Source organism: Drosophila pseudoobscura, chromosome X (genome assembly GCF_009870125.1).
Source record: "Drosophila pseudoobscura strain MV-25-SWS-2005 chromosome X, UCI_Dpse_MV25, whole genome shotgun sequence".
Taxonomy (NCBI): domain Eukaryota; kingdom Metazoa; phylum Arthropoda; class Insecta; order Diptera; family Drosophilidae; genus Drosophila; species Drosophila pseudoobscura.
In genome coordinates this window covers 36,806,283-36,907,945 of record NC_046683.1, presented here as the reverse complement: position 1 = coordinate 36,907,945, position 101,663 = coordinate 36,806,283, and the positions used below count along the sequence as shown (strand labels likewise).

Genomic DNA, 101,663 nt, shown 5'->3' with positions numbered 1-101,663 from the left:
CATCAATAGCCGAGTCGATTGAGCCCTGTCTGTCTGTCCGTCTGTCCGTCCGTCTGTCCGTCCCTATCAGCGCCTAGTGTTCAAAGACTATAAGAGGTAGAGCAACGACGTTTTATATCCGGACTTCTGTGATATGTCACTGCTACAAGTAAATTTCAAAATCTGGGGTATCCACAAATCTCAGAGACTATTGACGCTAAAGTAACCAAATTTAGTATCCGCACTCCTGTGAGATCTCACTATAAAACGTTTATCTCAAAATTTCACCCCACCCCCTTCCGCCCCCACAAAGGACGAAAATCTGTTGCATCCACAATATTGCAGATTCGACAAAACTAAAAACGCAGAATCATAGATAACGACCATATCTATCAGATCGCTGAATCTGAATCAGATCGGATAATTTGTATAGCCAAAAGCAAGAAATTAGTTTCCAGTGGCTACGCAGCGCCGGACGTCACGCTCAGACTGATTTGCTGTCTCTCTCGCACGCACTCTTTGTCGTGTCGCTTAATATTAGCGGCGTCTGCCGGAGGAGAGCCATACTGACTTATTATCGGGTATAATTGTAGAGTTGCGGTGTCCGCAGCAACTCACAACGTTCCCCCTCGTTTGTTATGTTCTGGTGTTTGTAAAGAACATTCGTATTATTTATTTGTTTAAATACGACAGACAACACACTTAGATGACTACAAAAATACAGAAATATGAATATTAGACAAAAATTTGTGTATTCACACATAGTATAATGATTTTCAAAATATAACGGGATGTATATATTAATCTGCTGCTGGAAACATTTGATGGCATTCATATAACCCTTTTGCAGTTATGAGTTATTACAGGATGGAACTGAAGTCTGAAACTCTCTCATTTCAACCCAAATTACAAAAAAAGGAGTGCGCGTACTACGAATAAAAATCAGAAAAGCTTCGTTCGCAACTTTTTGAAAGTCAAAATATTTGAAGTGGAAATATTCTTGCGTTTGGATAATCATTTATCAATTTAATGTGTCGGTTCCGTTCATACACAATCTTTTTGTGGATATGTATACTTTGCAGAACACAACAGAAAGGAGAGGAAACATATCGGAAAATGTGTTGGTGTTGGTAGAAGACATACAAAAATACATTTTTTTTTGGCAGAAAGCAAAATAGCCCTGAATTTTGTTTTCTGTTAATATATTTTTAATATTTAAAGTAATGCTTTTGTAAAAATTATGTAGGGTTAGGAGGAGGAATTTAGCTTAGCCTGCTATGGTATTTGAATATACTTTTTTCTTATATATATGTATGTACATAAGATCGGAGATGTTTTTTTTAAACTGGCTTGAACTTAATTTAATGTTATTTAATTTTCTCAGTTAAAGTTTCCGTTTAATATTTCTCAAGACTTGAAGATAATATATTTTGAACAAAAATAAAGGTTCATTCGACTCTGTTTCTTTCTTCATAGAGTCATTTCTTTTTTTCTGCATGCAATTGAACTGTCATTTAAAAATGTATACATATTTTAAGAGTTTACGAGTTTTGAACATCACTAACATACAGGTATATGCAATTTCTGGTGAAAGACAATAAATTAACATTCCTGGTCTAAGCTTTGAATTTAAAAATCGAACGATCCTTATATAAATTATAAAACATAATTTTGTATTAACGCTCGTATAATTTTGTATTAATTAAATATACTGAACAATGATGAAGTCATAAAAGAAATGGTTGTACGATAATAAAGACATATACGGATACACAAAAAATATACCAGCTAAAGCATACAAATGTGAAATACGAATATCTTAATTTAAACATTTAACAAAATATATTCAAGCGAAAAATTCTTAAAATGGCAAATCGAAAATGGCAAAATGCGAGTCAACATGAAAAACTGGAGAATAACACACACAACACAAAAACAATAATTAAAAAAGAAATAATTGAGCAAAGTGTGAAAGCTAAAACTGACAGATAAGAACTCTTAAATTTAAAAAACTACTCAACGGAAAATAAATGTTAACTTAGTAAATACAACCGAAACAATATATAATGTATATTGATCATGTTTTAAGCAGTGAAAATTAGAATATAATTTTATATTATAGTACATAATATAAATAATAATTATAATATTGAATTCAATAAAAGAAAATCAAAATAATCTGTCTCGGTCATTGATGTTCTTTAGTCCTATGCAACTTATTTATGTGAGAGGGGCCACGGACCTTACACAGCCTCCATATATCATATGTGATACCGCACGGGATTTTTAATGCCTGGGTACGCAACAAAATTTAACTTCTTTGTTTACCCCAAACGAAACGATTTGCATACCCGAAACTAAAAGAGTATAGGGATATTCAAGGCTGTCTTTTATATTCGTAGCCTAATAGTAAAGAACCAAAAAAAAACATTGAAAATGGTTTTATGGTTGTTCAGGGACTACCCCGAACTGGGGGCAACCGCGCTGTTAGCACCGCAAGCTAACAGCCTGTCATCGCTGCTGGGTACCGCGCTCCATTAACAGCCAGTTACATCGCACTCTGCCTTGCTCTCGCTCCCTCGGTTCTGTGTGCTTCTTTCTTCTTACGACGAGTGCTTGGAGTTTTTCTACAATACCGCCCTCTTCGTTGGATAATTACGTCTCGATCCGTTCCCCTACAAACAATGGTGTTTAAAAATATTCTTAAGGAAGATGAAAATCCATTTTGAAACTTTTTAAAAATGCAAGTAATTAGCGGCGTCCGCCGGAGGAGAGCCATACTGACTAAGTATCGGGTATAAATGTAGAGTTGCGGTCACCGCAGCAACTCACAACGTTCCCCCTCGTTATACCCAATACTCGAAATTAGTACCTAGAAATTAGAAATTAGATACTCGAATTATAAAAGTGGATGTGTGTAACGTCCAGAAGGAAGCGTTTCCGACCCCATAAAGTATACATATTCATGATCAGCATCAATAGCCGAGTCGATTGAGACATGTCTGTCCGTACCTCCCTATTAACGCCTAGTGCTCAAAGGCTATAAGAGCTAGAGCAACGACGTTTTGTATCCAGACATCTGTGATATGTCACTGTTACAAATATATTTCAAAGCTTCCGCCCCCACAAAGAACGAAAATTTGTGGCATCCACAGGTCTTAGAGACTCTTAGACCTGACTGTAGAGCTCGCACTGTTACAAGTGTATTTCTTTTTGCTCACTGTAAAGAGATCACTGATACAAGTGTGTTTCAAAATTTCGCAGCAATGATTTTTTGGTGTCTGTCGATTTCGTGGTATACAAACGTACGAATTTCGTAAATGCATCCACCACTACTAATATGTAGTTTCTTGACCTGCTTTTGTCCACTGGCCCACAGTGATCATTGCGAACTACATCGAACGGTTTGCTGCCCTTCTCCTTTTCCCTGAACCATTTTCTAAGTGTTCTGACACCTTGTTCCTCATATTGGGAAACAAGTAACTTTTGCAAACCGCGTTTAATATCTTATCCCTTATAATGTGGCCTAATTCATCTTGTTCTATCAACGTTTTTGCTTTCTATAGCTCCCACCATTTCACATTTTAACTAACTTATTACCCGATACTCAAAATGAGTATTGGGGTATATTAGATTTGTGGTGAAATTGGATGTGTGTAACGTCCAGAAGGAATCGTTTCCGACCCCATAAAGTATATATATTCTTGATCAGCATCAATAGCCGAGTCGATTGAGCCATGTCTGTCTGTCCGTCTGTCCGTCTGTCCGTCCGTCCGTCTGTCCGTCTGTCCGTCCCCTTCAGCGCCTAATGCTCAAAGACTATAAGAGCTAGAGCAACGATGTTTTGGATCCAGACTTCTGTGCTCCAAAAATATTTCAAAACTTTGCCCCGCCCACTTCCGCCCCCACAAAGGGCGAAAATCTGTGGCATCCACAATTTCGACGATACGAGAAAACTAAAAACGCAGAATCGTAGAAGATGACTATATCTTCTAGAGTGCAAAATCTGAACCAGATCGTATAATTATTACAGCCAGAATCACGAAAATAATTTCACTCTTTCTCGCTCTGTCTCACTCTAACACACAGGTTTCATGGTCGGTTTTGCCAAATGCAAAATATGAGTTCAAGGATCTCAGAACCTATAAAAGCCAGAGCAACCCAATTTGGTATCCACACTCCTGTGATATCGGACCTTGACCATTTTGTGTCAAAATTTCGCCACACCCCCTTCCGCCCCCGCAAAGGACGAAAATCTGAGGCAACCACAAATCTCAGAGACTATTAAGGCTAGAGTAACCAAATTTGGTACACACACTCCTTTAAGATGTCACTATAAAACGTATATCTCAGAATTTCGCCCCACCCCCATCCGCCCCCACAAAGGACGAAAATCTGTTGCATCCACAATATTGCAGATTTGAGAAAACTAAAAACGCAGAATCATAGATAATGACCATATCTATTAGATTGCTGAATATGGATCAGATCAGATCATTTTTATAGCCAAAAGGAACAAATCAATTTGCAGTGGCTACGCAGCGCCCGACGTCACGCTCAGACTGATTTTCTGTCTCTCTCGCACGCACTCTTTGTCGTGTCGTTTAATATTAGCGGCGTCTGCCGGAGGAGAGCCATACTGACTTAGTATCGGGTATAACTGTAGAGTTGCGGTGTCCGCAGCAACTCACAACGTTCCCCCTCGTTTGGATTTGTATCTCTGCCTCTTTGTTTGACATATTATCAAATTGGTTTTGAAAGTACTTGCTTCCCGATTGCGTTGCACCTACTCAGTGCGTCGACATGTTGCTTTCTCTTTCCTGCTCTGTGAATAACTTCATACTCGAACTCTTGTTGCTCGAATGCACATTTTGCAATCCTTGGGTTGAGTTCTATTTTGTTTAGAGTCAAAGTCAAAGAGTTGCAATCTAATCAAAAGTGGGTGCTATCCAAGAAAACAAGGGAATAAAAGAAGTTAAACGAAGACATAATATTTTTTTCCGACAATGCAGTATTTAAATGATTTAATACATATGTGAAAATCTACGATCGAGCAAGAAAGAGTGCATAGCAGCACAAACAACTGAAAAAGATTACGCGAATTTTCTGGCTTCCTCTACGACAAAAATGACGAGAGGTACAATGCAAAGAAGGAATGCGCAGTAAATAATATAACGCTAGTGATCTTGTGCTCTATGCTCTATCTCTATGCAATGTCTTGGGAATCAGTTATGTATACTAGTGAGGACCTTCGATTGCATGTGTTTTGCTATTTGCGTTCGATGACCCTGCTAGCGCATGATAAAACAAGCAACGACAAAACTGATGATGAAGAGGAAAATGAAAAAAAACGAGAGGGAACGTTTTGAGTTGCTGCGGAGACCGCAACTCTACATTTATACCCCCTATGATTGCCCTTTTTAGTTTTGTCGAATCTGAAATATTATGGATGCAACAGATTTTCGTCCTTTGTGGGGGCGGAAGGGGGTGGGGCGAAATTTTGAGATATACGTTTTATAGTAAGATCTAACAGAAGTGCGGATACCAAATTTGGTTACTCTAGCCTTAATAGTCTCTGAGATCTGTGGATGCCCCAGATTTTCGTCCTTTGCGGGGGCGGAAGGGGGTGTGGTCCGATATCACAGGAGTGTGGATACCAAATTTGGTTGCTCTGGCTCTTAAAGGTTCTGAGATCCTTGAACTAATATTTTGCAATTGGCAAAACCGACCATGAAACCTGTGTGTTAGAGAGAGACACAGCGAGAAAGAATGAAATATATAATATACAATACTCATTTTGAGTATCAGGTATAAAAAGCAGTCCCCCGAAAACCTCTGCGCGCCTTGTTCTTTCTCTTCTTTTCTCTTTTTGTTGTTCTGCTCTTCCAATAAAATTACATTTCAGCAATTACAGCAATCGTCTTCGACAAAAGCGCTTTTGGAGATGGATGGCACATACAGTATGACAAGAAACTCTTTACACACTGAAAATAAATTAAATTTTTTGACTTTGGATAAGTATCTATGGAAGAGTATCTATGGCGTAAAATAACTTGACGTACTGTTTCGTGTGAAACAACCAAGTCAAGGTCTTCCTCAAGTTCCTTGGCCAAAGTCCTGACCGATATTTGCGGATTCTGATTAATTTTCCTCATGATTATGCGGTCTGCCCGTTTGTCTATCTTCCTTTTACGGCCACCTCCAGATTTGGTTTCCAGTCTCCCTTCGTTCTTCGCGCGACTTAGGACATTGTAAATTGTTTTCCTTGATACTGAAAACATTTCTACCATGTCTGCAACAGATTTGCCCAACTGGTGATTATAGTAAATCAACTGGACAACGTCAAAACTAAGTCTTTTGCCAGGCATTTTAAAAATTTCAGAATGTTACTCTGTACATGTGCACCGGTCAAAATTTCGCAACCAAATCAAAGTCAATGCAAAAATAGAGCATCACTGAGCAACGCCAAAAGCATAGATTACGGTAAAGTCCCGTTTTTTCTAAGAACGAGATCAAAACAGAGCTCGAAAACGAAATGTGTAAAGAGTTTCTTGACAGTGTCAAAAATGAGTAATCATTGTTTTTGTTATTTTTTAAGTTACCTATTTATAGTTTTGTTATTCTTTTTTCACTAACTACTTTATAATTAATCCCTGAATGGTTATGAATTAAAAAAATTTGATAAATTTGAACCAAAGGCCATTATTTTCTTATCCAAAGTCAAAAAATTTAATTTATTTTCAGTGTGTAAAGAGTTTCTTGACATACTGTAAGTGAAAGAATATTGCTTTACTCGAAATAAAATGCATACATGAGCGTGAGAGAAGGAGAGGAATACGAAAGAAGGAAGGGGAGAGGTAAAACAGTTGGGCAGATCCACATGCCGGACGAGAGAGCAAGAACAATAACCGTGGGTTTTTTTTCGTCATAAATGCTCTTTTAAATTTGTATGCCAATTTAGCGGCTACCTCCTATGTACATACTATTTATTTTATATTATACACATCTTTTAATTCCTTTTTATTTCCCTATTTATTTATAATTCTTTTATTTTAGTTATTATTATTATTATTGTTTTAATTGCCAGCTTGAAAGTTTCTTGAATTCTGTTATTCGCTAAATTAGTTTTTTGTCAATTGGGATTTCAAATAGAGTAGGGAAATGCCCCTGTTTGAAGTAATAAATAAGTTTTAAAATGAAATCGATAATGAACTAAGTTATTTAAGGTCGCCATGCCGAGTGGATTATGGAAATGAAGTGAGTTTGGGGGTTTTAGGGATCATCGGCCACTAATATGGCTTGGCGGCCCAGATGGTCAAGGTAGGGTGGGCAAAACGCTGCTGCACCTACAGCTACTCAGCAGCGCAACCCGTACTTCAGCATGTTCTGTTTTCTTTGCAGAGCAACCTCTATGTGTGCATAGCTTGTCACTCTTGGTAGTTTCTTTTCTGTATGTCCAGTCCGACCGAACATGTGTTAGGGAGGAAAACAGCACGCGAAATCAATAATGATTATATGTATCCAATGCGAGAAGGTAGCACAGCACAGTGGTAAATTCCCACCCCCTTGCCGACGACAAATAGAAGCCGGAACCAGAGCGTGCTCCTCTGGTCGCTACAAAATGATCAGCTCGTTATGATAGCGTATCGCTATACGTTGTATCAAAGACTATACAATACCAAGATGTTGCATGAGGAACAAATTCTTTGTCAATTTTCGTTTGACGCTTCATGGTACGGGCGCGCGGGGCTATTACTTCAATTCTCTTTTACGCTACCTTCGCCTCCGAAATGCTACTCGTTTTCGTCAATGCCTCGGTCAGTTCGAGTCGGTGTGTCTCGAGAGATAGAATACAAAAACAAAATATGAATCGTCTGCGTGCCGAAACCGTAGGGCAGCGTGGTCGCTGATGTCTTTGGCGCTGCACAGTGGGGACTCAGCCGAAATAGTAAAAAAAATTGTATGAGTGCTTTCGATAAATTTAATGTACGCATCTAATAGAGAATTTTCCAATCAAATTTTCAAGATAGTTTTAGTTTAGGAGATAGAAGCACTCAAAGTTTATATATATGTAAGTACTCAATGCAAATATTTATTGAACTCATATTCACTAACTAATTTAGCAAGCTGAGACGGCCAAAGGTCTCACTGTGCCGCTCCAAAGACATCGGCGATCCGCGACCACCGCTTCGACGGTGCTGAGGCTCGAGAGTCCAGAATTGCCGAACAGACGAAACCGATGGGCAGCGGGGTCGCGGTAGAGACGAAGTACAGGCGAAAAGGGAATTGAAACCCCGCGCGCTCCCTCGTGCCATAGAACAGCTTTTTGGTCGCTCATGCAACATGTGCAACATGCAACATATTGTATAGTCTTTGGTTTTGGTCAATGTTTTGGATACGTTGGCAAGCCCCGAAAAATACCGATTAAAAAAAAACTACTGTAGGACAAATCAGACTCCTATGCAACGACTCAAACACTTACCACAAAATTGCGTCCGCACTGATGGTTAAAGGCGTTCTCTGTCATAGCTACCAGTTGAAAGAAGAACGGTCATATAAAGTAGTAATTAAAAATTTTCACCACTCCAATCCAATTGATTATATTCAGTAAGAACTCAGGGCCAAAGGGCATGTCGCCCGATTCATTCACAATCCACTTAACATGGCGACCAAGAAACAGCTTAGCTTATTTTTCGTAGACTTAGAGCCAAATGAAAACAACAAAGAGATCTTCAAACTATCAAACATCTACAGGCAAAACATATTTGTTGAGCAGCCACAACTTCTTAAGAGATATCACAGTGTCACCTCTATCTAGAATTCGAACACACTAAAAGATATTGCAACAAAAAATTTTTTTATGTTTAATGTTGGTGTCCGCATGCCACCAAAGAATGCTCAAAGCCACACGACGTCGAGCCCAAGTGTGTCAACTGTCTTGGCTCCTACACTGCTAATTACGGCGGCCGTAGGTCTACCAACAGCTTCTATTGATATTGTACTCACAAACACCACAGTCAAAATTGGGAAACATTCATCAGGTGCATCCTGGGGGAAAGAATACGTCCGGGCGCACCAAACAAACACTCGCTCGCTCTCTGGAAACAGCAGACAGACGGATATGCCAAGCAACGATATGTTGATTTCCCAGCCAAAAAATCAGGAAAAGCATATATCTTATGCTGAGGTCGCTAGAGAAGCCAAACGCCTATCAAGGAGTATAGCAAGGGAACCACGAAACCAGAACCCAACCAGAATAACCTCACAACACGACTCTTGAGAACAAGCTAATGAATCTTGCAGATAAGTTAGACCAATTCATGCTAATGCAAAACATTCTCTCAGCCACTAGACTCTCAAAATGCCTTACCGTATAGGTATTTGGAATGCGTCGGGCATAGCCAACAAAAGCCTAGAACTTAAAAACTTCATTCAACGAATCAAATCGACATAATGCTTCTCTCGGAAACGCACTTCTGCAGCAGAACAACATTAAAAGTAATAGGATATGAACTCTACATATCTACAAATCATCCCTCCGAAAGCTATAGAGAAGGATCTGCTATTCTCATCCGCAGCAGCCTCAAGCACTTCCCAATCAACCCCATTACAGATGGCCAAATTCTAGCCGCTAACATGGTGCTAAGTACCTCTCTAGGAGAAATAACTATCTCGGCTATATACTGTCCTCCTGCTACCTTATGGACAAGCTCTCATTTCCGCTCTTTATTATCTAGTTTTGGGCCAAAATACATTGCAGATGGGGATTGGAATGCGAAGCACCAATGGTGGGGAAACCCTCGCTCCTGCCCTGATTCTGCGTTTTTAGTTTTCTCGAATCTGCAATATTGTGGATGCCACAGATTTTCGTCCTTTGTTGGGGCGGAAGTGGGCGGAGCGAAGTTTTAAAATATTCTTGTTGCAGTGACATATCACAGAAGTCTGGATCCAAAACATCGTTGCTCTAGCTCTTATAGTCTTTGAGCACTAGGCGTTGAAGGGGACGGACAGACGGACAGACGGACAGACAGACTTAGCTCAATCGACTCGGCTATTGATGCTGATCAAGAATATATATACTTTATGGGGTCGGAAACGATTCCTTCTGGACGTTACACACATCCACTTTTACCACAAATCTTATATACCCCAATACTCATTTTGAGTATCGGGTATAAAAAGAACACACACAATTCGCATTAAGCACACACAACAAAAATGAAACGATAACCAAGCGGCTCAGGCAGGTCGAGCTAAGATTAGCTGTAGTTTTCTATCTCTTCTATCCACGTCTCTCATGCCCCTTGACATTCCTCTGCGCTCAGTTTTGCATTCCTCTTCTCGGATCACCGGTACTTATCGAGCACCGGTATGCAGGGGCTCGCCCTCAGAGGCAAAGTTAGGTGGCGAAAGAAGGAAAGAGATAGCGAGAGAAAGAAGCCTAACTGAAGGGGGACACAAAAAGACCCGGGTGAAAATGTTTAGAGCATATGACTGTGTTATGTTATTTTTTTTCCTTTTTTTTTGTTTCTTTTGGAATAGACTGGATTCCTGTGACAAATTTCTCTTTTGATCTGCCAATAATTTCCGCTGTCTGCAGAACACTTTTTTCCTCTTTCTTTGGCCTCTCCTTTCTTGTTCGCCAAAGTGCTCCAAAGCGACGACCCAAAGCACCGGCGAATTTCTTTAAACTCCAGCTGGTTGTCTCGGAGGACGAGCCTCCTCCAATTTCCAACCTAGGGCAAATTGCACACACATGGAACACACATTTATACACATTCGCTCAGCTTCTTTATCTCAACTTACCCAACGGGTGCCCCGTCGAAAGTGTGTATATCACGAACTAGCGCCTCACTGCCTGGTATATATTCCACTTGTTGTAATTGGTTTTAATGGGTTTCTCTTTCTTTTTAAATATTATAATCAGGCTGCCACTTCAGAGGCTACTTGGTGAACACCATTTAACGCTATCGACCAAGCTTGGAATGATGCAATGACTTCTATTTAAAACTTTTCTTGTCGAACTTATACTTCGAACCCGCTCTCCGATCCTGGCCCTCTTTGCCAACTATTAAAGAGAATTTTCTCTTGGCGCTAGTTAGACGGTGCCTAATTTTCGGCGGACCCCAAAATTCCTAGGCCTCCTCACAGCAGCTACAAGCCTCACCGTATATCTATTTAAAATATCCTACGTTTATTAATCTTTAATGTGTACCAGAATTTTTCTTACAAATACTTCTGTTAGGAAAAGCCATACCACTACTGTTGAGAATCAGAAATATTTTTAGCGTTAAGATGTCTTCCTCTGTTGCTTCTTTTACTCCCATTGTACTATTAATCTGATTGCGCTCGTGGGCCGTAGATATATCCTTAAAACGTAGTAAGCGTACATTCAGTTAGATTGAGACGGAATGTTTGACTCGGCTAATCAACAATGTTTGGCATAATTATTAAATGCGACTATTTCCGTGGCTGGTGTAACAAGAACCATTTTATTTTTTATTAAAAGAGGTAAACAATTTTCTAGTACCACTTAGGGGTAGAATGTTTTCTTAAAGCGGTCTTCACGATTCTTACGGCCACCCGGTCGCACCGCCCTCGGCAGGTATTCTTTGTCGTGTTTTTCAAGCGTTCGACGCCAAGGGTTTAATTCCAGCTCAAAGAATCGTCGTTTCGCCTCCATGGCTCGAGTCTTATGGTCGATCTTGTATAACTTTTCCCACAAGTAGATCTCGGGCAGCTCAAGGTGACGGGGTCGCTTTGAACACAAGTATTTGAAAGTTTTATCAATAAAATCGCGCTGGTGTTTATTTTCATAGTCAGAGGTGCGAGCAGTCACATACGGGTGGAGCTCGTTGCCTATACGCTCGACCTTGGGGACGTTCATATACACTCTGAGCAGCTGCTTCAGTGTAGCATCATTAAAGTCCACACACTTTCCTTTTTCTGATATCTCAGCGTAAAGAGGAAGAGGCGGTGTACCTCGACAGAAGTTCACTCGGGGATTTTCGTTCACTTGGTTGCTGTGCAGAAGCAGCGTGTTTAACTGGTACTCGTAGAAACTCCATTCTCGACCATTTGTGATCACAGTTTGGGTGTTCATAGGGTAAGTGAGGTCGTTATAGGTATTGAAGCCGTTGTAATTAGCTTGCGCTAATAGCCATGAGTATGAAGATTTAATAGCCAGTGCATGAAGTGCTTCTTGTAGGTCGCGATCCCCATATGCCTTATGACGCATCTGGAGGGATGCTCTCGATTGAAAAGAGAGTAATCCAAAATTTGCCCCGTTAGCACTGGGCCAATAGCCGGGGACATTGACTGCATGCTGGTACGAGGTTCTGTAGCCCAAAGTTCGGGCATCATGGTTGAAGCGTGGTAGGTGTCGGGCGTGTGGGTCCATCATTTTACTTTCCCCGTCTGTCATCCACGGACACAGCTGCTGACGATGACGGAGCGACAAGTAAGGAGCACCCGTGTATTGGACTAATCGGTCGACGCTTTCACTAGCATCATCTTTTTGCCAGTCCCGACCTTTTTTTGACTTTACCACATTTTTTGGAGGATCCACGCCGCCAACTGCCCAAAAGGCCTCGTGGCGTGGATTGTAGTCCACCTCGACATCATTTAGATGCGGATAGTCTGCGCTGAGTATCTGCAGTAAAGCTCTGTTTAGCTGCTCTACAATAATTTGAGTCAGCTGTCGTTCGCGGTTAACAGAATCAGAAGGCGCAACGTCGGGCAGCGTCGCTTGGTGGCTACATTGAATTTTTGGGAGCTCATATTAGTTTAGAACAATTTAATATATTAAACTTACTTGTAGAAGTCATGTGCCAGTTCCAGAGCGTCAATAATATCATCGCGGGCCGTCTTTAGAAAAGCAACTGAGCTAAATTCCGACGTCTCGGTTTCATCAGCAGATAATAGCGGCAACTCTTTTAGTACTGTGCGCGTGTAATGTTGCGTGACCGGTAATGCGTTGTATGGAATTTTGTTGTCGTTGAAGTCGACAACTTTGTATCCATAATAACGAGGCATATTTACTTTGATAATTTTTTCTTCTACTGTCGGCACTTTACGAATTTCTTCATGCCAATCATTAGCTTCTCTGCGCTTTAGCGCCTTGTGTGTCAGGTCCCGAATTGGTGGATACTCCGGTTGGCATGAGTATTCATTACTTGTAGCAGACGTTGCCTGGGCCACAAATCGAATGTACGATGCACGCAACTGATTTACACGAGTTAACTTTAACATGCTTGCAGGCACCGAGTTTTCTTTTAAAATTTGTTTAATTAATGAATGCTGCGGATCGAGGTTATGTTATGACATCGAATAGCGATGTTTTTTTTTCCTCGATGTGTAACTTACCTATGTCAAGTGCTAAAGTTCGTATTCCACTACAATTCAATTAAAATTTGCGACACCATATATAATGACCTTAAGGAAAAGCATGCACTGTAGGTATATGCTTTAATTTATATTTTTAATCGATCTGGCATCGCAGCATCAAAGAAACGAAATGAATCAGCTGTGCGTGTTGATGAAACATCAAACCACTAAATGTATCTATGTGTTTGTGTTTCGTAGTATACCGGTATCGAATTGTAGCAGAATACGAAAAATAGAGGTGGATGAACATCGATAATCTTTACTGTCGACTAGTCTGATATCTATAAATGAAAACATGTATGGTACTCCTGATATTGACGAAACCACTAACCATGTTGTCTTTAGCTATTTTGTGAAAACATATTGTGCGTGTAACACATTCAATGCGTTACTCTGCTGGCTGGTTCTTGATGACGCGCCGGTACCAGAACGCCAGAGCCGAAGACCCTGGGATTCAGTTTTCTGTGTTTGATGTGCGACATTTTCATCATATGAACTGGCACATATAAATATCTCCACACACAAGAACAATACTCCAATATAGGACGTAATAACGAGATGTACAGTTGTTTCGTATAGTTGTGCATATTTGATTAGCTGGTAAAACCAACGGTGAAAATGGCGCATCGTTGGTGGCGTTTGGCGCGAAAACGTAAGTAAAATCATCACTTATATGCAATATTTTTTCTATAGATGAATGGTATAGAACCAATAACTATTCCTTAAATAGATTTGCCAGTTATGTAATGACGAGGAAGAAGCGGAATCAGTCCCTAACTTCTTCTGCTATTGCCCGGCCCATGCAACTCGCCATCGTCCTCTCTGGGTCCCTTTCCTCATAATCATTTCGGACCTTTCCAAAATCAAAGTCCCTGACTTTGTAAGCAAAATTATCCTAGCCTCCGGATGGGCCCTTAGTCTACAACAGTTTGCTCTTACGGTCTAGGTAGTGAAAAGGGGCACAAGACCATGCGACAACACAATGGAACTATAAAAGGTCCAATAGAGCGATTTATCGCCCCTCCCCGGCTAACGCCATAACCTAAGCTAACCTAATGTATGGGTGCACACGCATTCTCACATTCTGCGTGCAAACTTTAGGATTTCCGGACAATTTCGTTATTGCTTCTGCTTTTTTTTTGAAGCAGATTGCCCCACAATATCGGAAGAACTATTCATTTGTATATGCTTTATATGCTGATTTTGTTTAAACGCTGGATTACTGGCGATACCAGGGCTGGGTAGTTCCCCTTGCCCATCATATGTAAGCAAACAAAGAGATATACGACCGCTCGGGATTCAAAAGAAACAAATACCCTACAATACACAATAAAATATCAGCCAAAGAAACCCATAAAGGACATGAGGCAAGAGAAGATGATGCAGGACTTAATCAGCACCCAAACGAAATTCCAGAACGACTTGTTAGAAGTTAAAAAAAAAAAAATTAATAAGTTATTAATTTTTTCAGCAGAACTTTTGCTACTATCGAGCTGTTCACGCTGCTCATTTGTTGCGAGCTCCCAATTTTCATTAATCGCGCTGTTGTGCATATTTAATTTATTGTGGAAAATACAACAGCACAATATTAAAATTTTAAAATTAAAATTTTGTTATAAACTTTTGGCATGATAACATTGGGGATTTGCAGGGAGCCTGAAATAATTCAGTTAATGTCGGTCAGGACAGATCTCATGAGGCCACAGAATTTTTTTGGCGGCCAAGACGCCCCACTAAAGCAACACGACTGGACAACGTTCTCGAGATTGATTGTGTAATGCTAGAAGTTCAGAAGGAACAGCAGAAATTACAGGAGGAACACCAGAAAACCAAGCGACAGATACTCCAGTAATTTGCGAGCTGCCAAGTCCAAACTAACTTCCAAACAGAGCTGCTGCTATTCTTTAGGAAGCCCAAAGAGTAACGTTATAGAGTACTTTTATGTTTGGGTTTATTATAATCGCCAATTTATTCATTTAAACTTGTGAATTGTCACAATTAAGATAAATACTTTGTTATTGTTGTTGTCATCAGCTGTTTTTTTGATGGGTGATAGATGATGGATGGTGGGAAACAAGGTTTCACATCTTTAAATTCACATCCCCCCACAATAACTTAACTATCGATAGGTAACTCAAGCAAGTGCAAATAGCCTATTGTATGCTCTGCACACAGAGCACATCCCGGGGGAACGGTGGGATTTTTTATGACGGATGTGAACCCCCGATTTACACTCGCACCATCCACCATCTACCATCCGCCAAAGCAGCTGATGAGCATAAAAATATAAATTTTTGGTTTGAATTGTGAAGAGTTCACAATTTTAAATTAGATAATATAAATTATATATTAATGACTATAAGAAAACAATCCATAAATGTACAATAAACGTTACTCTTTGGACTCCCTTAAAAATTGCAGCAGCTTTGTTTGGACGTTGATTTGGCCTTGGCTGCTCGCAGTTTTCTAAAGTACCTCCCGCTTTGTTTCCTGGTGCTCATCCTGTAATTTCTGCTGCTCCTGCTGGACATCAAGCAATCTCCAGAAGATTTCACAGCTTAATCCACTTTGGTGTGGCACCTTGTTTGCAGAAATAATACTAGAGCCGCAGTTTGATCTGTCCGGTCGACATTAGCGGAATTATTTCGGGACCTCCGCAAATCAATCATGCCAAATTTTTATAGAGATATTTTCAATATATGCAGGCCATTTCAACTTGCGTGTATTGTTTGTTTATTTAATGGGTGCAAAATACTAATAATACAAAAATAAAGCAAATACATATGTATGTATGTATGCTTACTTATTACCACCAATTTCGGGTATCTCCATTTTGAATTGTGTCTGTTGTATTTTTTTCTGTTTTTAGGACTCAACGCTTTAAAATTCGAAATGCTGAATATCGCATAGAATCGTGTGGTTTAGGAACATCCCAGATGGATGGTAGAATAAATGGGAAGTTTACGGAATGGAAAAACCTTACGGATTGTGGATGGCCGTCAGTGTGATTAGCCTATTACGCACCATCCCCCAACTGGATGGTGGATGGTCGTCAGTGTGAATAGCCTCTAAGCGTGTGGCTACGCCCTCGAAGTCACTGCAATTTCATTTGTTCCTTCTGGCTGTAATAACGATTCGATTTGATTGAGATTTTGCATTCTAGTAAATATGGGTATTCTCTACGATTCTGCGGTTTCGCATTTCTTAAGAAATGCCACAGATTTTCGTCCTTCGGGGGAGCAGTTGAAAATTTAGAAATACACTTTTAACAGTGCGATATCATATGAGTCGGGACAAAAAAAACTGTACTTTTCGTTCTCTTACAGTCTCTGAGATCTAGGCGCTCATCGGGACGGACAGACAGACATGGCTACATCGATTTGGCTATTGATGCTGATCAAGAAGATATATACTTTATGGGATCCAAAACGCTTCCTTCTCGGTGTTACACACATCCACTTTCACCACAAATCTAATGTATCCCTATACTCTTCGAGTAACGGGTATAACAAAATGGTGGACTTTTGAAGAAATTGTTCAATATTCTCATTATTTTTGCTTGGAAATTGTTTTTTTTTAAATAAGATAATATTATTAAAAGTAATTGATTCTGCTAGGGACGATTAATGTGTATAACAGTATTTACAATTTGAAAGAAATCGGTTTAATAGATTGAATAGACCAATCACCTATACAGAAAACGATTTTCGAGAAAAATTAAAACTAATAAAGCCAACTAGCGGCGCGATTTGGACTATGAGCTGTAACTTAATGCTTTGAGTTTTAGTCTGAAATGTTTTTCAGTTCTTTTTCGTCCCGAACAAGTTCCAAGTCTCCTCCATGACCTTACCATGGAGTCATGGAGCCAGTCTCTCGAGATGTATCACTTTTAGTTTCGCTCTTCGGTTATGTCATCATTGATTCGTTCTATGATTGTATAAGGGCCCTCCCAATTTTTCTATAGCTTCGGGGATAATCCTTTCTTGCTTTGTGGATTATAAAACAGCACCAAATTAACATTGTGAAATCCTTCAGTGTCCGCCTTCATTTCGAACCGCTTGAAGATGAGCATTGGAATTGGCCACCGGAATGGCCTCCACCTGGGTCTTTAGGTCGCTGATCTTTTGTGCATCTTTAAGGGCCATTTTCTCGTTGTGCTGGAGGTCTGTGTTGGTAATATCTAGACGCTCCTTCAGCTCCCTGATGATCTCCTGATGGTGCCGCTGCTCAATTGCTATTGGTCGGACTGGATCTTGGACAGATTCTCCTTTAGATTCTTGACTGACTGATTTAACGCTCCTTGCTGCGATTCGCCTTTCAGCTTCGCTAGAGCTTCTTGACTGGCGTGCAGCCATTGCCGGAGATCCTGCATCTCGTGCTCCTTCTGCTGCATCTTCTGGCCGCAGACATAGGTCTTAATGGTCAGCTCCTACTCGTTGCTGGCCATTTGTTCGCTGATGTGGAGGCTACTCGACGAAGATAGTTATGCCTGCAGATTGGATTGGAGCTGATCTGAGATTTACTGGAGACGTTCCTGCTACTGGGAGGCCTCCGCTCGAGATTCCGCATACAGAGAAACTTTATTGAATTGGTGATTTAACGTGTTGCTCCAAACAACTCCCAGCCAAGACTAGATATTTCTAATCTAATCCGGCATGACAACCATAGTCAGGCTCCATTCGTTACAATTTAACAGATGTCGCAGGCTGATTTGCTTATTGATACATCAGAATAAAATATATATCAATATCAATTAGGTGGACGCATCTATTAAAAATTACAAATTGCGCTCTTTTTTCTGCGTTTGCCATTACTTCTTCGAGCATCTCGGGTGTTATAGAGTTGATTTCGGCACGATTGTTTGCCTTAAACTGGTCTATACTCTGAGACTTGTTGGCGTAAACCTTACTTTTTAGAAGGCCCCACAAAAAGAAGTCCGGCGGTTTTAAATCAGACGGGTGGCTAATCAATATCGCCTCATTTTGACAGCAGACGTACTGGCAATTTTCGTTGGCCTGTTTGGAATGTTTAGCCGTAATCCATGCGACGTGGATCGTCTGTCGCCAAAATTGTTGTGCTATCCGGAAACAAATGTAAATCATCTTTCAAAATACACCGTATTGTGATTTTAGTGTCGCTTATGAGGCTTATGTGTCTGTATTGAAGGTTTTTGTTAAGATAATAGTTCCAATGCACCTTTTTAAAAGTAATATATAAACGTTAAGGTATAATTTAACGTATCCTACAGCATTGGTATGTATTAAAGGCTGAAAATATAAATAATTACAAAAAAACGATGTAAATTAAAAATTTAAAAAAGTAAAATTAAAAAAAAAATGTCTTCAGAAATTAGGTGACCAACAAAAATAGCACTGATTAAAAACAAAACGAGGGGGAACGCTGTGAGTTGCTGCTGCGACCGCAACTTTACATTTATACCCAAACATAGTCAGTATGGCTACATTGAGCGACAAAGAGTGCGTGCCGGAGAGACAGAAAACGTGTCTGAACGTGTTGTCGGGCGCTGCGTAACCACTGAAAATTGATTTGTTCCTTTTGGCTATGAAATATATATGAAATATATAAATGATCCAATCTGATCTAGATACGGCAATATGGTAGATATGGTCTGTGATTGTGCGTTTTTAATTTTCTCGTATCTTCAATATTGTGGATTCCACAGATTTTCTTTCTTGTGGGGCGGAAGAGGGTGGGGTTAAATTTTGAAATAGACTTGTAACAGTGACATACACGGGATACAAATTGTCGTTGCGCTAGCTCTTATAGTCTTTGAGCACTAGGCTCTCATAGGGACGGACAGACAGACATGACTCTATCGACTGGGTTAATGATGCTGATCAAGAATATACATATGTCGGAAACGTTTCTTTCTGGACGTTACAAGCATCCACTTTCACCACAAATCTAATATACCCCTATACTCATTTTGAGTATCGGGTATAAAACCAAGCCATGATATACAAGGCCGGTACCGGGACCTCCAGTTTAAATCAGGCATCCTGGGGCAAGCGGGCTATGCCTCGGGTGACCAACCCGGGTGACCAAAAACACCGCCAAGGAGCTCGATACTTATTATAAAGTACCGGAGGAACAAGACAAGTATTTAATATAAATTCAATATTCGCAACGTAACGCATCGGACTCGTGCAGGCAATTTGTTATTGTTTTTTGCACAGTCTGCTTTTCGTTATCGCTTCTTCGGTGTGCACTGTTCTCGCTCATTAACGTTTGCATCGCACACACTCTCTCGTGAGCATAAGCGGGCCTGCTGCTCGCATTTTTGCTCTCACTCTCTCTGGATTGCCTATACTCTCCCTCTCTGTGGACTTTTCCTTTGTGTCTCCGCTTTGGTGAATTTACTGCAGAAGCACTTCGTTGGATCATCTATTTTGAATTATTGCCGCTGCAGCTGATTGTCTGGCTCGCTCTGCTGTCTGCTCTCCCATTTTACCTGCGCTCTCACTCAGTTCTTTTATTATTCGTGCACAGTGATTCTACTGCTGTCAACAATGTTTTTAGTGCAAAGAAATGTAAATTCGGTGGTGTAATCATTGGTGATTAATTTCTTAGCTGCTGGCTGTGCGACAATTTTGCCCACATAAAATGTGCTGGTGGCGGAAATTTTGGCCGGCTAAATGATCTGATCTCGAAACGCATGGTCCTGTCTTGGTCATGTCTGGCTTGATTGATGGGTGATTGAGGCCAAAATGCGCACATTTATGAGACAGACTCGAACTGGGTTTCTGAATGTCCGGAAACAATTTGTGGCTCTCAATAAGAAATTACTTGCCCTTGAATCACAGTTTCTTGGGCTCAAACTCTTGAGCGAATCGCCTAGACAGAAAATTCCGCATAATGATACCAATCTCTTGCAACCTAATCCGATTGGTACGCCTGCCTCCCACCTTCATCCATCGGAAGCATTTATTACTCCGTGTGGTCATGCCTCGCCGTTATCTGTAAATCCGCCAACGGTGGCTCTGGTGTTCTTTACACCGAGCAATGTGCTTCCTTCGAGCATCCAAGTTCCCAACAGCATCAATCCCATCCCTGCAGTTTATGCTGCCGTCACTTCTGACGTGGTGAGTGCTCCTAGTGCAGGTGTGTTGGTTGCTGGTGATGTCTTGCCAATTCCTGCTCCAGCCATTGCTGCCAATTCTTCTGCCTCAGGACCGAGATCTCTTTTAGGAGTGGCTCCACCATCTCGATCTCGCTCGGGACTTCAACTTAGAGCAGTGGTCCCTCGAAAAGCAATATTTGTTTCTCGTCTTATTCCTGAGGCTACAACGGAGGATGTTAAACAACATCTTTCCTCTAAACTTAACACTTCGCCTGATGATATAGTTGTGACTAAATTTACACATAAGCGCAACATATCATTCTTTAAAATTCTTCTCCCTGATTCTTTACTATCCAGTTCTCTAGAACCGTCAATATGGCCTGAGCATACAATTATGCATGAGTTCCTTGTCAAAGATTCGAGCTCGAATCCAAGAATTACCGAACCTGCTCCAAAAAACTGATGTTCCATTTTTCCATGCACTATCAGAACGTTCGCAGTTTGTTGGGAAAATTGCGTGAAATTCATACTAATAGTGCGTCCTTTGATTTCGATGCCATCGCGTTTACCGAAACCTGGCTTAACTCCTCTGTCAATGATCATGAAATTTTCATTGATAGTTACACTATTTGTAGAATGGACTGCCCATCTTTTGCAGGTGGGGTTCTGATTGCAGTTAAATCTGTTTTCTCATCTGAGTTATTCCCATTCAATAACATCCATGGAATTGAATTTGTTGCAGTCAAAGTTCGTGTTGGCTCCGCATTTTTCTATTAAACCTGCTCTTACATCCTCCCAGGTCTGATGCTGAGCTTTACTTACATAAATTAATACTGTCGTATATGCATTAGGGTGCAATGATCGAATTATTGTCATAGGGGACTTTAACCTCCCATTTCTTTCTTGGCTGCCTTGTGATGACGCTAACCTGTTGTTTCCCAATTGCCACAATGACTTTATCAATGGGACCTTGTCCAAATTAATGCCGTTAAAAACATTAGAGACAGACTTTTTGAACTCGTGTTTGTTAACGATGCTTCTCTTGCTACGGTATCTAGAGCAAGCCCAATATCACTCCCTGAAGATCCTTACCATCCAACTTCGTCGATATCCCTGGAGTGTACACAATCTGGAGGTGCTGACAGTTCCATGGCTCCTTGTCACATAGTGTTTTTGCAAAACAAACTTTATCGATTTAGATCTACATCTCTCGCGTGTTGATTATTCGTTTCTTTATTCATTACCGAACATAGATGCAACTGTTAGCTCGTTTTATAGCTCTATTTACTCCGCCCTTAATACTTTTGTTCCATATATCACTGTACCCGTATTGTCCAAGCCTCCCTGGTTCTCAAAGTATTTGTCATATTTCAAAAATAATAAATCTCGGCTCTATAAAAAGTACCAGAAGTCGGGCTCCACGTCGGCCTTAGCTCTATACTCCTCCGCTCGATCTCTGTTCCTTGCCGTTAATAGTCAGTGTTATAATCATTACCTTTCACAATGTAGTAGTAACTTTCGTAGTGATCCTAAAAAAATTTAAAACACTGTGCCCAGTCCCTTTGCAAACCCTTGCCTTTCTCTTCAACCTCTCCTTGGAACAGTCTTGTCTCCCAGTAATTTGGAATGAGTCCTACATCATTCCGCTTCACAAAAAAGGTTCAAGATCAAACATTGAAATCTATCGTCACCCTGTCGTCTATCGTTCCTGGTCACCCGGCAACTGCAACATCTTTGTTGTATCTATGTCGCAACACGTTTTTCTTAGACATCGTTCAACATCGACTAACCTTCTTGATTCTTCTAACCTAATCCACCGTGGTTTTCAACATGGTTTGCAGACGAATGTAGTTTTTACGGACTTCAGCAAGGCATTCGATTCTGTGAACCATGCTCTGCTTATTCACAAGCTCTCTTTATTAGGGTTCCCAACGAATTTTCTAGATTGGATTTAGTCATATCTCTCTAACCGTACTCAACGTGTTTTGTTTTTTAACGTGTTAAATACTCAATACAAAACATTACTTCAGGTGTGACACAGGAAAGTCATCTGGGCCCTCTTTTGTTTATTTTACTTATGACATTCCTCAAGCTATAACATACTCTACTACACTACTGTATGCTGATGATATTAAAATCTGTCTGTCTTACTCTGATTGGTATTTGCACACACGCCTTCAACTGGATCTAAGTGAACTACTATTGTGGTGTTCAACTTCTTTTTCTGAACCTTTCCAAATGCAAACTTATGACATTTTACCGTCGCGCTCCACATTTTCTCATATGTTCTAGGAAATCATGTCCTCGAGCGAATTTCGAGTTCAAATGACCTCGGAGTCCTTTTTGATCATAAGATGTGTTAACAGCCATATAGCTGCAACTGTAAATAAAGCTAAGGGTGTGTTAGCGTTCATCAAGCGTTGGTCCAAGGAGTTTGACGACCCGTACGTTACGAAACAACTGTACATATCGTTAGTACGTCCTATATTGGAGTATTGTTCTTGTGTGTGGAGCCCGCAGTATAAAGAGCAGCAGGTTGTTATTGAATCCGTGCAAAAGCATTTTTTAATTGAACAACATGGCAAAATTTGCAATGGCGTAATTTTCGTGCACAAGCTCCTTCTCGGGACTGTTGACTCCCAAACTCTCTTGGGTCAGATTGACTTGGCCGTTCCATCTAGACCTACCCGTACTTTTAGGTCTATCCGTTTACCCATATGTAGGTCTAATTATGCTGATCATGAACCTTTTAGGGTTTTATGCCATAATTATAACTCCCTCTGCCAAACCCTATCCCCTTAATTGTCTCTTAAACTAATTGCATGCTATATTTATAATCACTTAAATTTAGCTATGTAGCCTTTAACTTCTCTTTTTCCGCCTTTAGTAACTAAGTATTATTATTAACAGATAATTTGTTAATTTAATAAATAAATAAATAAAAGGAAGAAGGGGGAAACAACTCAGTCGGTCTTCAAGCAGCAGACGCAGCGAGAGGGGCCCGAAAAGCAAGTCGGGTCTTTCCAAGTCTGGTGGGTACATGGGCGAATCGGGTACCGAGGTGGCTGCAAAGCAGAGCGTAGCCGCTGCTGGTAAGCGCTCCGGTACCAAGCAACCCATGGGAGCCCCGACAGGTAGCAACTCTGCACCACAGGGAGGAAAGCCGTCGTACCAGGACAGGAGACGAGCGGCTTTCATCCTGGCCAACGAAGACTCTAGCTAGAGGGCGTTAGGTGAAGGAATTGAGCAGAGGCTGTGGGCCGCCTGCCAGACCTCCAGCCAGCCAAAGCCGGAAAGGGCGCAGCCATGGCCCCCAACAAGCGGCAACGCTCAGCGGAGGATCCCGCTAATCAGCCAGGCCAAGCCCAGCAAGCCAAGCGGGTGAAAACCCACTTCACGAAGCGATCGTTCGCAGAGGTGGCGAGGGAAAAGACCCTAATCGGTGTCCTTGACAGGGGCACCGAGGAAGGCCATGTCCCTCGCGACAAGTGGCACATGGTGGAGAACGAGCTCCAGGACCGGTACAGGAACCGGAGGAGAACGGCGAGCCACCGCCAAAATGTGAGCACGCAAGGTGGCATCAGGCAAGGTGAAAGCCATCGCCTGACAAGACGCTCGCTCCGCGGCCGTCTACATGAAGGCGGAGGCTGCCCTCAAAGAGGTCTATCCAGAGGCGAAACTGGAGGCCGTGAAGTGGGAAGATGTCGCAAGCCGGAGAACGGGTCTCGGCTAAGAATGCAGAACATGAATAGATCCTTAGGCTACTGCAGGTCTGCAACCTCCACCTTCCTACAGCCGACTGGAAGGTGGCCAAGGTAGAGGATATCCAAGGACAGATGCGCCAGATTATCCTCGTCCTTAATGAGGAGTCCGTAGAGATCCGTGTCGTGGATTATGCCTACAAAAAGGTCACCATATCCACCTACAAGTCGGGTCGCAAGTGTAGGCAAGTGGAGGTCGAGACAGACCTGGAGCTGCCGGAGATCCCGAAAGAGGGGGCCTCGTGTGAGGAGGGCAACCCGGCGTCGGATGCGGTATACATGATGTCGGACGACATCCAGGATGACTATGCGTTCGCTGAGAGCGACTTAGCCTCGCTGGCGAGGAGGAGCTGGATTCCCCCGACAGCGACCTAGAGACAACAATGGTGGAGGTGAGCCAGGAATGTCACTAACGCTTCTGCAGATAAACCTCCACCATTGTAAGGCAGCGTGCGCTGCTCTACTGCTCCATCTGGCCAAGGGTGCAGCCGACATTGTCCTCATTCAGGAGCCCTGGATCCTCGGAAGCAGGGTCTCCGGTCTGAGACCTGCATTCTTGCAAGAAGAGATTTGCACTTATTACATAGGTCGCATACATAGGTCATGGCCAACCGGCTTCGATCGCAGACTGTGCGGCCAAGGACATCGGCGTACTTGTGAGTACGACGCCAACGCACATAGCTGCCAGTGGGCAGCACAGTCAAAAACGAAAGGGGTGAGTACCTTTTCAGTTACCTTCCGACCACTCAGATGGTCTTATTAAGCCGGGGTAGTGACCCCACCTTTATTATTAAAAACCGCGAAGAGGTCCTAGGCCTCACGCTTGCCTCTCATGAGATACAGAGGAGCATTGTATCCTGGAGGGTCCTGGAAGAACACTCCTTCTCGGACCACAGCGTGGAAACTGTATTCTCCTTCTCATTACCGAAGCCAGTTCAATTCCGGAACCTCAGGCGGACAAACTGGACTCGGTACTCCGACTTCCTTGTCGTGTTCTCTCTGAGTCCCCATCTAAGGAGAAGTTTTCCAGGGAGGCCACGACTCGTCTTGTTCAGATCTTCACCGACGCCTGCAAAAAAGCGCTCGAGAAAGCCTGCCCCTCTGGCAAGAACAGAGGCCGGAAGAAACCTTAATGGTGGAATCCGAAACTAGGGAAACACCGGAAAGCCTCACGGAGACTCTTCAACAAAGCTAAGGCTAAAAACGTTGAGCAAAACTAGGCCGGTCTGTCAACCTACAAAAAAGGACTTAGGAAAGCCAAACGCACCTCTTGGCTTAAATTCTGTAGCGAAATCTAGAACAACTCAGAACTCAGAGTTCTCTCGAAGACAACACCCACCATGAGCTACATGAAGAACGCCGGCCAGTCTTGGACTACATCCAGCGACGAGTCGCTAAATGTTCTCCTTAATACCCACTTCCCTGACTGCGATGAAAACAGACCCAATTACTTCGCACCTCTTTCTGTCGTCTCAAACCCTATCCTGAACCTGCTAGGCGAGAAGAACATTTCCTGGGCGATCAAAAGCTTTAAACCATAAAAGTCTGCGAGGCCACACAGCATTATCCATGCCCAACTGATTCACGCGGGACAAAAAAGCCATTAATTGGCTCAAAATAATTCTCCCACGAGTGCATCCCTGACACCTAGCTTCAGACCAAAGTCATTTTTATTGCCAAGGCAGGCAAACCCTCGCACATTGCCCCAAAAGATTTCATTAGTCTATCGCCTTTTCTGTATGTGTATTCCGCCCAGTCTGATCTCAGACTCCCAGCATGCCTATCGGAAGGGAAGATGCCACCGAAATGGCCCTACACTCGATCATATCGATCATCGAAGCGTCCCTTAACTTCAAGGAGTACACCCTGGTAGTCCTCCTCGACATAGAAGGCGCTTTTAATAACATCCTTCCGTCCGCCATCACGGTCGCACTGATGGACCTGGGGGTTGACTCTCGGACGGTGATCCTAATCGCTCAGACGCTACAATGCAGGACGGTTGAGGCATTACTGAGGACGTTAACATCCACCAGATTTTTCAGCAGAGGAACACCGCAGGGCGGAGTCCTCTCGCCCCTCTTACTGCCGCGTGATGGCGTATGCGGAATTTGTTGCTATAGCATTCTCCGGTAAATTTCCGCAGTCGTGTGAGTGCATGACAAGTACTCTCACTAAGATGTCGAGATGAGCAGACAAATGTGGGCTAGGAGTTAACCCGTATAAGACCGAGCTGGTGCTTTTCACTAAGAAGTACAAAGTTCTGGTACTGATTCCCCCAAAACTCTGTGGGGAGTCGCTAGCTTTTAGCAATAATGCCTCGACAGAAAGCCCGATTGAAAACTGAGCATAGAGGATAGAGTAAAGAAGGCCACAGTGGCAATCGGACTAAAATGGGGGATGACCCCGTTTATAGTTCGGTGGCTACACACCGCCATCATACGACCAATCATGCTCTATTGAGTGGTAGTATGGTGGCCAGCCCTAGACAAAAGATCTTGTCTTAACAGACTCAGTAGAGTTCAACGCATGGCAGAGCTATGCATAACTGGCGGGCCGTGCTGAACCTCCTCCCTGTAGATCTCATGGGCAAGAAGATGGCAACACTTTCTGCCCTCAGAATGAGAGAAGCCAAACGGTGTAAAGCGTCCGTGGCTGGGCAGATGAGACACCCGCAATTACCAGAGAGGACAGGTATCTATCCCAACCAGGGAGGACTGGGAGATGGGCGAGCCAGGACCGGCAAATGCGGTCCACTTCTACACTGATGGCTCAAAGTTAGACGGCCGCGTGGGAGGCGGAGTCTACTGTAGCGAGCTGAACATTAGTCATTGCTTCAGGCTCACGGATCACTAAAGTGTGTTCCAAGCGGAGGTTGTGGCCATTAAACTACTTCTAGACACGCACTTAGTGTGACATTCGCAGGTCTCTGCACGAGATTGCAGAGCAGTTAGATCTCTTCCTTATATGGGTCCCCGGCCACAGGGACATTGAGGGGAACGCCGGTGCCGACGAGTTAGCCAGGCAGGGTACTATGATTCCTCTCCCTTGGCTACGTGCGGGCTCCTCACGCACGAATTTTTCGGGAAAAATGCATATAGGAGATGGCAGCAAATTGTTTCCTGTAAAGTCTCAAGATTGATATGGCCATATCGATCGAAGAAGCGCTCAGCAGAGCTGTATAGACTCAGCAGAGCACAGTGCTATGCAGTCACTCGAGCCATCACGGGACTCTGGCAGATCGGCACTCATGCCTCTAGACTATCAATCTCTCATAACGACGATTGCCAGTTTTGGTATTAAAAATTTACCGCAAAAACATATGTAAGTAAAATAAAGGGCAGACTCCCGTTTTCACTAACTTTTACGTTTTAAGTTTTCAAAAACGTTCCGTGTGCTAATGGTCAAAAAAATTAATTTGTTGCACTTACATTTTGAATTAAATGTGGCGGGAGATAGCTTTCTTTACCTACATAGCTGTTCTGTAACGCGCATAGTTTAGTATATTACGACCCCAATCTGAGCTGTTACGTGCAAATATGTGATACTATGCGGGAAAATTCATTTTTTGTCAATGTTCCGATATCCGTTAGCACGAAAACGAAAAGTGTTGTTATCGTGAACTAATAATTCAGAGCCGAATTTCAGGTTGGGCTAAAAAAGGTTTTTTATAAAACTATTGCCCTGGTAATGGTGTCAAATGTATGATAATACATCAATAAACCAAATATATAATCTTTTCTTTTGCAATAAGGATTCGTTTTGCTGTATAAAAAGCCATTTACTTTTCATTTCGACGAGGAAAATGTTTTCGTTTTAATAACTGAGAAACCTTGCGGCTTGTGAAAACGGGAGCATTAATTTATGTGACTTTTGTGAAAGTGAAAATCGAAGCCTAGCTAAATATGCCTATAGGGTTTTTGTACATGTTTATAAGATCATCAGTGAACGCATACACTGGATTTGATTTACCTAGAACTATATTATTCCAAATAAATATTGAGCATAAATGTTGTGTAAAACAGCTGTAAGCATTTAATTAATTAATTCAAAATTAATTAATTTCAAAGCAAAAGTACTTTCTAGAATACCATTATTATGGCAAATGTAATTTGCCGAATAAGTTTACGATACAAATATTTATCCATACACATCATGCAACTTTTAGTTACAGCCTGCTCACATAGGAATTCCTCTATCATCCATGTGCGACATTTAATTATTACATACCACATAATGGTGTACAGGGCCAGGTGGGCCCTTATCTTATCATACAAAACGGACACGGGTCGTCTGTCGAAACTTATCGAGGAAGCGTATATATTTGTAACACATAGCATAGTATTGATAAAATAAAAAGCAACGTCACTTGTGCATATTTAACAGACAAACAAGGAAAATTTAGAGCTATGTCCAACGTACCTATATCGGCATCGGTTAGGTCATTAAGTGAGGAACGAACTCGGGAATGGCTGGAAGCACAGAGTGCTCCAGATGAGGATGAGGTAGAATCAATTGCCGAATCATCGGTGGTGGACAGCCTGGATTATGAATACAGCGAATACACCCAGGATGAAGATGACGAAGACAACGAAAACACAGGAGAGGAAATTAGTACGATGCCATTGGGCACTTCCATCAGTGAGTAGATTCTCAAATTAGCATCCATCATGATGGCTCTGCACATACATATGTATGTACGCACACTCGAAATATAATTATCTGACAAAAATCATCCAACTTCAGCGAACAAGCGTTCCAAAATCAGTGACACTCTACGAGACCTGATGAACTCTATCAACAGCATTCAAACTGTGGGAAATGTTAACATCAGTAATTCTACAAATGTGCATATTGGAAATGTGACCAACATCAATGGAAACATACAAATCATAGCCAACAGCTTGAGTCGAGCTCGACACGATCGTCGAAAAACTTCACTCACTGAGGTTCCAGCTCCGGATATTGAACCAAATTTACTTAGCAAGGACGAATCGGAAGAGCGAGTTTGCTCCGATGTATTTATTAACAGTCAAAGTAGACTTTGTTTTCAAGTTCCACACTTCAGCGTAGTTACATATATCATTTTCAGAGTTCAAAATACCAAAGGAGCTGTGTTCCATTATTCCCCGACATTCCTGGCTGGCCCAAAGCCCCATGGAGGAGCCAGAAGTACTACAGCGTCCCGTTAAATATGTGGTCATTTGTAAGTAATCAAAGAGCTATCATAACCATTCATAGACCATTTCATCAACATTATTGGAAACAGTGCGTTACCCTGTTCCACGTTGCACACAAGAATATATTTTAAATATATATATCTGTCAGAGGCAGAGGGACAGGGGGCTCTCCTTCTTGCATTTTAATTAAGGCCTCGTGACGTGGCGTTGCCTCTCTTTTCAATTCTATGCAGAAACTGCCGAGCATATTCTTGTACGAGCATCTCTCAGACATTACCCGACACAGCGTTGCCACATTCAATTCCTTTTTGATCTCGCTTTCTCAAATACAACAGCACCGCGGCACAGTCGGCTGGGACGACGCTCCCTCGCTCAGCAAAACTGCGAATAGATTAAAACTGCATAATAGAACACTACTACATAGTTTCTGTTCTTTCTTATTGCTTTAAATTTCTCTTTACATCATTCTCATACATGTCCGACATACACATATATATATATATATATATATATTAAATAATATAGGGTAGGTAGGTTAGGTTATGGCGGTGGCCGGGGTGGGGTGATAGAACTGAGTCGTTTACAGTCGCTGAGTTTGACGATATAGATTCTACAGCTTCAATAGCTGCTTGGCTGCCCGAGAAGTCACATACTAAATCCGTGTCTAGGGGTAGTTTGGAGACAATGGAAATGGCCTCTTTGATGGCCGCCACCTCCGCGAGCACACTATCCACTAGTTATGCATAGCTCTGACATGCGTTGAACTCTACTTAGTCTGTTGAGAAAAGCACTTTTAACTTGGGCTGGCCACCTTACTACCACTCCATAGAGCATGATTGGTCGTATGATGGCGCTGTATAGCCACCGAACTCTATACGGGGTCATTCCCCATTTTAGTCCGATTGCTTTCCTGCATATATGTGGCCTGCTTTACTCTATCCGCTATGATCAGTTTCCGATCGAGCTTTCTTTCGAGGATTAGGCCAAGATACTTAGCATTGTCGCTAAAGGCTAGCGCTTCCCCACAGAGTTTTGCGGAAGTCAGTGCCGGAACTTTGTACTTTACCGAAGAATTCTATAGAAACATCCTCCGTATACGCGACCACGCGGCAACCACCCCCTTCTATCTTCCGCAGCAGCTCGACATTCCATAGGAGGGGCGAGAGGACTCCGCCCTGCGGTGTACCTCTGCTGACAAATCTGATGGACGTTAACGTCCCCAGTGATGCCTTAACCGTCCTGCATTATAGCATCTAATCTTCAAAACGAAAAACGACAAACCTATGGGTCTGAAATTCTTTAAGGGAGTGTGCAAGGGCTTGCCTGCCTTGCGAACAAAAACGATATTGATCTAAAGCTAGGTATCAGGGATATACCCGTGGGAAAGCACTGCCTCCTAAATGACTTAGAGCCAATTAATGTCTTTTTGTCGAGCGTGAATCAGTTGGGTTGGGATGCCACCTGGTCTCGCAGACTTGTGGGGTTTAAAGCTATTGATCGCCCAGGCAATTTTCTCCTTGCTTAGCAGGTTCAGGATAGCATTTGAGGCAACAGGAGGAGGTGCGAAGTAGTTGGGTCTATTTTCATCGCAGCCTGGTAAGTGGGTCTTAAGGAGAAGATTTGCGACTCATTTTAGGGCGTTGTCCAACACTGGTCGGCGTTCTTCGAGAAAACTGCGCAGGCGCGAAGCCTCTGAGTTGCTCGTTGAGGCTCGTTTGGCTTTCCTATGTTCTTTAATGTAGGTTGACAGACTGGCCTTATATTCGGCCCGGTTCTGCTCAACGTTCTCAGCTTTTTCTTTATTGAAGAGCGGAAGGTTTTCCGGAGCTCCCCCAGTATCACAGTCCACCATGCAGGTTTCTTCCGGCCTTTGTTTTGCCGGAGGGCAGGATTTACCGAGCGCCTCACTGCGAGCGTCTGTGAAAATTGTAACAAGATGAGTCGTGGCCTTCCTGGGAATTTCCTTCTTAGGTGGAGACTCAGGGCGAACACGACAAAGATGGCGTCCCACCCCACAATTAGGCCGATGTCCTTGGCCTCACAGTCTGCGATAAGCGCCCGGAGGGAAGCGTGTGTAGGGGGGTCAGGTTGGTCGTGACTCATGTATACGGAGCAGATCCGCTGTAAGCGCTCCTGGCCTTCGAGGCTCACTGAGGCGTAGTCTTCATTGCTGAAATTTGGGAGCAAAAATAAATGCAACCCTCTTTTTGCAACAATGCAGGTGCGAATTTTACCTTCGGTTTCAGCTACGTATAGCTTATAGTCTGGAGTCCTCAGACCGGAGACCCTGTTTCCGAGGATCCAGGGCTCCTAAATGAGGACTAGGTCGGCTCCACTCTTGGCTATGTGGAGCAGTAGAGCAGAGCATGCTGCCTTACAATGATGGAGGTTTATCTGCAGGAGCGTCAGGGACATTTCTGAGGTTCACCTCCATAATTTTTTTTTACAGGAGGACTCCAGCTCCTCCTCGAGATCGATGTGGCTAAGACTCCTGGCTTGGTCGCTCTCGTCGGAAACGTGGCCGTCCTCCACATTCGAAGCCTCCCCCTTCGGGATCTCCGGCAGCTCCAGGTCTGGCTCGACCTCCGCTTGCCTGCACTTACAGTCGGACTTGTAGGGGGATATGGTGTTATCTTCTTGTAGCCATGGTCCACTACTCCGTCCATTTGTGCGAGGCGCTCAAGGAACTCCTCATTCAGAACGAGGATGATCTGGCGCCTTTGCCTTGTGACATCCTCCGCCTTGGCCACCTTCCAATCGGCTGTAGGACGGTTGCAGTAACCTGAGGCTCTCAAGCTCTGCAGGATTCGCCGAGACCCATGCTCTGGCCCTAGGTCTACTGGGGACATCTTCCCATTTCACGGCCTCTAGTTTGGCCCCTGGATATACCTCCTTGAGAGCAGCCATCGCATTCATGTAAAAGGCCGCAGAGCGACCACCTTAGCAGGCGATGGCTTTCACCTTACCTTGATACCACCCTGTGTCCTCACAATTGGGCGATGGTTCGCCCAATTACAGGTTCTTACAGTTCCTGTAAGAATCGGTCCTGGAGCTCGCTCTAAACCTGTTGCCATTTGTCACGTGGGACATGGCGGTCCTTTTTCTCCCTGTTCAGGACGCCGATTAGGGTCTTGCCCTTCGCCCCCTCAGCAAACGAGCGGTTCATGAGCTGCGTTTTGACAAGCTTGGCTTACTGTGCTGGGCTTGGCCTGGCTAAGTAGCGGGATCCTCTGCTGAGCGTTGCCGCATAGCTTCTGCTCGATCCCCTCGGCTAACGACCTGTAGATGGGGTCCTTGTTGGCCAGTATGAAAGCAACTCGTCGCCAGTCCTGGTACGACGGCTTTTCTCTTCGTGGTGCTAAGACGTGGACCGCCGGGGCTCCAATGGGTTATCCGGTCCTGGTGCGCTTACCAGCCGCGCTTACGCTCTGCTTAGCAGCCACCCCATTTGAAGAAAAATATAATCTATATGGAGATAAAAACATATGCAATATTCACGGTGCTTTCTTCGAACGTTGTACTCCTCCGCCACAGAAAGAGCCGCCAATTCCACGTAATATAAAGTCATTATAGTTTTGTTTTTTTTTTGTTTTGTATCTCTTTGAAACATTGTCATCTTCATGGTGGTTGCCCGGGCAGCGACGCCATCATCTACTGCTGATAGCCCGACATGTTCCATTGCCAACAAAATAATGGTGTGCTCAGGACCCATTTAGAGAATACCGACCCTAGCCGGAGAAAAACCTTTCATTAACATTGTTAATTCAAATTTTGTATGGAAACAAGCAGGAATGTCTTATTTTTGAGCGCAAAAAGCACAGCGCTATTGAATAAATCCATTCTGCGGAGCAAAAATGCAGCCAACGTGTTTTTTATCTCCTTATAAATTAATAAAATAAGTACCGGGCTTCCAGCCAAAACGTTTCGTTTTTCGGTGCTCACATTTTTGGTATCGATATGTTTGATTTTCTCATCGATTCTAGCAAACAAAAATATCTGACCTGGTTGCTTTGTTAATATACAGCCTGATAAAAGTTCGTATATTTTTTGTTTTTTTTTTTTTGTTTTGAAGAAAAACGACGGCAGAAAGTGAGCGAGCTAAGAAGATCAGGACATCTTAGATGCAAAACGTATGTATATACATACAGCTGCGCCGAAAAAAATAGCACCAGGGGACTAATGTGTCTATATTGACGGATTTTGCTTAAGCAATAGTTCTAATGAATGTTGTGAAGACCAATATATAAACTTTATGGTATAATTTATCGTATCCCAGAGCACTGGTATAATTTGTAAAGTCCAAGTAAGAAAATTTGAAAAGAATATGATTTTATCAGAAATTTGGGCACCAACAAAAATAGCACCAATTTACAAAGAAATCAAAAAAACTTTAAAATGCAAAGAAACTTTCCAAATTTTTTTGTAAAATATGTTAGTTTAGTTGTATTTAAAGGTTGGCATTCTGTTGCAAAGCCTTTATCAGCAACAACAACAGCTCAACATATTGGCATTAAAGCTCACCTAATTTTCGCATCTTTCCCTTGGGATATTGATCCACGAACCATGCAGGATGCCCCAAACATATTTATTGTTCTTTGATTCCGCATTAGAAACTTTTTTTTAACTTGACCCAAAATATTAGCAATGGGGTTCAAGTCTGGAGACTAAAGACAGATTCCTTAAGGGGCAGTAAACATAGCCGAGTGACGGCCCTCCTGATGTTTCCTGAGGATGTCTTCAGGTCAGCGACGCGACACACTCCGTCCTTGCCCAAAACGACATCGACCACTCTAGCCAGTGGCCAACGCATTGGAGGAAGATTTTCGTCCTTCACCAGAACGAGGTCGTTCTTGCAGATGTTTTGCGCGGGGTACGCCACTTCGCGCGCTCTTGCAAAAGAGTGAGATACTCTTCGCGCCAACGGCTCCAAAATATTTGTTGTAGTTGGGAGGATTTGCTCATGGGGGCCGCCAAAAAGCAGATCAGCAGGAGTCAAAACGTCTAAATCATCAGGATTTTCTGAAAGCGAGAGCAAAGGGCGAGAGTTAACAATTGCAGTGATCTGACAGATCAGAGTGCGCAGCTCGTCGAAACTAAGCACAGATGGTCCAACTGAGCGGTACAGGTAATATTTTGCGGTCTTCACGGCCGCTTCCCACAACCCGCCAAAATGCGGATAGCGAGGTGGGATGAAACGCCAGTCGATCGAGTCAGCCAAGCAGTATTCGTGGACCTCCTTCATATGCGGTTCGCTCAGACAAAGCTTCTTTAGCTCCAGAAGCTCGTTCTTGGCCCTAACGAAGTTTGTCGCATTGTCCGACCAAATTTGACTTGGCCTTCCTCGAGTGGAAGTAAAACGCTTTAGTGCGCCTAGAAACGATGCGGTGGTCAAATCCTTTACGAGCTCCATGTGTATAGCCTTAGAAGTGAAGCAGATGAATACGCTAATGTAGCACTTGATCGGAGGCCTTGTGCGGATTTCTGATCGGTAGAAAAAAGGTCCACAGTGACTTCAAAAGCTCGAGATCCTTCCAAACGTTCCTTAGGTAAGTCTCCCATGATGTGTTCAACCATGCGCGGCCTAGTCCTGAAGCATCTCACACATCTGTTGACGACCCTTGACACTGCCTTAACACCTCCAATATTCCAGCCGAATTTTGGATAGCAAGGCGCGAGGTCCGGCATGGAGGTTTCTTTCATGATAATATCTTATCAGCGCAAAGGTAATGTCCCTTTGGCAGAATGAGCGGGTGCTGAGCGTCAAATCCTAGCGATGAGTTGCCAAGACGACCTCCAACTCTAAGTAGTCCAGAATGATCGATGAACGGGTTGAGCGAACTAATAGAACTGGATTTCATGACTTGACCATTGCGCCGAATCTCCTTTATGTCAATCCACAAATTTGCCAGCTGAATGTGTCGAATTAGAAGATGCGTTCCTTGCCGAATATCAGAAACGGTGAGTCCTGGATGCCTAAGACGATGTATAAATTTATGCATGTAGGCGAATGTGCGCTGCATGCGAAAGAATGAATTCGCAAATTTGCATCCGGACGTGAGATCGGCATGTGGAGACGTGATTAGCAATCCTCTCTTGCGAAGCTCCAAAGTTGCTATGTTGTTAGATGGAGATACAGGCCACTTATCCTTGGAGCCTAGCAAAAAGGATGGGCCGTGAAACCATAGCTCTGACTGGATAAGATGGTTGGGAAGCGAGCCTCTCGAGAGAATATCAGCAGGATTTAAAGATGTGGGAACATAGCGCCATTCCATGTCTGCCGCCAACTCCTGAATTGATGCCACTCGATTTGCCACGAAAACTTGAAATTTAGCTGGCTCGTCCCTAATCCAAGATAATGCTGTTGACGAATCCGACCAGCAATAGAACCGACCTGTAAAGATTCCCATGTCCTTTACATTCTGCATGATTTTCGCAAGCAAATGGGCTCCACTTAATTCCAGCTTAGGAATCGATATAGTCTTTAGCGGCGCCACTCGCGACTTTGAGCACAAAACGTGGCTCGAAGACTGGGCTTCCCTGGACACGACATACACGCAAGCGCCATATGCTTATAAGCTGGCATCACAGAATCCGTGAACTTCTGTAGCCACACTAGAACGAAGAACCAAGCGAGGAAATGAGATCCGAGAAATGCTTGCCAAACTATTTCTCAAGTCCATCCAAGTTGAATGCAATGCTGAGGGTAGGCTTTCATCCCAATCCAAATTTTCTCTCCAAAGCTGCTGAAGGAAGATTTTGCACCTGACAATGACTGGATTTATCAATCCAAGAGGGTCGTAGAACCGCGCAATCGTAGATAAAACCGACCGCTTTGATGGCTTTGAGTTTGTGTCCAGTGCGGATAAGGCAAAAAGCAGCTGATCCGAAGCAGGGTCCCACGCTAAGCCGAGAGTTTTGGCTATGTCGCTTCCATCATTACCGAATTACCGACCGAAATAAGGGCATCCACGTAAAACTCCTGCCGCAGAGCAGCTGAGCCAAGAGGTTAGGACTCATCCTCGTCGTTGGCCAGCTGGTGCATTGCGCGGACCGCTAAAAATGATGCAGCCCTCGTCCCGTATGTGACGGTGTCTAATGTGTAGACTTGAACCTCGGACTCGATGGAATCTCGCCATAGGATGCACTGATACAAATTGTCGGGTGGAGACACTCGTACGCAGCGGTACATTTTACAAATGTCCCCAGTGAGAGCGACTGGATATGTTCGAAAGCGAATCAATATGTTAAACAATGCAGGCTGAATAACAGGGCCTCATCATCACATCATTTAGAGAATATCCAGTTGATGTAGCTGCGGATCCATCGAAAACGACACGGAGTTTGCAGCCGTGAAAGGTGGCTTACGAAATGTGCTTCACAATCGTCTTCTTCTTTGGTATTCAACCCAGCCTCCACACAATTCTCGACTTCCCAAAACATACGAAGAGTTTTATCCAACCTTGCTTCCATCTCAGCTATCGAATCTGGACAATTGTGCGTGGCCAAAAGCGCCGAGCTTGATACCTTCTGTCCACCGCCAGATACGATCTACCCAAGCCGGGTCTTCTGCAGAAGAGGCAGTCCATCGGTGAGTTTGATTTGCCCTACGCAGAGGAGATCATAAAAAACGCTCGCACCAATGAGAAGATCAACCCGTTAAGGATTGAAAAATGCAGGATCAGCGAGCTGAATGTTAGATTGAATACGCCAATCGGATACATTTACTGCCATACTTGGTTGAGAATCGGTAATCGTGGGGGCGATGAGAGCAGTAAGCGTAGTTGTGTAAGCAGAGGTGCGAGAATACATACAAATGCTTATGGTGGATCCCTCTGTAATAACGCTGGTATCGCCCAGCCCAGACACAAGTGCAGACGATTGAGTTCTCCTAAGCTGAAGCTGCTGGGTGAACCTGGATGTGACGAAATGCAGCTGCGATCCTGAATCTAAGATGGCACGACAAGGAACTAAAACGCCAGACCGATTCTTTACGAGAACCACGGCTGTAGCCAGAAGCACGACATCAGAGTGAAGACCTTGGGCAGCCAGAGAGGTAGACGAAGGTAGAGACGAGCTGCTAGCAGAATTTTGAGCAACGGAAAGAGTGTCCGGTTGAACGGCCAGATCGGGAGGAGTAATACCTGGGCAGCCTTGTGTTGTGGGCTGCATACTAACGAAGTGCAACAAACTATGATGCCTACCGCCGCATACTCGACATTTTCCACTATTGCATGCGCGGGTCCGGTGCCCCGGTTTTAGGCAATTGAAGCATAGGGAAAGCTTCTTCACTTCTTTGTGGCGCAGCAACGGTGAGAGATTTTCGAATATCTTGCACGAGTATATTCCATGGCCCGCTGAGTGGCAAAAGACGCATACAGACGGGTCGGCGGAAGAGTTGGAAGCTACAAACGTTTTCTTAACATGCGTATATGAATGGTTTTTTCCCACCTGATCGCTACTAGCGTGTGTCGCTGTAGCATATTCCAATCGCTCCATTTTCTGGCAGCGTTGCTGCAAGAATTCGAAGAATTCCTCTGCGGTAGGCATAGCATCCGACTATGTGTGCTCCTCCCATTTGGTTTGCGTCTTCGAATCCAACTTCTGCAGCAGCATGTTGATAACCATGAATCCCGAAATCTCCTCAGCAGTTCCCAATGTCTGCAACGCTCGCATGTGTAAATTGACTGCATCCGAAAACTCCCGAAGCCTTTTAGCAGAAGGCGAGTCTACCCTCTTTAGCCCAAGAATCTTCTTGATGTGTGCCTGGAAAACAAGTCTTTTGTTATTAAAGCGTTTATTAAGTATATCCAGAGCCGCACGATAATTGGCACTGGAGAGCTCCAACGATCGAACCGAATCCAAAGCCGCATCAGCGAGACAAGAGCGAAGGTGCTGGAATTTCTCGATGTCACTGAGATCCGCATCCGCTTCAATCACCGATTTGAACATTGCCATAAAATCCGAGAACTCGACGTATCCACCAGAATGTCCGGAATGGCTTGGCAGAGTCGTAGAATGGGCAGCGGCGTGTGACTGGCTTACTTCAACAGCAGCCAGCAACTCAGCTTTCAACGATATGAAAAGAGTATCGAAGATTTCGCGCAGCTCACTCCCAATCTCGTTTTGATCGAGAGCCTCCAATTCATTATGGGCCTTATTAAATTCCTCTCGAATTTCTGCCAACACATCAAGGCGCACCTCGACTTCCGCGGCGGTCAGCTTATCGATTTTATTCCCCGCGAAGGATTCGCCAAGCCTGTGCAATCGATCATATAATGACTGACTTTTACGCTTATACAGACTCAGTCTGGAATCAGCCACCACAATATTTCCGCCCGCGCCTGTATTCGGATCGTTGTCCATGTTAACCGTTGTGCAATTCGACACAACAACGGAAAATGAAATACCGCTTAAGCGACGATGCATAGACGCGAGAGCGAGAATGCAAGACACGAAAAGTCAAGAACGGCGGCTGCAGCTGCGCAGAGAATGAGAGATTCGACGCTTAAAGTACCGGAATTTGTCTATAAATATTCCAGCCGCACTCTCACTGAATTTGCACTTTAAACTGTTTTTCAATGTGCACCCAAATGTATTTGTTGGTAGTTAAACTACCCAACAACACAATATTGTATAATTAATAAGTGTTTTAACGGAACGCGATTAAGAAATGGTTTTATATCACGTCGGGGGGTCACCAATGTTTGAGATGCCAAGCTTTTTTGGCACCTATGTGTTTCAAAAATGAAAAGAGATTTTGGGTTAAACTTTATAATTCGTATTTAATCTTGGTGGCTTAGAGGAAGCCGATTGCTTGCTATTGCCAGATAAAATTTATGCGAGATCGATATGCAACCAATGCGCAGAGGGGTTAGCATAGAACTAAACTATAGACGACGGCGTTAGATCAAAGTGACTGCCGAAGTGGCGGCAGCAGATCAAAGTAATTGCCGAAGTGGCGGCGGCAGAGAGCCCCTTTAGCGGGAGAGCGCAGCAGCGCTGCAGAAAGTCAACGTTTTACAACATATGTAGGCGGCTCTCTATGCTCATACAATAATAATGTTAAAGTTACGGTTATTCTTCAGCGGCTGGCCCGAACAGGGGTTGTGCCATGTATTGGATTACCTACTTAGTACGCAAATCATGCCCATACGATTTTGCTTGCTTTTCTATGTCTAATGAATTTACATGTGAGTCAGGGGGTTATATTCTGCATTCGGTAGTCGTTTCACACAAGAAAAAGACCTTTTTACACCAAAAAATAAGTTTTGGCTTTAGTCGGACCACAGGATGTTTATCCATTTTCCTTGGCTCAACTTTAGTGCTATTTTGCATACCAAACTTTTTTTGCCCCATGCCTTCCCGTGAGAAGTGGAATTTTCCTCGGACTACGAGTACCCATTTTACGTTCTTGTATACAAGATCTAACTTTCCTGGTACTTGACGATTTTTTAAGATCCTTGCTTTAGCTCTGTGGCCGACTTAAATGGGTCCTCCTCCGTCTGTCCGTCCGTCCGTCTGTCCGTCCCCTTCAGCGCCTAATGCTCAAAGACTATAAGAGCTAGAGCAACGATGTTTTGGATCCAGACTTCTGTGATATGTCACTGCTCCAAAAATATTTCAAGACTTTGCCCTCCCACTTCCGCCCACACAAAGGGCGAAAATCTGTGGCATCCACAATTTTGACGATACGAGAAAACTAAAAACGCAGAATCGTAGAAGATGACTATATCTTACAGAGTGCAAAATCTGAACCAGATCGTATAATTATTATAGCCAGAATCACGAAAACAATTTCACTCCTTCTCGCTCTGTCTCACTCTAACACACAGGTTTCATGGTCGGTTTTGCCAATTGCAAAATATGAGTTCAAGGATCTCAGAACCCATAAGAGCTAGAGCAACCAAATTTGGTATCCACACTCCTGTGATATCGGACCTTGACCGTTTCGTGTCCAAATTTCTCCACACCCCCTTTCCGCCCCCTCAAAGGACGAAAATCTGGGGCAACCACAAATCTTAGAGACTATTAAGGCTAGAGTAACCAAATTTGGTACACACACTCCTTTAAGATGTCACTATAAAACGTATATCTCAGAATTTCGCCCCACCCCCATCCACCCCCACAAAGGACGAAAATCTGTGCCATCCACAATATTGCACATTCGAGAAAACTAAAAACGCAGAATCATAGAGAATGACCATATCTATCCGGTTGCTGAATTTGGATCAGATCAGGTCATTTTTATAGCCAAAAGGAACAAACCAATTTTCACTGGCTACGCAGCGCCCGACGTCACGCTCAGACTGATTTTTTGTCTCTCTCGCACACACTCTTTGTCGTGTCGCTTAATATTAGCGCCATCTGCCGGAGGAGAGCCATACTGACTTAGTATCGGGTATAACTGTAGAGTTGCGGTGTCCGCAGCAACTCACAACGTTTCCCCTCGTTTTTACTAATATAGATAGGGTAAGAATCTGGGCATCCACAAATCTCAGATACTATTAACGCTACAGTACCCAAATTTGGTATCCGCACTCCTGTTAGATCTCACTATAAAACGGTTATCTCAAAATTTCGCCCCACCCCCTTCCGCCTTCACAAAGGACGAAAATCTGTTGCATCCACAATATTGCAAATTCGAGAAAACTAAAAATGCAGAATCATAGAAAATGACTACATCTATCAGATTGATGAATCTAGATCAGATCGGATCATTTTTGTAACCAAAAGGAACAAATCTATTTGCAGTGGCTACGTAGCGCCCGACGACATGTTCAGACACGTTTTCTGTCTCTCCCACACGCACACATTGTTGCTCAATGAAGCCATACTGACTATGTATCGGGTATAAATGTAGAGTTTCCGTCTCCGCAGCAAGTCACGACGTTCCCCCTCGTTTTTCTTTTGCAATTCAGATACGTTTTGTTGTATAAAAATACCATTCCTTTTAATTTCGACGATCACCAAAGGAGCACCATTTTTTAGCGTTTTCAATAGTAAATCACAAAATTTGTTGCGAATGTACTTCAAAGTTCAAAAATACGACACATGGCCTATGGTACCTATGCCAGCTATACTATATATCGCTCTGATCGGATTGAATTTTTTCCTGATTTGGAGTATTAAAATTTCAGCTCGACTTGTTAATATTTAAACCAACAATAAATAGTTAACATTCAACTTTTCAGACTAATGTGCAATTACACATGCAGAGTATTAAACGAGGGGGAACGTTATGAGTTGCTGCGGACACCGCAACTCTACAGTTATACCCGATACTAAGTCAGTATGGCTCTCCTCCGGCAGACGCCGCTAATAAAAAACGACACGACAAAGAGTGCGTGCGAGAGAGACAGAAAATCAGTCTGAGCGTGACGTCGGGCGCTGCGTAGCCAGTGCAAATTGATTTGTTCCTTTTGGCTATAAAAATTATCTGATCTGATCCAGATTCAGCAATCTCATAGATATGGTCATTATCTATGATTCTGCGTTTTTAGTTTTCTCGAATGTGCAATATTGTGGATGCAACAGATTTTCGTCCTTTGTGGGGGCGGAAGGGGGTGGGGCGAAATTTTGAGATATACGTTTTATAGTGACATCTTAAAGGAGGGTGTGTACCAAATTTGGTTACTCTAGCCTTAATAGTCCCTGAGATTTGTGGTTGCCTCAGATTTTCGTCCTTTGCGGAAGCGGAAGGGGGTGTGGCGAAATTTTGACACAAAATGGTCAAGGTCCGATATCACAGGAGTGTGGATACCAAATTTGGTTGCTCTGGCTCTTATAGGTTCTGAGATCCTTGAACTCATATTCTGCAATTGGCAAAACCGTCCATGAAACTTGTGTGTTAGAGAGAGACAGAGCGAGAAAGAATGAAATTGTTTTCTTGATTCTGGCTATAATAATTATACGATCTGGTTAAGATTTCACACTCTAGAACATATGGTCATTCGTATCTTTAAAAATGTAGATGCCACAGATTTTCTTCCTTTGTGGGGGCGGAAATGGGCGGGGCAAAGTTTTGAAATATTCTTGTAGCAGTGACATATCACAGAAGTCTGGATCCAAGACATCGTTGCTCTAGCTCTTATAGTCTTTGAGCACTAGGCGCTAAAGGGGACGGACAGACGGACGGACAGACAGACGGACGGACGGACAGACAGACGGACGGACGGACAGACGGACAGACAGACATGGCTCAATCGACTCGGCTATTGATGCTGATCAAGAATATATATACTTTATGGGGTCGGAAACGATTCCTTCTGGACGTTACACACATCCACTTTTACCACAAATCTAATATACCCCAATACTCATTTTAAGTATCGGGTATAAATATAAAATTGCCACCCTCGTCTACCCCAACAAATGCATTCGGAATGGGAATGAAATTGGGAGTAGTTGATCAAATTAAAAAGGCCTGTTTTGATACAACTGTGTCCGGTTCTGGACAACTTAACGGCGCTACATTGCTCCTAAAGAAACTATTAGACAAAAGACTCTTATACCTCCCATGCAGACATCACACCAGTGAAATACATTTGCGTGCAGCATTTGAGTCATGTGCCGAAGCTACATCAGGTAAAAACGTTGCACTCTTTGCCAGATTTAAAGATTCCTGGAAGACTATTGAACAAATCAAGTTTAAGTTTGGTGTGAATCATGAGTACGTTGCAACGCATTTACATTAACTTCTGCTAAGTTGAATTGAGAAAACTCACACGCGTACTGATTACGTAGAATTGTTAGAGTTAACTCAAATTTTTTTTAGGCTTGGTGTTACGAAGGGTCATTTTTCCGACTCCCTGAACCAATGCACCATCCTCGCTGAATGTATAAGGCGAGTTGACAACTCGAAAAGAAAAATATTTGCGCGACGTTTCTATTTTTATAGTGCGTTCTTACATAAATTATTGGTTTCGGTCAACATTAGCTGTTGAAGCTCCAAATCTGCACTTTCAATTTATATGCGAAATGTACAACTATAAAGAATTTGATCCGAAAATTGAAAACGTCGTTTTAAAAAGGACTTGCAGCCATTTGCGATATTTATCTGACGCAAAAAAGTATAGAGGTATATCAAAGTTATCCGCTCTTCCTAAAATTTTTGAGACGGTTTTAACTCCGCACTTGAAACATCACTGCAAGGCACTTATATCTCCAACTCAGCATGGATTTATAAGGCGGCGATCAACAACCACGAACTTCTTAGAATTTACCTCTTTCATTATTAAGTTTTCTATATTTTTTATTAAGTTTTTTAAGTTTAAGTTTTCTGAACACATTTCTACCATGGTAAATAAAGCCATGGGCATGCTTGGGTTTATAAAGAGGTGATCAAAGGAATTTGAAGACCCTTTCACAAATCCGGCTCTTGACGGTGCAGTTATTGCATCGCCTCTTGTAAAATGCAGTCATTGCATGTCAACGTCCAATATAATACAGCCAAACGTGCTGTTAAACTTATGCGAGACTATAAGCAAACACTTACAAAAAAATTATGACTTTCAAAAGTTGCTAATCGTCGTAAAAGAATATGCTAATATTCTAATAATATAATAACAAAGCTGACGGTTTATGTACATATGTACTTATATAGCTACTATAGTAACGAAATAATTTACCTTTTATTGTAAATATATGTATAAACTTCAATACGCCGAAGATAGCTACCTTATTTGTTTCTACTTTAATATATTCCTAACAGTACACACGGCAACCGAGAGTTCCGAGAAGCGCGCCATAAATGTGCGACTTATCCGTGACATGCAGGTGAGTTCTAAGCAGGGATTACGAAAAAGAGCTGAGTTTTAAAAATCAAAGTCGAATAAAGTGTCTTAAGTGTATGAAAAAAAGGAAATAAAAATTATAAGTAAAAATCGTTTTGCAAAAATTAAAAATTATTTTAAATTTGTATTATACAAATTTAAATTTAAAATTTAATTAAATTATATTCTGAACTGTTTCTACAAAAGCAGCTATACATGTACTTCGGAGTTTTTTTTAAGGATTCAATAAAAAAGGCAATTACATCTGATTCAGTTTTTACACGGTAGATTGGTTCCTGAAAAAACCCGTGTAAAAAAACTATGTTAACAAACTGTTTAAAAAAGACATTGATCGTATGAAAAAATAAGTGATTGGCTCTTGTCTCTACAACCTATTAAAATTAGGGAAAAAATTATGAAACGTTGAAAAAAACAATTTGCGTATAAAAACATGTCTTTACCAAACACGTCTGATTGCATTGATAGTTCACAAAATACTAACAAATTTCTATTGCAAAAATGTAATCCCCTTAAATTCACAAATAGGGAATTCGCCTAAATTTTCGCTATCTACATTTGCTCTGACCAGTAAATTTGCTCGCATTTATATATACAGAGTTCCGAGTCTGTTGGTCTATTCTAATCCACAAAAAATACAAAGACAATTAATTACATTAACAAATAAAAAAAGAATGAAGGTGAATCCAGGTGAATTTCAAAAGCTTCACTCCATGAAAAATATCGATAGCCTAAATAGTATATATTGGTAATCGAATCCAACAAAAAAAAATCCGTCCCTACGAGCACCTAGATCTTAGAGACTATGAGGGCCAAAGCAACGCAGCCACAGATCTTCGCTCTTTGTGGGGGCGGAAGTGGGCGGGGTAAAGTTTTGAAATACACTTGTATACACAGTGACATATCACAGAAGTCCGGATATAAAATGTCGTTGCTCTAGCTCTTATAGTCTTTGAGCACTATGCGCTGATAGGGACGGTCAGACGGACGGACGGACAGACAGACCAGACAGATATTGGTATTTGGTATTGAATCTACAAGATTTGCGCACTGTTGAGGGGTGATTTTCTTCCATTGTTCCTGTGAAATTCGGCACAAATATTTTTTATTGCTGGTTATTTTTGGGCAACGACTTGGTTTAGAATTCCCCACAAGTTCTCTATACGGTTCAGGTCGGGACTCTGCGGTGGCCATTGCAAAACATTGATTCCCTCTTCGTTAAGCCACGACTTGACTATCCTGCAGCATTGTATCGGGTCGTTGTCCTGTTGAAATATCCAGACAAGTGGCAAATTATCGGCATATTCTCCAGATAAATTTCTACACAGAATGTCTCTCCAGTTCGGCGTTCATAATGCCTTGAATCTTCACCAGGGGACCTAAGCGAATTGCTGTCCATCAATAATTATAAAAAGCACCTTCAATTCGCCATAGGCGTGTTTCGCCTGTTTCGACGCATACTGGAGCTGTAAAATAAAAAATTTTCTTGATTTTCGCTTAAATTCTTGTGGCTTAAGTCAATGAGCACCACTATGTACATATGTAGATACAGACGTCCGATCCGCCCGATTCCTACAAATGATTGTCAAACTCAGAAAAGAAAAGTATATGCAAATTTCGTTGAGATAGTTTTTAAACTCAAATAACAATTTAATTGAAACAAATTGACTTATAGCTATCAGATAATCTTTCCACTCAGTCGAAAGTGTGTGCAAACAGCCAAGCTGATACCGGCTTAAAAAACTCAGATATAAATTTTGAAAGCTTCTTTAGTTCGGCTCCGCTTTCGGCAACACTTTTAGCTATGGTATGCACGAGCTCCTAGGCCTAAACATTGTTTTATCCTTATATTTTTAACACTACGGATATTAGAGGAATTTAACGTTAAGTCACATGAAATAATTTGATCACATTTCCAGTGCTTTCACATCGAATCACGGAGATGGAATGACATTGCTTATAATTTTCTAATTGGTTGTGATGGCAACATCTACGAGGGACGCGGCTGGCGTACGGTTGGAGCGCACACACTGGGATACAACAAGATCGCACTGGGCATCAGTTTCATCGGTTGCTTCATGCGAGAATTACCCACGACGGATGCTTTGAACATGTGCCGCAATCTGTTGGCGCGCGGTGTTGAGGATGGCCACATTGCATCCGATTATCGACTTATCTGTCACTGCCAATGCAACTCAACGGAAAGTCCAGGCCGACGGTTGTATGAGGAGATACAGGCCTGGCCACATTTCTATAATATTGAGAAGGAGAAACAGTAGTCTTCCTGAATATAAAGAGCTGTTATTGCTGCTCTTAGGATATTAATTCATAATTGATTGATTGATTCGGACAAATATTCTAGGATTTTAATATTTTTTAGTTGAATAAAGATCAATATTGAAACTAACATCGTTTTTTTTTTTAAATATTTTAATTCAACACATTCGGTTTGATGTAATTTTTAAAATTGAATTATGGAGTCCCAACGGCTCTCACAATCGGTACTTCCAGATAATATCGTCTCTGAAGACCAGACAAGCGTCTAGGATTCCGACTGGGCTTGGCGCGCTGTACGAAAAGAAAAACTAAGTTAAAGCATTATAAACAGAAAAATGTCATATTTAACAGCAGTTAGCTAATGTCTTGTATGGTTAGATCACAGTTCCATCCGTTAAATGGGAAGGGATTTTGTTACTTCAATTATTAATGCGGCCACTCAAAAACAATATGGTAAAGTATTTTAAATTTCGAAGTTAACACATTGCCTTTGAAATTTTGTGTTAGTGAGATGGTTTACAAATTAAACAAGAATACAATATATGTATATGGGTGGCAGGGTTGACTCACACCTGTCTCGAGAGCCAAAATTGTTCGAACTTAAGCCTTTTCGTCTGTAATAATATATAAAAATACAACAAAATGTGTCAGATCGAAACGAAATCACCATGACGTTTGATTGACTACCCTTCTGATATAACGCGTCTATTGGGGCGATATTCGGGACGAACACTTATTCACAGACCCTAGCAAAAGCGACTTGCTAAATATATTTACATTATGTAATGTATCTATTCTCATAGCCGTTTTAGACGGTCCGATAAAAATCTGAAATCTTACAGCCGAGAATAAGGTAGAATACTTACGAGCTGGCCTACCGTTGGCCCATGGAGTAAATTTCACATGGCTTGCATTACGCTTGGCAGCATCTGTACGCAGCTCCGTGCGCAAGGCTTCACGCAGAACTCGGGCTGCAATGTTCGAGTATTGGATGTAGCTGCAATTGGAAAAATATCAAATAATTACGTAATATTTATAATTTATATATAATGCAACTGAAAAGCATTTGCATTGTAGCGTGCAACTTAAAAATCCTTACGTAATTCCAGCAGCTCTCCAGGCGTTGGTCATTTTGATCAAGTTTGTATGTCAGATTTTTCTCTTGAAGAAAAAATTGTAGCTGTTTAGAGCGTGCGACTGGTAGACGTGGAATATGCTCGATAAATAGCTATCGATACAATTAATACACTCAACGACGAGTTTCTTTTATCACGAAGCGAGTTGAAATTTAAATGATGTTGACGGTATTCCTGCCACAGCAGGAAATCGTAGAATTCAGAAGTACAGTAAATTGATTTCAAATTTAAACGAAAGCATATATTTCCCTCGGTCACACTGAATGCTTTTAAATTAGTGCATTATATCTGAGTCTCACAGCCTTTAATTGAGGTGTAGTGGAATGTTTTGTTCAAACAAAACATCGATTCTTATTGCGACATGAAAACCATCGATGACTCGATATTTTCTCATCACTAACATATGTATAAACAACTAAATAGATACAACAATACGTATGTACATACCTAAATTAAATTATAAGTATGTAAATCGCAAATGTGCCGGCGAATAGTTAACCCCACATATTTTTCAATTTTCGCGCTTTTGTAGTTGTGCCGACTGCTGAAGAGGCATGTCTTCTGTCAAGCCGCAGATATTAATTATAGAGCCATTCTATGGCGGAAGCCATAAGCAGCTAATAGATACTTTGATCGACAGTAAGTCTTATAGATTTATCTAACAGCCTTTATCTGATATTTATCATAACCCCCGCAGGCCTGAATCTAACCGACTATGAGCTTTTCAGTCTGCCAGCAACTAAGTGGCACTGGCGAGCCCGCACCTCTGCACTTTACTTTTCACAGCTAATTCCGCCTGAGCACAATTACAAAGTACTCTTCACGAGCTCAGTTCTTAGTTTGGCTGAGCTAATAGGTGTACGTCCCGACTTAGTCACATGTCGAAAAATTGTCTACTTTCACGAAAACCAGCTTGTATATCCAGTGCGTGAGGTGAAGAAGCGCGATTGTCAGTACGGATTAAACGAGATACTCTCTTGGTAAATTTATTGGGGCTACGTATGTATGTAATACATTAATACTGTAATTATAATTATATTTCAATTTTCAGTTTTACCGCAGACATCGTGCTCTTCAATTCAAACTTCAATCGGAATTCATTCCTGGACAACGTGCAGCCCTTTCTTAATATTCAGCCTGATTTCAAGCTAAAGCACATTCGCGAGAAAATAGAAAAAAAATGTGAGGTGCTTTACTTCCCCATTAAATTTCATGCGTTCCCCAATAAGCGTCGCATCGTAAATGTAGAAGTTGATGTTGATGTTGCTAACCTGGAGCAAGAGTGCTTGCATTTGATTTGGCCCCATCGTTGGGAGCACGACAAAAACCCAACTCTGTTGGTTGAGGTGCTACTCGAGTTAAACAAGCGGCAGGTAAACTTCAAGGTTACCATCTGTGGCGAGAAGTTCCCGAAAGTGCCAGAAGCCTTTGAGGGAATACAAGAAAAGCTGGGCGCCAAGCTCGTTAACTATGGCCGCTTATCGCGCGAAAAATACATAGAGACGTTGCTCACTGGAGACATCGTTATTTCGACGGCAGACCATGAATTCTACGGCGTATCTATGCTAGAAGCTACATACTGCGGTTGTTACCCCATTGCCCCTAATAAGCTGGTATACCCAGAAATCTATCCCAAGGTAAACCTGTACAACACGCCTAACTCTCTGATAAAAATGCTTTACAATTGGTGTCGATATCCGGGACCTTTCCGTAGGAACCGAGATAAATTCTTCCAGTCCTTCTCGTTTGATCAGTACTCTGCAAAGCACTTAGTGCCCAGGTATCTCGATAAAATGGGGACTTAGATTTTTAGCTTTTAATTTAAATCATAGTATAGAGAAAACTAAAGGAAAGGATCGAATTTATTACATACACATGTTATTTAAAAGTTGGTAGATCTATATTAATAGATGTGTAATGCGTACCCAAATTGACACCGATTGAAAATTGATTTTTCAAAAGAGCGATTAGAGTATAATTATTTATATTACAGCGGCTACCTATCATGAAGCTTAAGTTGTTATACACATCATACAGTGTAAAAATCTTGCTGAACGTTTATATGTAATGACTGCATCTTTCAAGTGGCGATGCAATTACTGCACCATCAAGTGGCCCGTGTGAAACCAGCAGAAAACGCAGCCCTCGAACGCGAACATGCAGGAAAGAAAGCTTTTATACTAATATGCGAGGAATATGAAAACTAAACTTACTAAGAGAACTAAGCATGCATTCAAAATACAAAAACAAGTAAAATTGCTAATTACGAGAAAGGTATGTGAGTATTAGTAATTTAATAAGGAGAGTGAATTGGTGGTGGATATATTCTGGTAGAGGGAATATCCGAGCATAAGATCCTAAACGGCTCATACAAGAAATAATTCGATCTACAAAACAGAAGGGTCAACGGTAAATAGTTTCTGGTGGATCTAGTATGAATTTTGAAGTTTATTCGGGTCAACAAGTAAGAGCTATCTACGTCACCCTCGATCAAGTTGTGTACAAAAATCACACCAAGCTTTTTCTACGATTAAGGATGGAAGGTCTATTAAAAACATTCTACTTGGGTAAGATGAAAAAAGTTTTTCTGGACTGATTCAACACGGTCTTGGTGTACTTTGTACTGAGGGCATCATACACTAAAGCCGCATTCTAAGATCGGACGAAGAAGCGAGGTATAGAGAGTCTTTGTTATATAGGGGTCCTAAAATGACTTTGACCACCTCTTTATAAACCCAAGCACGCCCATTGCCTTATTTAGCATGGTAGAAATGTGTTCAGAGAACCTTAGCTTAGCGTCTAATATAACACAAAGATCATCCACCAGCGTAATTCTCTCAAGAGAACCACCGCATAAGGTATAGTGAGCCAAAAAGGGGCTAGAACGATGAAATGTCATTACTTTCCATTTTGAGGCATTAAGGTGTAACAATTTTGCACAACACCATGACTGAAAGCTATTGAGATCGCATTGCAAGCGAGAATGAAATGAAATTTCCTTATACTGACGCTGGTAGTCAACCCGTCAGGTACAACTGAGCCAACCACCCATGATGCTGAGAGTGCTGCAGATCAACTTGCATAAAAGCAAGGTAGCGTCGGCGGAGCTTTTCATTGCCATGAAGCAAAGTCTCGCCGACATAGTTTTAGTCTAGGAGCCCTCGATTGCGTCAGGCAACTCAGTGGCTAAAGTCCTGAAGTCACAACTTTTTGTATTCAACATAGGTAAGTAGGAACAGAACCGTCGTACTCGTACGAAATATAATCCATGCTTGGCTTATGTCTCAATCCAGTACGGATGGGGAAGCCCCGACATCAATGCCAGAGGTGCGTCACTCTTAGACTTAATACTAACAACTAATTTAGACATACTACTTCCGGGCTCAGTGGAATTCGCGGATGATATAGATCCCTAGAGACCCTATCCAATGAGCTACTGGACGCATCGTGTAAACCCTCGAGAACGAAGAAGAAAAACTCTTACTTAGGAGCTACAAGAAGGAAATACGCAAGGCACAACGGAATTCGTGGAGAACCCTCCAACATGGAAAAAGTACCTGAAACCGCACGGCTTCGGAAGCTGCTCTCAAAGCAGCCCACCGTACACATTCAATTAGTGAATGAAGCCCTAACAGCACTAATGGAGACGCATTTCCCTGGATGCACCGAAGTCACTGATGGCAAAGAACATCAGGACCTAGCAATCGAGGAGCAACACCCCCCCAACAGATCTGTTAGCCAATAAGAGAATCCTTTGCGGACACAAAAGCACCAGGACTGGACGGGGTATTCCCAGCCATCATGCAGGTCACCAACATGGTTATTACCCCATGGCTTTCCGCAATATACTCAGCATTTCTAGGTACGGGCTATATCCCTAACCTATGGATAACCTCGAGAGTTGTCTTCCTCCCAAAGTCAGTAAAGTGCAGCCATGTGATTCCCAAGGATTACAGACCGATAAGCCTTACCTCCTTTCTACTAAAAACACTGGAAAAACTGTTGGACTTACAAAACAGGAATAAGGAGGGGGACTGATGTCAACCAACCAACATGCCTACACCAAATCGGAAATCGGTGGAGACTGCAATACGCTCAGTAGTAGCTACCAGTGAGAACGCCCTTCACAATAAAAAGTATGCACTGGAAGTATTCGTTGACATCTCTGGAGCATTTAATAACGTGGCTACGAACGCAATAACAAATCGCCTGGAAGGGACGAACACACACCCAGCAATCAACATGTGGATAAATAACCTCCTATGTTGTACACGGCTGCAACCGGAGTGGGGCACCGCCTCCATGGTAAAAGAGGCACACCCCATGGTGGAGTACCGTCGCCCCTTCTGTGGAATCTGGTGGTCGACGACCTTATCGAGAGAAATGAAAGGAAGGCCCGAATAATAACAGCTTATGCAGATGACATAAGCATACTTATTACTGGTATATGTCCATCGACCCTCAGCTCCTTAATGGAACGTACACTCAGGGAGATACGTGAGTGGGCGGAAGAAGTAGGACTGAGTATCAATACGGACCAGATAGACCTCGTCCTCTTTACCAAGAGGTAAAGAGCGACAGGCTCTGCTTTGTGTAACAGGGACGCTGAGGTCAACACCAACAAAAGCACTCGAAACCGTAACTGAACGATTATTTTCTACTTTAAAGCGTTGTTTCGGTATAAAGCGATCGATAGTTAAAATTTAACTAAATTGACGTTTCCAAAACTGGAATACTCTAGTCTAGGCTTTACAAATGTCAAAGTTATTCCAGTTTTCACTTTCACAAAAGTTTTCTGATTTTCACATTCCGCAAGATTTCTTTGTTTTTAAAACCAAAACATTTTCCTGGACGTAATGACGCTTTTTATACAACAAAAAGAAAAAAATAGATGACTTATCGATACCTTAACATAAACTTGACACCTATATCAAATCAAATTTACTTTTGTTTTCTTTAGATTATTTATTTATTAAATTAACAAATTATTTGTTAATAATGGTACTTAATTACTAAAGGCGAAAAAATGGAAGTTAAAAGTTAGCTAAATTTAAGTGATTATAAATATTGCATGCAATTAGTTTAAGAGAGTTCAGGGGATAGGGTTTGGCAGAGGGAGTTATAATTATGGCATAAAACCCTAAAAGGTTCATGATCAGCATAATTAGACCTACATATGGGTAAACGGATAGACCTAAAAGTACGGGTAGGTCTAGATGGAACGGCCAAGTCAATCTGACCCAAGAGAGTTTGGGAGTCAACAGTCCCGAGAAGGAGCTTGTGCACGAAAATTACGCCATTGCAAATTTTGCCATGTTGCAACGACGGCAGGTCAATAAGATTTAGCCTAGACCGGTAGGGTGGCAATTAAAAAATGCTTTTGCACGGATTCAATAACAACCTGCTGCTCTTTACACTGCGGGCTCCACACACAAGAACAATACTCCAATATAGGACGTACTAACGATATGTACAGTTGTTTCGTAACGTACGGGTCGTCAAACTCCTTGGACCAACGCTTGATGAACGCTAACACACCCTTAGCTTTATTTACAGTTGCAGCTATATGGCTGTTAACACATCTTATGATCAAAAAGGACTCCGAGGTCATTTGAACTCGAAATTCGTTCGAGGACATGATTTCCTAGAACATATGAGAAAATGTGGAGCGCGACGGTAAAATGTCATAAGTTTGCATTTGGAAAGGTTCAGAAAAAGAAGTTGAACACCACAATAGTAGTTCACTTAGATCCAGTTGAAGGCGTGTGTGCAAATACCAATCAGAGTAAGACAGACAGATTTTAATATCATCAGCATACAGTAGTGTAGTAGAGTATGTTATAGCTTGAGGAATGTCATAAGTAAAATAAACAAAAGAGGGCCCAGATGACTTCCCTGTGTCACACCTGAAGTAATATTTGTATTGAGTATTTAACACGTTAAAAAACAAAACACGTTGAGTACGGTTAGAGAGATAGGACTAAATCCAATCTAGAAGATTCGTTGGGAACCCTAATAAAGAGAGCTTGGGAATAAGCAGAGCATGGTTCACAGAATCGAATGCCTTGCTGAAGTCCGTAAAAACTACATTCGTCTGCAAACCATGTTGAAAACCACGGTGGATTAGGTTAGAAAAATCAAGAAGGTTAGTCGATGTTGAACGATGTCTAAGAAAAACGTGTTGCGACATAGATACAACAAAGATGTTGCAGTTGCCGGGTGACCAGGAACGATAGACGACAGGGTGACGATAGATTTCAATGTTTGATCTTGAACCTTTTTTGTGAAGCGGAATGATGTAGGACTCATTCCAAATTACTGGGAGACAAGACTGTTCCAAGGAGAGGTTGAAGAGAAAGGCAAGGGTTTGCAAAGGGACTGGGCACAGTGTTTTAAATTTTTTTAGGATCACTACGAAAGTTACTACTACATTGTGAAAGGTAATGATTATAACACTGACTATTAACGGCAAGGAACAGAGAGCGAGCGGAGGAGTATAGAGCTAAGGCCGACGTGGAGCCCGACTTCTGGTACTTTTTATAGAGCCGAGATTTATTATTTTTGAAATATGACAAATACTTTGAGAACCAGGGAGGCTTGGACAATACGGGTACAGTGATATATGGAACAAAAGTATTAAGGGCGGAGTAAATAGAGCTATAAAACGAGCTAACAGTTGCATCTATGTTCGGTAATGAATAAAGAAACGAATAATCAACACGCGAGAGATGTAGATCTAAATCGATAAAGTTTGTTTTGCAAAAACACTATGTGACAAGGAGCCATGGAACTGTCAGCACCTCCAGATTGTGTACACTCCAGGGATATCGACGAAGTTGGATGGTAAGGATCTTCAGGGAGTGATATTGGGCTTGCTCTAGATACCGTAGCAAGAGAAGCATCGTTAACAAACACGAGTTCAAAAAGTCTGTCTCTAATGTTTTTAACGGCATTAATTTGGACAAGGGCCCATTGATGAAGTCATTGTGGCAATTGGGAAACAACAGGTTAGCGTCATCACAAGGCAGCCAAGAAAGAAATGGGAGGTTAAAGTCCCCTATGACAATAATTCGATCATTGCACCCTAATGCATATACGACAGTATTAATTTATGTAAGTAAAGCTCAGCATCAGACCTGGGAGGATGTAAGAGCAGGTTTAATAGAAAAATGCGGAGCCAACACGAACTTTGACTGCAACAAATTCAATTCCATGGATGTTATTGAATGGGAATAACTCAGATGAGAAAACAGATTTAACTACAAGCAGAACACCACCTGCAAAAGATGGGCAGTCCATTCTACAAATAGTGTAACTATCAATGAAAATTTCATGATCATTGACAGAGGAGTTAAGCCAGGTTTCGGTAAACGCGATGGCATCGAAATCAAAGGACGCACTATTAGTATGAATTTCACGCAATTTTCCCAACAAACTGCGAACGTTCTGATAGTGCATGGAAAAATGGAACATCAGTTTTTTGGAGCAGGTTCGGTAATTCTTGGATTCGAGCTCGAATCTTTGACAAGGAACTCATGCATAATTGTATGCTCAGGCCATATTGACGGTTCTAGAGAACTGGATAGTAAAGAATCAGGGAGAAGAATTTTAAAGAATGATATGTTGCGCTTATGTGTAAATTTAGTCACAACTATATCATCAGGCGAAGTGTTAAGTTTAGAGGAAAGATGTTGTTTAACATCCTCCGTTGTAGCCTCAGGAATAAGACGAGAAACAAATATTGCTTTTCGAGGGACCACTGCTCTAAGTTGAAGTCCCGAGCGAGATCGAGATGGTGGAGCCACTCCTAAAAGAGATCTCGGTCCTGAGGCAGAAGAATTGGCAGCAATGGCTGGAGCAGGAATTGGCAAGACATCACCAGCAACCAACACACCTGCACTAGGAGCACTCACCACGTCAGAAGTGACGGCAGCATAAACTGCAGGGATGGGATTGATGCTGTTGGGAACTTGGATGCTCGAAGGAAGCACATTGCTCGGTGTAAAGAACACCAGAGCCACCGTTGGCGGATTTACAGATAACGGCGAGGCATGACCACACGGAGTAACAAATGCTTCCGATGGATGAAGGTGGGAGGCAGGCGTACCAATCGGATTAGGTTGCAAGAGATTGGTATCATTATGCGGAATTTTCTGTCTAGGCGATTCGCTCAAGAGTTTGAGCCCATGAAACTGTGATTCAAGTGCAAGTAATTTCTTATTGAGAGCCACAAATTGTTTCCGGACATTCAGAAACCCAGTTCGAGTCTGTCTCATAAATGTGCGCATTTCGGCCTCAATCACCCATCAATCAAGCCAGACATGACCAAGACAGGACCATGCGTTTCGAGATCAGATCATTTAGCCGGCCAAAATTTCCGCCACCAGCACATTTTATGTGGGCAAAATTGTCGCACAGCCAGCAGCTAAGAAATTAATCACCAATGATTACACCACCGAATTTACATTTCTTTGCACTAAAAACATTGTTGACAGCAGTAGAATCACTGTGCACGAATAATAAAAGAACTGAGTGAGAGCGCAGGTAAAATGGGAGAGCAGACAGCAGAGCGAGCCAGACAATCAGCTGCAGCGGCAATAATTCAAAATAGATGATCCAACGAAGTGCTTCTGCAGTAAATTCACCAAAGCGGAGACACAAAGGAAAAGTCCACAGAGAGGGAGAGTATAGGCAATCCAGAGAGAGTGAGAGCAAAAATGCGAGCAGCAGGCCCGCTTATGCTCACGAGAGAGTGTGGGCGATGCAAACGTTGATGCGCGAGAACAGTGCACACCGAAGAAGCGATAACGAAGAGCAGACTGTGCAAAAAACAATAACAAATTGCCTGCACGAGTCCGATGCGTTACGTTGCGAATATTGAATTTATATCAAATACTTGTTTACAAACAAAACACTGGTGATTTACACAAAGTAAAATCAAATTAAAGATGCGATGATATATCAAAACAAAGTCACAACAATGTTGTATGATATTTAAGCAAAGGGCGGAGAATGCAGGAGCAAGAAAAAAACACAACCGGCTTAAGCAAGAGCTAGAAGCGAATATAAAAAATTGTCTCTTAATACAAGCTGAAATTTGGCTCGAAAATAATAGGTCATGGCAACAACACTTTTTGTTTTGGTGCACACAGCTGACGCAGTCCGATTTGGCTATCGGAACGTTGGCAAGAAATAAATGTTTGTGCACAACAACACAAATGTGCTCGTAACAGCACACACTGTGCTCGTAAAATGCGCGTAACAGAACATCTGGGTAAGGACAGCTGCTTTCCGCCAAATTTTTTTCAAAATGTAGGTGCAACAAATTAATTTTTTTATAATTAGCAAATTAATTTGCAATATACATACATACATGCTTCTACTCACAGTTCGTCGACTTGTTAAATACCCAGGTGTTGTATCTAAGAATAAGCGCACCCTGCAAATGTAGATTATTGTTTCGTTATTATAGACCGATCAAGCGAAAATGGCTGAATTGTAGAATTTTTAAATGCCCAGTTGCCATACTACATATGTGGTATACATGTATATTTACTATGGTCTGTGAAGAGCCGCTCAACTGAGTAGATTCGACAATTTTCAAAAGTCTTTTTTACCAACTTACCGATTTATATTCATTGTTAATATAGCAAGAGAGTTTGTGGTTTTCAGGACACGTTCTTAAAGGCTATTTATTAATTCTTTCAAAAACAATACCAAAAATTCCTTTTTATTCTAGCTTAACTGAATAGGTTCAAGTGCATTATTGCATTTTGACGTCTATGTCGCTTGTAAATGACGGCATTTTTTGTTTGCTAATTGCAGTCAAAGCAATTTACGTTATTATACCCAATACTCAAAATTAGTATTGGGGTATATTAGATTTGTGGTGAAAATAACGTCCAGAAGGAAACGTTTCCGATCCCATAAAATATATATGTTCTTGATCAGCATCAATAGCCGAGCGATTAAGCCCTGTCTGTCTGTCTATCCGGCTAGTCTGAACGAGATCGTATAATTATTATAGCCAGAATCAAGAAAACAATTTCATTCTTTCTCGCTCTGTCTCTCTCTAACACACAGGTTTCATGGTCGGCTTTGCCTATTGCAAAATTTGAGTTCCTAGATCTCAGAGACTATAAGAGCTAGAGCAACCAAATTTTGTGATCCACACTCCTGTGATATCGGACCTGCACGAGTTTATTTTAAAATCTCGCCACACCCCTTTCCGCCCCGCAAAGGATGCTAATCTGGGGATATTCATAAATCTCAGAGACTATTAAGGCTAGAGTAACCAAATTTGGTATCCGCACTTCTGTTAGATCTCACTATAAAACGTATATCTCAAAATTTCGCCCCACCCCCTTCCGCACCACAAAAGACGAAAATCTGTTGCATCCACAATATTGAAGATTTGAGAAAACTAAAAACGCAGAATCATAGAGAATGACCATATCTATCAGATTGCTGTCATACAAAAGACATTCCTACATTTTTGATTCGAGTTTGTGGATATACCAGCACGACAATTCCCCCATTCATTCAACAAAATGTGAAATTGCTAAATATTATTGAAAACTTGTTGGGGTATATGACGGTGGAAGGCAATTTCAAGACACTGAGACCCTAATTGACGCCATTAAATCAGTCTACGCAACTATATCGATCAATGTTCTAGAAAATTATTACAAGTCCCTAAAAGATCGAATATATAAAGTAATATCAAGCCAAGTTGGGACTACCAAATGCTAACTTATACTTCGGAGTTATTTTAATACCCGATACTCAAAATGAGTATATATTATATTAGATTGTGGTAAAAGTGGATGTGTGCATCGTCCAGAAGGAGTCGTTTCCGACCCCATAAAGTATATAAATTCTTGATCAGCATCAATAGCCGAGTCGATTGAGCCCTGTCTGTCTGTCCTTCCGTCCGTCTGTCTCTCTCTAACACAGGTTTCATGGTCGGTTTTGCCAATTGCAAAAAAAGAGTTCAAGGATCTCAGAACTTATAAGAGCCAGAGCAGCCAAATTTAGTATCCACACTCCTGTGATATCGGACCTTGACCGTTTGTTCTCAAAATTTCGCCCCACCCCCTTCCGCCCGCACAAAGAACGAAAATCTGTTGCATCCACAATATTGCAGATTCGAGAAAACTAAAAACGCAGAATCATGGATAGCTTAAATGAATAGGTTCAAGTGCATTATTGCATTTTGACGTCTATGTCGCTTGTAAATGACGGCATTTTTTGTTTGCTAATTGCAGTCAAAGCAATTTACGTTATTATACCCAATACTCAAAATTAGTAGTGGGGTATATTAGATTTGTGGTGAAAATAACGTCCAGAAGGAAACGTTTCCGATCCCATAAAATATATATGTTCTTGATCAGCATCAATAGCCGAGCGATTAAGCCCTGTCTGTCTGTCTATCCGGCTAGTCTGAACGAGATCGTATAATTATTATAGCCAGAATCAAGAAAACAATTTCATTCTTTCTCGCTCTGTCTCTCTCTAACACACAGGTTTCATGGTCGGCTTTGCCTATTGCAAAATTTGAGTTCCTAGATCTCAGAGACTATAAGAGCTAGAGCAACCAAATTTTGTGATCCACACTCCTGTGATATCGGACCTGCACGAGTTTATTTTAAAATCTCGCCACACCCCTTTCCGCCCCGCAAAGGATGCAAATCTGGGGATATTCATAAATCTCAGAGACTATTAAGGCTAGAGTAACCAAATTTGGTATCCGCACTTCTGTTAGATCTCACTATAAAACGTATATCTCAAAATTTCGCCCCACCCCCTTCCGCCCCACAAAAGACGAAAATCTGTTGCATCCACAATATTGCAGATTTGAGAAAACTAAAAACGCAGAATCATAGAGAATGACCATATCTATCAGATTGCTGTCATACAAAAGACATTCCTACATTTTTGATTCGAGTTTGTGGATATACCAGCACGACAATTCCCCCATTCATTCAACAAAATGTGAAATTGCTAAATATTATTGAAAACTTGTTGGGGTATATGACGGTGGAAGGCAATTTCAAGACACTGAGACCCTAATTGACGCCATTAAATCAGTCTACGCAACTATATCGATCAATGTTCTAGAAAATTATTACAAGTCCCTAAAAGATCGAATATATAAAGTAATATCAAGCCAAGTTGGGACTACCAAATGCTAACTTATACTTCGGAGTTATTTTAATACCCGATACTCAAAATGAGTATATATTATATTAGATTGTGGTAAAAGTGGATGTGTGCATCGTCCAGAAGGAGTCGTTTCCGACCCCATAAAGTATATAAATTCTTGATCAGCATCAATAGCCGAGTCGATTGAGCCCTGTCTGTCTGTCCGTCCGTCCGTCTGTCTCTCTCTAACACAGGTTTCATGGTCGGTTTTGCCAATTGCAAAATAAGAGTTCAAGGATCTCAGAACTTATAAGAGCCAGAGCAGCCAAATTTAGTATCCACACTCCTGTGATATCGGACCTTGACCGTTTGTTCTCAAAATTTCGCCCCACCCCCTTCCGCCCGCACAAAGAACGAAAATCTGTTGCATCCACAATATTGCAGATTCGAGAAAACTAAAAACGCAGAATCATGGATAATGACCACGCACGCACTCTTTGTCGTGTCGTTCCATATTAGCGGCGTCTGCTGGTCCGGTTGCTGAATCTGGATCAGATCAGATCATTTTTGTAGCCAAAAGGAACAAATCAATTTTCAAAAACAATACCAAAAATTCCTTTTTATTCTAGCTTAAATGAATAGGTTCAAGTGCATTATTGCATTTTGACGTCTATGTCGCTTGTAAATGACGGCATTTTTTGTTTGCTAATTGCAGTCAAAGCAATTTACGTTATTATACCCAATACTCAAAATTAGTATTGGGGTATATTAGATTTGTGGTGAAAATAACGTCCAGAAGGAAACGTTTCCGATCCCATAAAATATATATGTTCTTGATCAGCATCAATAGCCGAGCGATTAAGCCCTGTCTGTCTGTCTATCCGGCTAGTCTGAACGAGATCGTATAATTATTATAGCCAGAATCAAGAAAACAATTTCTTTCTCGCTCTGTCTCTCTCTAACACACAGGTTTCATGGTCGGCTTTGCCTATTGCAAAATTTGAGTTCCTAGATCTCAGAGACTATAAGAGCTAGAGCAACCAAATTTTGTTATCCACACTCCTGTGATATCGGACCTGCACGAGTTTATTTTAAAATCTCGCCACACCCCTTTCCGCCCCGCAAAGGATGCAAATCTGGGGATATTCATAAATCTCAGAGACTATTAAGGCTAGAGTAACCAAATTTGGTATCCGCACTTCTGTTAGATCTCACTATAAAACGTATATCTCAAAATTTCGCCCCACCCCCTTCCGCCCCACAAAAGACGAAAATCTGTTGCATCCACAATATTGTAGATTTGAGAAAACTAAAAACGCAGAATCATAGAGAATGACCATATCTATCAGATTGCTGTCATACAAAAGACATTCCTACATTTTTGATTCGAGTTTGTGGATATACCAGCACGACAATTCCCCCATTCATTCAACAAAATGTGAAATTGCTAAATATTATTGAAAACTTGTTGGGGTATATGACGGTGGAAGGCAATTTCAAGACACTGAGACCCTAATTGACGCCATTAAATCAGTCTACGCAACTATATCGATCAATGTTCTAGAAAATTATTACAAGTCCCTAAAAGATCGAATATATAAAGTAATATCAAGCCAAGTTGGGACTACCAAATGCTAACTTATACTTCGGAGTTATTTTAATACCCGATACTCAAAATGAGTATATATTATATTAGATTGTGGTAAAAGTGGATGTGTGCATCGTCCAGAAGGAGTCGTTTCCGACCCCATAAAGTATATAAATTCTTGATCAGCATCAATAGCCGAGTCGATTGAGCCCTGTCTGTCTGTCCGTCCGTCCGTCTGTCTCTCTCTAACACAGGTTTCATGGTCGGTTTTGCCAATTGCAAAAAAAGAGTTCAAGGATCTCAGAACTTATAAGAGCCAGAGCAGCCAAATTTAGTATCCACACTCCTGTGATATCGGACCTTGACCGTTTGTTCTCAAAATTTCGCCCCACCCCCTTCCGCCCGCACAAAGAACGAAAATCTGTTGCATCCACAATATTGCAGATTCGAGAAAACTAAAAACGCAGAATCATGGATAATGACCACGCACGCACTCTTTGTCGTGTCGTTCCATATTAGCGGCGTCTGCTGGTCCGGTTGCTGAATCTGGATCAGATCAGATCATTTTTGTAGCCAAAAGGAACAAATCAATTTTCAAAAACAATACCAAAAATTCCTTTTTATTCTAGCTTAACTGAATAGGTTCAAGTGCATTATTGCATTTTGACGTCTATGTCGCTTGTAAATGACGGCATTTTTTGTTTGCTAATTGCAGTCAAAGCAATTTACGTTATTATACCCAATACTCAAAATTAGTATTGGGGTATATTAGATTTGTGGTGAAAATAACGTCCAGAAGGAAACGTTTCCGATCCCATAAAATATATATGTTCTTGATCAGCATCAATAGCCGAGCGATTAAGCCCTGTCTGTCTGTCTATCCGGCTAGTCTGAACGAGATCGTATAATTATTATAGCCAGAATCAAGAAAACAATTTCTTTCTCGCTCTGTCTCTCTCTAACACACAGGTTTCATGGTCGGCTTTGCCTATTGCAAAATTTGAGTTCCTAGATCTCAGAGACTATAAGAGCTAGAGCAACCAAATTTTGTTATCCACACTCCTGTGATATCGGACCTGCACGAGTTTATTTTAAAATCTCGCCACACCCCTTTCCGCCCCGCAAAGGATGCAAATCTGGGGATATTCATAAATCTCAGAGACTATTAAGGCTAGAGTAACCAAATTTGGTATCCGCACTTCTGTTAGATCTCACTATAAAACGTATATCTCAAAATTTCGCCCCACCCCCTTCCGCCCCACAAAAGACGAAAATCTGTTGCATCCACAATATTGTAGATTTGAGAAAACTAAAAACGCAGAATCATAGAGAATGACCATATCTATCAGATTGCTGTCATACAAAAGACATTCCTACATTTTTGATTCGAGTTTGTGGATATACCAGCACGACAATTCCCCCATTCATTCAACAAAATATGAAATTGCTAAATATTATTGAAAACTTGTTGGGGTATATGACGGTGGAAGGCAATTTCAAGACACTGAGACCCTAATTGACGCCATTAAATCAGTCTACGCAACTATATCGATCAATGTTCTAGAAAATTATTACAAGTCCCTAAAAGATCGAATATATAAAGTAATATCAAGCCAAGTTGGGACTACCAAATGCTAACTTATACTTCGGAGTTATTTTAATACCCGATACTCAAAATGAGTATATATTATATTAGATTGTGGTAAAAGTGGATGTGTGCATCGTCCAGAAGGAGTCGTTTCCGACCCCATAAAGTATATAAATTCTTGATCAGCATCAATAGCCGAGTCGATTGAGCCCTGTCTGTCTGTCCGTCCGTCCGTCTGTCTCTCTCTAACACAGGTTTCATGGTCGGTTTTGCCAATTGCAAAAAAAGAGTTCAAGGATCTCAGAACTTATAAGAGCCAGAGCAGCCAAATTTAGTATCCACACTCCTGTGATATCGGACCTTGACCGTTTGTTCTCAAAATTTCGCCCCACCCCCTTCCGCCCGCACAAAGAACGAAAATCTGTTGCATCCACAATATTGCAGATTCGAGAAAACTAAAAACGCAGAATCATGGATAATGACCACGCACGCACTCTTTGTCGTGTCGTTCCATATTAGCGGCGTCTGCTGGTCCGGTTGCTGAATCTGGATCAGATCAGATCATTTTTGTAGCCAAAAGGAACAAATCAATTTTCAAAAACAATACCAAAAATTCCTTTTTATTCTAGCTTAACTGAATAGGTTCAAGTGCATTATTGCATTTTGACGTCTATGTCGCTTGTAAATGACGGCATTTTTTGTTTGCTAATTGCAGTCAAAGCAATTTACGTTATTATACCCAATACTCAAAATTAGTATTGGGGTATATTAGATTTGTGGTGAAAATAACGTCCAGAAGGAAACGTTTCCGATCCCATAAAATATATATGTTCTTGATCAGCATCAATAGCCGAGCGATTAAGCCCTGTCTGTCTGTCTATCCGGCTAGTCTGAACGAGATCGTATAATTATTATAGCCAGAATCAAGAAAACAATTTCTTTCTCGCTCTGTCTCTCTCTAACACACAGGTTTCATGGTCGGCTTTGCCTATTGCAAAATTTGAGTTCCTAGATCTCAGAGACTATAAGAGCTAGAGCAACCAAATTTTGTGATCCACACTCCTGTGATATCGGACCTGCACGAGTTTATTTCAAAATCTCGCCACACCCCTTTCCGCCCCGCAAAGGATGCAAATCTGGGGATATTCATAAATCTCAGAGACTATTAAGGCTAGAGTAACCAAATTTGGTATCCGCACTTCTGTTAGATCTCACTATAAAACGTATATCTCAAAATTTCGCCCCACCCCCTTCCGCCCCACAAAAGACGAAAATCTGTTGCATCCACAATATTGTAGATTTGAGAAAACTAAAAACGCAGAATCATAGAGAATGACCATATCTATCAGATTGCTGTCATACAAAAGACATTCCTACATTTTTGATTCGAGTTTGTGGATATACCAGCACGACAATTCCCCCATTCATTCAACAAAATATGAAATTGCTAAATATTATTGAAAACTTGTTGGGGTATATGACGGTGGAAGGCAATTTCAAGACACTGAGACCCTAATTGACGCCATTAAATCAGTCTACGCAACTATATCGATCAATGTTCTAGAAAATTATTACAAGTCCCTAAAAGATCGAATATATAAAGTAATATCAAGCCAAGTTGGGACTACCAAATGCTAACTTATACTTCGGAGTTATTTTAATACCCGATACTCAAAATGAGTATATATTATATTAGATTGTGGTAAAAGTGGATGTGTGCATCGTCCAGAAGGAGTCGTTTCCGACCCCATAAAGTATATAAATTCTTGATCAGCATCAATAGCCGAGTCGATTGAGCCCTGTCTGTCTGTCCGTCCGTCCGTCTGTCTCTCTCTAACACAGGTTTCATGGTCGGTTTTGCCAATTGCAAAAAAAGAGTTCAAGGATCTCAGAACTTATAAGAGCCAGAGCAGCCAAATTTAGTATCCACACTCCTGTGATATCGGACCTTGACCGTTTGTTCTCAAAATTTCGCCCCACCCCCTTCCGCCCGCACAAAGAACGAAAATCTGTTGCATCCACAATATTGCAGATTCGAGAAAACTAAAAACGCAGAATCATGGATAATGACCACGCACGCACTCTTTGTCGTGTCGTTCCATATTAGCGGCGTCTGCTGGTCCGGTTGCTGAATCTGGATCAGATCAGATCATTTTTGTAGCCAAAAGGAACAAATCAATTTGCACTGGCTACGCAGCGCCTGACGTCACGCTCAGACTGATTTTCTGTCTCTCTCGCACGCACTCTTTGTCGTGTCGTTAAATATTAGCGGCGTCTGCCGGAGGAGAGCCATATTGACCAAGTATCGGGTATAAATGCAGAGTTGCGGTCTCCGCAGCAACTCACAACGTTCCCCGTCGTTTTATGTTAAAATAAGCAGCAGATGTGCTTTTTGAATTTTTAAATTCCTGAATCTATGCAGTTGATCTAGAATAAATAGGCATTTTTTGTAATTTTTTTGATAAAATTAATAAAAAGCCTTAAAAAACGTTTCCTGGAAATCACAAACTTTCTTGTTATATTAACAATGAATCTATCTATACAAAAAATGTATTGCATATAAATCGATAAGTTTGTTAAAAAGATATAGCGGCTTGACTTTTAAAAATTGTTGAAAATATTCAGTTGAGCGGCACTGTATGTAGTTTTTATTGTTGCGGGCAGTGCAAGCCAAGTTGTGTTGGCCGTATTGCCATCTCTGTTATTTTCATATTTATGGGCCATCTTTTCTTATTGATTACTAAGACCATCCAAGAAACGTTTGATTATACCCGGTACTCAAGAGTATAGCGGTATATTAAATTTGTGGTGAAAGTGGATGTGTGTAACACCCAGTAGGAAGCGTATAGAGAAAAGTTCATATGTTTTTGGTCATCATCAATAGCCGAGTTGATATAGCCATTTCTGTCTGTCCGTCCGTCTTGCTTGACGCCTAGTTCTCAGAGACTATAAGAGCTAGAGCAACCAAATTTTTTACCCGCCCTTAATTGATATTACACTGTTACAAGTGTATTTCGCCTCGCTCCCTTCCGGGCCGAAAGATTGAACATCTGTGGAATCCACAATTTACGAGATACGAGAAAATCGAAAACACAGAATCGTTGAGAAGTACCAAATATAGGGGATCTTATTTTAGCTAGAAGAAACTAATATAATTGCAGTGGCTGCGCAACGCCTTTCATGCGCTTGCTCATTCCCTCTCCTTCTCTCTCATAAAACACACTCAGCCTCGTTCAGTATGCGCAATATTCGGTAAGGGAGCGAGATAAAACGGCTGGTGTTAGTGTAAAAATAGAAAGAGACAGATATAAAATAAAAATGTAAAGAAAAATGGAAACAGATAAAACTAGATTTATAAATATCTCCCGAACGGTTCAATCGATGTTTATGAAATTTTTCTTTGCAAAAAATCTGACCTCGCAAATAACGGTTGACACTTTCGGAATGAAAAACGATGGGGAACGTTGTGCGCGCCCGTCGAAACGTTCTGACTAATTTTCTGTCTCTCTCGCACGCACTCTTTGTCGTGTCGTTTAATATTAGCGGCGTCTGCCGGAGGAGAGCTACACTGACTAAGTATCGGGGATAAATGTACAGTTGCGCTCTCATAGATCTCATAGATCCGGTCATTCTCTATGATTGTACGTTTTTAGTTTTCTCGTATGTATCTTCAATATTGTGGATGCCACAGATTTTCGTCCGTTGTGTTGTCGGAAGGGGGTGGGGCGAAATTTTGAAACACACTTGTGGCAGTGAGCTCTCTACAGTGAGCAAAAAGAATTACATTTGTAACAGTAAGCTCTGCAGTGAAAAATTAAAAATAGTTTTGTAACAGTGAGAGCTCTACAGTCAGTTCTAATAGTCTCTGAGATTTGTGGATGCCCCAGATTTTCGTCCTTTCTTTTATAGTCTATATATTATAGTTATTATATATTATAGTCTTTTATAGCTTTTATAGTCTCTGAGATCTAGGCACTAATGTTTTACGCTAAGCAAAGCCGGCTATGATACGTGTGTGTTAGAGAGAGACAGGGCGAGAAAAAACGAAATTGTTTTCTTCATTCTGGCTATAATAATGATACGATCTAACCAACCTATTGGTTTTTATACCCGATACTCAAATTTAAAATTTAATTTAATTTAAAACAGATCGTATAATTATTATAGCCAGAATCAAGAAAACAATTCCATTCTTTCTCGCTGTCTCTTTCTAACATACAGGTTTCATGGTCGGTTTTGCCTATTACAAAATGTGACTTCAAGGATCTCAGAGACATAAGAGCTAGAGCAACCAAATTTGGTATCCACACCCCTGTGATATCGACCTTGACCGTTTCGTGTCCAAATTTCGCACTTCCTTCCCCCGCAAAGGACGAAAATCTGGCGCATCCACAAATCTCAGAAACTATTCAGGCTAGAAACCAAATTTGGTAACCGCACTCCTGTTTTATCTCACTATAAAACGTATATCTCAAAATATCGCCCCACCCCCTTCCGTCCCCACAAAGGTCGAAAATCTGTGGCATCCATAATATTGAAGATTCGAGAAAACTAAAAACGCACAATCATAGAGAATGATCATATCTATCAGACGTCTGAATCTGGATCAGATCAGATTTTTATAGCCAAAAAGAACAAATCAATTTGCAGAGGCTACGCAGCGCCCGATGTCACGCTCAGACTGATTTTCTGTCTCTCTCGCACGCACTCTTTGTCGTGTTGTTTAATATTAGCGGCGTCTGCCGGAGGAGAGCCATACTGACTTAGTATCGGGTATAACTGTAGAGTTGCGGTGTCCGCAGCAACTCACAACGTTCCCCTTCGTTTAAACTGATCTTGTTGCTTTGTTTAAGTAGCCAGAACATTTTCTGGGCCTTACCTACCAGCTTGCTCCTCACGCTACGAGTGTGACTGTCGAAAGTTAAAGGTGCATCCAGTGTAACTCCGGGTTCTGATCAACAATATTCGCATCCGTCGGGCTGTTTAGTAAATTTATTGAAAACCTTAGTTGGCGCAATAAATGTTAACCATCTATCTAATAAATAGTTTGATTGTATATTACAAATTTTTTTTCATTCTTAGCAGGAAAAATAAGCTTACAAATAAAAAACAATGAGCCGAAACACTGAACTAGAAGTGGTTTTCTGTAAATTTAGGCGGAGAACTGTACTCCAACTTAACATGCGCTCGATACTCTTCATCATCGTCGTGATATTCTCTATAGCACTGGGAGCAGAATAATTCGCCATCGCATCCACGGCAACGAAAGACGGCATCCTCATTACAAATATTACACCAAGGCAGCTCCTCAGTAATGCTATTTTTGGCCAGCTCACCCTCAACGCCATCATTTAGGTTGCTTTGCCCAGTTAGTAAACTTGATTCTGCAACGTACTGTTCGATTTGTTAAACCTTTTGGTATTAATATAATGTATAAAGTAACAAACCTTTTTTATTACATTTCTTAGGATTATTTCTTCATCCTCGTTTTCGCTGGGAGTATTTAAAGTTTTCGATAGCTTTGCACCCGTACCTGCCTCATTATCAAGTGGGGCATTCCGTAGTGCACACAAACGTCGTTCAATGTCGGAAATCGCATCGTTACGTTGGGTTTCCACTTTCTGATCCAGCTGGGTTTCATCCATAAACTGATCAAGCAAATCTTTAATTTTTTCCTGGTCACTTCTTTGATCCGTGGAAAGCAGCAAATCCTTTTTGTAGTAGTTCTTTTGATCGGTAAGGCCACTTATGTTAGCGAGACGTGTCCGAATTTCATCGTCTGTTGCATCGACATCTTTAAGATTCTGCAATCGTTTTGCTATTGCACTATCCAAATTTTCTTCAATGTCTTCTTTTGTAGAGTCCCCTGCGGTCCTTATGGGTGCCAGAACTGCTGCCAGTTCCTCAGACGGCAAAACACTGCTGCAGTGAAAGGTAGCTTACAATTGGGTTGGCATACGTCTGTGTCTGTACCTACTTGAAAAGTACGTCTGCCTTTTCGAGTTCCAACCGGGTGGAACTATTTAAAGGATGTGGTAGGCGCAGTTTGGTAACAAGTTCCCCGGGCAATGCATCGCAGTCAATGACTTTTTCATGATCGATACAGGTCTGTATCTTGGACAGTTTATCGTAGCAAATTAAGCAGACATTCAGCACCTTCCCTGCGAACCGAGGTACCGGTATTGGCCTCTTCAGACACTTTGAGCAGTAGGAGAAGCCGCAGTTGGGACACCCATACTAAAACAAGATAAATTAGTATAGAATATAAAGTAAATATTATATTCTTGCCTCTTTGCTAAATAATCCATATTTGCGGCTGCAGCCGAAGCAGCTCATGATGGCGAGGAAACAAAAAATATATAGTCGAAATAAAATTTGAAAGTAAAAAATATGTAAACAAAGGCTTTTTCACTAGATGTTCTTGCTATATTTTGTCATCAATCTGAGCTATCGAATTTCTGCATATACGATATTCATGTTGGGGGGATTCGTGTAAATGAATTCTACATCCTTTAAACTTCGTGGATCAGCTGCATTCAAGGTGAAAAAAGAAAGAAAACTAAACAAGAATATCCCGTAAGATATTTTAATTTTCTTTAAATTATCAGGTAGGCTCCGTTGTTCATTTACTTTTGCGGATTACGTTTTCTGCCAAAACGTTTCGTTTTAAGGTTCTCCAGTTTTCGCATATTTTTGCTGTTTGCACCAAAACGAAAATTGTTCTTGCCCTGGCCAAATTTGAGGTTGGCTTAATATAAAATTATTTATAAAGAAATCAAAAGTTAAATTACGCTATTAATAAGTCATCTATTTTTTCCCTTTTGCAATTGAAGGTCGTTTAGTTGCATAAACAGCCGTTTACTTTTCATTTCGTCAAAGAAAATGTTTTCGTTTTGAAAACGATTAAATCTTGCGGAATGTGAAAACGGGAGCCCCAATTTATGTGTATTTAAAAGTAAATGGGAAAACTTTTGTGAATGTGAAAAACGGAGCCTGGCTGTATATATTAAAAAACATCTGAAAAAATTCAGTAATCAATTTGATCCTTTTTTGAGTTTTACAGTTCATTTAATGGCTCGCTTAGCACATTGCAGTTAGTGCAATTGTACTCACTAGTCAAATACTGTACGGTCTTATAAATAATCTGCACGAAATCAAAGAAATAAACTTTAAGGACAAAACTGAAAACATACATACAGACATATACCTTTTGGGATAAACTTGCAGTGTGAGTGAGAGAAATATAGCTCTGCGACTGAAAGCATATTTATAACACTAGGCACTAAATGAAACTTTTTATTTACGCTTTAAACCAAAACCGACTTTTTTTATTTTTTTTGTATCTATGTCAAGCTTTTTTTAAGTTTTTTGATATTTTTTTCAGTAGTAGTGCTTAGAGTTATAAAAAAAATTAAAACAAACATATTTAGTTACTCAATTACAATCTTTATTGTTAATGACCATTAATGTAGTTATTGTTCACTGAATACCCCGCAGTATTCGTTCCACCAAAATCCTCCCGGTATCGGAAAATTAGTTATATGGTTGCAGAAATCGTACGCGAAAAACATACATAAAAGTCGACTTTGACTTAATCAATATCAATCAAATATGGGAAATGGATCGGAATATTCTGAAGCGAAATTATAGACTAATATATCAAATTTTATTGAATATTAAAAATAAATCAACAAAGAGAATTCGTAGCAAGAGTGATAACATTATATACACATGTATGTATTTTTTTCATGTATACCAAATTAAATATACAAATTCCTTTATTTTATTTTTTTAGAATTGTATACATTTCTTATAATCACACATACGAAAATCCGATAATTATCAACATGATTATCGGTCCTGGTTGACCATTCGGCGGAAGGGACCATATTTGTATAGTACATATGTATCTACACATGTATAATTATACCTATTCGAAAGTACAACCCCAGATTTTCCATGCATGCTCATATAAGACCCCGATAGGGGCCCGGGCCATACAAAATTCAGGCATATGTACATACATATATGTATGTATGCGTAAATTGTATTTTGCTTATACTCTTGCAGAGGGTATTATTATTTTGTGCCACATGTTGCCAACCATAAAGATTGGTATACATTTTACATACATACATATGTACATATTTAAGTCAGAATCATAAATTTTGGCTCACTGAATCGCAAATTTTCAGGCAGGCTCCGGGTTTTACTTTCACAAAAATTCTGTCAATCACATATGTAAGTGGGTGCTCCCCTTCTCAAAACGGAAACATTTTCCTCCCTGAAATGAAAATTAAAAGGCTTTTTATACAACAAAACGAGTCTTAACTGCAAAATTAAAAAATATATCTTTAATTGTTGCATTATCAGGGTAAATTATCTTGTGCCTTTAGAAATAATTTTTTGTTAACCCAACATCACTTATTGAGTGCGTGCAAACAGCTAACGCAGCCCGATTCGGCTATCGGAATGTTGGCAAAAAATATATTTTTGCGAATAATAGCACAAATGTGCGCTAAACAGCTTAAATTATTGTACGTTGACATGCTATAACTGCATCTTTCAAGAGGCGAAGCAATTACTGCACCGTCAAGTGGCCCGTGCGACACCAGCAGAAGTTGTGCTCGTAACAAGGGCGTAACAGATCATCTGGGTAAAGACAGCTATGTACATATATCCCGCAGCTAGCGAAAATGAAACATGTCGATAGCAAATACATACATATGTATTTGTGAAAAATTAAGCACTTAAAAAAATAACACGCAAAAGTTAGCGAAAACCGGAGTCTGCCTATTTATGTTAATATGCATCTAATTGCCGTTGAAGCGATTGATCGAAAAACAAGTATGTAAGTCTGTATCTGTAAAAATTGGATGGCTATATCATAGGCCATAATATAAAATATACATACATACATATATACATATTTATTATACGCAGGAATAATCTCTTAGACCTTGGCCACACGCTGAGGGACATACATACATACATATGTAAGTTGCTGAGCGATGGTCGCTTGGGTGATCGATTTGAGTGTTGTGCCGAGCTCCATCATTTATGTGTATACATTTTCAACTATACGGTTCGTTTTTGGCAATATTTGTTCAAGAATATCGAACCTTTTGAAATTGAACAGACAGCACAGATTTTTAGCATTTTATACTAAGAGCTCTGAGTTATGAAGTAAAAATAAAAACCGAATCAATTGCTGAGAGACGTCGCTTAGTCGCTCAGTTGTTGTTAACGACATCGCTAAGAGCGTGGCTGAAGCCTAGGGTATCAAAATCTTCGGCTGCCATAGCTATCCGTTCTTTCACGGTTTTGTTGTATGTAGTTATTCAATTGCGCAATGCTTGTCTGTTTTTCGCGTTTGTGTTTATTTTTTGTCTTTGTCTAGCGAATAAGAAAGTTAATTTTAATACAAACTTGAAAAACCAAAACACATACATATATGTAAATATGTTAGCACAATATGTGCGACGTTAAATTTTAGTGACAACCAGTATCGACAATGTACAAAAAAACGGCTGCACAACTCCGTCACAGTGTACACCAGAGCATCGAAAACTATCCATATAATGAGGCTAGCAGTGCCCAGGCTACTCTGCAGGCCAGTTGCAAAAGTGAGACAAAAAGCTAACATATTGCCGGTCACATAAATCAACATGTCTCGATAACATTTCAGATTCATTGAACTTTGTGCAGCGTTTAGATATACTGCAAACGCTATACGTCCATAATGGTTGCGTCAACACAGTGAACTGGAATGCAAGCGGAACACATATTGTATCTGGCTCCGATGATAACCATCTGGTCATTACTGAGGCTAAGAGCGGTCGGGTAGCACTCAAGAGCAAGACCCAACACAAGCGTCATATTTTTAGTGCACGTTTCATGCCACACAGCAACGATCAGGCTGTCGTTTCTTGCTCTGGCGAAGGCCTAGTAATCCATACTGAGTTCCAGATTCCATATAGCTCCGAAAAATGTACAAAGACAACAGACTATATAGTTGGAGAAGACAGCCGAATCGTGAACGTTTTTGATTGTCACACATTTGGGAGTACCTTCGATGTTTTGCCAATACCTGACGCACCGCGCTCCTTTCTTAGTTGCGGAGAAGATGCAACAGTACGCTGCTTCGATCTTCGCCAATCCAGTAGTTGCTCCAAGAGTATGTGCCAAAAGCACATCCTTATAATGGCGCCCTGTGCCGTGACAGCCATGGATGTAGCTCCTTTTAATCACAACAATGTGGCCATCGGCTGTTCCGACTCAATAATTCGTCTATACGACAGGCGCATGCTGGCAAATACAGGCTCTGCATCTTTGTCGTCGGGCTCAACAATACCGATTAAGGCTTTCCCTATACCAATGGAATACACGCGTCGTCACTATCGCCCCACCTGCGTAAAGTTCAATGTGAACGAATCTGAGCTGCTGGTCAGTTACTCTATGGAGCAGATTTATCTGTTTGATCTGAAACACCCTGGCTATAATGACGCAGGTCTGTTGAAAAGCGGTTGTTATACGCCCAAAATGCGCCGTGAAGACGATCCAGACCCGCAGATGCCTCGTCTTCGCTTTCGGGGCGATTGGTCCGATACTGGGCCCAACTCCCAGGCCATTGCCGAGCAGGGTTTTAACCGTCCCAATGTGGGGCAAGCTCGACCACCCCTCGAACCAGGAGTACTTAGTCGGCTTAGTGACGAAATATTTCGCATGCTTAATTCGCCCAGTCGTCAAATGCGTCAAACTTCCCAAGCAACCGAGTCAAATACAGATACAACATTAAACCGCAACTCAAATAGCTCCCTTCCTATCAGGGCGCAGAACACAATTTATGGAAATATGATCAACGAATCGGATGTAGCTAACATTTCTGTAAAATCTGGTAAGTATGAAGTTCTTAGACCCTCATAACTTATATATTTTTCAAATATGATTTAAAGGATGTCTTGAGATCACCGAGGACGCAAAAGATACTCAAAATGAGAACAAGGATGCAATTACAGCTGGAGATGGAGAAAGGTTTCCTATTCGAAATTTTAATTACGTAAAAATGGCTTTCAGTGGCCACCGTAACTCAAGGACAATGGTGAAGGGGGCTTGTTTCTGGGGGGACGACTTTATTATGTCGGGTTCCGACTGTGGCCATATATTCGTTTGGAATCGACAGACCGGAAAGGTAGTCAAGACGCTTCTGGCAGATAATCGTGTCGTCAATCGTGTTCAACCACATCCCACGCTCCCCTACCTTCTTAGTTCTGGCATCGACTACAATGTGAAGGTGTGGGCGCCAATCGCTTCTGATCCTCATTTCGACGAGGCCGAAACCGCCGGAGTAAGTGTGGTTTATTTCACTGATTTCGACAAGCCAGTAGAAATCGCATTTAATTTTTACTCTTTGCAGCTGATAAAAAGCAATGAGATTATGTTAGTGGAGACTCGCGATACTATAACCGTACCTGCCCAGATAATGATACGAATTTTGGCAAGCCTACATCAGTATCGCCGGCTGATGCACGAAGCTGGTAGCGAAGCCAGATCTAGGCAAGAAGGTCTATCTGGCAATGGTGCAGAATCTCCTAATAGTGATATATAAGTTAAATCGTGATCTAGTAACCACTCCTCCTTTCCTTTCCCTATTTTTTCCGCATGTTTTTCCCTCCTCCAACTTATGCGAAGGCAGGGTGCCAGCAGCTATCAGCCTAAGAGGTAGAGAAAGCGACACGTTTCTATATGTTTAATGTACATACATATATCCCATTAAAAGTATGACGAAGTATGACAAACAAAATTGAACTTTGTATTTACACTTCGAACCAAACCGACTTTTTCTGATAGATTTGAAGCTTTAAATTTTGTTTTTAATGTTTATTTCTTAAATGTTTTTGGTTTTTTTAGAGGTAGTGCTTAACAAGCATCTTACATCTGGTTGTATTGAACTTTCCAATTCTAAAAGCAGATAAATGAAACTTTAAATCGGTCTTGAAAATATTGAGATTTCGATTAGAAAATTGTTAATTTTTTAGGTTATTTTTTTACGTTAGCCAAACCTAAAATTTTGGGATATATTGCAAAAAAACAAGTATGAGGCAGTGATCTACTCATCCTGGCCTATAAACTTATTTTTCTCTTTTGGAAAGTACATTTAAAAGGTTTCATTTGGTTGCACAGTGTTACTTGTTCATATTAATATTTAATTTGTTACTATTATACTATGAATATATCTTGTGCATAAATATTTATGAAAAAATATTAAAGTTGTACAGTAGTAAACTCGAGCGGCGATTTTAAATTGAATAGTTTTATTAGTAGATACATATGTATGTACATAAATATGTCCGCAGACAATATGTCCGAAAAACCAAAACGTTTTGCGTCAAACAAAAGAAAAATTATTCAGAGGAAATATTAAAATACTGTTCAATATATACAATAGTAAATTGTACATTCTGAGTGCAACATATTTTAGGAAAAAATTTTGATTTTAATTTCATTAATATTGTAGTGCCTCTTAATACAAATATTGCGCATCGACTTGAAATATGTTGGAAAATCAGGCATTGCGCGCCGCAATCAATATTTTCAAAAAATAAAAAACAATCTTCCCACATTATACTGAAAAATTTGTTCAGTCTACAATTTTATTTTTGCAGAAAAAAACTGATTAATGTCCTGCCGTTGCGGCTACCGAGCAAAATAACCAAGCCGTTTGCACATAGCAACGGAGGCTTCCGGCCTCTGATTGACATATATTTTTGCAATTAAAGCATAAGGGAATGTTAATAAAATTAATAAAAAATCTGGTATTTATATATGTAGTCGAACTTCTCTATTGCGAACTTCCATACAACGGAGTTTTCTATACAACGAATTTACTTCCAGAACATGCTATATTCTGCAAAAATTAATTTTATACTACGAACTTTCCACTTAGCGAATTCATCTACAATGCCATCTAGGTGTTGACGCCAGCCAAATCGAACCATTTGTTTTTTTTTCTTTCCTTTGCACGCGTGCCGAAGGTAATTCGGTTCTGCCGACCGTGCGTAGAAGATAACTTCGTTTTTTCTTTTCTCCTCTTTTGCGCTTGCGTCGTCAAAACTCTTGCTTTGTTCGCTTTACATTTATCTTCAATAGTCAAATTGTGCGCAAACGAAGCGAACATAAGTGCTGTGATTTTATTATTATCATCAGGAAAGTGCAGTGTTTAAATAATAATATGTGTTGAGCGAGTGGTAAATAAAGAAAACCTCAATTGTATAAAATGTTAAATTTGTGAAAAAACTGTATTCAAATTATATTAATGTTTCGCTGCATCACAATATACACATGACTTTATTCTTCTCTTATTCTCGGGAATAAAAGAAGAATAAAGAAATATAATGTAAATCCGTATTACCGAATTAAATTGTTACAATCTGCGGTGGGTAAGAAAGTTCAATTTGTGAGCAGTCTAGCAGCAAAAAAAACAACAAAATAAAAGCAACAAAAGGTAACCCTTATTTGCGACGCATGGCTCGAGCAGGTGCATACATATATTTCGACAAAAATCATAGCTTATTAAGTGCATGACTTTTCTACAAAAATCATCACTTATAAAATGCATGATTTTTCGGCAAAAATCATCGATTATTAAATGCATGATTTTTCGTCAATGCTGTTAATGCATGTTAATGTCAGCAGCTCAGCGTATGGCCGGTCATCAACTATGTCATCGGGGGTAGTGACGCGGTCATAGACGTGTCAGCAGCTGAGTTATTGAAGACCAGTGCTGCAGGTATACAGTATAGGTTAGGTTAGGTTGAGGCGGCTGCCGGGCTCGCTCGGAGCCCGTCACACCTAGGCCGGTTTCGGCCCGTTGTGATACCGCATAGGATCATTTCTTCCTGCGTTGTGAGACTTCCTGTCAGCAATTATCCCATCCAGATGCTCTCACAAAGTTCGCTATCTTCCTGGGACATAGTTTGGACATATCAGAGATGTCGTGTAGAAAGGCTGAGCCCAGGTGCTGTAGCCTTCTTCTGCTGAGAGCTGGGCAGGAGCAGAACAGATGTTTCACTGTCTCCTCCTCTTTCTCGTCTCTACAGCTGCGAAAAAAATCGTTATGTGGGGCCCCCAGCCTGTTAGCGTGGGTGCCTATTAGCCAGTGTCCCGAGAGGGAACGTATGACTACGCTGCACCTTTTCCTGCTTAGCTTGCAGAGCTCGGAGGTGCGCTTCATGTCCATGGTCGGCCAAGTTTGCCGAGTTGTGCAACATCGTGGCCCTATTTGACACATATCGTTTGTTAGTCGCTTGTATTGCTCTTTTATAATGAGCTTACAGGTGGCCATTGGCATACAGATATCCTCCTTGTCTTGGAGAAGGGGATTGTAGTGCCAGATCTGGCCAGCTCGTCCGCTATACAGTTGCCCTCGATGTCCCGGTGGCCCGGGACCCAAATCAGGCTAATAGAAAATTGCTGAGCCATCTCGTGCAGAGATTTGCGGCAGTCTGCCAAGGTGGCCAAGTTCGAGGAAATCGCACTTAGCGATTTGATCGCAGCCTGGCTATCGCTATAAATGTTTAGTTCGGTTGCCGTAACGGCAACCGCTTGTAGATAGTCTAGAGCCTCCCTGATTGCTATGACTTCCGCTTGAAAGACACTGCAATAATCTGGGAGCCTGAAGGAATGCCTTATGTTTAGCTGTTCAGAGTAGATTCCCCCTCAGACTCCGTCGTCCAGCTTTGATCCATCTGTGAAGATGTTTATGGCCCCATCTGGGCCTGGGAGTCCCTCGAGCCATTCGTCTCTGTGAGGGATGATTGTGTCGAAGGGAGTGACTGTGTACTCTCTTGGAACTTGGTAGTCTGTTTTTGAGGGGACGGTATTGCTATTATTTAATATGGCTGAGTGAACTATGCACTGTGTCACCCATTGATCTGAGTCTCTCAGACGTATTGCTGCTGCTTCTGCCCGTTCCTTTCCTGCGAGGTCAAGGCTCTGTAGGCATAGGATGGCATTTAGCGCATCATTTGGGGTGGTGCGAAGAGCTCCGCTGATACATAGGGCGGCAGTTCGCTGGACTTTGCCCAGTTGCTTGGTGATCGCCCTTTTTGATAGGGCCGGTCACCACACCGTAAAGGCTATGAGTGAATACTCTTTGTGATGCAGAGATTTCTCTACCGCTGAGATCACTTCATGAAGAGCCGTTTCCGTGGATTTTCCTTTCCGGTAGGCATGCTGTGCCGGGTGTATAGTTGTCCTCAGTTGCAGCCCGACGAGTCTCTCAAAGGTTTTGAGGAGGAAGGACGATAGGCTGATTGGTCTAAAGTCTTTTGCAGTTGAGTGCGAGGATTTTCCTGCTTTGGGAATGAAGACTATCTTTGCCTTAAGCCATGTTCGCGGGATTGTACCCACAGCCAGTATCTTCCTGAAGATACCTTGTAGCCAGTTGATGGCCGTATCCCCGGCCTTCTAAAGTTGGGCCGGGATTACCTGGTCTGGGCCTGGCGATTTGAACGGGTTGAAGCTGTTTATTGCCCAGCTTATCTTACGTTTTGTGAGTATGTGATCCATCGAGGTTACCGGTCCCTCTCCTGGGAGATATACCGTCTCGATGGTTGTGCACCCTGGGAAATGCGTGTCTAGTAGAATGTGCAGGGACTCCTCACTGGAGTTGGTCCACGTGCCGTCATTCCTTTTAAGATACCCTACCGAGGGGTTAGCTTTTGAGAGAATCTTGCGAAGCCTTGCGGCCTCTGACGTTTCCTCAATTTCCGAGCAAAACTTTTGCCGAGAGGCCCTTTTTGCTTTCCTTGTTTCCTTTTTATATAGTGACAGACTGATTTTGTAGTCTGCCTAGTGGCTCTCCTCGTTCGCGCTTTTGGCCCTGAGGAAGAGAGTCCTGCAGCTTTTACGTAGGATGTCTATTTGTTTTGACCACCAGGGGGGTTTCTTTTTCCCCCTAGGTTTGCTAGAGGGGCATGCTGCCACGAAGGCTTTGTTGCATGCTTCTGTGAACCTGTTCACTAGGCAATCTAGGTCGTCTTTTGTGTCCGGGCATGATGGTGCTTTGGAGGGGAGTAAGTCCTCCAGGGCTGAGCTATATTTTTCCCAGTTGGCTTTCCTGGGATTAATATAATCCTTAGGTTTTGGACACTCGAGGGATAGTGTGGTATCGATGTATCTGTGGTCAGAGAAAGAGTGGTCATCAAGGACTTGCCAACTTTTGACTATGTCTAACAGTGTGGGAGTCACTAAGGTGAGGTCAATAACCTCCTGTCGATTTTTAATTATAAAAGTGGGGTCGTTGCCCCGATTACAAATAAATAGATTTGAGTTAAGGATGAAGCTGAAAAGTGACTCACCCCTTACATTTGTGTTCGAGCTCCCCCATTGAGTGTGGCGAGCGTTGGCATCGCAACCTATTAATAGGTCTATATCCGACCTCTCGCTGTCGCTGGCTAGTTTGCGAGCAAGGTCGTTGGGAGGATCGTTTTCCGCATGGGCCATGTAGGACGACATCAGCCTTAGATGTGTCCCTTTCAGCTCTAAGCTTGCCGCCGTGTTGTCGCTATCGCTATAATTATGGAGCAGAAAGATATTAAGTTGCTTTCTGGCGAGAATGCAGGTTTTACCTTCATGTTGAGCTACAATTATCTTGTACTCCTTCGGCCCTAGTCCACAAACCTTGTCTCCCACTATCCAAGGTTCCTGGATCAGGGCTACGTCTGCTCCGCTCTCTTCGAGGCGGAGTATAAGAGCAGCGGATGCTGCTTTACAGTGTTGGAGATTGATCTGAAGGAGCCTCAAGGACATCCTTAGTGTTCTCCACCACTGTAATATCGGCATCTGGATCGTACTCGACTTCCTCGTGGCAACACATCGCCTCGAAGTCGCATCTCAGCGTGCCATCGGTGGAGTAGCCCTCTGGGTCTGTCTCTGTGTGATCGTCGGGTGCTTCGATCTCCGAGGCAGCGTCCTGCTCGACTGACTTGTCGACAGGACGCGCCCCGACCGCCGCATCCGACATGTAGACCTTTACGGTCACAGAGCTGAACCCAAGGCTGCTTTTCCAGCAGCTCGAAGCAGCGGTCGGCCAGTGCCGCTTCCACCCACTTCCACTGGTTCTTAGGGATTCGGGAGTCCGCGCTGCCTTTGTCCAGGACGTTCTCTGTTCTCTGGCAATCTGCGCAAACGATGTGTTAGGCAGTACTCTGGAGCGCTTCGGTGTTGGCCCAGGAGTCTCTTGCGAGCGCTGCCTTTTTGGCTTAGGGGCTTCCTTCTTCGGTGTTTCCTTGCCAAAGTTCGGCAGCACCTTCGAGGCCCACTCAACCTTCTTTATCCATTTGTCCGTCGGGCTGGACATCTGGCTTGCGTTCTGTCGACGGAGTATATTGCCAGCACTCCTTCTATCGGCATATGTAAAAGATTTGGCTTGGACATTAGTAGATGGTGACTCATCATCCGCCACCTTACTAGCAGGCAGAGCAGCCGCAGGATTGCATAGCCACTCTGCCAAGGTATCGGTTTTGGGAGCCAATTCACCACCCACCCCGAACCGGAGCCGCGCAGGTTTTCACTGCTGATTTGCGGGTTGGGCCAGGCCTTTGGGCCGCTGCCTTCCCCTGTTTGGGATTGCTCCCTGTTGGCATTTGGGGAATGCCAGACTCATTTTGTTTGTTTTTCAAGTCTTCCATTCTTTTCCCACGAGCTGCAGAGAAGGGGTACGGTCCGTCCGGGCAGGGATCCGCGTTGCCCGGATAAGGCATACTTAGAACACGGGGCTGCCAAGTCCCTGAGCTCTCCGTTAACGACTGGGCTAGTTTTATATACCGGGCACCCAGCCAGGCTGACTCTCGGCACGGGTCGAATAACACTCTTAGTCCGGCCCGGTGTGAGCTGAATGGTGGGGGTTTGGATGTGGGTAGGTAGTGTGTAGGGATAGGGGAGTGTGTGAGCTACTTATACGAGGCGGCACCACAAGCGCATCGTCAGTGTTGCTACTTCGCGAACACCCGCTGGCTGTCCGGGGCTGCTTATTTTCGGTACTCTTCCTAGGGATGTCCGCTTATTCGCAGCAGACCTATCTATATGACCTGTATATAGGTAGGTCGTTCGCTATCCGCAACCTGCGACCCGTCCGGTGGCCTCAGCTAGGCCCCCTTTGAGCCACCTCACGAGCTCATCAGACCAGAGGTATACAGTATACATATGTATAAATATGACGCGTCGATGACCGCGTCACTACCCCCGATGACATAGTTGATGACCGGCCATACGCTGAGCTGTTGACATTAACATGGAGATGCCCTAGGGCATAGTCGATGACATTGTCATAGAGCAATGCCGAAAAACCATGCACTTAATAAGCGATTATTTTTGCCGAAAAATCATGCATTTGTAAGTGATGATTCTTCCCAAAAAATCATGCGAAGCATTAATATAATTTGAACAGTTTTTTCACAAATTCGACTTTTTATACAACTGAGATTTTATTTACCACGCGCACAACACATGTTATTTATTATTTAAACACTGCACTTACCTGATAATGATAATAATTACAGCATTTAATTTCGCTTCGTTTGCACTCAATTTGACGATTGCAAATAGCAAATGCAAAGCGAAGAAAGAAAAAGAGACGAAAAGAAAAAACAAAAATGTCTTCTACTGCGCATGGTCGGCAGAACCGAATTACGTTCGGCACGCGCGGAAAAGAAAGAAACAAAAGAGAAAACAAAGGTTCGATTTGGCTGGCGTCAACGCCTAGATGATATTGAAGATGACATTCGTCATCGCTCACTGCTGGTACTGCAGGGTATGGATTCAGAAACTATTTTTTATATTACAGCGGTTCAAGCGGAAACGAATTTTTGACCGTTCCAACATGCATAAGTTAAACGAGGGGGAACGTTGTGAGTTGCTGCGGACACCGCAACTTTACAGTTATACCCGATACTAAGTCAGTATGGCTCTCCTCCGGCAGCGCCGCTAATATTAAACGACACGACAAAGAGTGCGTGCGAGAGAGACAGAAAATCAGTCTGAGCGTGACGTCGGGCGCTGCGTACCCAATGCAAATTGATTTGTTCCTTTTGGCTACAAAAATTATCTGATCTGATCCAGATTCAGCGATCTGATAGATATGGTCATTATCTATGATTCTGCGTTTTTAGTTTTCTCAAATCTGCAATATTGTGGATGCAACAGATTTTCGTCCTTTGTGGGGGCGGAAGGGGGTGGGGCGAAATTTTGAGATATACGTTTTATAGTGAGATCTAACAGGAGTGCGGATACTAACTAGCTTACTAAATTACTCTAGCTTTAATAGTCTCTGAGATTTGTGAATATACCCAGATTTGCATCCTTTGCGGGGGCGGAAGGGGGTGTGGCGAAATTTTGAAACAAACTCGTCTCGGTCCAATATATTAGGAGTGTGGATACCAAATTTGGTTGCTCTAGCTTTTATAGTCACTGAGATCTAGGCGCTAATGTTTTACTCTAAGCAAAGCCGCCTATGCTACGTGTGTGTTAGAGAGAGACAGGGCGAGAAAAAATGAAATTGTTTTCTTGATGCTGGCTTTAATAATAATACGATCCAATTCAGATTCCGCAGTCTAAAAGATATCGTCATTCTCTACGATTCTGCGTTTCGCCCTTTGTGGGAGCGGAAGTGGGCGGGGCAAAGTTTTGAAATATTTTTGTAGCAGTGACATATCACAGAAGTCTGGATCCAAAACATCGTTGCTCTAGCTCTTATGGCTTTTGAGCATTAGGCGCTGAAGGGGACGGACAGACGGACGGACGGACAGACGGACAGACAGACATGGCTCAATCGACTCGGCTATTGATGCTGATCAAGAATATATATACTTTATGGGGTCGGAAACGTTTCCTTCTGGACGTTACACACATCCACTTTTACCACAAATCTAATATACCCCAATACTCATTTTGTGTATCGGGTATAAAATGTTAGCGCCAAATCTATCAGAAAACGTTGGTTTGCTTAGAAGAGTAAGTAAAATGTTAAATTTTGTTGCCTAGTATAATTTATAAAAATAATGTCACCGAAGAATGTTCTTTAAACTTAATTTACATGAGTACATCGTACTCATTTACGGGGAGTTCTCTTGCTGGTGGAAACATTGCTGATTTAAATAAATCTGACGATTCTGGGACTGCACAGTCAGTACCGACTGACTCTGAGCCAGGCTTAAGTGCTGATAAAAAGGACACAACTGGCAACAGTTCTAACGATAAGGAACATAGTGATGAATCACTTTATGAGTGTAACATATGCTTGGACACAGCAAAAGATGCCGTGGGTAGCATGTGCGGACATTTGTTCTGCTGGCCCTGCTTACACCAGTGGCTATTGACGCGTCCCAGTCGTAAACTCTGCCCCGTATGCAAGGCTGCAGTTGACAAAGACAAAGTCATACCACTTTATGGTCGAAATAGCACGCGGCAAGAGGATCCTCGGTGAATACAAAATAATAGGTACACTTCAAGAATGGTTATAAAAAAAGTTTGTTAAGTGATTATTATTATTTTTGGAATACTTTTAATAAGCGTCTGGCAGGTGCCTCATACCCAAATTTTGGACGCCCTCCCATAATTTGTGATTATTTGAAAATGAAACTTAATTTCGTTTCGTAAGTCTTCTAGGCCACTTTAAAATGTCAATTGTTTGGCCCTCAAAAAATTTTCTAAAGAGCTTTGATGTCCTTAAATATCCAATGGAAAGTCATGTTTTCTAGGTAGCATACGCGTAAGGTACAAAAGGTAGCATAACACACTCAAATAACAATTTTCACTGTTCAGCGTTCATTCTGTTCGTTGTCAGGAAAAGTGGTCCTAGCCGTACCAGGATGAGCAGCCCCATATCTTGAATTACCAACTCCATGTTTGACCTTTTTTTTTTTGTGAAACATGAATCAAATTCCTTTCCTTTAGGGCTTCCTACAATGCTTTCAATCATTCCCTCTTAAACCTGGCTATATTTTGTTGACGCGTAAGTGGGAAATTTCTTTCTATTCTCCCTGAAAGGTTGGCTTGTTGTAGGGGTCTACGAATCGTTGGAGCACTAACTTCAAGTCAATTTTATGGTGCAATAGCCTTTGACGACTTAGATGCAGACCTCGCAAATAACGGTTGACACTTTCGGCGTGTCTGATAAAAACCTCTTATTGACGGACACATTGAGAAAAGGGACTGAAAAGACCCGATCAAATATGATTTTGCTCAACTCGCTCTTCGCTCAAGCAAAGACCGATTTTTTCACTTCTCTTTTGTTCCTGTTCTTCACTGAGCATTTTGCCGCGAGTGAACGAACAAAGTGTCTTTTACGCATGTATGCGTGCTTGGACGTGTGATGCTTATTGCAACGATCAATTTTTGTGAATTCTATACGGTTTGACTATTGGAGCTTAAAATGAATCGTGAAGAGCAAAACGAAAATGTTCGTTTGCCAATTTTGCAAAGAAATATACATATTACAATACAATAGCCCAAAAGATGCGGAAAACATGAATAAATAAACATATATATGAAAAAAAACTAAAAAAACTTTACTCACACATTTTTTTGGTTCTGCTCCTCTAAAGACACTTTTGCTGTGAGCGCTTGACCAAAGTGTCTCTCTAAGTTGAGACCGAAAAAACGAAACACATAACACAAGCGAAGAGATAAACAGTGTTCTGCTTAGTGAGAGACCGTGTCTGCGTGGTCTTTTTCTGTTTTGTCATTAACGAGACAGCAAAGGGAAAAAGTTTTGAACGTTGTTTGCGAGCTATGCTTCGATGGGTCCTTTTTCCTCAAAGAAAAGTATGTATTGGTCAAGTGTTATGCTTATTTTCTGCCTTCCACAAGTTTCCTGACTAGGTTTTTTTTTAAAGCATTTTAACGAAATTATGAGATCTTTTCCTTGATTTGTCCGTGGCCAATCGGGCTTCTTACTCTGTACAAAAACACTTTCGGCCCATTCTTATCTTGGACGTTGACATGCAATGACTGCATCTTTCAAGAGGCGATGCAGTTACTGCACCGTCAAGTGGCCCGTGTGAAACCAGCAGAAGGCTGTTACGCGCGGATCCCTGGAAAAACGCAGCCCTCCTCCCGCCCAACCGACCGAGGGGCGCTGCCGCATGACGCATGCTGCGTAGCCGAACCGAACGCGAGCATGCAAGAAAGATAGCTATTAGACTAACATTCGAGGAAAATTATCACTAAACTTACTAAGAAACTAAGCATGCAATCAATATACAAATACAAATACCACTGCAATTATTAATTACTAGAAGGGTGTGTAAGGATTAGTAATTTAATAAGAGGAAGAGAATTAGTGGTGGATATAATATGGTAGAGGGAATTATAATCCGAGCATAAGACCCTAAACGGTTAATGTAAGGAATAATTCGATCTACAAAGTGGAAGGAATAACGGGATTAAATTTCTAGTCAGTCTAATAGGAATCGTGAAGTTTATGCGGCTCAACAGATCAGGGCTGTCTATGTCACCCCTGATCAAGTTGTGCATAAATATCACACCAATCATTTTTCTACGGTTAACTAAGGATGGGAGGTTTACTAATAGTAGTCTACTAGAGTAAGATGGGAGTCTTACACTCGCATCCCAGTTAAGGCCCCGCAGAGCAAAGAGTAAAAAGTTTTTTTGTACTGATTCTATACGGTCCTGGTGTGCTTTGTACTGAGGGCACCATACACAGGAGCCGTATTCTAAGATCGGACGAACAAGCGAGGTATAGAGAGTCTTTGTTATATAGGGGTCGTCAAATTCCTTTGACCACCTCTTTATAAACCCAAGCACGCCCATGGACTTATTTACCATGGTAGAAATGTGTGTTAGAAATGTGTGTTGTTTGTATCATATACATATGTACATCTACATACTGTACAATACTTTAAATGGACAACAGTGATCAAGAGAAGCACCTCTGACAAGCCCGGTATCTATGACAAAACCACAATCAACGATAGGAAACGATAAGGGGACCAGAGAGAGAGAGGAAAGCAGCAAGAATAAGATACAGATACGCGGGAGACAACTATAAGATGGGTTGCGGAACTTGAGTAAGCCACCCTCAGATTGTGTATGTTAGGGCCTTCTCTCAAGCGGCGTGTAGGTATGATTACAATTATTTTAATAAATAAATAAGACTGGAATCACCTAACATCTAAGGTTTCATTGATACGCCTATAGCATGGAATATCCTTCCTTACCCCTCCTATCCTCCATCAACAGGCACCGCGACGCGCCTAAGGATACTCTTGGTGTGTAATTCGCGTGCAGTACACATATAAGTTAAGGTGAAAGTAGCGGTTTTTTTTACTGATACGACTATTTTAACCAAACACTAAAAGCAGTAACATCGTGTTTTTTCTATATAAAAAATTAAATACTTGACCAAGCTCTTTTGTTTATTCCTTTAATATATCATCTATACTGACTGGCTGGCTGTGTCTGCCATGAATGCACATGATGGATCCATATTCCGAATTTGGTGGAGTAAGGATGATGGGTAATATATAATGAATCGCTCAGATTCTCAGATTAAAAATAATAATAACAGAGGACACCATACTATAAGCTGATATATGTATATTTGTTAGAAACTTCTACGTGAAGTGCGGAGATAAGCGGTCACAGCTGGCTCCAGGGAAGTGTACTTTGCCCAGTGCTGTACACACTTTCCACCGCCGACATTCCCATCAATCCAGAAACCAAACTCCTAACCGCCACCTACGCTGATCACACGGCTTTTCTAGTCAACGATGACTCGCCACAGACTGCCTCGGATATTCTCCAACAACAGCTGAATACCCTGAATTCCTGACTAGAAGGCTCACATGGAGACCACACATGGACAACAAAAGAAAACAGTCAAGCTGTCAGTTAAAGTCAAGCTGAAAAAGCATCTATGGCTACTGGGTAAACGGTCAACTCTGACGATGCGCGTCAAACTCCGACTCTAAAAGGTCATTCTCAAGCCTATCTGGACATATGGGATATCGCTCTGAGGCACTGATAGCCACTAAAGCCGTCAACTTATTTAAAAGTTCCAGAACAGAGCCCTCAGAATAATTTTCAATGCGAGCATTTTTCATACCATCAAGGACATACACATAGAGCTTGGAGTCCCTTGGGTACACCAGGAAATCGCCAGGCTATAGCCTACCTGAACAGGCACATCAACCCCCTCGCTATCAACCTGCACCACCACCTGTCTACTGAAAAGATATCATCCTTTGGACATACCCCACCATATGGACTGAGCTCCATCAATCAATACCTCTACCCTCAAAAACCCCTTTATCCTCACCTCACCCACTCAAATCCCACCCACCGCAGCGGATGCTATGCTTGCGCTTCACCATGCTACTGCGACCGCAACTTTAAATTTATACCCTATACTTAGTTAGTATGGCTCTCTTTCGGCAGACGGCGCTAAGATTGAACGACAAAGAGTGTCTTAGAGAGAGACAGAAAATAAGTCAGAACATCTCGTCGGGCGCTGCGAAGTCACTGCAAATTGATTTGTTCCTTTTGGCTATAAAAATGATCCAATCTGATCTAGATTCGGCAATCTGTAAGATATGGTCAATAGTTTCTATGATTGTGCGTTTTTAATTTTCTCGTATCTTTAATATTGTGGATGCCACAGATTTTCATCATTTCTGGAGGCGGAAGAGGGTGGGGCGAAGTTTTGAAATAAACTTGTAACAGTGACACATTACAGAAGTCCGAAAATAAAATTTCGTTGCTCTAGCTCTTATAGTCTTTGAGCACTAGGCGCTGATAGGGACAGACAGGACTCAATCGATTCGGCTATTGATGCTGATCAATACTATATATATACTTTATGGGGTCGGAAACGATTCCTTCTGGACGTTACACACATCCACTTTCACTTTGGTTAATAGGCTCGTAACAGCACAGACTGTGCTTCTAATATGCGCGTAACAGACAGCGGGGTGACGACAGTTGTTTCCCACCAAATTTAATTCAAAATATAAGTGCAAGCAATTAATGTTTGATCAAAAGAAATTTCATTTTCAATTTACTCAATTCTTTTTCAATCCTGCTACCCACAGCTCGTCGGAAGGGTTTTGCATCTAAGATATCTTGATCTCCTTGGATTGTGCTCTTTTTTCCGTACATGTAAAATAATTCCCCTAAACGCAGTGCATGTATAGGCACAAGCGTAAGCCGCTGAATAGAATTAATGGACAGGGGGGTGAGGAAACTTAAAAGCCGATACACGGTATATGTCGGATATAAAGCGGGGACGAGTGGGAGAAAGCTTCTAGGTGTTATTGGGTCTAGCGCTGATGATGGGACTTGTGTTGTTGTTGCTCTTAACACTGCCGAATGCTGAAGCTAGCTGCTGTGAGGGGTAGTGCTGTTGCTGCTGCTAACGCAGCCGAATTCTGATAACAAAACCGCCTGTGTATGTGATCGCGCTGCTGTAGGCTGCAGCTAGCGCTCACCCTCATCGGGTACTTTGGTTACTCAGCCATAACACAAGCGGTAGCTTTTTCGAGCACCCTTGGAACCCGAACTAATTCGGAGAACTGAGCTCTTCTGTGCGTAGATCTCTCCCTCAATCTTGCCTAGTGAAATCATCTGTAAGTTAGCCCTTTTCCCCCACATGCTTTTGGGCCTTCTTGGCCGCCAAGCCGTACTAAAATTTCCTCCCAACCAAGATTACACTTCAGGATAAGAGACTTCACCCATGGAAGGTCACGGCTTGGCAGGCATCGGTCATTGCTTCAGGTCTTTGGAGGGGTATTTACCAATGAAATGGAATTGCAGATCCTCGATTTCATAATACGCTGACCGTTGCACCTAATCCTTGTCTTCGCCCTTCCCAAAATTGCATTACGCCTAAAACCCTCTTGTCCTGGGCGAAACGAAACAACTCTGCTGCGCAAGTTATTTGCGCGCTCGTTACTCTGGCGTTGTATTTTCATAGAGCTTCGAGCTGACTGACGGATGAGGATTCCAAGGAATCGTCTTTATTGAGTGGAGCTGTCCTGTCCTCCAGTAAATCTAATTCCCTCAATATTCGATAACTTTTCCCATCGTTTATCATATGTTGTCCAAAGACCATCCTCTAGGGGGTGGTTTTTAAACCTAAATGCAGGCTAATGCGAAGTGCACAGCATACGTTGCTGAGCTTCTTATCCAATTTCTTTCGACTTGGCCTGGATGGCCACCAGCACCGATCGATTTACTCATTCAGACGCATTGGCCTGGGGAGCATATATGCCTGTATACATATGAACGATGCTATACTTTTTCAGCAGGTAATGTTTTTTCAGAGGTAGTGCTTCTTCTTTTACATAACTTAAGTATCTTATGCCTGGTTGTATTGGACTTTGCAATTCTGAAAAGCTGATAAAGCGAGGCCAAGGACACCGGCCTAATCGTAGGGTGCGACGGCAACGCACATCACTGCCAGTGGGGAGGCACTGACACTAACGAAAGGGGCTGATCAGCCAGATGGTCCTATAAAATCGGGGGAGTGATCCTACTTTCATTATTAAAGAGCGCAAGGAGGTCCTGGTCCTCACACTTGCCTCTCATGAGATACATGGGAATATCGTATCCTGGAGGGTCCTGGAAGAGCACTCCTTCTCGGACCACAGGTACGTGGAAATCGTATCTTCTTGTTCACTACCGAGACCAGCACAATTCCGGAACCTCAGGTGGACAAACTGGACTCGGTACTCAGACCACCTCTGTCGTGTTCTCCTTGAGACTCCACCTGAGGAGGAGTTTTCCAGGGAGGCTACGACTCATCTCGTTAAAACATTTACCGACGCCTGCAATGAGGCGCTCGATAAATACAGCCCCTCTGGCAAGACCAGAGGCCGGAAGACACCTCAATGGTGGACTCCTAAGCTGGGGGAAGTCCCGAAAGCCTCCCGGAGACTCTTTTACACAGCTAGGGCTGAGAACGTTGAGCGTAACTGGGCCGAATACAGGGTCAGTCTGTCAACTTATAATCAAGAACTTAGGACAGCCAAACGCGCTTCATGGCGTAAGTTCTGTAGCGAAATCGAGAATAACTCAGAAGCCTCGCGCTTGCGCAAAGTTCTCTCAAAGGCTACACTCACTCTGGGCTACCTGAAAAATGGCGACCAATCGTGGACAACGTCCAGCAAAGAGTCGCTACATTTTCTCCTCAACACCCACTTCCCCGGCTGCGATGAAAATAGACCACACTGATTCGCGGCTCCTTCCGTTGCCTCAAGTCATATCACGAACCTGCTAAGCCAGGAGAACATTTCCAGGGCAATCAAAAGCTTCAAACCATGCAAATCTGCGGGGTCAGATGGCATTATCCCTGCCCAACTGATTCACGCGGGACAAAAAGCCACTAATTCGCTCAAAAGGATTTACGAAGGAATCTTCTGTAACGAACCGTTCTGTTCCGTTTGATTCAGCTGGGATGGCTCAGCGGTCGGTGGGCTCGCTGCAACAATATTTAAATGTTGCCCCGACGACAAGTAAGAAGGCACGGGTTGGGTTTTGTACTGATATGACAATTACGCTTTATTGGTATCTTAGAGATATCTTACGCTATTCTGACTCCGGTGCTGGTTCTACTCTTGGTTCTCCTCTACGTTTTTGGTGAGCGTGACCCACTTTAGACCCCCCGAGGCGTCTCCAAGCGTGGCACCGCCGGCTCTAACGACTGGGGACAGCGATTCTTGGCACGAAGCCCAAATCCGCCTATCAGTCGGCGCCTGACGCGTTCGCTCTCACTCGACTCACTTGGCTTTTCGGCCCGAAGGTGTCTCGCTCCCTGTGGGATGCACTCCAAGCGTGGCATCGTTGGTTCAAGGGATCGGGACCTTTGGCTCTTTGCTGTATGCTCGAGTCCGCCTCACACAACATGTTCGCTTTCCAAAGTTCTTCGCCTCTTGTTGGGTCTCACTCTTGTTGCTCACTATTCACTTCACACTCGATAACTCCGGTCGCTGACTGTCCCTTTTCCTGGCCGCCGCCTTCCTCTTATAGGCTCGCTTCTGCCTGGCGCTAACGCCACTTTCCGCCATGTGGTGCCCGTACTTTTCCATCGCTTTTCCTTCGTTTTCCGATCCCGTCATCCCGCTGCGCTATCTCCGGGTGTCGTCTCCTCTCATCTGGGATCTCCGGGAGAGCTCCCCTCGGGAATTCGCCGCATCCGGATATCCCCGGATAACGGCCGTTAGCCCTTAGCCCTGTTCCGCCCCCTGCGTGTGGGAATACTTTTCCTCACACTTCCCCCTTTCTTTCATTGGCGGAAAACCCCGATTTTCCGCATCCCATCTTTGGGACGTTTAAAAAACGCCGCGCGATTGTCGCGCGCGCGCTTTGTTCTCGAACTGGGTGCACTCTGGCGCCCTCCCTCGGCCTCACCCGGTGCGGTGTTTCCGTATCTCCCCGATGTGAGCGATCGATTCGTTCCCACCCAATCGATAGGTCGTATAGGAGCTCTTGTGATCCGCTCGATAAAGGGGAGGGTCGCTATTCTGACTTACTCAATATGGCGTACGATCCACTCGATAAGGCATAGGGTCGCTTTGTGATCTACTCGATATCTCGCAGCGTGCGTATTCCACTTCCGCATCGCGAATTCCTCAATGGACTCGGAAAAGTCCTATTTTTCTTGTTGTTCCGGAGGTTTTTGTTTTTTTGTTGTGTGTTTTGTTTTTTTTTTTTTGTGTGTGTCTGGTTTCCCTTTTCGCCCTCCGCTGGTGCACGGGCCTTCCGGTGGCCCTTTCCCGCGCCTACGTGCCCGGCCGCCTGGCCCTGTATGCTTCAGGTAATAGGTACTCTCTCTTTCTCGCCTTCTGCCGCATTCATTCATACTTTACCGATTATTTCTAGCGATGTCCCTCTGCTCTCCTGTTGAAAGGTAAACATCATGTTCTTCTTCCTCGGCGCGTCGCAGCCTCTGCTGCCAGTCCTCTTCGGGCGACTGGACTCGAGCCGCCTTTGGCGCTGGTGGGCACTCCGCCTCCTCCTCATCGTTGGAGATCACCGCCAGCCCGTCCGCCGCGCTCTCCCTCCGCTTCACCATCGCCTCCTGTGTCTCCTTACGCCGACGCGCCATCTCCCTCTGCTCCACAGCGCTGCATCGGAGAGCACACTGCCACTGGTGAGCGACGTCTCGCTTGTGGCACTCCGCCTCCGCTTCTTGGGACGCGTTTTCGGCCTCCTGCCCGGCCGTCAGCCTCTTGGCCAGCGCCAGAGCATCCTCCCATACGCGACGTTGCCTCAGCTCCTGCTTTGCTGTAGCCAGCGCGATCCGACGGCGTCAGTCCGCGAGGCGACGTGCCTCTGCAGCCGCGTCGTTTGCCGGGATTTCGGCCTGCGTTGGCTGCGGCTCTTCGACCGAGTTATCGGCCTGCGTCGGCAGTGGCTCCTCGCTTCCGTTTTCGGCCTGCGTCGACGGCGTCCGTGCCTCCTGTTGGTTTGTCGGCTGCTGGTCTCCTCGCCGCGTTGTCGACCTTCCCCTTGTGCGTGCCGACGACTCCTCCTTCTTGGCCAGACGCGTCGAGCGCGTTTCGCCTTCTCGGCTGGTCCCTTTGAGTGCGTGGACGACCGCTTCGATGGCCGCCCCGCTCGTCCCGCTGGCCGGCTCTCGCCCTTCGCCTCGTGGTGCCGGCTCCCAGCTCACTAATTCCAGTTCGCTCTACGTCTCGGTGCACCCCGGCGATACCACCGGGGACACCGACGGTCCCATGGATCCCACGGTGGACACCAGCGGTGAGGCCAACAGCTATTTCCTCTCGCTCGACCCGGTACGCCTGCCGCCGACTTTGCGCATCGGCGGCGTAATACCCGCGGAGCATCAACTTCCGCTGTTCCGTTATGTACCGAATCAATTGCTGCTGCATCTTACCCCTTGCACGTTTTTTTTTTTTAAGACCTGATCGTGTTTTACATGGGCCCTTTGGACGGCTCTCTCTTGCCTTCCAGTTGGCTCTCTTGCTCGCTCCCGTTTGAAAATTATCCGCGCCTCTCGCCGCGTTAACCGTAGGGTGCCCCGGGGTTTTGTTAGCTTTCCTCTTGTTCCCTTTTTATACCCGATACTCAAAATGAGTATTGGGGTATATTAGATTTGTGGTGAAAGTAGATGTGTGTAACGTCCAGAAGGAATCGTTTCCGACCCCATAAAGTATATATATTCTTGATCAGCATCAATAGCCGAGTCGATTGAGCCATGTCTGTCTGTCCGTCTGTCCGTCTGTCCGTCCGTCCGTCTGTCCGTCTGTCCGTCCGTCCGTCTATCCGTCCCCTTCAGCGCCTAATGCTCAAAGACTATAAGAGCTAGAGCAACGATGCTTTGGATCCAGACTTCTGTGATATGTCACTGCTCCAAAAATATTTCAAGACTTTGCCCCGCCCACTTCCGCCCCCACAAAGTGCGAAAATCTGTGGCATCCACAATTTTGACGATACGAGAAAACTAAAAACGCAGAATCGTAGAAGATGACTATATCTTACAGAGTGCAAAATCTGAACCAGATTGTATAATTATTATAGCCAGAATCACGAAAACAATTTCACTCTTTCTCGCTCTGTCTCACTCTAACACACAGGTTTCATGGTCGGTTTTGCCAATTGCAAAATATGAGTTCAAGGATCTCAGAACCCATAAGAGCTAGAGCAACCAAATTTGGTATCCACACTCCTGTGATATCGGACCTTGACCGTTTTGTGTCCAAATTTCTCCACACCCCCTTCCGCCCCCGCAAAGAACGAAAATCTGGGGCAACCACAAATCTCAGAGACTATTAAGGCTAGATTAACCAAATTTGGTACACATACTCCTTTAAGATGTCACTATAAAACGTATATCTCAGAATTTCCCCACAAAGGACGAAAATCTGTGCCATCCACAATATTGCACATTCGAGAAAACTAAAAACGCAGAATCATAGAGAATGCCCATATCTATTCGGTTGCTGAATTTGGATCAGATCAGGTTATTTTTATAGCCAAAAGGAACAAACCAATTTTCACTGGCTACACAGCGCCCGACGTCACGCTCAGACTGATTTTTTGTCTCTCTCGCACACACTCTTTGTCGTGTCGTTTTTTATTAGCGGCGTCTGCCGGAGGAGAGCCATACTGACTTAGTATCGGGTATAACTGTAGTGTTGCGGTGTCCGCAGCAACTCACAACGTTCCCCCTCGTTTTTTTTGTTTTTTTGATTTTAATGACCATTTCTACTTCCAGGTCTGGCGGACATTCTCCCTCCGCTCGACCTCGTGTTGCTTGGCTTGGCCTTGAATCTGGTAAGCCTCCCGAGTTCTTCGGTTCCTAATCTCATCTTGCCTTCTCTTCTAGCCCGTCCTTGGGCCCCAGTCCAGGATGCAGACCGATCTTCCAGCTCGTGATCAACAGGTCCTCGGACCTTTCGCCCGTGCTGCTAAACATCGGCCCGCCCCTTGGGACCAGCTCCGCCCGTCCCCGGATTGGCTTGGACGCGGATGTCACCCCCGTGCAGCGACTCGGTCCCAGGAATCAGCCGATTCCCCAGCCGGTAGACCGCGCACGGGCGGCATTCGCTTTTGTCCCGCCTTCCCCGACGTTGGCAGGTGGCTCCAACGACCTGGACGCGAACCCTAACTTCGTCTTATCATCGGAACCCCACTTCCGGGGTCACCTCGTCCGTTGACGCACCTCGCAACACGCTCACTGGGATAGTGGTGACCCGGGTATCTTTTACTTTCTTTGCCTTTGCCCAGTTTCTACTGGTTGATGAGCTAGCTCTTAATCTTCTTTCCGTAGGTCCGGCTTCATCTCTTAACAGCCTCTTAGTTTTGCTGATTTTAGTTGTAAGAGGATTCCGGGTGGCCTTGTCCTGCGTGGCATTAAGTTGACCCGCTCGTTCTTGCCCTTGTGGACGATTCCTGTCCTTCGTGACATGACTGGTTCCTAGTTTTACCGAACCTTAGTTGTAAGAGTATCCTGTACGGCCTTGTCCTGCGTGGCATCATCTTGAGTCGTTCCTTTCTGCCCCTGTTTATTGTGTGTTGGCTACGACTTCGGTTCCATGGCTTGTCCTAGGGGTTCCCTCACCGGGCTGTGGCTTCAGGTCGCATATATGGCTAGTCCGTTGCCGTTTCTCGCAGTCCTTCCTCAATTAACATATGACCGGGGACACGAAATCCATTATGGTGTAGGGACCGTCATATTTCGGGTCCAGTTTTGCGGCAAACCCTTCGGCTGCGTTGGATAGATGGTGTTGCTTGGCCCATACCTTGTCTCCAATCCTGGGTTTCCACGCTCTTCTCCTGAGGTTATAATACCTCGCCTGGTCCTGCGCCGCTCTTTCGAGATTCCGGCTCACCAGTTGAAATAATTCTCTCAACTTGGCCGCGTTCTCGTCCCGAGCACCCTGTACCGAGCACTTCTTCATCGTATAGGGACTTTGGTAGCCTTGGTTCTCTCCCTTGGAGAATAAACGCCGACGAGTACCCGGTGGACTCGGTCACCCCTGAATTTACGACCAACATTATCTCTGGCCACTTCTCATCCCAGTTCCTCTGGTCCCCTTCGGTGACCTGACCTATCATAGTTTTCACTGTCCGGTTAGTTCGCTCCAGGTTCTCCGGCGGTGTGTACAGGGCCCTGAACTGATGCCATACGCCCATCTGCTCCAATAACTTCTTAAAAACTCGACTGGTAAGTTGGACTCCATTATCCGTGATCACCACCTTCGGCACGCCGAACCGGGACACGATGCGCTCTCGGAACGCTTTTGTTAGTGCTTCCGCAGTGGCCTTTATCAAGGGGACCCATTCCGTCCATTTCGAGAAACGATCCACCATCACTAACAACATGGCATACCCATGCTTTGACCTGGGCAGAGGGCCCACGAAGTCTGCACACATCGTCGCCCACGACTCCTCTGGCACTTGTGTCAGCATTTTCCCGGCCGCCTGCAGTTGACTTGGTTTGTAGCGTATGCAGGCTTCACACTTTCTCACATATGTCCTCACATCTCGGTGCCTCCCCGGCCAGTAGTACCGGGCGGCTACTCTTGCCATCGTCTTTCTACCGCCCGCGTGCCCCGCCTCCGGCGAGTCGTGGTTCTCTCTTATGAGTCTTTCCCTTAGATTCTTTGGGACGCATAACTTCCACGATGCTACCTCCTCTTCGCCGGCTCGGTGTGAGGGTGTCGGGACAGTGCGTCCGCCACTATGTTTAGCCGCCCTTTCCTATATGCCACTTCGAAGTCGTATTGTTGTAGCTCCAGTGCCCACCTGGCGATCCTCCCCGTTGGGCTTCCGATGCTGCTCAACCATTTCAACGTCATGTGATCTGTGACTACCTTGAACCGGTATCCCTCCACATAGGGCTTTAGCTTTCTTATGGCCCATACAATGGCCAGACACTCCTTTTCCGTCGCCGAATAGTTCTTTTCTGCGCTATTCAGAGTCCTACTGGCGTATGAGATGACCCTCTCGCCTTTCTCCGTCTCTTGTGTCAGGATCGCCCCCAGTCCATAGTCGCTGGCGTCCGTCTGGAGCACGAATTTCTTTGAGAAATCCGGGCATGCCAACACCGGGTCCGCTGTCAGCCGACTCTTTAATTCCTCGAACGCTTGCTGCTCTTCTGTTGTCCATTCCCACTTCGCCTTCTTCTTCAGCAAGGTGCTGAGGTGCTGCACCAACGTGGCGAATCCATTTACGAAACGTCTGTACCTGGAGGCCACGCCCAAGTATTGTCGTAGCTCTCTGACACTCGCCGGCGGCTGCAACTCCTTAATGGCTGCCACTTTCTCGAAGTCGGTGCAGATTCCGTCTCCCGTCACCAAGTGCCCCAGGGATCGCAGTTCCTTCCGAAAAAATTGGCACTTGTCCACGTTTAGCCGCAAGTTTGCGTTTTTCAACCGTCGAAAAACTTCTTCGAGTTTTCGCGTGTGCTCCTCCTCTGTACGGCCGAAGACAATGATGAATCTTGGTACGCGAATGCGTGTGGCATCATGAATGCGGTGAACTTTCTACTGCCTTCCGCCAGTGGTATCTGCCAATACCCGTCCTTTAAGTCTAAGCTACTGATGAACCGTGCCTCCCTGAGCTGGTCCAAAATATAGTCAATTCTTGGCTTGGGGTATGCATCCTTGATGGACTTCGCGTTTATCTGTCTGAAGTCCACGCATAATCTCCACTTTCCCGTCTTCTTCTTGACCATCACGATGGGTGAACTGTACGGGCTCCTTGATGCACCCTCTTTCCAGCAGCTCGTCCACCTGTTGGTTGATTTCGGCTTGCATCTTGGGATTCTCGGGGTAACAAACAACGGTACTATGTTTGACAGGCTGGGCATCACTAATAGTGATCGTGTGTGTAGCTATGTTCGACACTCCCTTCAGTTCTCGGAACTCTTCCAACTCCTTTGCCAAGAAGTCTTCGACCGATCCCTCCTCCGCTCGTGTTCCGTCGGATGCTGGCTCGGAGGACTCTCCAGTGGTCGCTACAATCGCCACTGACAACTTCTGCTCCAACCGCCCATTGCGGTGGCCTCTCGCAGGGATCACAACCCTGTGCCCCGCACAGGTCACCTCTGCTCCGACCGTTGCTATGAAATCCCATCCCAGGATAAGCGCATCAATCACTCCGGGCAACACGAGAAGCGGGATTATAACAATCTTGTCCCCGAAGGCCAGCTCCACCTCGATCTGGGAATTGATTTCCCGGCAGCGTCCGTCAGCCAGCCGCACAAGCCTTCTTGTCTCTTTCTGTCACCTCTCTCCCCCCAGCCTGCTCGCAGCTAATAAAACTGTTTGTCGCCTCGGTATCGACCGTGGCTTTCCAGTCGCTGCCCGCGATCCTCATCACCGCCGACAGCTGGACATCCTCCACTGTGAGTTCTCCTACGAGTTTTGGGGGGCTTCGTCTTGTGACCCTGGCACGGCCCTCCGCGGCTTGGGTCGCGGGGCGTTTCCCACTTTCTGGCAGCACTGCCAGGTCGGGGCTCCTACTTTGCCGCACCTCCAACGGAACCTTATTGGTAGACCATTGCATGCTTGTGCCCAATGGCGGTCACTTTCGCATCGTCGACACGCTTGGGCTGGATTTTTCACGAACCCTCCCTCTATGTTGTAAGGAAGTTCTCAGGCCGAGGTACAGAGTCTCAGTCTGTCCACGGCCCGGTCCTTCCCCACAGCAAAATTTGTTGTCTGAGGACCTAAGGGGAGAGCCGTTCGCAGCGAAAGCGCACCCGTGGGGTGGATCGAGGCGTGGGTGAACCCGTGCTTGGGGAGCTGCAGAGACGTGCGTTGGGGGTCATGCGTGGCGGGAGGAGGGGGTTTGGGTCAGGGGTCGGAAGGGTAGAGGAGAGGGGAGCACAGTTTAGCAGATGCCGCATGATCCACGACTCACATCTGCGTGGGCGGGTCCCCAGGGCGAGGGTGTAGGAGAGGGAACCCAGCTTTGCGGATGCCGCGTGAATCCACGACTCACATCCAGCATCGCCGGGTCCCCAGGGGAGAAAGGTATGGGAAAGGGAAGCCAGCTTGGTGGATGTCACATGATCCACAACTCACATCCACTTCGCCGGGCCCCAGGGAATAGGGAAGAGAGGGGGAGGGGCTGAGGGACTCCTACGGGCGAAAGTTCTGAAACCGGTGGGTTGAGGTGGGTGTTTTATTGTGGGGGAATAAACGAAAAAAATTTAATAGCTACCATGTCGATTTCGATACGCATTTAACATTTTGGGAAACTTCTATTCCTGAGCTTACACCCTGCCCTACTGCACCGATCTATCACCCCCAGAGCTCACATAAGTGAGGTGGCTCACCCTTGCTTTCCCTTCCTTGGGTCCGGCGGCCGGTCCTCGTCACGGTGGTTACGACTTATATATTTTTTCTCACTTCTCGCGGGGTCGGGGCACTGTTTATTTTTTCCCAACCGTTCTGGTTCAGCACTTGGAGATTACTCCCGAGCCTAGCCCGCGCTGGACCGTGCCAGGCCTCTGCTTTTCTTTTTGCAGCTTCTCTGCCGCTTCGCTGCTGCGCAGCTTTCGGCTGCCGGCCTCGGCTTGGGGGTGTTGGCATGGTTCGCCGTCGGCTCTCTCCCTCGGCTGCGTGGGCGTGGGCGTGGCGGCTTCGCTGCCGCTCTCTTGCATGCTGTTCCTTTGCGTTTGGCCGTTCTCTCTTTGCTCTTTGCTTTGGCTACGTGGGCGTAAGAGCGATCGGCGACTCTCTCCGTTTCCTTCTCTTCCATGTCGGCTCGCTTTGCTGCGTGGCCGTAGTATGCATCTCTCTTTCGTGTTGATTCTCTTCGCTGCTAATTAGTAAAAGGCCTCACTATTTTAGGGGTTTTCTTAGCCTATTTATTATTTTAATTGGGGAAACAAAGGATTCATGCCGTGCCGCGCCGCATTTGCCTGAGCGCTGGCGTCTTCCAGCAGGCTTTGCGGGATGCGGCGGTCATTGGTGCGTAGTCCAGCGGCTGCCAATCGCAATTCTTCTTTCTTTCCGGGGCTGCCGCCTCCTCCTACGCGTCCCACTCCTGCAGTTGGGCGTGCCAACCGTCGTCCCAGCTGGTGTCCGGGATCGGGCCGTTTGGGTTCTCCTGCCCTCCCAGAATGCGGGCTACCTCCTGGTCCCCGTCATCCCTGGTATCGGGGGTATCGGGGACACGGGTCCGTCCTCCAGGCCGAGTTCCTGGAGTAGCTGGGGCAGCGCATTGCCGGTTACACGTCTCGGTGGCTCGTCCTCGCCCTGAACGGCGTTGTTCCGGAGCCGTCGGGGCAAGGCTTCGTCCAGACTGCTGTCGCGGATCCGTAGCGGAGCGGTGTCGTCCTCTTCTAGGAGCTGTACCTCGTCGCTGCTTGCTGTGTCGTTGTCCGACGCAGGGATGATCTCCCTTTCGGGCCTGGGTGGGGTGATGGGTCGTGGATGGGCGAGCAGCAGCTGCAGGGTCTTATCAGCGTCCTTCCAGCTGGTCCAGGGTGCCGCGTCAACCGCGATGTTGGCTGGAGCGCTCTTCAGGCAATCGGTCGGCCCATCTTCGTCCTCGCTTACGTCCGAGTATGAGCCCGTCGTGGCCCGCTCGGCCTCCAGTTTGCGGTTTAGGTCCAGGACGTTGGTCATGCAAGACCTCTTCATCGGTGCTTGCCAGGTGGGTCGGCTCCCAGTGCTTGTCGGCCTCCATCGTGGGGCTGGTGAACCCCTCGTCGAAGCTGCCGTCGTGGTTTGGCCGTGGGGTCTGCGGGTTTCCCATGCGGTACAGGTAATAGGGCGGTGGTGGTGGGGACCGCAGTCGCCGTTTGTGCGCGACTGGGGAGCTGTTCTGCACCTCGGATTTGGGGTCCAGGTCGACGTGTGCTGGCTCGACGCGTCTTCGAGTCGCGCGTGGGGTGACGGCGGTGCCTGCTCCTTGGCCTGGATGCTTGCGGCGGCGTGGGCGTCTGGGGGGCTCCTGCTGGGCCCGGCCTGCTCGGACCTCCTCGTCTGAGTCCGATGATCGCATCGCCTCCACTGTGATGATCCCAGACGGGTTGTCTCGCGACGTGCTCGGATGGACGATGTCGTTGAGCCATGCCCAGGTCATGGTTGTCGCACGGCGAGGCGACGGTGGGCCTTCGGGGCGGGCCCGACGTCGGGATGGCCTAGGCGGCCTGAGTGGTCTCGGTATCGCTCCAGTTGCTGGGTCATACTGCGTGGTGTTGCCCGGTTCTGCTTGCGGGGTCGGGGAGTGGTGTCTCGTTTGTGTTTGGCTGGTCGTGGCCTGCGTACTGCGTGGTGTTGCCCGGTTCTGCTTGCGGGATCGGGGAGTGGTGTCTCGTTTGTGTTTGGCTGGTCGTGGACCGTGGTTGCCTTGAGCTGGGCGGCGACGCACCCCTAGGATGCCCCTCCGTGCCATCCTCTCCTCGTGACGGCCCGAGGTGTCCTGCTGTCGGATGGTCGTGGCACACTTCTAGCACGCCTCGGCGGTGGTCCCTGTGGACACATAATTTCCATTTGATAGGATCTTCTTCGCTGGTTCTGCTGCTGGCTCGTTTGTATATTTGGTCGCTCTCGATGATGAAGTCCGGATGCCCCTCCGGCTGTTCCTGGATCCGCTTGCGGAGTTTCTGCAGCCAGGGGCAGGGGCAGGCGTCCCGGTCCTCGTCCACTCGCTGCAGGGTTTCCACTGGCTGTCGCGAGAGGGCGTCAGCCACAACGTTCTGGCTTCCTCGGCGGTAGTGGATGTCAAACCGATATTGCTGGAGCTCCAAGGCCCAGCGGGCGATGCGTCCTGTTGGATTATCGATGGAGTTCAACCACTTCAAGGCGAGGTGATCCGTGATTACATCGAAGTGGTATCCTTCCAGGAAGCATCGGAGCTTCCTGATTGCCCAGACTATGGCAAGGCACTCTTTCTCGGTGGCCGAGTAGTTTTCCTCTGCCTTGAGTAGTCGACGGCTTGCGTAGGCGATGACTTTTTCTGCTCCGTCGATCTGTTGTGTCAACACTGCTCCTAGGCCACACTAACTGGCGTCCGTTTGGAGTACGAATCGCTCGGCGAAGTCGGGGCATGCCAGGCCTGGTGCTTGCGTGAGTCTTTCCTTGAGAGTCTCGAATGCCTGATGGTGTTCGTCTGTCCACTCCCACTTTTGATCCTTTTTGAGCAGGTTGGTCATGGGCTGGACCACCGTGGCGAAGTTGGGGACGAAACGTCGGTACCAGGATGCCATCCCGATGCAGCGTCGCAGTTCTTTCAGTGTGGTGGGCGGTGCTA

At 43.5% G+C, this 101,663-nt stretch overlaps 6 protein-coding genes and 2 long non-coding RNA genes across 19 annotated transcripts; 4 read left to right on the top strand and 4 right to left on the bottom strand.

The window, feature by feature from the left end:
• Nucleotides 1-11,442: 11,442 nt before the first annotated feature.
• Nucleotides 11,443-13,541, bottom strand: mRpS30 (mitochondrial ribosomal protein S30). 2 transcript variants are annotated; one of them, XM_015188767.2, is made up of 3 exons: nt 13,345-13,541; nt 12,794-13,278; nt 11,443-12,734 (listed from the first exon to the last, which is right to left on the bottom strand). In XM_015188767.2, exons 2-3 carry the CDS (start codon nt 13,228-13,230, stop codon nt 11,513-11,515), a joined length of 1,659 nt encoding a protein of 552 aa, XP_015044253.1. In that variant the 5' UTR covers nt 13,231-13,278; nt 13,345-13,541; the 3' UTR covers nt 11,443-11,512. The 2 variants fall into 2 exon arrangements, with proteins under 2 accessions (XP_015044253.1, XP_001352317.1); XM_001352281.4 differs by having other exon boundaries at nt 12,794-13,250; nt 13,345-13,540.
• Nucleotides 13,542-13,677: 136 nt separating this feature from the next.
• On the top strand, nt 13,678-14,827 carry LOC117184581 (uncharacterized). The gene is made up of 2 exons (XR_004469990.1): nt 13,678-14,017; nt 14,096-14,827. It is a non-coding gene; the product is annotated as an uncharacterized lncRNA (long non-coding RNA).
• A 13,473-nt stretch (nt 14,828-28,300) lies between these two features.
• On the top strand, nt 28,301-46,580 carry PGRP-LE (Peptidoglycan recognition protein LE). The gene is made up of 6 exons (XM_033384733.1): nt 28,301-28,410; nt 28,591-28,845; nt 28,951-29,241; nt 29,297-29,410; nt 44,095-44,159; nt 46,093-46,580. Exons 2-6 carry the CDS (start codon nt 28,614-28,616, stop codon nt 46,450-46,452), a joined length of 1,062 nt encoding a protein of 353 aa, XP_033240624.1. The 5' UTR covers nt 28,301-28,410; nt 28,591-28,613; the 3' UTR covers nt 46,453-46,580.
• LOC6899788 (glycosyltransferase-like domain-containing protein 1-like) lies at nt 29,322-70,849 on the top strand. 5 transcript variants are annotated; one of them, XR_004470559.1, is made up of 6 exons: nt 47,939-48,049; nt 48,119-48,225; nt 48,284-48,566; nt 48,638-49,223; nt 70,404-70,639; nt 70,702-70,849. XR_004470559.1 is itself a non-coding variant. In XM_033384732.1 (5 exons), the coding sequence occupies exons 2-5, from the start codon at nt 48,141-48,143 to the stop codon at nt 49,652-49,654; spliced, it is 1,029 nt and encodes a 342-aa protein (XP_033240623.1). In that variant the 5' UTR covers nt 47,939-48,049; nt 48,119-48,140; the 3' UTR covers nt 49,655-49,863. The 5 variants fall into 5 exon arrangements, 4 of the variants coding, with proteins under 4 accessions (XP_033240622.1, XP_033240621.1, XP_033240623.1 ...); XM_033384732.1 differs by lacking the exons at nt 70,404-70,639; nt 70,702-70,849 and adding an exon at nt 49,580-49,863; XM_033384731.1 differs by lacking the exons at nt 47,939-48,049; nt 70,404-70,639; nt 70,702-70,849 and adding an exon at nt 29,322-29,410 and having other exon boundaries at nt 48,638-49,863.
• Nucleotides 46,586-47,708, bottom strand: sun (ATP synthase subunit epsilon stunted). 2 transcript variants are annotated; one of them, XM_033384737.1, is made up of 4 exons: nt 47,550-47,708; nt 47,317-47,447; nt 47,021-47,064; nt 46,586-46,741 (listed from the first exon to the last, which is right to left on the bottom strand). In XM_033384737.1, the coding sequence occupies exons 1-3, from the start codon at nt 47,579-47,581 to the stop codon at nt 47,051-47,053; spliced, it is 177 nt and encodes a 58-aa protein (XP_033240628.1). In that variant the 5' UTR covers nt 47,582-47,708; the 3' UTR covers nt 46,586-46,741; nt 47,021-47,050. The 2 variants fall into 2 exon arrangements, with proteins under 2 accessions (XP_033240628.1, XP_001352254.1); XM_001352218.3 differs by lacking the exon at nt 47,021-47,064.
• LOC117185063 (abscission/NoCut checkpoint regulator) lies at nt 67,881-69,385 on the bottom strand. Of its 3 annotated transcripts, none has more exons than XM_033384735.1 (4): nt 69,195-69,385; nt 68,884-69,143; nt 68,354-68,825; nt 67,881-68,300 (listed from the first exon to the last, which is right to left on the bottom strand). In XM_033384735.1, exons 1-4 carry the CDS (start codon nt 69,240-69,242, stop codon nt 68,037-68,039), a joined length of 1,044 nt encoding a protein of 347 aa, XP_033240626.1. In that variant the 5' UTR covers nt 69,243-69,385; the 3' UTR covers nt 67,881-68,036. The 3 variants fall into 3 exon arrangements, with proteins under 3 accessions (XP_033240626.1, XP_033240625.1, XP_033240627.1); XM_033384734.1 differs by having other exon boundaries at nt 68,354-68,828; nt 69,195-69,378; XM_033384736.1 differs by having other exon boundaries at nt 68,233-68,290; nt 68,354-68,828; nt 69,195-69,381.
• Nucleotides 70,641-71,952, bottom strand: LOC26533118 (uncharacterized). 4 transcript variants are annotated; one of them, XR_001450825.2, is made up of 3 exons: nt 71,825-71,944; nt 71,497-71,769; nt 70,641-71,190 (listed from the first exon to the last, which is right to left on the bottom strand). It is a non-coding gene; the product is annotated as an uncharacterized lncRNA (long non-coding RNA). The 4 variants fall into 4 exon arrangements; XR_004470562.1 differs by lacking the exon at nt 71,497-71,769 and having other exon boundaries at nt 71,825-71,952; XR_004470561.1 differs by lacking the exon at nt 71,497-71,769 and having other exon boundaries at nt 71,821-71,946.
• Nucleotides 71,927-75,170, top strand: LOC6904059 (DDB1- and CUL4-associated factor 6-like). Its single transcript, XM_002136424.3, has 4 exons — nt 71,927-72,532; nt 72,595-73,803; nt 73,862-74,253; nt 74,323-75,170. Exons 1-4 carry the CDS (start codon nt 72,421-72,423, stop codon nt 74,512-74,514), a joined length of 1,905 nt encoding a protein of 634 aa, XP_002136460.1. The 5' UTR covers nt 71,927-72,420; the 3' UTR covers nt 74,515-75,170.
• The last annotated feature ends 26,493 nt before the right edge of the window (nt 75,171-101,663 follow it).

Coding starts and splice junctions, on each gene's coding strand:
- mRpS30 (XM_015188767.2), bottom strand. CDS start 13,230: ATGTTAAAGTTAACTCGTGTAAATCAGTTGCGTGCATCGTACATTCGA. Junction 12,735..12,793: donor CTGGCACATGACTTCTACAA/GTAAGTTTAATA, acceptor AATTCAATGTAG/CCACCAAGCGACGCTGCCCG.
- PGRP-LE (XM_033384733.1), top strand. CDS start 28,614: ATGTCCAACGTACCTATATCGGCATCGGTTAGGTCATTAAGTGAGGAA. Junction 28,846..28,950: donor GCCATTGGGCACTTCCATCA/GTGAGTAGATTC, acceptor ATCCAACTTCAG/CGAACAAGCGTTCCAAAATC. Junction 29,411..44,094: donor CGTTAAATATGTGGTCATTT/GTAAGTAATCAA, acceptor TATTCCTAACAG/TACACACGGCAACCGAGAGT.
- sun (XM_001352218.3), bottom strand. CDS start 47,581: ATGACCAACGCCTGGAGAGCTGCTGGAATTAC. Junction 47,448..47,549: donor TGGAGAGCTGCTGGAATTAC/GTAAGGATTTTT, acceptor TTCCAATTGCAG/CTACATCCAATACTCGAACA. Junction 46,742..47,316: donor GGCCAACGGTAGGCCAGCTC/GTAAGTATTCTA, acceptor CTTTTCGTACAG/CGCGCCAAGCCCAGTCGGAA.
- LOC6899788 (XM_033384731.1), top strand. CDS start 48,141: ATGTCTTCTGTCAAGCCGCAGATATTAATTATAGAGCCATTCTATGGC. Junction 48,226..48,283: donor AATAGATACTTTGATCGACA/GTAAGTCTTATA, acceptor TAACCCCCGCAG/GCCTGAATCTAACCGACTAT. Junction 48,567..48,637: donor TTAAACGAGATACTCTCTTG/GTAAATTTATTG, acceptor TTCAATTTTCAG/TTTTACCGCAGACATCGTGC.
- LOC117185063 (XM_033384734.1), bottom strand. CDS start 69,242: ATGAGCTGCTTCGGCTGCAGCCGCAAATATGGATTATTTAGCAAAGAG. Junction 69,144..69,194: donor ATGGATTATTTAGCAAAGAG/GCAAGAATATAA, acceptor ATCTTGTTTTAG/TATGGGTGTCCCAACTGCGG. Junction 68,301..68,353: donor TAAGAAATGTAATAAAAAAG/GTTTGTTACTTT, acceptor CAAATCGAACAG/TACGTTGCAGAATCAAGTTT.
- LOC6904059 (XM_002136424.3), top strand. CDS start 72,421: ATGTACAAAAAAACGGCTGCACAACTCCGTCACAGTGTACACCAGAGC. Junction 72,533..72,594: donor TCTGCAGGCCAGTTGCAAAA/GTGAGACAAAAA, acceptor ATAACATTTCAG/ATTCATTGAACTTTGTGCAG. Junction 74,254..74,322: donor ACGAGGCCGAAACCGCCGGA/GTAAGTGTGGTT, acceptor TACTCTTTGCAG/CTGATAAAAAGCAATGAGAT.